This window comes from Ursus americanus, chromosome 17 (assembly GCF_024610735.1).
Source record: "Ursus americanus isolate L20-20 chromosome 17, mUrsAme1.1.p, whole genome shotgun sequence".
NCBI classification, from domain to species: Eukaryota; Metazoa; Chordata; class Mammalia; order Carnivora; family Ursidae; genus Ursus; species Ursus americanus.
This window is the reverse complement of record NC_142143.1, coordinates 51258370-51402548: the sequence shown is the minus strand read 5'-3', so window position 1 is coordinate 51402548 and position 144179 is coordinate 51258370. Positions and strand designations below refer to the sequence as shown.

Below are 144179 nucleotides of genomic sequence, written 5' to 3'. Positions count from 1 at the left end.
GCCAGCAAAACGAACTTTCTTTGATATTTTTTCTGCCAAGTTATTTTCCACCCTATTACATTCAGCGTTTATGTTTTTATGTTTTAGGGCCCTGTTATAGATAGATTAAAGCTGCTTTTTTTGTTCCTGTTTTGTTTTTAGGTATAAGAACCTCCATTTTTTTAACAAGTCAAATTAATCCACTCGCATGTATTGTGATTACATTCGGCCTTATTTCTACTATCGTAGATACATTATGTTTTCCATATGCTATGCTTTCTATTGCTTCCCTCCTCCGCCACCATGTTTGCTATTATTGTTGTCATTGTTCTCCTTGTCTGCCTTCTATTGCACTGGCTTAATTTATTGTATTATTTTTCTCTCTTCTACTCTTTTAGAAATTGTTTTTTATTTTTTTCTCTTTTTTATAGTGACCCTTAAAATCTTTAACATACTTGTCTTAAGCAGGTCTAAAGCTGGGTTGCCTGGGTGGCTCAGTCATTAAGCGTCTGCCTTCGGCTCAGGTCACGGCCCCAGGGTCCTGGGATGGAGCCCCGCATCGGGCTCCCTGCTCAGTGGGAAGCCTGCTTCTTCCTCTCCCACTCCCCCGCTTGTGTTCCCTCTTTTGCTGGCTGTCTCTCTCTCTCTGTCAAATAAATAAAATCTTTAAAAAACAAAAAAAAAGGTCTAAAGTTATATGGTGGCTAATCGAACATAATTAAAAGAAATTTTTTTAAAAAATGGTCTGAAGTTAACTACTTTTTCTATACTTCTGCCATTTATTGTATTTGTTAAAATTATTTCCCTTCAGGATACCTGGGTGGCTCAGTTGGTTAAGCATCTGCCTTCAGCTCAGGTCATAATGCCAGCGTCCTGCGATCTAGTCCCACATCGGGACTAGTGTCTGATCTGTGGGGAGTCTGCTTCTTCCTCTACCCCTTCCCTGCTCGTTCTCTCAATCTTTGTCAAATAAATAAATAAAATCTTTAAACAAATAAATAAAATAAAATTATTTCCTTCATCTTCTTTTAAAAAAAATTTTGTGGTAAAACATACACAAAAATTTTACTATCTTAACCCTTTTTATGTATACATTTCAGTAGTGTTAAGTACGTTCACATTGTTATGTACCCAAGCTCCAGAACTCTTTTCATCTTACAAAACTAAAACTCTATACCATTTAAACAGCAAATCTTCATTCCCTGCTTTCTCCAGCCCTTTGCAACCACCATGACATTTTCTGTCTCTGTGACCCTGACTACCTTAGGCACCTTGAGTATGTGGAATCCTATAGTATGTATGTCTTTTTGTAACCGGCTTATTTCACTTAGCATAATGTCCTCAAAGTTCATTCAAACAGCTTCTTTTTAAAACGCCTCTGCCTCAGAATCAGTCTAATGAATTGTTTTTATTTATTTCCTTTCTCACTAGTGCTCCTTGTAGTCTACTTACTTCTAGGTTCAAGTTTTATCTTATTAAAGTACGTTGTGTGAGAACCTGTGAGAAGTCCGTGTGTTATAAACTCAATCTTTTCCTAAAAATCTCTTTATTTCCCTTCATCTTAAATAATTTAACTGAGAACAGAATTTTAAGTTGGTGGTAATTTTCCCCTCGGCACTTTGAAGATATTCTAATGTCTTCTTGCATATACTGTAACTGATGAGAACTCTTCCATCTAAATAGCATTTCTATAATAGAGAATTGTTTTTCCCTTTTGTATCGAAGATTTTCTCTGAGATTCATATGCTTATGTTCATGAAAATGGGTCTAGGTATTTATAGGTATGCTGTGTCTGCATCGATTTTTTATTTTTATTGTTCCCGTCAAACTCATTGTAATTTCTGTACATACAAGTGTGTATGTGTATGTATAGAGAGGGTGTGTGTATAGAGAATTGCTTTTTATTTCATTTTCATGAAATTCATTTTAATTTCTGAATCTTAATCTGAAGATTTCTGAATTTTTGGGGGGGGAGAAAAAGTGTAGGTAGGTCTTTGAATATTGCTTATTTTTCATTCTGGAATTCCTATTAGGCATATGTCAGGTTTTGCCCATTCTTCATGTGTCTTGTTCTTTATTTTCTTTTTTTTTTTTTTAAGATTTTATTTATTTATTCATGAGAGACAGAGAAAGAGAGAGAGAGAGGCAGAAAGAGAGGGAGAAGCAGGCTCCCCAAGAGGCAGGAAGCCCTATGCAGGACTCGATCCCAGGACCCTGGGGCCATGACCTGAGCCTAAAGCAGACGCTCAACCCACTGAGCCACCCAGGCACCACTCTTTCTTATTTTCCATACTTTATCTCTTTCCTGCATTCTGGTAATATAGTAGATCAAAGGATTTTTTTTAAGTGAATGATCACTCCCCTCCCTTCTCCCCACAGGAGGAAAATGCTTCTCTGCAACAGATTTTAAGCCTGCATAGTTGGCTTATCTCTTGATCACCAGCTTTTAGCTTGAGAAGTTGACTCGAGTAGCCTCTCGCTTGAGGAGGATGAGATGTGGAGCAGACTTGGGTCCCACCTGCAGGTTGCAGACCAGCTGAGTCTTGCCAAGATCAGTTAAAACTTCAACCAACCTACAAATGCATGAGTAAGAAATATATGTATATTATTGTATGTCACTGGATTTGGGGTGTTTTGTAAGGCAGAAAAATTAGACTGATAGAGAATTTGGTATTTACAGTGGAGCACTGCCATAACAAAAACTTAATATATGCGGCATTGGCCATGGGAGCGGAAAGTAGACCATGATGCAAAAGAGTGGGAAAAAGGCAGCAGTGTTATGTAGTGGCAAACCACTTGGGAGAATTGTTACCTGTGATAACACAGAAGGCAGAACACGTAGTTAATAAACTTGTGAAGTTGGATGACGTGATTTCAAAGCAGAATGATAAAAAAAGCTAGCTGCTGCTAGCTGCATTGCATTTAAAAAGGCGTAAGTTGTAGGGGCGCCTGGGTGGCACAGCGGTTAAGCGTCTGCCTTCGGCTCAGGGCGTGATCCCGGCGTTCTGGGATCGAGCCCCACATCAGGCTCTTCTGCTACGAGCCTGCTTCTTCCTCTCCCCCTCCCCCTGCTTGCGTTCCCTCTCTCGCTGGCTGTCTCTATCTCTGTCGAATAAATAAATAAAATCTTTAAAAAAAAAAAAAGGTGTAAGTTGTGATGAGCACCAGGTGTTGCAGGTAAGTGTTGAATCATTAAATTCTACACCTGAAACTAATATTACATTGTATCTTAACTAACTGGAATTTAAATAAAAACTTAAAAGAAAAAAAAAGTCATAAGAAATGAACTCAAGAGGTGCCTGGGTGGCTCAGTCAGTTAATTGTCAGCCTTCAGCTCAGGTCATGATTCTGCGGTCCTGGGATCAAGCCCCACGTTGGGCTCCCTGCTTTGTGGGGAGTATGCTTCTCCCTCTCCCCCTGCTAGTGCTTTCTCTCTGGCTCACCCTCCCTTTCTCTCAAATAAATAAATAAAATCTTTTTTTAAAAAAGTGAAATCAAAAACAATTGCCTGGATTACAAACAGAGTTGAGAAGGAATATAAGAATCCAGAAATTCTGAAATTTGTAGTGTTAAAAATGAAACTATTTGTCTCAAAATCCCAACTTCAGAGAAAAAGCAAATCTAGGTTGCTGGCAGTAACACATGGCCTCTGGGTAAAGGCCAATCAAGGGTGTAACTGCAACATCCTTTGGTAAAACCTCAGAAAAGATAAAGATTGTATTCCAGGTCAGAGTGCCATGAAAGCAAATCTTAACATGGAGATTAGCCTGCAAAGAAATGTTCTCAGAATCAGCACCTGTGGGAGAAAAGGAAGTAAGCAAGACAGGGCAAAGAAAGAAGGTAAGCTTAATGCATTTATAAAAAGACTTCAACCAACCCACTGAAACTAGATGGCTCCTTAGAGTTGTTCCAAACTGAGGCAAAGGTGTTGGGCTGGTACAACCCCACATCAGCCAGTCATTGCATACTGGCTGCCCCCTGGAAGTGAGCATGTCCTGGGCATGGTAGTCCTTCATTTCATCTGTAATGAAAGATCCTATGTCATGAGATCAAAACCACTATAAGCCCTCTGATGGTGGAAATGCTTGAGGCACTGTTGGCAGGAAAGGAAAATCCATATTCTAACTCCAATCAAGATGAATCATTGCCTCTTCCAGAATAAGGTCCAATGTACTTAACTCACCACCATTTGTTTCTCTTCTGGAGTTGATTCCATGTCACAGGCTCATTATTGGACTCTGTTCCTGGCAGGTTAGACATCTAGCAGCAGTAACATTTAGATCAGCCTTGGTAAAAGGGAGCCCATTCCTTGGGGCCCTTGTATAGCCACTGTCCCTACCACTGTGGCTATGCATTCATGTGCTCATTGTTCTAGCATTGGGCATAGAGGCTATTTGATGTCAACTGTTGGAGTCATTCAGTCTATTTGTTCAATATCTCTAGTAGTGTATGCTTTATGACTGGTGTTCACATGTAACACTAAAATCTTGACACTTTTGCCCACTCCCCATAGCTTTTCCTTAGACTTCCTGGTGCTCAGCCTAACAATATTTTACCTTTCAGGCCCCTCCAGACTTGTCTTTCCATACAAAGTGGATGACCAGGTATACCATTCAAAGCTCTGCTCTCTGGGAGGATTTCACTACTTGCTTTCAAGTCCACCCGTGAATGGATCTATAGGGCAGACACCATCATTTTTTGGCTTATACCCACATACTGAGCTGAACCATTTATAAATAAACCTCAACTTGTCCCCTTTATTATAAACTAGTCATAAGGTACCCATCATACAGACATAAGTATGAGCTTAAGTATAGTGTCTACCACATGTATTATCTACGAGATATTTTAACCTGGAAGAAAGGGAACTAAGATTTAGAATATGGTCTAACAGAATGTTGATGAAGGTATCTGTAGCTAAGGCTATAAAGTGAGATGCTCTCAAAGAGAATTGTGGGTGCAGCTTTTGGTATGTAGCATTGACTGGAATCAAATATATAGAAAATCCATAACTATTGAAAGCATCATAGGCTTGGACTAAAAGACACTGAGACTCTTCAGGTATAAGAAGAATCTTGGGCCCCAACGTTCTATAGGTAGGGGCTAGTCCATGAGTGCCTTAGCCACCAAGAACAGCCTTTTTCAGAAATGGCTAAGGAAGATGATGAAAAAGGAAATATGCTCCCTCCCCACCAGGAAGCAGAGCACAGAGCCATGAAGAAACATATATGGGAAGTGTTTTTCAAGAAACAGAAGTAAGACTTCATCAAGGAACATTCCACACCCCCAAGGTGGAGGGACTTAGAAATATTTGCCTAGGGGCACCTGGGTGGCTCAGTCAGTTAAGCATCTGCTTTCGTCTCAGGTCATGATCTTAGAGTCCTGGGATCTAGCCCTGCATTGGGCTCCCTGCTCCTTGGGGAACTACTTCTCCCTCTCCCTCTGCCTGCTGCTCCCCCTGCTTGCGCTCCCTCTCTCTGTCTAATAAATAAATAAAATCTGAAAGAAAGAACGAAAGAACGAAAGAAAGAAAAGAAATCTTTGCCTAACAAGATTTCAGAATTGCTGTAGAACGGCGACTCCAATATTTATCTCATTCTTCTCCTTGTCAAATTTAAGTGTTTACTATAGTTATCCTACCTTTGTTCCACCATCATATGTTAAATGTGTGAGAGCACATATCTTACCGTTTAAGTGTTTAGGGCTTTGACTCTCAAGGAGGTACTCTAAACCTTATATAAATCATGTGATCCTAGACTTCAACTCTAATGTCATGTTTGAATGAGACTTTTGGGGTGTTTTGAAATGACTGAGTACATTTTACATATGGTTAATGAATGAATATTTGTAACTAAAAGGGCAGACTGTAGTCAAGTTGATTTAAAGCATTGTCCAACAAATAGTCATCCCTTCCCTTCTCCAGACAGGAATATATTTCCCCAGTATTTGATTTAAGGCTTAGCCATATAACATCATCTGGCCAATGGGCTATTAATGCACATGACAGGACCAATGGCTTACAATGTGCTTTCACAGCTGGACTTCCTCTCTTGCACTCCAGCTTTTCCCATCAGAAGAACATGCCTCAGGTAGCCACTGGTCCTTATGATGACAGAAATGTAGAGCATACTTGCAGCTTAGAGCCAAGGTCAGTTGAGTCTAAACTAGATCTGCCAAATCCTGGTGGCCATGCACGTGGAAATAAATGAAAGTGTATTTGTTAAAAAAAAAAAAAAAAAAAAAAGTGTATTTGTTGTATGCCACCCACTATAGGGGTGGGTGGTTACAAAACAGAAGACAATTAATACAGGGAAATGACCTCAGATTAAGAATTTAATTTATAAATTGTTTCTTCATTTGCATCATATATGTAATTCAACCTATTGCCATGAATATTTGTGTCCATCCTTCCCACTGCCCATTCATATGTCAAAGCCCCAGTCCCCACTGCCATGGTATTTGGAAGTGAGCCTTTGGGAGGTAATTCGGATTAGATTAGGTTATGAGGGTAGGGCCCTCATGATGGGATTTATGGCCTTATAAAAAGAGGAAGAGGGGAAAGGAGGGAAAAATAAAGTAAGATGAAATCAGAGAGGGAGACAAACCATAAGAGACACTTAATCATAGGAAACAAACTGAGGGTTGCTAGAGGGGAGGTGAGGGGATGGGGTAACTGGGTGATGGATATTAAGGAGGACACATGATGTATTGAGCACTGGGTGTTGTATACAATTGATGAATTACTGAACACTACATCTGAAACTAATGATACACTATATGTTAACTACATGTTAAATTCATTTAATTGAATTTAAATAAAATAAGTTAATTTAAAAAAAGGAGGAAGAAACATAAAATGGCTCTCTGACTGTGTGAACAGAAACATGGGTCTTCACCTGTCTTTGGACTGGGACTTACGTCATCTGAGCCTTCTGTGGGGTCTCAGGTCTTCAGATTTGGACTAAAATTTATACCTGTGGCTTTCCTGAATCTCGAGCTTCCAGAGAGCAGATCATGAGACTTACCAGCTTCTATAATTATATAAGCCTTGTATACATTGTGTGTGTGTGTGTGATATCTATCTATCTATCTATCTATCCACACATATCTATATCAGAACCTTTATAATTGGCTTTGTTTCTCTGGAGAATCCTTTTTTTTTTTTTTTTTTAAAGATTTTATTTATTTATGTGACAGAGAGACAGCCAGCGAGAGAGGGAACACAGCAGGGGAGTGGGAGAGGAAGAAGCAGGCTCCCAGCGGAGGAGCCCGATGTGGGACTCGATCCCGGATCGCCAGGATCACGCCCTGAGCCGAAGGCAGACGCTTTAACGACTGCGCTACCCAGGCGCCCCTCTCTGGAGAATCCTAATACGGAAATTGGTACTGAGAACTAGGGTGCCACTGTAACAAATACTTAAAAATGTAGAAGTAGCTTTGGAACTAGGTAATGGCTAGAGGCTGGAAGAATTTTGAAGTACATTCTAGAAAAAGCTGATACCGCTACGAAGGGACTGCTAAAGGTGATTCTATAGAGTGAGAGCGCAGAGAGAAAAAGGGGCTGAAAAGAGAGAGAGTGCCTCCATCTTCCTGGAGAACACATAAATAATTCTGAACAGAACAGTAGCAGAAATGTGGATGGTAACAGCCATTCTGGTGAGGTCTCAGGCAGAAATGAGGAACAGCTTATTGAAAACTGGAGGAAAGGTATTCCTTATTATAAAGTGGCAAAGAATTTGGCTGAATTGTGTTCGTGTTCTCGTGTTTTGTGGAAGGTAGAACTTGCAAGTGATGAAATGGGATATTCACCTGAGAAGTCTTCTAACCGAAGTGCTGAAGGAGTAGCTTGGTTCCTCCTGACTACATATAGTAAATTTCAAAAAAAGGGAGAAATGAATTAAGACAGAATTGTGAAGCAAAAAGAGACCAGAACTTAAACATTGTGGAGATTTTCAGTCTGTGAAATGAGAAAGTGTGTTTGGAAATGAATGCTAAGGGTGTGGCTGACTGACCATTTAATTAAAAGATTAATATGGGTGTGAACCATGGACCTAATCAGCCACCCCAGCAAGAGCACTGCCAGTTTGAACTGAAAGGAACAGATAGGACAAAATTAAGGAAGGCTGTTGGGTTTCTTAGACCCTATAGGACCCAGACCATAGAACTATTTGGCTGCAAAGGCGTGCTATTCTTCAAGACAAGGGAAGAATGACCCTGATGGTGATTTAGAGATCACTAGAGTCACCACCTCACATTCAACAGGCCAGACAGCCTCCAACCAAAGCCATGGGGGTGAAGCTGTTATGAGCTGTGGGGGCATGACTCCCACTAGCAGAGCTGTGATGTAGACGGGGCTTCTCACGGAGCCATAGGGAGGAATCTGGATCTGGAGGGCAGAGCACCAAACAAAAGAAGATTATTCTCCCACCTTAAGATCAAATGGGATTTGCCTTGCCAGATTTTGAACTTATTTGGGACCCACTCTTCTCCCTATTTTTCCCTTTTGGAATGGAAATGTCTATCCTATGACTATATTACCATTACATGTCAGAAGCAAGCACATAACTTGCTTGGTTTCACAGGTTTTTCACAGGTTCACAGCTAGAGAGGAATTTTGTCTCGGGATGAATCATACTTCAAGTCTCACCCATATCTGATTTAGATAATAATTAGATGAGACTGTGGACTTTGGAATTGAGAGTTAATGCTGGAATGAACTGAGACTTTAAGAGATGTTTAGATGTCATGAATATATTTTGCAATGTAAGAAGGATATAAATTTGCGGAAGGGCCATGGCAGAATGCTATGGACTGAATGTTTGTGCCACACACACCCCCAATTCAAATGTTGAAGCCCTAATCCCCAGTGTGATGGTATTTAAACGTGGGACCTTTAGGAAGTAATTAGGCTTAGATTAGGTCATGAAGGTGGCTCTCTCATGATGGGATTAATGCCCTTACGGAAAAAAGGAGGAGCCAGGAAATCTCTCTTTGCCAAGTGAGCACATAGCTAGAAGGCAGCCATCTGCAAACCTGAAAACGGCTCTCACCAGAACATAATCACGTCTACACCCTCATCTTAGACTTCTAGCCTCCAGAACTTTAAGAAGTAAATTTCTATTGTTTAAACCACCAGTCCATGGTATTTTTGTGATGCTAACTAAGATCCCTATCCAGAGGCATCTGGGTGGCTCAGTTGGTTAAGCATCCCATTCTCGGTTTCAGCTCAGGTCATGATCTCAAGGTCCTGAGTTTGAGCCCCCGCATAGGGCTCCCTGCTCAGCGGGAGTCTACTATCCCTCTCTTTCTCTCCCTCTGCCCCTGCCCCCACTCATGCTCTCTCTCTCAAATAAATAAATAAACCTTTAAAAAAAGAAGATCCTTATCCATTTAGATTTTAGTTTCAATAATCATATTACATATTCATAAAAGTCTAACTGATTCATTTTCCAATTTGCTTTTTCATTTTTGCACATTCTACTGTTTCTATTCTTTATGTTTATAATCATATTAAATTTACTTATTTTTATATACACAGATTTTTCTATTAGGGCTTTTAAGATACTAATTTTCTCTTTTTGTTGCATATATCGACTCTTAAATGGTGGTTTGTTTCCTAGTGTATCTTGTAAGTTTTTATGTTATATTCTCTATATGATACTTTTTCTATGGTGTCCAGGAGAGCTAGAATACAATAATGTTTCTATTGGGAATTGTTCATTTGATTCTTTCTGATCCCTAGTGGTTTCAGTATCATTGGATTGACAGCCTCCTTTCAGCAGATTCCACATTCTGATCTGTACCCTTTCCCCATACATGTATAATAGTTATGTATGGTGAGAACTTTTACTTACTATTTAAATTTTATTCTTGTTTTTAGTTATGATACCTGGAGATTTATTTTTTTAATTCTTGATTAATTTTTTTATATAATATCTACCATTTCTATAGGTTCAAGAGGGATTAGATAAACCATGTTGACAACTTTCTACATTCCCAAATTCTTGTAAAAGAATGTTTATTTTATCAGATCTCTTATGCTCTATGGTACTGTGCCAGCACTGTGATTTAAGAGATTGCATCAATTCTATGTAATAATTGAATGTTTTAAAGATAGTAGAGCTGCTCTAGAATGACTAAATGAAAAAAAAAAGAGCTGGCTTAGTTGCTTGCAAAAAGATAACTGACAATCTAAGCATAAATTACAAGTATAAAGATCTGTTGAAGTGGTCTAACTGATAAGTAAACACTGCAGAGATAGCAAATAATAAGAACATTGCAGAATAGATTAATATTACTTTGGGCTTTGGGGGGGCGACTTTATTTTTTTTCTCTTGGTTTTTTGTTTGTTTCAAGCTTTTATTTAATTCTAGTTAGTGAACGTATAGTGTAATAATAGTTTCAGGAGTAGAATTTAGGGATTCATCACTTACATATAACACCCAGTGCTCATCACAACAAATGCCCTCCGTAATACCCATCACCCATTTAACACATCTCCCACCCACCTGCCCTTCAGCAACCTTCAATTTGTTCTCTATAGTTAAGAATCTGATTTGTGGCTTGCCTCTCACTTTTTCCCCCCATGTTTATCTATTTTAATATTACTTTGGAATTCTGTATTTGAAGAATTTAATCTAAGTGTATATTAGCATATCCTATGTAGTTGAGTTGGCACTCAAAGTGAGTATTAGGTATTCAGAAACATTCATTGATTGAATTAACTAACGAATAAATGTTTCTTTCTTTTTTATATATAATAGAGTTGTTATAGGAAAGCAAATCAGTATGGTGGGGTGAAAAGTGCACTGGAGTGGTAGAAAACATAGGTTCCATTTCTCTGCACTTAATAGCTCTATGATTAGAGCAGATGACATGCCCTCTTTGAACCTCATTTTCCTTATACATAAAGTGTAAAAATATCTTTCTTTGCCACCTTACAAAGTTAAAGTTGGAATAAAATAAGATGAATATATATGAAAGCATTTTGAAAATCATAAACCACTATGCTGTTAAAAATATTATTTGTACTGAAATAAATATACGTGGAAATGAGACCCTCCAATAGCAAAGAGTTTTCCTTTAAGAAATATATTTGATAGGATAAAGGTTTGGCTACAGTAACAAAGCAACCCAAAAGTACGGTGTCTTAAGTAAGATAGAAATTTCTCTCTCACCTAGAAGTCCATGTAGACAGTCCAGGGCTGATATAATGGCTTAACAATGGAGTTCCAGAATCCTTGTATCTTTTTGTACTGCCATCCTCAACAGGTGGCTTCCAATATGTGGGGAAAGGTGGTAACTCTAGCTCCCACTATCATCTCTAATTTTCAGCCAGCAGAAAGGAGGTAAAGGAAGGGGAGAGTGATAAACATGACCCTTTCTTTTAAGAGCATAAATAAGAAGTTTCACACATTGCTTGTGCCCACATTCTATTGAACAGAACCTATAATATATGGGGCGCCTGGGTGGCACAGCAGTTAAGCGTCTGCCTTCGGCTCAGGGCGTGATCCCTGCGTTCTGGGATCAAGCCCCACATCAGGCTCTTCTGCTGGGAGCCTGCTTCTTCCTCTCCCACTCCCCCTGCTTGTGTTCCCTCTCTCGCTGGCTGTCTCTCTCTCTGTCGAATAAATAAATAAAATCTTAAAAAAAAAAAAGAACCTATAATATAACCACATGTACTTGGAAGGGAGATTAAAAACCATGATGTAATCCCATCTTCATAAATTGGAAGACAATATTGTTAAGATGATAATAATCCCCAGAATAATCTGCAGATTCCAAGCAATATTTATCAAAATCCCAACTGACTTCTTTTAAAAATTGAAAAGTGAATGTTAATATTCATATGGAATTTCAAGCAACCCAGAATAACCACAACAATGTTGAGAGAGAAGAACCAAGTTGATGGACTCACACATCTTAATTTCACAACTTTTTATGGAGCTACATTAAGGCAATGTGTTACTGCCATAAAGATAGACAAAGAGATGAATGGAATAGAATTGAGTCTTCACAGTTATGGTTGATTTTGACAAAGCGTTCCAAGACAGTTGAAAGGGGGAAATAATAGTAGTTAACAAATGATGCTAAGACAATTAGACATCCACATGTCAAAGAACTAAACTGGACCCTTTCCTCATACCACATACAAAAATTAACTTAAAATGTATCCAAAGACTAAATATAAGTTCCCAAGGTATAAAACTCTGACAAAAAAACAAAGGCATCTTTAGGACATTGGATTAAGGTATGGTTTCTTAGAACACCAAAAGAATAAGCAACAAATGAAAAAAATAAATAGAACTGAACATCACAAAAACTAAAATTTTTTTTTACTTCAAAATACACCAACAAAAGGTGAAAAGATAACTCATAGAATGGGAGAAAATGTGGGGTAATCATCTATGTGATAAGGGTCTAGCATGTAGAATATTTAAAGAACACTTACACCTCCATAACAAAAAGACAAATTACCTGATTAAAAAATGGGCAGGGGCGCCTGGGTGGCACAGCGGTTGAGCGTCTGCCTTTGGCTCAGGGCGTGATCCCAGCGTTCAGGGATCGAGCCCCACATCAGGCTCCTCTGCTAGGAGCCTGCTTCTTCCTCTCCCACTCCCCCTGCTTGTGTTCCCTCTCTCGCTGGCTGTCTCTCTCTGTCAAATAAATAAATAAAATCTTTAAAAAAAAATGGGCAAAGGATCAATCTGGATACATATTTCTCCAAAGAAATACAAATGACCAATAAGCAAGTGAAAAGATCCTCAACATCATCAGCCATTAAAGGAATGAAAATCAAAACCACAATGAGATAATACCTCATACACACCAGGTGTCTATAATTAAAAAGACAGATAATAACAAGTATTGCTGAGGACGTGAAGAAATTGGATTACTAGTGGCAATGTAAAATGGTGCAGCCAGTTTGGAAAACAATCTGACTGTTCTTTAAACCATTAACCATAGAGTGACCATTTGACCCAGCAATCCCACTTTTAGGTACATACCCAAGAGAAATGAAAATGTACATCCACTCAAATACTTATACATGAATGTTCATAGCAGCATTATTCATGTAATCCAAAAGGGGAAACCCAAATATCCACCAACTACAAATGGATAAATTAGTCCACACAATGGAATATTATTCAGCAATAAATAATGAACTACTGATACATGCTACAACGTAGATGAACCTTGAAAACAGTATGCTAAATCAAAAAGGCCACCACAAAGGACCACATATTGTGTGGTTCTATTTATGTGAAGTGTTCAAAATAAGCAAATGTATAAATGTAGAAAATAGATTCATGGTTGCTTAGGGCTGGAGAATGAGGAGTCGGGGTCACCACTAAAGGATACGGGGTTTGTGGGGGGAAAGGAATGACAATATTCTAAAATTGATTGTGGTGACAAATGTACAGCTCTGTGAATATACTAAAAGCCATTGGACTGTACACTTTAAAAGGGTCAAATGTATGGCATGTGAATTATATGTCAGTGTTTCAAAGAAAAAAAAAATCCAAAGTTTGGTTGTGTGGCCATGTGTTCAGCTGAAACTTCTACCGCTGTGGAAGAAAAGGAGAACATATATCTGGGGACAGAAAGCAATCTCTGACATAGGGAGTACTATAACTTTTGGCACTGTTAGTGAGTTTCCAATTTAGTATCAAATCACGTTACATTAAGAATGCCCAGCATCGCTCCCTGCTCAACAGGGAGTCAGCTTCTCCTTCTCCCTCTACACCCCGCCCCCCGCCGCTCATGCGAGCTCTCTGTCTTTCTCTCAAATAAATAAAAATTCAAAAAAAAAAGAGAATGCTCAGCATCAATACAGTAGTTTATTGAATTAGTGTGATATTACAAGAGCAATGAAGTAAGAGTCAGATTATTTGAAAGGTAGTCCTGGCTCTACCTTTTACTAGCTTTATAACCTTGATAAGTCACAGTCTCTCTCATTGACAAGGTAAAGATTAAACCAGATGACTGCTACAGGCCCATTAGGTTCTAAGATCATTTGGTTCCAACTCTACAAATTTATCTATCTTTTCACAGATTGTTTCCTCCCCATTTGCTATTTCGAGTCAAGCCCCTGTGTAGCGTGTTCCCCTGAGTGTCCTTCATGTATATCGCCTAATATTTAGAGTTCCAACAATATTTACTTCTCCTCCTCAAATAGTTGATCTTTAATTTTCTTTGTCCTTTCCAAGTCTGTATTTTACTATTTGAGGTACTAAATGTGAATGAGAGCTTTGCTCCTCAACATTTATTATAGATTCTTAGTGCTGAGTTCAACATCAGGGTAACAAATTCAAAGTCTTGACTTTAAACATGAAAACATTCAAATTTAACTTTAAATATTGTTAATAAAAGAGATTCCCTGAATTTTTAGGCAGTAATTTCCAAATAAGAAATCTTAGTTATAGCTAGCCCAAACCTTTCAATTCCATCTGTCTCCAGTTAAGGGAATGCATCTCTAAATACCGTTTTTCTGGATGTTTTGCTCTTAATTATAATTACACTTAATCATTCTTAGTTATTTTAAAAAGCCATGTTTATTTGCCATAGTCTCTGTGTTATCTAATAAATAGTTTATTTATTTGACTCTTTTGATTCCCATGTTATATTCCTTTTTACCTGTCAAAATAGGAGAATCTAAAGGACTTAATTTCATAAATCAATACATAGGAACCTTCAGTACTTTTTAGGGAAGTTGTGTTTCCAATCCCAGGGTCTCTAAACTGCTCATACGTATGCTGTACTCACAGAAGGGAAATGGGCCCAGGAAGAAAAGATCATGTAAGCCTATTTTGGGATAGAGGTAGAATTGGGGAAAGGTATCCATTGCCACAATACACAATGGAGAATGTTTAGAAATAAAAAGAATAATTACTAATCTTTCATTTTTGTTGCAGTCTTTTTTCTATAGAAATCAAGATTTCTCAAATGACTGCTTAACTGCATAATCATCTGGGGGCTTTGAACACAGCAGATTCCTAGTTCTGACCTCCTAATTTTCTGATTTGGTAAGTACTGAAGCATGCACCATTTTTCTTATATACACTAAAGTTTGAGGATGACAGCAGCCTACAAAAAAAAAAAAAGTCCTTTCCTCTTTTCAGTGCTTCCAGAATGAAATCAACTTTTAATAATAAGATTCTACTGTAATGATCCTTATGCAGTAACAAAGACTATGATCCTTAAAAATATAAACCTACCAAGGTTTTGGTACAGAATCTGCAACTGTTTATACATTTAAATTGTCATAGAGAAATACATATGGTTCACTACACAAATATTTCATTCTGTCTGCTTAAAGATTATCTGTAATTATAAATACCTATATGCTATAGTATAATTGTTATATTTATATTTAACCATTTATGGCTTAAATCTTAAATTAGGTCTTTTTATGTAGGCAGCACATCTCTTTTAACAGAAAAATTAATTACTTTTACATTGTTTAATAAAAATATTTATCATCAATTGAATACACAATTCTTAGCCGTTTAATGTGTTTTAATTGATATATGATTTATTTACTAAAAAGGGAAGCCCAGTGGACTATAAAATGGTTAATGTGCATACAGCAAATAGAAGAAATTATTGAATATGAAATCAATCTACCAATATAAGCCAACATCTTCACTGAAGAAATTATCATATTTTTTAAAAGAAAAAATCCTATTTGAAGTGATGACAGTTACAGTATGTGAATTATACTAGAGTTATGCATTTAATTTACTGAGATTAAATAATCCTAGAGGGCTGGGGAGAAAAATCATTCTACCAAAAATGGACATTTCATCCCTGCAGCTACAATACAATTTACTCTTATCACAATGTCATTGCCTGAATCTAGGCAAAATTAATTGCAGAAGCCAAACTATCTCCTTACACTAATGCTTCCCAAACTTTGGAGAGCACAAGAATCACCGGTAAGCTTGTTAAAATGCAGAATTCTAAAATTTATCTCCCAGAGATTCTGACTCAGTACGTCTGGAGTTGGGCCAAATAATCCACATATTAAAGTGTACCTCAACTGTTTATGATATACAGCTGATCTACACACCCCACTTTTAGAAGCACTACCTCAGGCTGAGATGATTTTCTTTTTTGACCCTGCAGCCATGAATCACTAAATTGTACATCTGAAACTATATTACACTGTATGTTAACTAACCGGAATTTAAATTAAAACTTTTTTAAAAAGGAAAAATAAATAAAAAGTTATACCGGAAAAAAAAAAAAAACAATAACCAGTCCGTTGGATAATTAATACCTGTAGGCGGCCAAAAAGAAGAGCAAATTCCAATTGAGTTCCATCATCCTCCTCTGACGTTCAGATGAAGAATTGCATTCTCTTGTTAGATACCTTGCTTCCTAATTTAAGACTTTTTTTTTTTTTAGGCAAGGAGCCCTAGAATTGAATTTGGGATGCATAAAAAAAATTTCTCAGTTGATTTCATTCATAAGTTTTCCCCTATATCATGATTAGATGATTTCCCCTATTATCATGATCAGAATTACATGTAATAGAATTCATGTTGATAAAGAGTTCCTTCTTATCATTTCCCATAGATGACTCTTTCTACATTTTTAAAAGCTTATTTAACATAGTTTTAAACTTATTTCAAGCTTGGAAAAAGTGTTCACATCTTTATAAGATTTTTTTTGTTTTGTTTTCTGAATTAATTTGCGCAATACGAAAATAGCAATCTAGAAAATGCAAACCTTGTCAACAACAGAAGAATTTTGGGAAAAAATATTTCTTTTACAAGGCTGATAGTTCTGAAGTTTTAATTTTCTAGTTTCTTTTAATTCTACTTCAAGAGAAAAAAGTTTGAAATTCATTTTTCTCTGAAAGGACTATAAGAAACTTCCAGTACAATGCCATTTACATGAGCCATTCAAAAGCGGTTAAGCATATAGAGTCTAAATGGCATTACTTAAAAGCACTCAGCCCTTGCTCTACTAAAAGCTGGGTTTTTTTTTTTCTTACCTTGATCTACTTCTATTTTCTATTAACCACTTTAAGTAGTCAGTAGAGTTGAGTGTTATTCTTAGTTTAACCTCCCTGCAAAGACATTTCATTCAGTAAGTACTTATCAAGGAACCACTGTCCACATAAAGTTTTACCAAATGCCTTGGGAGACAGGAAGAAAGAAAGTGAGGGAGCAACTAAAGGAGGGAGAGAAGGAAGGAAGGAAGGAAGGAAGGAAGGAAGGAAGGAAGGAAGGAAGGAAGGGAGGAAGGGAGGAAGGAAGGAGGGAGAGAAGGAAGTAAGGATACAAGGAAGAAAATTTGGCCACATGTATTGATTTGTAATCTATCTTGGCTAGCAGTTATATGTATTATCTAGCTTTATATGTACTTACAGATCTATTCTTCGTAAGTCACCTTGACTCAACTTCCTCTGACTATAATCACAAGGTTGTCTAACAGCTGCTTTAGCTTGCCTGCACTGATTCAGCGTCTCTATTAGTAAGTCTTGATAGCATTTCTTTTGCATGGCATGCCAATAATTATTCTACCACAACATGTCTAAAAGCTGTTTGGGGATCTACTGTTATCTATCTTTGGCTTACATCTGGCCAGTTGAAATGTAATCAGCACAATTCATAAGCTCCAGGCCCCACCTCTGATGGATATTTATTATAATTTGATGTTAAGAATTTGGTGACATTGCCTACAAAATTAAAATAATCTCATAATCACTTGGGGCGCCTGGGTGGTTCAGTCAGTTAAGTGTCTAACTTATGATTTCAGCTCAGGTCATGATCTCAGGGTTGTGAGATGGAGGCCCGTGTTTGGCTCTGCACTGGGTGTGGAACCTTCTTAATATTCTCTTTCTCTCTGCCAATCTCCCACCCCACCCCCCTCTCTCTCTCATAATCACTGAAGACCTTGGTATGGCTATTACTTTCTGTATTGTATCAGTTTTAGAGCTCATTGCTAAAAATATCTTCTATACTTTTGTCAACTAGTAGCTGAGATAATATATCTTATTGAGCCCAATTTCTTATAATTGTCATCCATGACCTATCTGTGTAGTGATACAGTAGATGGACACATTGGTCAATTTTAGATCTAAAAAGATTTTGCTTTGTCTTAATTTCCTTAGGGTAGGCTGCTCTACTATCTGTATTAGTTTTCTATTACTACTATAACAAATTACGATAAACTTAGTGGCTTGAGACAACATAAATGTATGATCTTATATATTTCTATAGTTTAGAGGTCCAATACAGGTCTCACAGGCTTGACGACAAGGCATTGGCAACACTGTCCCTTTCTGGAGGCTTTAGAATAGAATTCATTTCCACATCTTTTCCTGTTTCTAGAAGCCATTTATATTCCTCAGCTTATGGTCCCTTTATTTCATCTTCAAAGCCATACCTCCATTGTTATATTTACCTCTGACTGCAGCCAAGAAAGTTTCTCCACTTTCAAGGATTCGTGTGATTAGATTGAGCCCAATTGGATAATGAAAGATAATCTTCCATCTCAAGGTCCTTAACCTTAACCAAACCTGCAAGGTCCCTTTTGCCATGTGATAATATATTCACAGGTTCTGGGGTTAGGACATTGACATCTTTGAGGAGCCATAATTCTGCCTTCTGTGCTGTCAGTCTATAGGTAAAATGCTGTGACACATGCATTTGATCTGTTATGTATCTTCTTCTGTAATTAGAGAATCTTCATATGCATGTGAATACTTTTCTGTTATATTCTGTTATGGCTTCCAAGTACATTGTTTTATCCTTCAGAATACCTACACAGAAAGACTGCGAGCAAAGATGGCATTTTAATATTATCCTTCTCAGCCCCTTTAGTGATTGGTTTTCTTTGACATGGGATACCATTAATTGTAACACAACTGTCTATGTTACTGCATAGCGGGTTTGTGATCTTAATGAATCTGTTTAGACAGCTGTGTAGTAACTGCCCCAGTTGAAGAGGGAAAAAATATTTCGTAAGTAATTGATACTATATATTGAGCTCTATGAAGAGTTTCATATTCATTATTTCATTCTCTTCTTACTGAATCCTATGGAATAAGTCTATTACTCTCATTTTACAGATGAGGAAACTAAACTTTTCAGTGTTACAGAACTAGCAAGTAGCAGAATGGGACATTCATCTATAGGTCTTTCCAATCCCAAAATGTATACTCTTTCCACTCTATTCTATACACATTTCCACAAACATTTTCTGCACATTATTATCATTTTCTGCACATCTCATGAATCCTTCCTACTATAGAAATCATGTCAAATATATTACATAGCAGCCTTTCTAAAATTTTAGAAATTTTAGAAATCCATCATTAACATAGCTCAAAAGGATCCATCAGACAGTAGTTTGCTGGCTAGCAACAAAAAGCAATGGTAAAGATTTTATAAAACCACTAGACTTGTTTTATCTTCCTGGTTGAGGTCTTCTAACAGGCCCTTAATAGGGTCTGTAGTGCCCAATTGCTTAGAGATACCTGGAAGACAACATCATGAAAAATGCCTCATTTAATGTTCACATCACTCCTGGAACATACATGTATTCTTTAAGATCTGCTATTATATTGTTCTAAAACTCTTTGTAAGCAGTTTAAATCTTTTTGCTATTTAAGCCAAAATGAAGAGAAGGGCTGACCAAACAGAAAAACTGAATAATTCAGTCGTCTCTTGGGAGAAAACAAGTTCATCAATCTCCCTGGAACCTAGATAGTTGCAGAATCGGTGGATCATTACACAACTCTCTACTTGATGTTGGATGTGTAGATTTTTAAAATCCATGAACAGAAAAGAAAACATTTTTTTTAAAGATTTTATTTATTTATTCGACAGAGAGAGAGACAGCCAGCGAGAGAGGGAACACAAGCAGGGGGAGTGGGAGAGGAATAAGCAGGCTTCCAGCGGAGGAGCCTGATGTGGGGCTCGATCCCATAACACCGGGATCACGCCCTGAGCCGAAGGCAGGCGCCCAACCACTGTGCCACCCAGGCGCCCCAGAAAAGAAAACATTTTTAAACTCTTGCACGAGACTGTTAGAAATTTAAAATGATCAAGTATATAAAGTTAAGATCAATATTTTGTTTGATTTAACTTGTTTTTTTGATTAAAATATCAGCATATCTAAAATGATTTTGCTTTCTAAAGTTCATTGATTATTATGAAGTTTGGGAGGCTGCTTAACATTTCTATTTTTTTTCATGTAGTGGTTCTTTATCAACCTTGAAATGTGTCAGTAAATATAAGTAACTATAAAACAGGCAGATTTTCCCTACTAGCAACCTTGAATCAATCTTTATCACTCGATATATCACTATATCGATCTAGGATAACCCAATTCTTTCTTGGAAAAGTTTCCCACCATACAAGTATATTTCATTTAAAAATATCTAGGAACCACAGGATATGCTGTCTTTTAAGAGTTTTTTGTTGTTCATGATAGAATTCTAGACCTATAGGGGCGCCTGGGTGGCACAGCGGTTAAGCGTCTGCCTTCGGCTCAGGGCGTGATCCCGGCATTCTGGGATCGAGCCCCACATCAGGCTTCTCCGCTGGGAGCCTGCTTCTTCCTCTCCCACTCCCCCTGCCTGTGTTCCCTCTCTCGCTGGCTGTCTCTGTCTCTGTCAAATAAATAAATAAAATCTTAAAAAAAAAAAAAAAAGAATTCTAGACTTATAAAGACTAATTGATTTATTGATTCAATTCAGTTTAGTTCTATTATTATTCAGTGAATATCTACTATATCATTCAGTGAGTATCAGCCTATAGTGTAGGCTGACATCAATCTTCAGGGTAGTGTCAGTTTTCAGAGCATTTTGTGTGTGCTTACAAAAAGAAATCAAGTAGCAACTCAGATTAATTAATTCTGAGACTTCATTCCCATGTTAAAATGAAACTTTCCAGATCTCTTAGGGTAGAAGATATAATTTTGTTTGTTCTAATTTTTTTTTAATTTAAATAACTTGGGGCATCTGAGTGGCACAGTCAGTTAAGTGTCCGGATCTTGGTTTCAGCTTAGGTCATGATCTCAGGGTCGTGATCTCAGGGTCCTGAGATCGTGCCCCACATCAATTTCTGATCAGTGCAGAGTCTGCTTAAGATTCTTTCTCTCTCTCTGCCCCTGCCCTCTGCTTGCTTTCTCTCTCTCAAATAAATAATCTTTAAAAAAAAAATCTTAAATAACTTTCATTGCAGCACACAGTTCATTAGAGTCCTCAAAACTTCTTGCTATCTTACCACAAGATTTGCTTCACCCATTTACAGTAGTTACATAGTCTAACCCTTGCAAGAATTTGAGTTTTATCCCTCAAAGAGTCTAACCACCCTATTTTATAATGAGGAAACTAATGGTCAGGGAGATTAAATGACTTGACCAGGGTTACCCAGCTAGTTAGTAGCACTCAGTTAGTAGTCAAACTCAAAATCCAAGTATCCTGGCCCTTTGTACAAGACATGGTATTCATTTCACTACTTTTTCTGTTTGTCAGGACCAAACATTTGTCTGAAATAAGGAGCCTCTGTATTTTTTTTAAGTTTTAAAAACTGTATCATGGCACTTAACAAATTTTATTCATATCTTAAGTTTCAAAATATCATTAACAGATTAAACACTTTACTACATGCTGTTTTGGTGTTTTCACTACTCCCCCGCCTTTCCACTGACTTTAAGCTATTTAGAGAGCTAGTAATGGGAGAAGGGAATTATATAATTACAAAAAAGAAAAGAATGGTTTAGAGGGGTGAAATGGGGGGGGAGGTTATCAGAGGGAATAGCTGTAGAGAAATAAGGTAGAAGGACAAAGTGAAATAGTGCTTACTGAAGATCAATGATAGTAAGAGTTGCAAAATAAAGACAGCAAGGTATCAATCATTGTTCTTTAAGGGATGTGCTCATTCTGGAAAATTTTTCCTTAGGCTCATGTAGCCAGCATCAAACAATATTGTGAGCTAGACAAAACTTGTCTTGGACTTCTCTGTATTTTCTTCCATTCAGCTTTTCAAAAAAAAAACACAGTGTTTTTTCTTTTTCCTCTGGTCCATCCCAGGCTGAAAACTGGCTCTCATTTGACACCTCAGGTTTAAACCTTACTCTCTCCCAAAGTATTTACATTTGAAGTCCTATCTTTTAATTGGCGTGTTTAAGAACCTCTCTGAAAGGGATTATTTAAACATCAGTGAGTAGAGAGGGAAGTTATTTGAAGATTAAGGAACTCTTCCTAGAGAATCTCTAATTTCAAAACCGACTCTGCCTTTACGTAAGGTACACTTTGTTCATATCCAGCCTAATTTCTTAATTTCTCAGCATACTCTTTTCCCCTTCTCAAAGCCCTAGGTTAAAGTTTTAGTGGACAAGAAAAGTGTGAGAGAGTGTGAGAATATAATGATGATCGCCAAGCAAGCAGTACGTTCTTGCAAAGTTAACTAAGGGAAGCATCAAGACACTGATTCCATATAAGCAATGTTAAGTCCTGGCTTATATCCAATTATTTATGTGATGCAAGAGAAAGTTACATTTCTCATCAATTACTACCAATTCAGAAGGGAAGTGGACCTCGACCAATTCAATGTTTATGAACAATATCTCATTTCTCTTCATAATTGAAAGAAGCATGAGTAAAATAATCAGAATTTCCATAAATCAGTAAACTGGGGTCATTAGAAAGTTGACTGCTATAATTAAGATCAATTTCACAATATATGTAAATAAGCCATCATGCTGTACTCCCTAAACTTATACAGTAATGTATGTCAACTGTTTCTCAATAAAACTGGAGGAAAAAGATCATAAAGGTTGGTAGAAAAATTAAAACTTACCCAAATTTCTAGATTCTGGAGCTAGACTTCCTGGTTTCAAATTTGAGTTCTGTCAGTTGCCTCAATCCACCTATACAGAATAGGAATAATAATAATAATACCTACTTCATAGGGTTGCTATGAGGAGCAAGTTAATATTTTAAAGTGTTTAGAACTGGTCTTAGAACTCTATAAGTGCTTACTAAATACAATAATGTAACTGTGATTTCTTTTCTGTCTCTGAATTAGGTCTACAAAATGACTTCATGAATCTGATGTGTAATTCAAATTAACATTGAACTTACATATGTATGTCCAGTCATTGCCTTGAATGTGGTGCAAATGAAAGGTTATTTTACTTTGTTGCATGGATATAGGCTTCAACATTTCAAATGTGCATTTTCTTTGAAAGGAAACTGAAGAGCGAAGTGTGCATGAGGCATCACTTCTCAATTATGCTAAGTTTATAAAATGATAGCATGGTTTTGACTTCAAAGTCTGTGACAATTTTTTTAACAGCTTTATTGAGATATAATTTATATACTATACAATTCATCCTGTCACTGGTAAACATTAGCGTTCACTGATCGGCTTTTATGTCTCAGGCAATAAACACATATTGTTCCATTCAATCTTCATAAAAATCCTTTAAGGCAGGTATTAATATCCCTAATTTTATGATTAAACTAAAAGTTAAGTACTTTGCAGCTCGAGGTCGAGGTGAGGTTTTTAACTCCTGTTCGTATGGCTCCAATATTCTTCCCATATCATGCTACCTCTCCTTGGAAAATTACTTTGTTGTCTTTCAGCGGTTGGCTGGGAGGGGGGAAATGTGACCCTTTGATGGTACTCATGGTTAGAGAAACTAATTTTTTCAACCTGTCATAAGAAAAGCTAAATAATGTAAGAAATAGCAGTAACTGGAAGCTGCTTTCAGACTCTTACATCAAGGATGACATGATAGTGCAAAATAGTTTTATTATGAAGAAAATAAGCAACTATGATGCGGATACACACACATCATAATGCCAGTACACACTAATTTGGAAGGGCTCGGTACTTCTTACTAGCATAATTGCATCCATCTTTATTGCATTCCCACCAAATGAGTTAGGGTAGACATTAAAAATGGGGAAGAGAGAGATCATGCAGAATTCTTATCCATCTTTTAGACTTTTCACATAATTTATATTATCCTAAAGTCAAATTTCCAGACCTCCTCATGCTGGAAATATTCAGTTTTGCCACAATTCATTTGAAACAAATATTTAGGTTGTTCTTGTATGTTAGGTAGCACGATGCTAGCCACCAGCAGTACAGGGATTTTAAAAAAGAAAGAAAAAACAAAGATGAACCCAGTGCAGCCCAGTTAATATTTCAGGTCAGGTTTTCAAAAGGAGTGTGCTCTAGTGGACAGATAGCACGCGGGATTTGGAACTTGGGTTATAAACTTACCTCTCCACCTACTGTGTGACCTTAGCATTTGATTTTTGAGACTCGATTTCCCCATTTGTAACATAATCGGCTACAGTAAAAGATGGTATTACTAAATTTTAGGTATGCACACATGGGAAGATGTGGTTAATTAATGTTACTTTATAACATCGAGGATAAAGGTTTTCTCGCACGTTTCCTTCCCTTTTAGTACCTGGCATTATTTGATACATATTTCACACCGTGTTCACCCAGGAACTGGAACATGTTTTTCACTGCAGTTTAGCGTCTGGGTGTGCCTGGGGAGGCGTCACAAAGAGCCTATAAAAGGTTTCCACCTACAGCAGGAGTAGGAGGGCAGGAAGGAGCCCAAGAAGGGCATTGAGGCCAAGCGTTCGGTTTCCGATTGTTCTTTGTTTGGGCCAAAATTCACCGAGCTTAGCTTCTGCGACTAGCAACGAAAAGACTAGTGTCTCAGAGCTGTTAAAAATTTTCTGCCATATCTTAGCCGTCCCCACGCCCCCCGCCCCACCCCACCCTCAAGCGTGAGTGAATGCGCAAATAAGGGTTTTCAGGCGCCTGTGAGAAAGAGGGAGGGGAAGGCAGAAGTCGAGGATGGACGGGGCGGTGGCACCGCTCTTGAGAGAGAGGACCGAGGGCCCCCACTCATAAGAGTTAAAACCTGGCTGCCCCGAGCCAGAGGAGGCCAAGGCGCGATGCTGGACAGGCGGGGGCCGATTGGGGGCAGCAGACCACGGCAGCATACTCAGTCCGCCCGCGGGACCAACTCTTGTCCCGAGGCGCCCCCCCCCCCACGTCTCTTTTGGTTTCGACCTGCCGACTGGGAGGGGCCGCGGGACGCCATTCCCACAATGCTCTGGGGCGTGCCGCCGCCGTCGCTGCCGCCTCCGCTACCGCTAGTGGAAGAAGATGGCGGAAGGCGGAGCGGCGGATCTGGACATCCAGCGGTCTGACATCGCGACGCTGCTCAAAACCTCGCTCCGGAAAGGGGACACCTGGTGAGAGAAAGGGGTTGAGGTGGCCGCGGTTGCGGAAGGATGGTGGAGAACTGGGCGGGAACTGCGGGCTGGTGTCTTTCGCTAGTGACAGGTGCGGGCAGGTCCGGCGGCGGCCGCACTGGGCAGCAGGATTTTGGCTGCTCCCAAAATGTTGGGGCAAAGATTGGACCCGAGTTGAGGGCCAGGGTTCGTGGCTTGTCGGGGCGTGCTGAGAGGCTTCAGAGGAGCGGCGACGGCGACTCGCACAGTTCTTTCCGTCCTCCTTCCTTCTGTAGTGCCGCTCCCACCTCAGGCCTTCCCGAATGATAGGTTATAGTCGTTCGGCATGAGTCCCTCAATTTTTGACAGGTCCAGGTCCCGCGGCTTACCAAGATCTCACCCTCTTTCCTTCTCCAGTCATTTCCTTTCCCGGCACTGTCGGCATTTAAGTTCCTTGTTATTCTGCTTCTTGTATTCTTCCGGGAGGCAGGCTGCAGGATGTTTGCGGTTCGTACTACACAGGTGGCATGTGTCAGGGCGCCACTTAAGAGAAAGAAACCCTAGTTTCCAGTTCCTTGTCAAAAGGAGGGAGAGGAGTACGGAACCTTAGGCTAATGAGAAATACCACGTGGTCTTGTGCCTTAGTGGAGGCTTGATAGAAACCGGCAGCGTTTCTCTTAGAAGCGCAGCCCTTCTCCTGTTTGAGGGATAACGTAGGCCTGCAAAAACTAGATAAGTCCACTTGAGGCTTAAGTCACTTGCTAATATTCAGACTTATAAAATACCAAAGGATATACTTAAAACGCTGAAGGAAGTACGTGCAGATTTTAATACTTGTCGGCCATAGTAAGTGGTATTCAGAATAACTTAAATATGTGAATATGTAACATAAAGAGCAAGGGCTCTTTATTAGGAAGGGTACTGTGCTACTTTACTATAATAACAATTATTTTCATGTCCCATTGTCACCATAACAGTGGTATATAATTAACAGTGGTTTTTCCACGTACTTCTCTGTGACTTAGTGGAAGGAATATAGATTTAGAATTAGTTAGGTCACCGTTTCACCACTTACTCTGCAGTATGACTTTGAGGAGAGTTAATTTAAATCATTGTACCTCAATGTCTTCATCTATGAAATGGACAATAATAATTTCATTGTTGGGAATTTATCTTGATCCAGTGAGATATTCCAAAATATTACCTGTTTATGAGATAACATTAAATTTTAGTTACTTCTTGTCACTGCCATTTACTTCTGATAAAATGCTGTAGTATTAGGACATTTTCAAGTAAGTAGATGGCAGTCTTGGGTCTTGAATTTTAGTATTTTGATCTAAGTCTTGGTACTTTTTTCCAACTTTGTTAGACTACATAGGTTCTGTGTTTATAGGATAAAAATCCCTAAGGGTGTAAGCATAGACTTGTTGCAGTACAACAGAAAATATGATCTTTAGGTGATTTAATAATCATTATTGTTCGTGTAAGTGTGAGATGCTCATTCCTGTGTGGAAATTAGATATTTCCTAGGACACATGTTTACCTTGGTCTGTGGATTATTAAAGATAAATTAAACCTTACTTCCTATTATTTGTTAAAGAACACTTAAAGATTCTTAATTGACCTAGCCTATTACCACCTCATAAAAAGATAAATGTGGATTTCCATAAAGTAGGAATCTATAAGTTTAAATATGGCTATTATTCAGATGGATGTTCTTTTTAATGTTGTGTGTTTTTGTTATTCTGAGTAATTGGTGGTGTTGACACTATGGGATGATAGGAACAGTATGTGTATTGTGGGCATTAAAGTTTAAGTTTGACATTTTTCAAATAAAAGTATTTTTGCTTTTTCACCAAGCTGTTATTAAATTGTTTTAAAGATCTGTTTTAAAGAATACAGGAAGTCCATAAATTTGAATCTTCTCAGTGCTTTCATTTTAAAGAAAAGGAAACTGAAGCCCACATATTTAGATAACAGCAAAATGTGGGAAATTTTTTTTTAAGATATATTTATTTCAGAAGGGTCAGGGAGGAGCAGTGGGAGAGAGAGAGAGTCTTTTTTTAAGCAGGCTTCCTGCTGAGTGGGGAGCCTGACGGTGGGCTCAATCTCAGGACCCTGAAGGACCCTGAGATCACAACCTGAGCTGAAAGCTAGAGTCAGATGCTTAACGAACTGTGCCACTCAGGTGCTCCAGAATGTGAAAATATTTGTACTTGATTGATTACCCCTTTAGTTAAAGGGAAAAAAATGCAGGAGCAGGATGGTACTGCGGATTTGCAAAAACCAGTTTGGTTTATATGTAAGCCAGTTAATTTGCAATTAGGTGAAATTTGTCAAAAAACGGAAATAGTTTAGAGCAAAAGTTTGATTCAAAGTTTTAAGGAGAATAATAAGTACACATTTCATTATGCATGATTACAGAATTGGTAAAGATTTAATAATTTAGTTGTTACTTGGGCTCATGTTTTTGGAACTCATTAAAACTTGTTTTAACTTGTTAAAAAGTTATTTCTCTTTTTAAAAGATGTTTAGGTTAGTCATTTATGGTTATTTGCGCAAATCCAGTCTGCTGTTTTGTAGCTGAAATGGGCCATATGCAGATGAAACATTATTTTGGTATGTGTGTGTAACCATCGTGAAAAAAGGCTGACGACTATTGAGAAAAAATGGAAGGTTTACCATAAGTTTATTCTTGAAAGTTTAATACTGATTTTTGATGTTAGGGTCAAGTGCCTTAAAATGAATAATGAAAATGAAACTTAATTTCATTAAGTAGTTTGTAAGCACTTTTTGGGTAAGTATTGTTTCATAGTACTCTGGTAGATAACAAACACTTAGGCAAGGTTTGATTCTGCTTGAAAACTAGAGTTTCTGTTTATTTGTAAATTAGCGGATGGTTTTTATCTGCAGATTGCGTTTCTAGAGATGAAAATAAGTACACGAGTCTGAGATGAGGAGGAACAAACTTTATGATATGCTTAATACTAGACTTTATGGTGACAAGTCCAAACTGATGCAGGAGAGTTATACCTCTTAAAAAGGTGAGGTATGGAAGTGACACTGATCTGCATTAGAAGGAATAAAGTAGTCTCATAAAGCTGTTTCTTAATCTGTATTTTAGCTCAAAGGAGGTATTCAGAAATCCTTGAACAAGATTGTTTGAATTTAGTAACTATAGGAATAAAGATAAGGGAACTAGAACTTGTTTAACTTAGATTGAATGAAAGATAACTTAATCTTCAGATACTGGGTGGTTTCTCTTGATGAGACAAAAGCAAAATTTTTTTTTAAGTACGTTACATGTTAAGTATATTAGGGATAGAGGAACCTATTTAAGGGGGATGGGTAATTAAATAAATGAGTTACAAAGACAAGTTGTGGGTTATGGAATACTCTCTTTGGAGATATAAGTAAACAGATAACTATAAATCACCAAAATCCCTGCTTTATTATCCGATTTTTATTAAATGTTATTCTACCAGTCATTTTCACTAATTTTTATGTGTGATGTTTTAAATTTTTATGTATGTTCAATGGTAATGCATAGCTAACTTTACAAATTAAATTTTGTGTGTCATTTTGCATAAGCCCTAGTAACTTTAATAGGTTTAAGGTATTTCAGAGAGTAACTTTAATTTGTATTTAGAGTCATTTCAAATGTATATGGTATTTTTGTTTCAACAAATAGGCAAGGAATAGTCCATCAGATCATTGAGGTTTTCGGATTAGAAGACATTGGTTTAGTTTTAGGGCTTTCCTTCAGTTCCTCCTCTTAGAAATGTTTCAGGTTTTATTTTATATGGTCTCTTATGTTTGTGCAACTTTGATTAACACTAACAGAAAATAAGCTTATAATGACAAATCAGTTCATAATGTAAAGGGACACTATTAATGTAAACTCCAAATTATTTAGTATATACTTGTTAAAGAAGTTTTTATATTACTTTACTATAAATATTAATTTTTAGTTGTGCCAAAGTGTTAACCACTAAATTAGGGTATATGTTACATCATTTACAGGAAATGAGACCAGAAAGCAAAACGTTTTTTTTTAGTGTTGGTAAATTGGTGAAAATAAGAACAGAAATAGTGATGTTATAAAAGAGTATTTTTCACATTTTAGTTGCTTAAAATCTAGAAAGGCAATTTTTCCTAATTTAAGCCTTATTATAAGTTTAAATCACTTCTAAGTTGTTAGTGAATCTGAAATTAATGTATCTTATTTGCCAGGAAGATCCAGAGTTTTTAGTCTGTGATTTCATTTTAGTGACATTCAGGCTTTATGTTTTTTTCTAAATCATATCATTTACCCATTAGCACATATAAGGTATTAAATAAATGTTCTTTTTACAAAATAGTTTTGTGACAAATATTAATCTTGCTCAAACATACATATAATAAGGAAAACTTAGCTTGTCAGGCCATGATGTGTAGTATTATATTTGAAAACACTATGTCCTAGGTACTGTTTTAAGTACTTACATATGTTAACTTATTTACTCATCACTACAATTCTAGGGCACTAGAATGTGAATGTGCTGTAACTCACATTTGACAGAAAAGGAATCCTAGGCTCAAGTGTTCACACAGGAATAAATCTGGGATTTGAACCCAAGTAGTCTGGGGCTTTAATTCAGGCCCAAAAATCACTGTACTACACTGCCTCTTATATTGAAGATGAATTTTAAAATGTAGTTCCACTTCAAAAGGAAAAAAACGTACTTTTCTTTTTAAATGGAATCTATTTTATATTTAGTAGCAGAATTCTACCATTTTATTGCGTACTTGTGTTTTATGACTATTCAGTTTAGCTATGATAGAGTATATAGAAAATCTTAACATCTTGCTTCTGGAAATCTAAATTTAATTACATTTAAAGGTTAATAGGTAATTAGCTCAATATGTAGAGTAAATGTTATTTTGATCTAAAAGTTCATGTAAACAAAAGAAAATGGGATGACTTATTGTTGAAATTTTGAATTTCAATTGTTTATCACAAACTTTCTTTAGAGGTTATTTGTCTCCTTCTTATATAGTTTTACAGAACTAACACATCAGGCTGATAGTAAGAGCTCGTAGGATATTTTGTTTTAGTACTTTGCCTGCATTTTAAAAGTCTTGGTTTACAGAAAACCACAAATAAATGACGATCTCTTTTTGGACTATGAATCTATAGGAACAACCTAGCCCAAAAATGAAAATATGAATGTCTGGTATTCTGTGTTCCATGTTTAGTAACTGATTTTTTTTTTTTTCTCAGAAACAACTCTTTCAGTGGATTTTCAAAGTCAAAAGACTTTTGAATTAAGACAGTGAAAGGTACATAACAGTATTGGCACCTCTTTAACATCTTCCTGAAAACTAACAGTTGAAGTAGCAACTGCAAATAGATCAGTTTTGCCGTCTTTGTCTTGAGATGTATCCATTGTATTACATGAGTTTAGAGTGATTTTTCTATTCCTCACTTTGAGAATTACTTTATTAATAAGCCATAATAAGTAAGCCATAATTATTGATAAAAGTGAATTGAAACCATCAGGCATATTGACAAGGAGATAAGGGGAAGGTTAAGAACAACTAATGAAGGTGTTTACATGCATCATCTAAAATCATTAAGGATCCTTTAAAAATATTTATATTCCTTTCTTATAGGTAAGGAATCTGAACTCAGAGAAATCAGTTGATTTGCATGTGGTTTGCAGGTGATGATAATACCACCAATAGTGAACATTAATTGAATGCTTACTCTGTGTTCTAAATGCTTTATACTTATGCAGCTTTTAAAGTAAGTGCTCTTATTTACCTCATTTTACAGATGTTTGATGAGTTCAGAGCTAATTTAAATACCTGGTTTAAAATGATTTTAAATACTAGATATTATCAGTATCTCCTTAGTATTAGAAATGTTTTTCGGACACCTGGGTGCGGCAGTCGGTTAAGCATCCAGCTTTTGATTTCAGCTCAGGTCATGATCTTAGGGTGGTGAGATGGAGCTCTGAGTCAGGGTCCGCACTCAGCACAGTCTGCTTGTCCCTCTCCCTCCCACTTGTTCTCTCTCTCTCCATCAGATACATAAATAAAAATCTTTTTTAAAAATGTTCTTATGTTGTCACTACTCAAATATAATGCAAACAGGATTTCATTAGATTATTTTTCTTTCTTGGTTCTATATAGAATTATTTAGCAGTTACTGAAACAATTGTTTTTCTTCCTTGACTCAGTTCACTTTGTGTGTTTTATTTTCATTTCCTCAGTTTCCACTGTAATTCATACTCTCTATCTTAAATTTTTTCCCTTGAAGTCATTTCTCCATACTCTTTTTCCATCTGTTCTTTAAACAAGGAAATGTAGTTCCTTTCAGTTTTATCATCCAGTTTATACAGAAGTCACTACTAAAGAAACCTGGAATAAGACTGGTAGTAAGTGACCTCAGTTTTGGATACAGATTAAAATGACATCTCTGAAGGAATAATCAAGAAATGCTCCTCAAAAAGAAGTAAAGAAGGTCAGATGGTAATACGAGGCAGTAGACCTCTGTAGAGGGGCGCCTGGGTGTCTCAGTCAGTTAAGCGTCTTGTCTTCAGCTCAGGTCATGATCCCAGGGCCCTGGGATGGAGCCCTGCATCAGGCTCCCTGCTCAGCGGGAAGCCTGCTTCTCGCACTCCCCCTGCTTGTGTTCCCTCTCTCACTATCTCTCTCTCTGTCAAATAAATAAAATCTTAGAAAGAAAGAAAAAGAAAGAAAGAAAGAAAGAAAGAAAGAAAGAAAGAAAGAAAGAAAGAAAACCTCTGAAGAATTAACCTGTATTTGGTTATACCTGCAACACTTTTACTGCTTCCATCAGTAGGATTCTGCATTGTTTCCTTATAGACCTCCCTCACAAAAGGAGGGTAATGACTACTTTTTCTTCTTCATGAGGAGGAGAGCTAGCTGTCTCTTCTCTCCTTTCAGCTTTGAGAAGAGTCAGATATTAGCGTACTAATTCCTTACTGTTAAAAAAAATCGTGTAGCAGAAGTAGCCATAGAAAGGACTTCCTTTGTGAAAGAAGTCAAAGAGTGGCTTTGAGGCCGGGCTATTCTAAGTTTTAGAGAGCCAGTTAAATCAAAATCTGGAGCACTAGAGACAGAATTAATTACTTGAGTGAAAAGATCATCAAGTTCATTGAGTAAAATTTTACACAAAAAAATTAAGAATGATTAGGGTGAAATGATCATGGTAAAAGAGACCTTATAATTTGGGTTACTTTATGTTGTTTAACAGTATGTTTTAACAGCTTGACAGAGTTTAACAATTTAATCAAGAGATTTATCTTTGATATAGATAGAAAATTTATATTCACAAATTTGAATGGGTAGAAACTTAATTCTCTGGAGAGGTATAGTTAAGTAGTTACATGTACCATATAGTTATGGTGATGGTTACAAAAATTATTTCATGTTAAGAGCTTTACACATATATGAAATAAGTGATAATATTCTCATTTTGCCGATATGAAAACTGAGGTATAGTGTTACACGTACAATAGTCACACACTTGGGTCAGTGATAGAGCAGAGATTCTAACCTAGGCAGTCAACTCTAAAGCCTGTGTTTTAAACTGTATTACTTGCCTGTGAGTGACAGAGCCATACCCATATTATGGAAACAACTTTTTGAAAGATGAATACTTTGGCATCTTAAAAATAGCATTTTCATCTGTTATCCATGTGAGAAGGCTGTAGGATTTTTCTGGGGCTCTCTCCTTGGTTTAGCATTCTAATCATAGTAGTCTTATTTCTAATTAATATAGCTGTGCTTTGATACTGATGGTAGTTCCTATTTCTTGAAAATTATGTACTCATTTCTGCCTCATCAGGCATTACACATCATTATTATTTCAAATATATTTTACTAATTCCTGGCCTTGTCTTACTTCAAAACCTAGCTCAACACCAATCTCTGGGGGTGCCTGGGTGGCTCAGTTGGTTAAGTGTCGCCTTCGGCTCAGGTCATGATCCCAGGGTCCTGGGCTTGAACCCTGCATCAGGCTCCCTGCTCAGTAGGAAGTCTGCTTCTTCCTCTCCCACTGTCCCTGTTCTCTCTCTTTCTCTCTCTCATTCTCATGTGCACTCACTCTCTTTCTAATAAATAAATAAAAGTCTTAAAAACACACCAATCTCTGTAAAATCATCCCTAATAATCTCATCCAGATATATGTCCTTCCACTCTTAAAAAAAAACAAACAGCTTTATTGTGATATAATTCACATATTGTACAATTTTCCCACTTAAAATATATCGTTTGCTGGGTTTCGGTATACTCACGGAATTGTGCAACCATTACTTTAATCAGTATTGGAATATTTTTTATCACACCCCAATCCTCCATACCTATTAGCAGTACCCTGCTTCCCCCAATTTCTCCTCAGATACCCCTGCTCTAGGCAGCCACTAATCTACTTTTTGTTCTGTAGATTTGGCAACTTTGGATATTTCATGTAAATGGAATCATATATGTGATTTTTGTGTCTGACTTCTTTCATGAAGTATTATTACTTCTTACTGAATAATGTTCCATTGTATAATGTACCACATTGAATTCATCCCTTCATCAGTTGATGGACATTTGGGTTGTTCACATTTTAGCCCTTATGAATAATCTTGCTATGAACAATTCATGTGCAATTTTTTGTATAGACATAACTATCTTTAGTATATACCTAGGAGTGGAATTCGTGGGTGTCTGTGTTTAATTTTTTAGGGAACTGATAGGCTCTTTTCCAAGGGCGGTGCAGCATTTTACATTGCCATCAACAGTGTATGAGGGTTCCAATTTTTCCACATCCTTGACTGCGCTTGTTAATGTCTTTTTTGATTACAGCCCATCTTAGCAGATGTAAAGCGGTATCTCATGGTAGTTTTGATTTGCATTTTCCTAATGGCTAATGATGTTGCACAGCTTTTTCATATGTGCATATTGGCCATTTGTATACCTTCTTTGGCAAAATGTTTGCCTAGATCCTTTGCCCATTTTTAAATTAGATTATTTGTCTTTGTATTATTCAGTTTTAAAAGAGTTTTTGTATTCTAGATACAAATCCCTTTTTAGAGAGATGATTTGCAAAATTTTCTCCCGTTCTATGGGTTTTCTTTTCACTTTCACAATCTTACTTGGCCTCCTTCCTGGGTTCCTTTTTTGTCTTAGTTTAGATGTAAAAAGAGGTCATAAAAATTAGTTCTTGCTAACTGATGAATTTAATGTGCAAAGTAGAAAATAGGTTGGAAATGCTCGAAATTTAAAATGAAGATATAAAGAGATTAATCAAGCCATTGTTTTATTTGAAAGAACTACATAGCTTTCAGTTAAGTTTTACTGAAACAGTGAAATCCTGAGTTATAGTTTGGTACCTTTTTAAAAAGCCTGTGAATTATCTGGCTTATAATGATTTAAAATGCTAGAAATTATTGATATCTCCTCTAGTATTGAAAAAAAATGGTTTTATGCTCTTGTTATGTAAATGTAATTTAAATAGTATATCATTAAATTAGATAATTAATCTTAGAGTGAATTTACATCGCAAGTTGTTTATTCCACTAATTCTGCATAAGATAGTTATACATGTTTTTCTGAAATTGTGTGCTACATTGGATTAGGCTGAAGTATTTGTGTATTTTCTTAGTTGTAGAAAAATGTTTTATATCTATTTTGCAGAGAAAAAGGTAGGATTTTAAGAAATAAATGATGTTATGTTATATGTCAGTATTAGGAAATTAAGCAGGAATTGCATATCTAAATGTTGTAAGTATAAATGTACTAATCAAAAAAGAAAAGAACTATGTGTTCATTAGCTCTATGATTTCTTAAATGCAGCTGCTGAGATTTCCCCATTTCCCTATACTGCTTTCAAACTTCTTTATGTCTAGGGCTGCTTCTCATTTATTGGCCCCTATATATCTTTCCTTAAATTTGCTTCTAGCATGAATAAAAATAGTATAAACTTTTAGAACTCTCCTATCTTTACCCCACCACCACCAAAAAAAAAAAAAAAAAGGAAAAAAAATTTGGCCTTTTTAATTTTTAACGTAGCTTTTCAGCATTTGAGAGCTGTCTTAAAATTGACTCAGATTTCTGTGGGGTCCTAAAATTGACCCATCTTCTCTGGAGTCATTGAAAACTATTCTGTCCAGACCACAATACAAATTGTGTTTCTTGATGCCTTCAGGATATTTAGCACCATGTAATTTAGACCTTTTTGAAGTGCTCATAGTTTTTTGTGAGTTTTTGATTTACTAAACATTTGATTTGTATTTTGATCCTCCCAGTAATCCTGTGAGGTATTCCCAGTGGTCTTCATGAAATGTAAATCAGATCATCTCTCTTCCCTGCTAAAAATGTTACAGTGGCTTTCCATTACACTCAGGATAAAATCCTTACCATTACCTTAAAGGCATTGTATAGTCTCGGTCCTGTCTACCTCTCTAGCCTTATGTAGCATTTTTTTATCCCCTTGTCATAAACTCCAATATCATTTAGTCAGTTCCTCCAACATACCAACCTCCCAAAGTTCTGGTTCTAGCACATGCTATTCCTTCAGTCTAGATAGCTTTTTTCTTCTTTTTCCTGAAACAACTCCTGTTTATATGCTAAAATGTTATTCTTCCAAAGCTGCTTTCCTTTATTCCGAATAGGGACCCCTTTATTATCCTTTCATAATTTCCTGTACTTTCCCTTCACAGCACTTACCACAATATTTTACTACATATATTAATTACTTAACATCTCTCTCCTACACTGGACTCTGAATTCCATGAACACAGGGACCTTGGCTATTTTGCTAGCCATCTATTCATATGGAATAGTAGATCTTAAATATTTATTGAATGAATGAATGAATTACCATTTCTAAGATGAACAAGCTAAAGGTTTTAGCACTAACTTCTCTAAAAACCTCACAGCAAGTAAAGTTAGAGGATTTGGGGGGAAAGAAGAAAAGAAAGTGAATTTGGGCCTCGTACTTTTTTTTTTTTTTTTTTTTTAGTATAGTTGACAACGCTATACATTATGCTGTTATACATTATGTTTACCACAAGTGTAGGTACTGTCAGCATAAACACTATTGCGATATCATTGACCATATTCCCTATGCTGTGCCTTTTATTCTCATGACTTATTTATCCTGTAACTGGAAGCCTCTATCTCCCACTTCCCTTCACTCATTTTGCCCATCCCACCACTGCTTGATATTTTCAATAGTATGTCATTAAATGAGAGAATTAATCTTAGTACTTCTGTCTGGCAACCATCAGTTTATCCTCTGAATTCATAGATCTGATTTTGCTTTTTGTTTGTTTATTCATTTATTTTTTTGATTCCATGTATAAGTGAAATCATATGGTATTTGTCTTTCTTAGTTTGACTTATTTCACTTAATATAATACCCTCTGTAGCCTAGTACTTTTTCTGTAGTAAATTTAGAATTTATTTTTACTCCAGTCTGATTTCAGGAGGTAAGAAAATTTGTAAGCGAAATTAATCATGAAAACAAATTGAAATTAGGTGTGAAAAAAATTCATCCACAGTTTAGTTTACCACCATTCTAGAAAAGTTCCTAAAAGAAAGATGGTGTTCACTTTGTAGTCTTAATTGACGTGAAAATGGGACTCTCATACAGGTGTAGTGTGAACACTCAGGCTTTTTCTACTAAGTTCTCAATAGGCAAAAATCTAACATTTCCCAGAGATGCTCCACTTTAAATTACTTATTTTCCTCTTAAGTAAAATGAATAATAGTTGCTAAGAAATGCCTTTTGAGTAAGTATTTCAATTCTTAATTATAACTTGGTAATAACATTTTGATATTCTTCTGCTATTTCACTTTTTGCAGAGAACCCTTACTGTTTCATAAAGAGGGGAACAGTAGGGATGCCTGGGTGGCTCAGTCAGTTAAGCATCTGCCTTTCGCTCAGGTCATGATCTCAGGGTTCTGGGATCGAGCCTCGCATTTGGCTCCCTGCTCAGCTGGGAGTCTGCTTCTCCCTCTCCCTCTCCCTCTCCCTCTCCCTCTCCTTCTCCCTCTCCCTCTGCCACTCCCCCTGCCTGTGCTCTCATTCTCTCTCTGTCAAATAAATAAATAAAATCTTTTAAAAAAAGGGAGGGGGGAATAGTATATGATTTTAGTAAGAATCTGTTACATCTTTAAGTCTTTGTTAAGTAAATGGGATTTATAGTGAAGTTTAACATAGGGGGAAAAAAAGCATTGAATTTAGAGTATGAACGCCAGAGTGCATACTGAAAAGAGGCCCTGCATTTACTCATTTAATAGAGTTGTGTTTCGTTGATAAGTTACATATGCTGAGTTTTGGTTTCCCCAACAACTAAATAAAAAACAGAAGGAAAAAAGAGAGGTTACTGTAACTATAACATGAAAATACTTTATACATAATCTTTTTATAGATATAAAGCCTTTGTATTTTGTTATGTGATATTAAAATTTTGATTTAAACAGTGAGTAGTATGTTCATATTTATGTCTTTAAGATGTCTGTGGCCACAGAGTGAGGGCAATTGGAAGCAGTAAACTTAAAGAGGAGAGATAAGTTGGACAGCCATTGCAATAATCTATGCCACAAAAAATAATAGAGAAGGGGAGGTACAGAACTAAGGTACTTTTCTGAAGGTACTTGGTTACTAAATGTTATGGGGTGAGGGAAGGAGGAATACAGGATAATATTTTGCTTTCTGACTTGGGAAATTAAATTATTGATAATATTTATTAAAGGACCCTGGAGAAGGAGTAAATATGAAGGTGTGAAAATGATTAATGACTAGTGGTTGGAATGTATGAAAAATCCGGGTTGACATGGGCCGGTAGGAATTGGAAGTATGATTTAAGGTTGTAAAGACTGGCCCTGGGATGCAGATTTTGGAATCATTAGTATGAATTAAGATATAATTGGCAAGTATGAACAGTGAAAGAAGAAATTAACTCTGTGAAGAGAAGGTTGCAAGAAGAAGAAAGAAGAGTATCCCTACCCTCTCTTCCAAAAAAAAAAAAAAAGGTAGAAAAGTAGAATCACATGGTTTAAAAATAATTGATGAGGTACATAAAATTATGAACCTTTTGGATTTGTGAGAAATATTTTTAGGGTTCTTTGGGGTAGGAAGACCTCTTATGCTAGGTTGAAGAGTAAGTAAGGGTTGAAGAGTAGAAACTTAAGCTTGGCTGTAAGAACAAGTCAGAAAAATGGGAGTAGATAGAGAAGGAAATGAGTGTGAGTTGGGAGGTAACATGGGGGAAAAGGGTGAAAGAATTGGCCCTGTTTACATGCTGAGTGGGAAAAAAAAGACAAGGTACAAGGAGAAACAAGAGTAGGAGCTGTTAATAGGGTAAGCCCCCAAGGAGGCAGAAGGAAATTAAATCCAAAGCATAGGAACAAAAATAATTAGCCTTGGATGTAAGGAGGGTTACATCCTTCACTAATTTATGAAGGAATCAGGTAAGATTAAGGTGTAGAGAAGGAGAGTTGGACAGAAAGTAGGGGCTTCTAACTTCCTCAAAAAGTAGGGCAGCAAGGTTGTCTATTCAGCCTAATGGGTGAGAGACTGGCAAAAGTTTTGAAATTACTGGAAATGGAGAAGGCTATCTGGAGATATGCTGGAGGATTGTGGCTCTTCTCTGAAGGATTTGAGAGATTGAAGACCATAGACCTTTATCTCCATGAGATTTTCTTTACTAACTTTTGAACCCAGATAATATTAACATTATGATAAAAATTTTTTGTATTGGTGTACTAGTATGTGAGAATCATGGTTCATGCAAGTGTGAGGCACTCATGAATACTTGTTAACCCACTGAAACAGGGAAATGGTATTAATTAAGCTACAGCCAGAGGCCTCAATCATAAAGTAACCTTGATCATATTTTAGTATATGTACTTCATGGCTTTTTATATAAGAACACAGTCACATGTCTCAGTATTATTCAGAAATATTTCACCTTTGGTCTCATCTATAAGGCATATAGACTCCTTTGTGCGAGAAACTTAAATTGGTGCATTTGTCACAAAGCATTTAATTACTCTCCTGTACTTTGGGCTCTCTGGATATTTGCAGATAATATTTAGATGAATTTTAGATGGTTGCAAATCTATAATGTAATACTTCATACTAAAACTTACATCAGCTTAAAATCAGTATATGTGTCAATTGTAGGATTTTTTATTGTTTTGCTTCTATTATCTTCCCAGATATCAAGGGTTATAATCTGTACTGTTTTTTATGTGCTTTTTTTTTTTTTTCCTTTTGAGATGTCACTCAATCATTTCTTCTTTCCTGGTTTACTTACTGGTTGCTCTGGTTACCAAAAGGAAATAATTTCTTGAGAATGAATACATTATTATGTGTCAGAAACATAATTTGATAAATTTAGAAATAACCAAATAAATCATGCTTTTCCAGAGAAATTCTCCAAAACTTATGTAAATTTTTTATTAAAATTTAATGCTAATTTGTGTTTGGAAGAGATAATATAAGACACAAAAATAAAAGAGATAACATAAACCTACAAATTTCTTTCAAAAATACATAGTAAAATAAATTCTGCATTTTGTACATTTGGCTATACATATTTTCATCCCAATTAAAAAAAAAAAAAAACCCCGAGGAGGCACATGGGTGGCTCAGTCAGTTAAGCGCTGACTCTTGGTTTTGGTTCAGGTCATGATCTCAGGGTCCTGAGATTGAGCCCCACTTTGACCTCCACACTCAGTGCAGCGTCTGCTTGTCCTTGTCCTTCCCCCTCTGTTCTTCCCTCTCCAAAATAAATAAAATCTTCAAAAAAAAGCCTAAGTAGTATTTATAATTACTTATTTTTATGGTTGAAATGTCTTTTCTTTTGTTGACTGTCACTTAACTTTATCAGTTTTGACCTCAACATTCAGTCTATACATTTGACTCCACTTCCTTTTTGTCCTTGTATATGTGTATATATAAACTATTGTTCTATATTAAGTAGAAAATATTAATCAGATTTAATGTAATATCTCAGGAAGAGAGAAGATTATAAAGAAAAATGTAACAAAACACTTATGCACATAACCCTTAGTTTAAAAAAATAAAACATTACAAAAACAGTTGAGTGTCCTTGTGTATGTTTCCCTAATCACATCACCTTCCCTCCCTTGCCAGAGGGAGCCACCATCCTGAAACAAATTTTTATTATTATTTTAAATTATTTATATATTATTTTATTTAGTTTTATAATTAAATTATTGAATTATCTTATGTATATATTTTAATATATATGCATGGTTTGTAAATTGTATATACTATTCGTGGCATGTTTTTAAATTTTCTATAGTCATGCTACACATCTGTTATCTTTATATATTTGTGTTATATTACATGTGTACTTTTGCAGTTCTTTTTTTTTGGTTCAACATTGTAGTTTTGAGATTTATCTTTAATACATGTAGTTGTATTTTTCATTATAATTTTTGTGTAATATTTTTGAGTATGAATAATTGATATTAAGTTTTTTCCCCTTTTCATTGTTACAAATTATGCTGCACTATATATTCTTATAGTTGTAATTTTGTAAATACAAGAGTTTCTGTAGGGTAAAACTTAGCAATGGCAATACATGATTGTATGGTATGTACATCTTTATTCTTAATAGATTGTGTTGCCAAACTACCATCCGAAGTGAAGTTTGTAGTTTATTCCCCTTTGGCAGTATGTAAGTTCCTATTACTACGCATCTTTTCCACAACTTGATATGGTTGACATATGTGCACATGCTTGTGTTCACCAGCTTCATGAGATGATATGGTATGGTATTCGTATTTTTCCCATTGCTAATGGGATTAAGCATCTTGTCATATGGATAGAGGCCATTCTGATTTTCTCTTCTGTGAATTGCTTTTTTTTCCTCTTAAAATTTTAGTTTTTAATTTATTAACTTGAAGGAGTTCTTCATGTATTCTAATCCATTGTCAGTTATCTGGAGTATGTGTATCTTTCCTAGTCTGTATCTTCTCTCTTTACTTGATGGTGTCTTTGTTGAATGGTAGCCTTTCATTTTAACCTTGGCAAGTTTATCAATCTTTATCTTTAAGGTTTTTGCTTTTTGTCTTAACTCTTCATATTCTAAGGTAATGAGGGTTTTCTTGTATCTTATTTTAAAAAATTGTGCTTTTACTTTCACATTTACATTTTTAATCCAACTATAACTTATTTTTATACAGTTAGTTCTGCTGTAACATAGCATGTGTTCTAAATCACCATGTTATATGCAAAATCATGCAATAAAAAACACAGGGCATATGGGAAAAATGGGGTTGAGACACAGCACTCAAAAAAATTTTGTCAGCGACGCATTAAAAAACATAATAAAAATGGTAGCACAGTTTTATATATGTTAAATGGTCTTAACCATTTCTTAAAATACATAACTACCACAATAAATACAACATTTTTGTTTTTAAAAGGATGAAGGTGACTTCTAGAAGTAGGATTCAAAGGGTTGCAGCTTGAGTTATTGTGAAGTGGTGGAAGGAAAGTTTTCTTAAATCTGCTGAGAAGTTGAAATAGCAGATGTGGAAGTGTGGTTCCTAACACACTTGAAGATGTTTGAAGTATGGGGGGTGGCTGAATGGTTCATTCAGCTAAGTGTCCGACTCTTGATTTTGGCTCCAGTCGTGATCTCAGGTCGTGAGATTGAGCCCCACATTGGGCTCTATGCTGGGTGTAGAGCCTGCTTAAGATTCTCTTTCCCCCTCCCTCTGCATCCACCCTCTTAAAAAAAAATGATGTTTGAAGTGTGTGTTTTGTGCATCCTGTGTGGTTCAGTACAGCTGAGTAGTTTTCTACATTTACCTTGTGTTTGTTTCAGTTAGGACTACAGTAAAGCAACCTAGGCACTTAGGGGGCAGAATTTAAGGAGGCGCTTCCTGTTAGGGTTACTAGACATCTAGCTTGCCTCACCCTTAGTCCTGGCCCTGCTTGTGGATTAAGTAGTGCTTGAGCATATACTGAAGTTTGTGCTATTGTTCTCTATCAGTCATGTTTAACATAATTCAGGTTTTCAAAACAAGCATTAGAGTAGGACTGACTGCATATGTCAGTTAAAGCTTTAATTTTCCCCCATATACTTAGCTAGATCATTCCCCGCTAATTCATAATGATGCTTTTGGTATATATCATAGTTCCCCATATACATGAATCCAGTTCTTGTTTCTTTGTGCCACATGTTTTCATTGGTCTTTTTGCTTCTCTCTATGCCAGTATCACATTTTTTAATCACAGATCTGGCACTAACTTTGTAACCTTGGTCAAGTTATTCCTGTGTGCCTGTGAAATTATAATAGTACTTACATTATTGGGTAAAGGAGTAAATGAACCAGTATATCTAAGTGCTTAGATATATGCATCTGGCCCAAGAGTAAAGCTCAAATGTTAATTATTTTGTTATTAAAAGTAATTTTTTAGCTTAATAAACAGTCTTGATATCTAGTAGACTGATATTGCCATCTTATTTCTCCTTTTCCAAACTGTTTGAAAGGAAGTGGGAAAGGCTTCTAGGAGGATTCCCTGAGAAAGTGATATGTAGGCTATCTTAAAGATGAAAGGAATTAAATAGATGTTGGGAGGAATAGGAGTATAGTCTAGGCAGATGGAGCCGTAGTCAGAAAATGGAGTGTCTAGTAACTGAAAGAAGGTTGTTATAGTTAAATCTCAGCAAAGAAAAATGGTACCAGTCGAGACTAGACAGGCAGGAGTAGATAGATGTGCAAAACCAAGTAGGCATTGTTAAGGATTTTAGACTTCATCTTATGATCATAGTTAAAATCGTTTGTAAAGATTGTTATTTCATGACTTTTATTCTTTCTTAGAGGTCTAAGAATGAAAGTCATTAAATATCAGTCTTTACAAATAGTAATAGCTATTTCAAAACAAAACAAAGCAAAAAACCTTGGGATCTAAAATTGGTCCTATCTGGATCCTAATAGTATACCAAGGATTAAGAGTGCTGTTGAGAATGTGTAAGTCAGGTCTTTGTTCACTTACTTGTAATCTTGGAGAACTGTTGATTCTGTTGTAGGCTTTTATCAGTTGAAATTGATGATTCTTAAGTTTTGGCAGATTCACAGATTACGGGTAGAGTTTTTACAACAAATCTATGTAAATATTTTGAAATAAAAATTTTTTTATTTAGTTCACTTCATTTAATATTGTTTTCTTTCTTGAGTACACCTAAGAAGTCTACATATTATTTCTATAATAGATGTTTCTGTTTTTTCCTATATTCCCCCTCATGTTTCATTACCACAAAATTCTACAAATAAGATATAGGTGGCCTATAATAGAGATATGATGGCCTTTTCATTTGAAAGTAATGTTGAAAGTAGGTAAACATCCATCACCTGAGAGAGTCTCCTCTCATAATAGTATCATTATACAGAAATTAGTTACTTTAAGATCTAGGAAAGAGAGTTGAACTAGAAATATGGCAACAGATGAATACTACCTAGCACAAACCTCTATCATACAGTAAAGGATTTATTAAATACTTTGGGAGCTAAAACCCATCTTTTAGAAATATATATTAAATAAATATAAATAGAATTTTGATAGTATTTCCCAAATCGTTTTAATGTCAGTTTTATAAATCATATTGTTATTTATAGTATTACTGTTAATTGATAAATTCAGTGCAATTCCAGTCAAAATCTTAATTGTATTTTTTGTGGAACTTGATAAACTGACTCTAAAATTCACGTGGAAGAACAAATGGCCAAGAATAGTTAAGGCAATTTGCAACAACACCAAGTTGGGGGAACTTGCCCTAAAAAAAAAAAAAAATCAAGATTAAAGTAATAAAGATACTATGAAACTGGCACAATGATAAAAACAAAAATAGATGAAACAGAGGAAAGGCCACATAGTGTGACATTAATTTGCAAAGAAAGCAAATGAAATGTCTGAATATTTTGTTTAAATCACAAGAGGGAGTCTAAAAAACTTTTAGTTTGTGATAAATATAATTTTCTTTATTTAATATGTAAAGTTATTGCTGGTTTAATCTCTTTATTTTAGAAATAGGGTTTTCTTAAAAACTTAGTCTCTGAACTTTTTTTCTTCAGAAGTCTCAAATTCTACAATTTGGGGGCTTTCAGTTACATAATCTTGACAGTAGGTTCGGAATACTAGTGTCTAGATAATTCTGCAGTACCCGCATTAAGGGAATTAAACTGCTGATGAATATTCTCTGGGAATTGTGGGAGTTTGTTAGATTGGTGCCTTTGCTTCAGACATTTTCAGTTTATAAATAACTGTATAAACTGTATAACTGTAGGATTTCATTCCTGTACTTAGTGCTGTGTATAGTAAGCACAGGTACATTAGAATGATCTCCAAAAAAACCTGGTTTACCTACGTTAGTACACATGTGGGCTTTAAACATCTTGTTAACCTTTACTTTTGATTTTGTTATTGAACCTGGTTAAGTGTGGGGAAGTGTTTCTGGAAAAGAATTTAAAATAATTATGAGCCCGTGGCAAAGCAGTATTTCATAATGGGTATAATGTAGTCAAAATAAATTTGTAAAATTTTTTAGGTGTATGAGCTTTCTTTACTAGAGCACCATTATTTTACTTTTTCTGTCACTGGTCATCTGATGAGAACTCAGTTAGTAGGTACTTGAAAATAAGATGAATGTAGTTTCAGTAATGCTTACGGTGCTTGGTGTACCACACTTTTGAAACCAATCAAAAAAACCTGTTCTGGGTGGGGGAATGGGATAGGCTGGTGATGGGTAGTAAGGAGGGCACGTATTGCATGGTGCACTGGGTGTTATACGCAACTAACAAATCATCGAACTTTACATCAAAAACCAGGGATGTACTGTATGGTGACTAACATAATATAATAAAAAAACATTATTATAAAAAAAACAAACAACAACAACAACAAAAAACCTGTCCTGCTTGCCCCAGCAGATTTTATGAGAAATAGATGGAGGTAATATTGTTGTTATTAACTTTTGTTGGTAAAGAAGCTAAAGTTTTAAAAAATCTGTTGCTACGATTATTATAATCAGTCTTGTAAACCTTTAATAATCCACTTTCCTTATCCCCAAAAAGATAGAGTAAAATATATAAAATAAACATACTCTATTTGTAAGTTTTTTGCAAAAGAACCATTTTCATATTTCTTTATATTTTACCATGTTGTGCTTTAAAATTTTGTTTTGATTCATTCTTATGATTCCCATTTGAATTTTTGTCCAGTTGTCAGATATTTTATGGAATAGCTAGTGCATTTTTCTAAGAGGTGCTGTTAAGGATTTTTTTTAATGTGTATGTCAATACTTATTCTCAAATAGTAGATATTTATAGAAAAATAGCAATAACACTCTATATAAGTGAAATGTTTTTCCAGATTGTAAGTCAGATTACAGTTACTCTCAATAATCCTTTCAGGTAGTTATGTACTTCAATATAAAATGAAATATCAAATACAGGTAGCTTCTCTGCTATTCATATAGTTACAGGTATTTACTTTACTGATTTCTTTTCTTTTTTTAGGTACCTAGTCGATAGTCGCTGGTTCAAACAGTGGAAAAAATATGTTGGCTTTGACAGTTGGGACAAATACCAGATGGGAGATCAAAATGTATATCCTGGACCCATTGATAACTCTGGACTTCTCAAAGGTCATTATTTCCTTTCTTTAGTCAGGTTGTAAATGTGTTCATTTGAGTATGTTATAGTCAGTATATGTAATATGGAAAATGTTCATGTAAATAAATTAGAAAATTTTCTTTGTGTTATAGATTTGACTTAATGAACTCAGATTATTCTATCATAATTAGTTATTACTCTGTATCATGACACATTTTTCCATTTACTATATAAGAAAAGTTTATTATTGTTTAACCCTTTAAGTAAAGAATGTAAGTTAGAAAGCGCTATCTTATTATTTGGGGGAAATGCTGTATTGTTATTGTTTTTCCTAATGGACACGTGACTTTTTTAAGTTGGGGAGCATTGATACATGTTTAAGTTCTTGGAATTTTGCATCACTCTTCTACAACCCTCACTACTTAACAGTCTTCTATACCTCTCATTACATTTGAAGAGAATAAAACATAAGTACCAGAACTTCTATTTCTGGTGAAGATGGAGTATGAGGGACAAGATTTACTCTTCCACCTGAGCAAACTAAAACCTTGACAGAATATATAAAATAATGGTTCTTAAAACATTGGATACCAGGCAACAAAGAACAGTGATCCTTGAGAGATAGGAAACAAATGAGGTAAGCTGTATGATTGCCTCAGCTTACTGCATTGATAGAATGTTCAGGACAAGGCACAGAAGAGGAAACCCATGTAGAGCCTGGCAGTCTCCCTTAGGTGAGGAAAAAGTTTGGAGTCCAGGGAAACCCACACCACCAGAGTTTCCAGGGCAGAATACCAGATAGGAATGATGAGCAAAAAGAGGCAGAGGAGACAGCAAGACACCTAGAGATATACAGAGGGTCTCTCTCAAGGCTTCAGCTGAGTGTTGATCAAGCTCATTCATGTGAGGGGGCTGCCCAAGGCCGGGGAAAGACCCACCCAAAAGAATTAGAGGGAACAATCATTAGGGCTCATTTAGGACCAAGAATAACGTGTTCATAGCAGTTAGAGTGGAAAACCATAATTCCAACCATAATTCATGGAGTATACTACTGAGAACAGTTTTGCCACTGTAAATGGGCAAAATTAATCCTCCTGTCCTTCTCATCTGAAAGCGTCAAACTTTACGTCTTAGAACAAAATGCAAAAATACTTAGAGGAATACAAAAATATCCAGCATCCAACCAACAAGATAAAATTTGTAATGTCTTGGATCCAACCAAATATTACCTGGCATGCAAAGAAGCAGAAAAATATGATGCATAATGAGGAGAAATGTCAGTGTTTAAAAAAAATGTTTAAGTAGAAAAAACGAACAAATGAAACAAATACAAAACAGCAAGATGGTAGATTTAAATTATTCTTTATGAATAATCACATTCAGTGTAAATACCCCCAATTAGAGGTAGAGATTGGATAAAAAATAAGACATAATTATGGGGACGCCTGGTGGCTCCATTGGTTAAGCTTCTGCCTTCAGCCCAGATCATGATCCCAGGGTCCTGGGATCGAGTTCTGCATCCGGCTCCCTGCTCAGCAGGGAGCCTGCTTCTCCCTCTGCCTGCCGCTCTTTCTGCTTGTACACGCTTTCTTTATCTCTCTCTCTCTCTCTGACAAGTAAATAAATAAAATCTTAAAAAAAAAAAAGACATAATTATGCACTGTCTACACAAAAGCCCCCCCTTTTAATATAAAGATACAAATGGATTAAAAGAAATTTAAAAAGGTATGCCACGTTATGGTAAGCAGAATTCTAAGACCGATCCCAATGACTCTTATATAATCATCTCCCCCTTTGAATAGGGGTAGAGCCTGTGAATAGGATGAGATATCATTCCCATGATTATTTATGTTGTATGGCAAAGGGAGATTATCCCAGTGGTTTTAATCTAATCACAAATGCCCTCTAAAAGCAGACTTCTGGCTGGTGGCAGAAGTCAGAGATTTAAAGCATGGGAAGTACTTAGTACATCATTGCTGATCTGAAAATGGAAGAGACCATGTGACAAGGAAGGCAGGCATCCTCTAGGAACAGAGAAAGACATGGCCCACAGCCAGCAAGGAAACAGACCACCTCAGACCTGGCACCATGAAAAACTGAATTCTGCCAACAATCTGGATGGACTTGGAAGCAGATTCTTACATCTTGATTTCTGCCTTATGAGCCCTAAGTAGAGGATCCAGTTGAGCCCACCTGAACTTGTAACCCACAAAATTGTGATATTATAAATAAATATTGGTTTTGGGGTGCCTGAGTGGTGCAGTTGGCTAAATGTCCAACTCTAGGTTTCGGCTGAGGTTGTGATCTCAGGGTTGTGAGATCAAGTCCTGTGTTCGGCTCCTGTGCTCAGTGCAGAGTCTGCTTAAGACACTTTCTCCCTCTCCCTCTGCCCCCCACCTCTCTCTCTCTCTCAAAATATTTTTTTTTTAAATGTATTGTTTTCGGCCCCTACATTAGTTTGTTATGCAGCAAATAGGAAAGTAATACGTGTGCTAACACTAATCAAAAGAAAGCTGGAGTGGTTCTATTACTATATAATTTATAATACATGAGTATATAAGTAAAATGAGAGTCTCAAATCAATGATGTTCGTTTTTAAGAAACTAAGGAAGAACAAATTAAACCTAAAGTAAACAAGAAAGTAAAGAAGAAAAATAAGTTCAGAACAGAAATTAAAGAGAGACGAAAAAAATAGAGAAAATCAATGAACCCAAAAGCTGGTTCTTCTCAAAATGAATATAATATGTGTCAATTATAAAAAAAATAAATAAACTGGTTCTTTGTGAAAATAATAAAATTGATCCATATCTAGTTTGATCACAAGAAAAAGAGGAAAGACACAGTTACCAATATTAGGAATACAAGAGAGATAATATCAGTATGGAATCCACAAATATTAAAAGGACAATATTATGGAATATTATGAACTTTATGCCATTAAATTCAACAAATTAGGTGAAAAGTTGAAAATACCAAAGCTCATTCCAAAAGAATAGATTGCCTGAATAGCCCTATATTAAGTACAGAAGTTGTTTAAGATTTTTCACAAAGAAAACATCAGATCCAAATAGCGCCACTGGTGAATTCCACCAAATATTTAAGGGAAAAATAATACCTATTTTACAAAACTCCTCCAGAAAATTGGGAGATAGTATTTCCCAACTCATGCTATGAAACCATCTACCTTGATACCAAGATCTTACAGAGACATTTCAAGAAAACACTAGACAAATATCTTGTCTGAACAGAAGTTTAGTAAATCAAGTCCAACAATGAAAAGGGTATATGTGTCGTATAGAAATATATATTTAAAAGATAACATATCGTGTAAGATAAAAGAGTAAAATAGAAACGTCCTCATTCTCATAATGGGCATCTATGAAAAACATACAGGTGACATGAAAAAGGCAAGGGTGTCCACTCAGCTCTTCAGCTGGCATTATTGGAGGTGCTCTACCCAATGCGGTAAGGCAAGAGAAAGAGATAAAAAGCATACAGATTATATAGGAGGAAGTAATAAATCTGCTTTATTCATAGACAACCATGTCCATGTAGAAAATTAGATTGAATCTAAAAAACAAAAAACAAAAACAAAAAACTTCTAGGGGTACCGGGGTAGCTTAGTCAAGCATCTGCCTTCGGCTCAGGTCATGATCTCAGTGTTCTGGAATCAAGCCCTGCATCTTGCTCTCTGCTGAACGGGGAGTCTGATTCTCCCTCTCCTTCTGCCCCTACCCCCTGCTTGTGCACACTCTCTCACACACACTTTCTCAAATAAATAAAATCTTTAAAAAATAAAGTTTCTAAGGACTAATAAATGAGATTGGTTTATGGAATATAAGATCTTTATTTAAAAACCCAATTGTATTTTTATATGCTAACAATGAACTAATGTGAATAGAAATTTTAAAAATACATCAAAAAATATATGGATAAATCTGACAAAATATGTGCAAGACCTATACACTGAAACCTAGAAGGCATTGCTGATAGAAATTAAAACTTATATAGAGAGATCCAGTTGGTGGATCTGAAGACTCAATATTGTTAAATTTCCCCCCTCAAACTATAGATTCAGCACAGTTCCAAATTACATTTCTGGTAGGTATCTAAAAAATTGAGATAGAAAAAACAGTTGAGATTGAATTTACCTATCATAAAATTTATCCTTTTAAATTATACAATTCAGTGGTTTTTAGTATATTCACAGAGTTGTACAGCCATCTCCACCATCTAATGCCACAATATTTTCATCACACCAGAAAGAAACTTTGTACCCATTAGCAGTCACTCCGTATCCCCTCTTAAAACCCTCAACAACCACTAATTTACCTTCTGTCTCTGGATTTACCTATTTTAGACATTTCATCTAAGTGGAATCATACAGTATGGAGCCTTTAACATTTGAATTCTTTCACCTAACACAAAGTTTTCAAGGGTCATCCATGTAGCATGAGTCAGTACTTCATTCCTTTTTATGGATGAATAATTTTCCATTGTATGGATATACCACATTTAATTTATCCATTTATCAACTGATGGACATTTGAGCTGTTTTCACTTTCTGGCTAATGATGCTGTGAACATTTTCACATACAAATTTTTGTGTAGTTATATATTTTCATTTCTCATGGGTACGTACTTAGATGTGCAATTACTAGGTTAGTTACTCTATATTTAACTATTTAAGGAATTGTTAGCCTGTTTTCTGAAATAGTTACACTATTTTACATTTTCACCAGCAATATATGAAGGTTCCAATTTCTCCATATCCTTCTCAACACATTGTCCTTTCATTATGGCCATCCTACTGCCTATGAAATGGTATCTCATTGTTTTGATTTGTATCTCCCTAGTGATTAATGATGTTAAGTATCTTATCTGTGCTGCTTATATATCTTTTTTGGAGAAATGTCTATTCTGATCCTGTTCTTTTTAATTGAAATACTTATCTTTGTATTCTTATGTTTCAAGTGTTATTTATATATTCTGGATACTAGTCCCTTATCTGATACACGATTTCCAACAATTATCTGCCATTCTGTAGATTATCTTTTACTTTCTTGATGGTATCTTTGAAGCACAGTTTTTAATTCTAAGTCCAATTTATTTTTTTTCTTTGGATACTTGTGGTTGTGGTGTCAGAATGCATCACCTAATCCAGGGTCATACAAGATTTATACCTATGCTTTCTTCTAAGAGTTTTATAGTTTTAGCTGTTACATTTATGACTTTGAGCAAATTAAAGTTAATATTTGTATGTAGTGTGAGGTAAGAATCAATTGAACAGATAAGAGAATACAAAAGTCGATCCACATATATGTGGTCAATTGATTTTAGGCAAAGATGTAAGACGATTTCAGTGGAGAGAGGATAGTCTTTTAAGCAAATGCTGCTTGAGCATTAGGTATCTGTTGGAAGAAAAGATAAAAAGCTGAATTTTGATCCATATGTGGCATCATATATGAAATAAACTTAAGACAGATCACATAAACTATAAAACTTACAGGAAAAAAATAGGAAAAAATCTTTGTGACGTTGTGTTAGGGAGATTTCTTAAATGTGATACAAAAAGCACAATTGATAAAAGAATGAACTTTACGCCATTAATTGTGTTTGATCAGTAATAAATGATACTGTTAAAAGAATTAAAAGACAAACCGCAGTGTGGGGAAAATATTTGCAGATCGCCTAGTTGATAAGAGACTTGTATGCAGAATAAAGAATTCTCAAAACTATATTAAGATAACATAAAACCTAGTGGAAAATGACAAAAGATTTGAACAAATGCTTCACCAAAGAAAATGGATTTTCAAAAACTGCATTAACTGCAGAGATACTCAGCATCATTAGTCATTAGAGAAATGAGGCTTAAAACCACAATGAAGTACTACTGTATGTGTATCAAAATGATTAAAATTTAAGTGTATGACCGATACCAAGTGTTGACAAGGATATGAAACAAGTGGTGCTTTCATACACTGTTTTTGGAAATGAAATAATCAGGAAATTTCTCAAAAAGCTAAACATACGTTTACTATGGGAACCAGTCATTCCACTCCTACATATTTTCCCAAAAGAAATGAGAGTGTATATCTATATGTGAATACTTATACACAAATGTTCATAGTAGTGTTGCTTGTAATAGAAAAAATTGGAAGCAACCCCAAATGCCTATCAATAGCTGAATGGATAACCAAATTACAGTATATTCGTATAATGAAATCCTACACAGCAGTTGAAAGGAATGAAGTATTGATAGGTAAAAACAACGATGACTCAAGATGATTATGCAGTGTAATGGAAGCCAAACAAAAACAGTGCATCTAATTTTTATATAAGATGCAAGAAAATGCCTGTAGTAACAGAAAGCAGACATAATTTTCTTTTTTTTTCAGACAAATTAGATTTTATTTTTAAAAATTAAAAAAAAAAACATTTAAATTCAGTTAGTTAACATTTAATGTATTATTGGTTTCTGAGGTGCAGGCCTGTGATTCATCAGTCTTACATGATACCAGTGCTCATTACATCACATGCCCTCCTTAATGTCCATCATCCAGTTACCCCGTCCCCCCACCCACCTCCCCTCCAGCAACCCTCAGTTTGTTTCCTATGATTAGGAGTCTCTTCTGGTTTGTGTCCCTCTCTGGTTTCGTCTTGTTTTATTTTTTCTCTCTTTCCCTATGATCCTCTGTTTCTTAAATTCCACATATCAATGAGATCATATGATAATTGTCTTTCTCTGATTGACTTATTTCACTTAGCATAATACCCTGTAGTTCCATCGACGTCATTGCAAATGGCAAGATTTCAATTTTTGATGGCTGTATAATATCCATTGTGTGTGTGCACACATGTGTGTGTCTGTATCCCATCTTCTTCATTCATTCATCCAGACATAATTTTCATATGTAATTGTACAAAATGCACATTAGTCTATAGTTGCAAAATACAGATAAGTGATTTTCTGGGGATAGGACAGTAGACCTGGATGGACAGGAAGGAGAGATTGCAAAGGACTACTAGGAAACTTTTGAGGGGGATGGATATATCCATCATTGTGGTTGTGGTGATGGTTTCACATTTGTATTGCTCTGTCAGAACTTACCAAATAGTTCACTTTAAATATGTGCAGTTTATTGTATATCAATCATATATCAATAAATGCAGAAGTAACAAATACCAGTTTTTCTGTGTTTCGCTTAGGGGTATTTTCCTTCCTTAAAAAGAAATTGTTTTATTTTGTCCATGAGATATGAAATTACTATTGGATTCTGATACATAATAAAATCATTTACCCAGACTCTTAAATTATTGTGGAAAACAGCATAAAAGTCTTAATTTTTAAACTCTTCTTTCTTTTCCTAAGTTTTCTTTTCTTCTTTTTTTTTTTTTTTTGAGATTTTATTTATTTATTTGACAGAGGTAGAGACAGCCAGCGAGAGAGGGAACACAAGCAGGGGGAGTGGGAGAGGAAGAAGGAGGCTCATAACGGAGGAACCTGATGTGGGACTCGATCCCAGAACGCTGGGATCACGCCCTGAGCTGAAGGCAGACGCTTAACCGCTGTGCCACCCAGGCGCCCCATTCCTATGTTTTCTTCAAGGCAGTCCGTTAATAGTAGGAAGAAAATGGATGTTAGAGTAAACCAATTTGTATTTGAATCCAGTTTCTGTAATCTGTACGTGTAACCTTCGGCAAGTTAATCAATGCCTGAATCTGTTAACTAATTAATTTGGAGATATCTACCTCATAATATTGTTTAGAAAAGTCACCTGAGATAGCAGTGTTTCCTAGTAACACTTTTCACAGTACCTTCAATTTTCTGCATGTATGATCTTGGGCAAGTTACTCAGTTTCTCTAAAAATATTTTTTTTTTAAAGATTTTATTATTTATTCGACAGAGATAGAGACAGCCAGAGAGAGAGGGAATACAAGCAGGGGGAGTGGGAGAGGAAGAAGCAGGCTCATAGCGGAAGAGCCTGATGTGGGGCTCGATCCCATAACTCCGGGATCACGCCCTGAGCCGAAGGCAGACGCCCAACCGCTGTGCCACCCAGGCGCCCCTAAAAATATTTTCTGATCTAAAATGGAGATACCTATCTGATAAGATTGTTTTGAGAACTGACTGAGATAACACGGCTGTTTACTGTAATATGTCTCTTAGAATATGATGCATATAGGGGTTTAGAATGTGTAAGTTTCTTTCACCTTCAGCAGGCTCTGAAAATGTGTTAAAAATTAACGCTTAGTTTGTATCTGCTATTGAGGTTTGTATTATACAGTTCAGAGTTTTATCATTTCTGCTCTGTATGAAAGTTTTCTCAAAGTTTAGTGTAATTTGGGGTGCTGGGTGGCTCAGGTGGTTAAGCATCTGCCTTCGGCTCAGGTCATGATCTCCACGTCCTGGGATCGAGCTTGTGTGGGGCTCCCAGCTCAGTGAGGAGTCTGCTTCTCCCTCTCCCTCTGCCTCTCATGCTGCTTGTGTTCTCTCTCTCTCGAATAAATAAAATATTTTTTAAAAAAAGTTTAGTGTAATTCTGTGACCATTGATTGATCCTAGATGGGATAAATAACTTTCAATCCTTTCAGAATTTTTTCTGCTTCTTGATTTATATTGTTAGGTCTAATTAAGAATAGTGTGTTCTCATTATTGAGATGCTACTGAGAACAATTTCGCTTCCCATGTGTATTAATTTAAGTCTGACTCAAATTGAGAATATCTTCTTTATGTTTTATATAACTCAGTGAATTATATCTGTTTCTGTACTTTAGAAATTCAGGGAAAAGGACCAGATAATAATAAATGAGTCTCAGATTAGGACTGTCATGTAGGTATAACTTATGGTATTGCTTCTAGATCTCTGGCCTGCCCTGCACTAAATTTTTAATTTAACCAGAATTTTGAAAATGATTATAGAATTAGAACTACATCTGAACAACTACCTCCACTTTAGATTTTAGGAGGAATCTAGATCGTGGGCCTTCTGGAATGATGATTTGTTTCACAAGATGCCCTTTTGTGATTTCCATCATGGTTCCCAGCCCATGTGCTTTGGAGTCATTGTAAAAGGTTATTGATTTGCATCTGAATTTCCTTCATCAGCTAATACAAGAATGACCACTGTTACCATGTGAGGGATCTCCTACTTTAAATATTTGGGAAATAGTCTTCTTTCAGTTCCCTTGGTATTTTAAGAGCATAATAAAAAATTATGTCTTTAAACATTGTTCATTGACTACTGGTACACACTGAATCTTTTTAAAGCAACAGTTTATTTTGGAATATGTAGATTTATATGTGAACTTCTACAGAGCTTTCTTCAGAACTCATTTAAATACTTAAATTAGTCTCTGAGTTTAATTTATGATTTTTACACTAAAGTATTTAGATATACGTACTATTGTTTCTTTTTATTTAATGAGTTTACTTTTTTCTTTTGCAGATGGTGATGCCCAGTCACTTAAGGAACATCTTATTGATGAATTGGATTACATTCTATTGCCAACTGAGGGCTGGAATAAACTTGTCAGCTGGTACACATTGATGGAAGGTCAGGAACCGATAGCACGAAAGGTACATATTTAGAATAAGTGAATAAAAATACTTTTCTTGAAAGGTTCACATTTTATTGTTGATTTAGTGACTTATGAAGTCTCAGGAATTATCTAGGAGAAAAAGACCGTCAAAATGTTACTTTTACACTGTATAATAATAACAACAGCTAATATCTATAGAGGATTTACTATTTGCTAGCCACTGTTATAAGCAAATTATACGTTAGAGAATTGAATGTTTTGATCAATTGAAATATAGATTGTTTAGCTCTAAAGCTGTTTAGAAGAAGAACTTTATTCCGGGGATAGAGGAAAATCTGTGCCTGGAATATCTTCAGATATGCTCACCTGTATTACTTTAACCTTAATGATATACTTTTTTTTTTCTTAATAAAAGTAGCATATTATACAGTACAGGTATTTGGTGTGGTAAACAGACCAACCAACAGCTTCATTGGCATTACTTTTTGAAAGAGGCCGTGTTAGAATTTCTTCAAATCTGTGTCTAATAGCAAATTAAAATAAGTAAATAAATAAATAAAAACCATGAAAACTTCACACAAGTAGAGAGAAAAAAAGTTTCTCTGTTAGGAGGCCATCATTTATTTTTAATAAGATAGTTTGAATTTATTCAACCTGTAAGATAATATTTAAGCTTTAGTGTACATAAAATTATCCAGAGTTTTTATTAAATTGTGTCTTCCTCCAAAATTTAGTAAGTCTGGGAATTTCCACCTTTACTTTGCCCCCATGTGACTCTTATGACAATGAAATTTACTTAAGAGTGACTGTTTTTTAGGGTCTGAAGCCCAACTTTGAATTTTACAAATCTCTGATTGAGTTCAGGAACCTAGGATTGGTAGATGTGATGCAGAAACAATGTACTTAACCATCTCTCTGGATCATCTCTAAAATATTTTGCTTATAGTGTCAGGCACTCAGTTAAAACAACAACAAAACAGGCAAAAATGAATATTAAATGAACAAGAAATACAGTGGAGAAACAGTAGACAGTAGAAATCCACAAGAAACAATAGACAGTAGAAACAGACCCATAAGGAATCCAGATAGTGGAGTTATCAGACAGAAACTTTAAAATACTGTGCTTATTATGTTTAAAAAAAAGAAGATAGTTGAAGGACAGAACTGTTAAGAACCAAATATAATTCCAAAATTATTAAGATCCAAATGTAATTCTCTAATTCTAAAATAATATGAAAAAATTAAGTCAATACTCAGTGTTTTGAGTAAAACACTAAATAGAACCAAAGAGAAAATTTGTAAACTAAATAACATCAGTAGAAAATATTAGACTAAAACTTAGAGAGACTGAAGGATGGAATGTACAGAAATAAGCAAAGACCCTTGGAGACGGGGCATAATTTTAATATACATATAAGTGGGCTCTTAGAAGGAGAGGGAAGTCAAAATAGGGTAGAAGTAACACTGGAGTTAATAGCTGAGAATTTTCTAAAAACTAATGAAAGGTGACATGCTATATATCAAGAAATGCTGTGAAACTCATGCTAAAAAAAAAAAAAATACAAACAAAAAACCATACCCAATAAGGCAAAACGATACTCCTAATAGTAGCCCCCCCAAAAAAAGTCGATTACCTTTAAAGTAAGAATAAAAAAAATGATTTCTCAAGAGACATGAAAGCTGAAAAATAACCAACCATCTTCAACATGATGAAAGAAAATAACTGCCAACTTAGAATTCTGTATCCAAGGGAAGGATTCTTCAGAAAGGATCCTTTAGGTGGTGAAAAAAGCTATTTTCAGATAAACAAATTAATAGAATTTGTTTCTAGCCGACCTGCACTAAAGGAAATACAAAACAGTCTTCAGAATGGAAGGAAATTATTCCATGTGGAAGCTTGGAGACACAGAAGAAAATGTAGATTGACAACAGTAAATATTGTGAATAAATGTTAAGGCAGACTACTTAAAATGGTAGTAATTTCTTACTGGGATGAATATATGCATAAATTTAAAATACGTAATATTTGCACGTAAGTTAAGATAGTAGCCTCCTATGTAACCTCCAGTGAGCTCCTCCTTACATCCTCATCCTTGGGTAGTCTCCTGTGGCCAGCAACATATAGCAGAAGTTACAGTAGGTATATCACTTTCAAGATCAGATTTTAGGGTAAAGGGAGTCAAAAGGTACAAACTTCCAGTTATAAAATAGGTAAGTCATGGGGATGTAAATATATATCTAACAATACTGTATTGCATTTTTGAAAGTTGCTAAGAGTAAGAGTGGATCTTAAAAGTTCTCATCACAAGAAGAAAATTTTGTAATAGGATGATAGACGTTAACTAAACTTTGGTGATCATTTCACAGCATAGACAAATATTGAATCATTATGTTTTACACCTGAAATTAATGTTATATGTCAGTTGTACCTCATTAAAATAGATAAGATCAGATTATAAAAGACACCTTGGCTCACACTTGGGTGCACACGCCCTCTTGCTCTCTCTCATTTCTCAGTCTGGGGGATTCAACTGCATACTCAGGCAGCCTGTGGCAGGGCTCACATGGTAAGAAACTGAGATCCTTGACCAGTAGAGAGAAATGGAGGCCTGCTAACAACCATGTGAGTGAGCTTGGAAATGAATCCTCCAGTCTCATTCTGCTTTCAGATAGTTGAGGCCCCAGCCCACCCACAGCTTGACAGCAGTCTTTCAAGAGACCCCAAGCCAGAACAACCCAGCTATGCTGCTCCACATTCTTGACCCTCAGCAACTATGTGAAATAATGTTTACTCTGTTAAGTTGCTGAGTTTTGGGGTGATTTATTATGCAGCAATAGAAAACTGATAACTAATTTTGGTACCTGGAAGTAGTGTGCTGCCTTAACAAAATTTGAACTGTGGTGGTGGCTTTGGAACCAGGCAGGGGGTCGAAGTTGTAAGAACCTGTAAGATTATTAGTGAAAGCCTAAGGTGCCTTGAATAAATTGTTAGTAGAATTTTATTATTTTTTTTAAGATTATTCATTTATTTATTTGACAGGCTGCTAGAGAGGGAACACAAGCAGAGGGAGTGGGAGAGGGAGAAGCAGGCTTCCCCCTGAGCAGGGAGCCTGGTGCGGGGCCTGATCCCAGAATGCTGGGATCATGACCTGAGCCGAAGGCAGACGCTTAACAACCGAGCCACCCAGGCTCCCCCGTTTGTAGAATTTTAGACTTTGAGGAGGCTGCCAGTGAGGACTTACGCGAAAGTGAAGAAAATCTTACTGGAACCCAGAAGAAAGTGATCTTTGTTATAAGGTAGCAGAAAGTTAAGCAACATGTCAACTGCAGTAAATTGAAAGGTAAAAAATATATCTGATAAGCTGAATGATCTGCCAAAACTGCCTGTTTTTCTTGTGCTGCATATAATCAGATGTAAGAAGGGAGAGAGAAACTAAAGAAAGGGCTGTTAAAAAGGAGCCAACACTTACTAGTTTTGAGGATTTCTGGCCTCTCCAGGTGACAAACAATGCTGAATGAGATATTCCCAAGCAAAGATGAAACTCAAGGCACTCTCAAGAAAGCGTGATCAAAAGTTAAAGCCACGGGTACAATTCTTTATAAGACCTTAGAAAAGTCAAAGGTGGTGTGTCACAATACTGTTCAGACAAAAAGCCCTTTAAAGAATTTTGGGGTATACTTTACACTTCCTTTCAATATGAAAGAACAATACGGCTTTACACTTCCTTTCAATATGAAAGAACAATATCTAAGAACAATACGGCTTCTAAGAAGCTTAAGAGCATTGCCCTTCAGTCTTCTCAGTATAAACCCAAGATAGGACGTATCTAGAGGGCATTTGTGGATGTGACTTTTTGTCTAATGGAATGAGACTCCAGTGAGATCCACTGGACACCTATGGTATTTTCAAGAACCACTACCATCTTGAACTACAAAGACAGTGTAAAATCAAAGAAGTTTCCTAGTCTTCTACAAGCAGGAGGCAGACTAAGAATTTACTCAACTGCAAACGTGCTAATTTTCATGAAAATAGTATGATTTAGGAAGCAAAATCAAGTGTTGTGAAGATTCCTTTTCAGGTAAGGGCAGAATAAGCCCTAATCAAGGAACTTTAAGTATTTGCCCAAGTGGATTTCAGAATTTCTATGGACCTCTTCCCCCATGCCCGTTTTAACAGGAATATCTAAAAAATTATCTTCTGCATGCCCCGCCATTTTATTTTGAGTGTATGTGGGACAGAAAATTTATCCTGTAGTTCACAGAATTATAGATAAAGAGGAGCTATACTCAAGATGCTTAAGAAACTATATCCAAGGATCCTTATCTGTGCCTGGATCAGGTATAAATGACGAGTTTCTGAACTTGGAGCTAATGTTATAATGGGATGATACTATTGGGGGCTTTGCAGGGAGTGAATGAATATAATTTACATGTTGTGGGGAGGGACTTTGACTTGCTGGGAGCCAGAGAGTGGACTGTGGTAGCCATGCTCAAAATGTTCCCCAGCAATCACCATCTCCTGGTATTCATACTCTTGTGTAATCTCCCACATTGTACCAGAATTAGTCTGTGTGACCAGTAAAATATGACGGAAGTGATAATATGTTACTTCTGGGGTTAGTTTCTAAAAGATGTTGGTGGGGAGTGCTCTTTTGTATACTCTTGTGCACGCTGGCGCTGGCACGTGTTCTGTCTCTCTCTGTCTGTCTGTTTTTCTCTCTCTTTCTCTCGGATCAATCACTATGAAGAAGCCATATTGCCATGCAGGCAGCATATAGAGGCACTCACATAATGAGGAGCTAAATTCTCTGCCAACAGCTGGAGAGGATCTGAGGACTGCCAACAACCACATGATTTGAGCTTGGAAGCAGATTTGAACAACACGATTAAGCAGCATGACCTAATTGACATGCATTGCCGTTAGTAAATGCAGAATACAAATTCTTCTTAAGTGGAATTTTTACCAAAGTTGACCATTTGCTGGGCCATCAAGCAAATTCCACTGTATTTCTAATAATAGAAATTAAGTATATTTTCTGTCCCCAGTGAAATTTAGAAGTCAGTAACAAAAAGGTAACTAGATTGTCTCCTAGCTATCTAGAAATGGAATAATATTCCTCTAAAGTAATCCTTAGGTCAAACAAGAAATGCAAAGTAAAATTAAACATTTTAAACTGAGTGATAATAAAAATACAACATAAAAGAATGACTAAAGCCATTCTTACAAGGAATGTGATAGCTTAAATGCATATGTTGGAAAAGAAGAAAGTCAAAATCTATTGTCTCAAGAAGTTAAGAGAGGAAAAGGAAATTAAGCCTAATCAAGAAATAATAATAAAAAATAGATGTTAATAAAATAGAAAAAAACCTAAATTAAATGAACAAAGTTGACTCAAAAAATGGTGAAGTTAGACCAGTAATACGAACATGAGTCCTGGCAAGACTGATCAAAAATAAAATAATGCTGGGGTGGGGGGGGGTATCACAAAACTTTTTCTGTAAAGTAAATATTTATAAGCCAGGACAGTCTCTGTGGAAAATATTCATCTCTGCTGTTTTGGGTACAGCCATAAATGATATATAAATGAATGGGCATGACTGTGTTTTAGTAAAATGTTATTTACCAAAATAGATGGCAAATCAAATGTAGCCTGTGGGTCATAGTTGGCCCATCCCTGATCTTGGCCCTGGTCAATTAATGCCTACCAACGTCACAAAAAGATGGGCAACTAGATATTATTTGCATCTTATTTAGAATATATCACATCATCTATGAAGTAGTCTTACTAAAAATTGCAAGAATAAAAAGATAGATGGTGGACTTTAAAGTTAAATGACATTTTAGAGATTTATCATTCAGTTGCAGTGCATGGGCTTTATTTGGATCCTGATTCAATAAAAATGAGACGCGGACAATTTGAATATTGACTGGATAGTTGATATTAAGGGATTAGTTTTAATTTTGTTAGGTGTGATGTGGTATTGTGGTTCTGAGTCCTTGTTTTTGAAGAAATATATCCTGAAATAGTTTTGGATGTAATATTCCATGTAGAATTTGTTTGTTATGTATTAACACCTATGATTTCATAGTTGTGTTATACTTCTGTACTTGTCTGTTTTTTACCACTGGTAAGCATATTACTCAGTGCTGCAAAAATGAATATAGTTAACTCCTCAATAATAGTAACTGTGTCCCATTAGTCCATGCCATCAAATTGTTTTAGAGTACCAGATTTCTTTAGAAATAACTTTGTTTCTGAAGGGAGAGAAGTAAGCACTTGGTATTAAGTAAAAGTTTCTATGAAACTTTCATATGCAAATTTAAAGACTACATTAGGTTTATCAGTATATTTCATGACTTTCTACAAAATGCTCTCTAATATTCACAGCAAAATGAACAAACAGAAATTCTGTTTATTTTAATTCAATATAAATTTGTATTTCCCTCACTAATTTAGTAAGATTTTGCCTTCATTGTGGCCATCAATTAATGGAAATATTTTTATTTAGCCATATAGGGTTTTAAATTTTGGACAAGAAGCCAGATTTCATCTTATGCTTGCTCTTTGTTTATAATAATATAACACTATAATTCACTTAGAAAAAATGTTTTGGCAGTAACCTCTAATTCTGAAACGTAACTATTATGTCTGAATATTCATGTTCCAGTCTTATTTCAAATGTGTATTTTAATGGTCATAATAATTAGGTAAGTATAACTTTGTACCTTGTTTTTTATAAGCCATTCATAGCCATTATTTTAAATGGTTATTTTTAGTGCATTTTTAATAAGGTGGTAGACTTTATATAAACAAATACAAAGAAGATATTATATAAATAATCTATATACAACCGTAATAACACTAATACATAAATATACTAATTACTTTTTCTGCTGTGGAGCTACTGTATTCAAGCTTTAATTATTCATATAATATGGTTCTTTCAAATAAAAATAGTTGGGAGGACAAACATATTTTCTTTAAAAAAAACAGATTTTTTAATACACTGCTTTTGGAAGTAGTAAAATGTCTTATGAACATAATAGTAGTGTCTTGAGTACTAATGATGAGGGTTTTAATGATATAAGATATTGTTAGAGAAGGAAAAAAATGGTGAGAAAAATCCTGAAACCCAATAAAGTGGATTTTGAAATAATCTTGGTGTTTTGTTTTCATTGTTTATAATGACTTTCTAATAGTTAAATCACTAGATTCTTTCCAGGAAAATATCTATTGGTGTTATGAAAATTAATCTTCATTTTCTGAAAACTATGCTTATTTAGAAACATATATCAATATAACTAATAATGACGGATTTTCTTTTTTGTTATTTTATCCTGTTTTGTTATGTCATTACCTGCTCTCTTGTTGATCATTCCATTTTTCCCCCTAAAAATGAGACCTGTAGGCACATCAGTTTTACAACCTATCAATGATTAGTATTAATATTATTTTAGGATTCTTACTCAGATACTGAGTCCCAGAGCAAAAATTTCTGATTGACAGGAATATTTGATTTCTGGTTTTTATACTTAAATATAGCATCATGTGATCTTTTGCTACATTCTTAACCTCAAAATAAATAAGCATAAGAGATTTAAAACAAATTTCATTAGTTAAGAGACTATATATTAGTTTTTAAAATTAATAAAGAGCTAGAAAGGTGCAGGCTGTTGACTGTTTTAGAAATGTGAATATAACAAGTATAATTAAAAGAATATAAATGACAAAGAATTACAAAAATTAGTGTTGGATTGGATATTAAATGTTAGCTAAACTACATTTGAATTTTTTGAGCTAAAACAATTTCCCTGCAAGTGAAAGACAAATTTGTAAGGCCTTTACTGCACTGATGCTAAGCTTGTGAGTTACAGCAGTTATTTGGAGCCTCCCTTTAGCCATATTTGTCTAATGTATCACATATCAGGCTGATTACTATTTTCAGAAACAGTATTCATGACTGAAATCCTGCAGTTAACCTTTAGAAGATCAAAAGGAAATACACTTATTTAAAAGGTGACCCTAATATATACATATTTTCTCTTTTCCTGCTTTGTTGCTTGCATGTTTAGCAGCTTTTTTTTTTCCATTTGTTGCATAGAATTACTAAGAGTGTATCTAAAGGTCAAACAAAGTCATCTTAGGATGGAAAACTAACATATCAGTTACAGACCGTAGCTGAATATTTTGGCAGCAGTAATTTGGAGTTATTTTAAAAGATTTATTTTAACATATAGAGTGATTTAACATAGTTAGCTATTGCTAACTGAAATTTTATAAAATGTATCATTTTTAAAGGTTTTCTGCTTGAGATCAAGGACTAAAAGCTAGAAATAGGTCTGGATCATCAATCAGAGCTGTATTTACATTGGGGGTAAACTTTCTCATTATAAATACTGAATGTATGCATTATTTATAGTATACCAAAATATCTTCATAGATGAGTCGAATGCCTTTTCAAACTATCTGTTAATGTTTAATATGATTATTCATGTTCTGTTAAATATTCCAAATATTTCCTGGCTTTTTCAACTATCTAGTATGTCTAATTTCATATTGACAGTTTTTAATAGTTTTTTTTTTTTTTTGGAGATCTGCAGTTTTTTTCTAAAGCCTCCTTAGAGAAATATATTGCTGTTAGAGACAGTGAAATATATTGAACTATAGCTAACACTGATTTGTTTGGTTTTTAGGTGGTTGAACAGGGTATGTTTGTAAAGCACTGCAAAGTAGAAGTATATCTCACAGAATTGAAGCTCTGTGAAAATGGAAACATGAACAATGTTGTAACTCGAAGATTTAGCAAAGCTGACACAATAGGTAATGCAAAATCCTGTCTCTTTGTTGAACCATTGCTACTAGAAATTTACTTGTAATTCTATTTCTTATATGCTGCAAGGCTGATAACCTTTTTAAGGGTTTATACTTAAACATTATAGATTTTCAACCATGATATGATATATCTTAGCCTAGAGTTGAATTATTTATCATGTCTAGATCTACTTAACATTATTAGATGAGTTTATTATTTACTTTTTTAAAAAATCAAATAATTATTGTTTTATTTGAGCATTTGAAAAAATACGTGTGTTTGTAACCTGAGTATAAAGTAGAACTGTAAATAAAAATAAAAACTTGATTAAATGAAAACTTTTTCAGGTAATGTAATATAGATAATCCATAATAGTAATAGTAATGTTTCCCCTTCTTAACATGGAAAATGGCAAACTTTTTATTTCCTTTTTTCCTGTTTATTCTCTGGACTCAGTGCAAATTAAAGTAGCTCAGTAGCTACTTAGACAAGGTAATAGGCTTAGCATTTTTATGTCAAATTGATTTTTTTCTATTTTAATGAGTAGGTTAGGAAATTAGAGTCTCAAATACAAATGTACCCAACTCCCACTGTATATTTATATATCTACATATACTTATATATTTATGTATCTACACATTTAAGTGCTTATTAAAAATTTTTTGTTGTATTTAAAAGCCACATTTTAATTTAAGATCAAGAATATGTTGAATGAAACATAATATAATTAAAAAGAATATGTTGAATGAGATGTTTTTTAAATAAGTGATTATGGATTTAATAACAGAATTACAGTATTTTTTGATAAATCACAACTCAAAATAAAAATTTTAAAAGTTATTTTCAATTAAAGTTATTGGAAAATGAGATTAGTGGTAATAACATTGATCTTGTTGGAAAATGTAAACAGTGAAGACATAGCAGTTAATGCAGAACTTCTCAGCAAGAAAAAAGATTAGCAAATTTATGTATAGCTTTCTTTGTTGAAATCAATCATTAAGTATACTTTGGTTAAAAGTAAATAAGAATATTTACTTTTTACTTTCATAAATATATTTGACTTTCACCACTTACCCGTTTCACAGCAGAAGATACTTATAAGCCTGTATTTTTCATGAAATAACATCATCATTCTTCAATACCCAGTGCTTGGTTAATCGTCGTGTTTTTACCAAATAGAATATTATGTATGAATTTTCTGTTTTCCCCCTCTTTATTTACCTAGAACGTTTATAAGTTTGCAGTGCAGTTTAGTAAACTCATCTTTCTAAAATGAATGCTTAAAATATTAAGAATTCCATATATAAATGTCATTTTATTATATTAATATGTATAATTTACTTAACTTTTGAATTTCTAGATTTGTGGAACATGTTCAGGAAAATAAAACATTTCTACATAATAACAACTGAAAGTTTTCAATATGTATAAAACTGCACTAATCATAATATTAAACAATGCACAATAAGAATCATCTGTTCAACAAGGGTAGTCTGTTAAAATTAAATCGAAAACTAATGTCTGAAATGTTCAGCTAATTGGAGTATAAATGAGAAGCTACTTCTTAAAATACTTCAGACAGATAATGTTTTCTAGTTTTTGTAAATGTTACATATTTCCTTTTTCTCCTTAGCTAATTTCTATAGAAAAATTATCTATAAGCATGATATAATCAGAAATCTTATTTTAGAACATTAGTTCACCGAATAATATTTTTAACTCATTATATGAAGATCAGCTGATTTAATTTCTGAATTCAAAACAGCATTACAGAGTTCTCATATTAAGTACTAAGTAAGAATTTGTGAAGGAGATAGGTAATTTATAAAGATCTCTGCTTCAAAAAGTTTATAATTTACCTAGATTTTAATCAGCATAGTTTAAATTTACTAATACTTTAAAAAGCTGCATACATTGGATATATACCTTAAAATTGTAAATGAACTGAATTTGTATACGGCTAAAGTTTGTTACTGAGTTAGAGCAATGTTTCAAGACTATGGGTGTTCATTACATATTTTGGGAGTAAAAAGAACGGAACGTAAAATATCAGAATAGAAAATAGCAACACATACATGTATATTGGGTCACAATTTCTTACTGTATGTCTTAGTTTTTAAAAGTCTGACTGTAGTAGAGCAAGTTTGCTTTCTAAGCAAAAGGTTTTGCAAAAATTAAAATTAAAGTGGGAATTTTAGAGACTTCATGGTTACAGTTATCATAGTAGTTAGCCGTTGTGAAATACTTACTATGTTTTTGGCACTTCTTAGGAAGTTTCTTATTTAAACCTCAACAATAACTGTATTCTCATTGGTTAGGGGATGAAGTCGAGCCTTAGGAAGGTTAAATAACTTACTTAGGTTCACCCTGGTTCCAAGTGAAAGAGTCTGTATTTGAACTCTACACAGTCTCATCACTTAGTTGCTGCCTTATACAACCTGTGCAAAAGTTAATTGGGCTGATTTTATTTTTCTAAAGGAAGTGAGTATTGAAATAAAAAATTCGGGTAATAAGAGAGGAGATATGGGATGTATATTTTTCCCTTGTGGTCTTATCTTGATTTAAAATGCTCCAAATACTTACGTACATAAAACGTAGCTATATGCTATATAAATAGAATTAAGAAATAGAAGCACCTGTTTTCTGTTTTTGCCAAATTAATAAAATGCCTCATTTTCATCTTATACTACCTACACTCGCTTATAATATAGTTACCATAGGCAGGATCTAAATACTTTACCTCATTCAGAGCCAAAATATCGTGCCTTTGAGTATTTTTCTCCTTAAATTGACATATTTGGGTGTAGAACATGTTCCAATAAGAAATAAATATAAAATTTGGTTTTTTATGTTTTCTTTAAGGATATGCTGAAAAAATAATTTTTGTTATAAAACTTACTGAAAAATGCTTTATGTTTATATAAAATTTATTAATGGAACTTTAACTTTCTTATTAAGTACTCTTACTAGAAATTTTGTCACAACAATTTTATTTTTATTATATGAGTTAATATTTTTCTACGTCCGTGAGCTTTTCATTAACTGCCTAATAGAGTCAGCTTCATTTATGGAAAAATCTACACACTCTCAATACTTTGACATTCTCAACTCGAGTGATCTTAATCTGTATCCAACTTCAGGCATCACTTCCCTAGCTATACCCTAGCCTGTCATTATCTGTAACTGCTCCTGGCAGATCTCAGTTTGAGCATCCTGCTTTCTGGCTACTGTTACCCTGCTCGCATTCTCACTCAACCCTGCTACATCAGATATTCAAACCTACCACTCCCTTGGCACTACTTCTATGATGGTCTCTAATTACTTCCACATTGATAAATCTAGTGGTAATTACAGTCTTCCATTTTCTTAACCTGCCAGCAGAAATTAACATACTTATTCACTTTTCCATGTAGAAATAACTTCTTTTTACTGGCTTCCATGGCACAAGTTTTCTCTGTCTGCCTCTTCTCAGAGAATCTGAAAACATCCTCTTCATATTTCTGATCTCAAAACCTCAGGGTGTTGCCATGCTTAGTCCTTTAATTTCCTCTTTTCTTTGGTGATTTCCTTCTTTGCCCTAAACTTTCTGCGTATTGATATCTTTTGAATTTATATCTCCTGCCCAGAACTCTCCCTTAATTCCAGTTTCAATCATTCCATAGCTTCATTTCTGTCTGATAGGAATCTCAAGATATAATATGTATGAAACTAAAGTCCGTCCTTTCCCCCCAGAAACCTGCTACCTGTCGTTCTTCCCCATCTGAGTAATCACCACTTGTATTCTTTCAATTGCTCAGGCTAAAAACCTTGGTATCATTCAGATTTTTTGTTTCCTACCCTGCATGTAATCTAGCAGCATATCTTCTAAGCAGTTCTTCAAAATCTGTTCTCAGTCTGACCACTTAACATTGCTTCTCCCTTAGTTTTGATCGCTGCAGTAGCCTAGTCTCCTACCCTTGATATCCTGCAGTTTTTCACTAGCAGCAAAAGTGAACTTTTAAAATGTCGGCTAGGTCCTGCCACTTCTCTGCTCAAAACTCAATTGCTTTTCTTCTTACTCATAAAATAGAATACTTTCATAGCTCACAAGATTCTATAAAGGTCTCATTTCCACCTTGCTCATTTCACTTCAGCCACATTCATGCACCATGCTGTTCCAAAACATGCCAGATACATTCCCACCTCAGGGCCGTTTGCACTCCTTTCTTCTGCCTGTAATGTTCTTCCCCAATATGTGAGTAGCTTACAAAACTCAATGAAGAGGAAATTCCCATATGTGTCTGTATGTATTGTATTAGGTATGTAAATATCTGTGTATATTAATAGATTTGTGTCTGAAAGAAGAAATACCAAAATGTTAACAGTGGCTCTCTCTATAGACATTTTATTTGTATTTGTATTTCCTGAATTTTTGCAATGAGCAGGAATTATTTATGCAATCAGGAAGAAAGTACTCATTTTTAATAGAAAGACTAAAATGACCTTCTTTCCTCAGCTTCTTCCTCTAGCCTCCTTCCTGCATAATGTTCTGTTTCTTGTTCTGTGTGCTGGTTATATGGGTGTGTCCATTTTGGAAATTTATCATTACATACTGATGACCTATGCATTTTTCTGCATACATTTACACTTCAATAAAAAGAACAAAAAAAATCACCAAAATAAAAAGCAGTACTGTTGTTAGTATAGTTTATGTAATTATTTAAATATTCTGGCTAATTTGTTCTTAAGTTTTCAGATACACTGTAAGATTTCCTATTTATTTAATGCCTTGATCAAAATCTCATTGACTGTGACTATTAAAGAACTTCAGCTGCTAAGTAGAGCATAAACAGTATCATTAGACTAAATTTAATGATTAAGATTTCTTCAGAGAACATGTATTATTAGGTTTAGTATTTTAATATTTCTTTCCAAAATTAGCCAGGTATTCTAAAATGTAGAAGTATTTTATGTTTCTTTGTATGTCATTAGGTATTTTACTGTTTTCTTGAGTCTAAGGGTAGGCAAGTTATTGACCAGAATTCAGTAGATGTAATAGTATTTTCTAATATCTCTTTCTCATGTTTAAAAATTTTAAAGATTCCTTTAACTATGTGACACTGAAACTTAAATACATCTCTACTCTCAAATATGTGGGTACTCCTGTGTCTTATTTTATGGCAAGTTAAGCTGCTCCAGTTTTAAAAAAGACTTTTTTCCACTCAGATAAATGATTTAGAAATAAGGAAAATATATGGTTTTATGTGAAAACAAATTTTTACCGATACAGACATTCCTCCAGAGAAGGCACTTTCCTTTGTGTCCATATATTCTATTTAACTTTAGTTAACTATTCAAACTGTAAATAATATTCAATTTAATATAAATTATCCTAAAATTGGTTATATTACAGTTAAAAATATTTTCTATCTATAGTATCTTTGACTCATACTTTTTCTAAATCCAACATATCATCAGAAAATATATTGAATTTATAGTGTGTAAAAAGTTAAAGGTCATCCTGTATAGTATAAATTATACTGTAGTGTTATGTGATTGAACTCCTCTCTTGCGAGATCTTAGTTTCCCCAAGTAATTATCTGTCAGAGTTATAATTACCATTTTGTCCCTAAAAGGCACACCGGGTTGTCTTTATTGTTCTTCATATATGTCCTACATATTTGTTCATCTATTCTTGCTATTATATCAGTATTTTAAATTTAAATTGGGATTTTTATGCTGGTGAGCACTTAGCTCTATGTGGTATATTTAAAAATATTTATTATATTTTTATATCTTTCCTCCTTAAATCTAGATACAATTGAAAAGGAAATAAGAAAAATCTTCAATATTCCAGATGAAAAGGAGACCAGATTGTGGAACAAATACATGAGTAATACATTTGAACCACTGAATAAACCAGACAGCACCATTCAGGATGCTGGTTTATACCAAGGACAGGTATTGTTTAGCAATACTGTTTATTTTAATCATACTATACTTGAAGCTTTTTGGAGTCACAAACTTTATGAATATCTTGACAATCTGTAATGGGTTCTGCTGTCTCTGGCTTCCTCTTTCTAACTCATTTCTTCCCTGTTCCTGCTGATCATTAGCAATAACTTCAGCTTCCCTCCTTGAGCTTGAGAATAACCTACTTTTTAAAAAGAAATTGTTTTCCATCAATAAATCAGCTAATATAATAAGATGGGTCAGCGTACTTTCTGTAAAGAATCAAATAGTAAATATTTTTGGCTCTGTAGCCCATATGGTCTCTGTTACAACTATAACTCTTCCATTGTAATAACACAAAAGTAGTCATGGAGGATATGTAAACAACAAGCTTCATTTATAAAAGCTGTCAGTGAGCTAAGTGAGCTCTGGTTTGCCAGCCCCTGGTAAGGTATCAACCCCCAATTTGGTCTTTTTTTATAATACAATCCAAAGAAATGAATGTGTTAAGAAATGAAGACATTCAGACATAATCAGCAAGTCCTACTGATTCTACCCTCTAAATATTTCTTGAATTAATCTCTCTATTCCATTCTCAGCCCTATCTTTTAATAATGTCTTAACAGGTCCCTCTGCGTCTAGTCTTTTGTATGTCCATTCTCAGTCTTCCATATTTCTGTTAGAACACTCTTTCTAAAATGTAAACCTCGATGTTTCCTTATTGTAAACCTTTTCTGGTTCCCTAACAGTTGTAGAATAAAGTCCAGGAACCTTAACACAGCATGCAAGTCAAGGTTTGACCTTTTGGCTAGACTTCCAGCATCTTTAGATTATCCTTGCCTCATGATTTAAACTCTAACAATGCCAAGCTGAACTGCTTGTAGTTCCCTGAGTGTACTGTATGCTATTCCCAACTCCTGTGCTTTCATCTGTGTTATTCCATCTGCCTGTTGTACCCTTCTTCCCAATGCCTGCATCCATCCAGCAAAAAGTCCTTTAAACATCAAAATATTCAAATTAATCATTCCATTCTATCATGTAGTCTAATCAGATCAGATTGTTCATTCTTCAGATTCCAGCTCAAATGTCACATCATCTCTTCAACCTTTCCTGATCTATTTTTCCCAATATCTATTTGAGGTATAGGAGTTTTCTACTTTGGAGAAAAAATTACTCCCTTAACTTCATAGTAATTTATGTATATGTCTTTTGTGTCATTCATTGTGTACTTTATTTATATGTTGAGCTTCTCCACTACACTTCGAGTTCCTTGTTTTAGTTGGACTTCATGTCTATTTATTTTTGCTTTTCTTTTTAGTACCTAACACAGAGCCTGGTCCTCCAATATATGGAGATTTTTATTTTGTTCTGTTTTATTAAAAATAATTATTGACAGGAGCGCCTGGGTGACTCAGTTAAGTGTCTGACTTTGGCTCAGGTCATGATCTCAGGGTCCTTATATCCAGCCCTGCATCTGGCTCCCTGCTCAGTGGGGAGTCTGCTTGTCCTTCTCCCTCTGCCCCTTCTCCTGTCTCTTTCTCTTTCGCTCTCTCTTTTTCTCTCTCAAATAAGTAAATAAAATATTTTTAAAAATTATTATTGACATCAGTATTATGATACAAGTTGTTAAAAAATCCAGAACAACTGAGGAAGTTAATTTGTAGTAAATGCCAGCCATATGTCATGTATTCTATTAGGCTATAAAAACAGTGATTTTGAAACTTATTTTAGCTATTATAGTCTTAAATGGAATCTTAGAAAAAGTAATATGTATTATAATCAAAATTTGAGTTAACCTGATTAAAGCTGGAGTAAGGAATTTAGAACTCTTATGGTTAGTCAACACCCCACCTTGTTAGCCAGCCAATTCCCTCTTTCACTCTTCAGTTACCATCTGTAGGTCTTGAAATGGTTCCAGGAGTACAATTTGGAATACATAGAATCATTTCTTTAAAACTTTTCAGTGATCGACCTGGTTTTTATTCTATGTAATGGTTTTTTTCTATCTATCATGTACATTAGAAAACTGAGGCTTAGAGAATTTAAGTAATTTGATGTTCTTGATAGGAATGCATTTATCAGATTGCAGGTGACAGTAAATTATTTTAATAAGGAGAAGGTTAAATATCCTTACGAATGTTTGATTTTTTGAAGTAAGAATATTTCAAAGAACATGCTTCAAATTTACCAGATTTTGCAACATTTATATTCTGAGTGATGATAAATGAACTAAACATTATTCTGGACTTCTTTTTTTTTTTTTTTAAGATTTATTTATTTATTTTAGAGAGAGCAAGAGCAAGCAGGGGGAGGGGTAGAAGAAGAGAGAGAGAGAATCTCCAGTAGACTCCCCACTAAGCTCAAAGCCCTACTCAGGGCGCACTCTCACAACCCTGATATCATGACCTGAGCTGCATTCAAGAGTCAGATGCTTAACCAACTGAGCCACCCAGGTACCCCTGTCCTGGACTTTAAAATTTTTACTGAAATCGAAAGTAAAATGAAACATCAGAAAGTAGAACAAAGATACATTATTGAAGAGTTTCTCTCCCAAAATGGTGGTGGATATCTTTTCCTTCCTGTAAAAGAGAGAGAGAGAGAGTGTGTGTGTGTACTCATTTAATTTAATTAAACTTTTTTCTAAAGATTCTCATCTTGAAAGTTTTAACCATGAGCACAACTTTATTCAGAAAATAAGATATTTGAATAAAGGAGTGAATATTAACATTTCTGATGGCCTTCAACATTAATGTCTGTGATTGTAAAAAACATGAAATTTTAACTACACATACTATTAGGAATTTAAATGTAATGGTTCAACTTTCTATATTTATTTGATTCTTCAGTTTTAGGGCCTTCCATTAAAAAGCAAACCATAAACAATGATACTAAATACATAACTTTGAAATTTTTTGTAACTGAAGTCTTTCATATTATAACTGATTTGTCTTCCAAATGACTATGAAGTTATATATATGCACATATATATACATAGTATGAAGTTTATATGTATATTCAAATTTGTAATGCTTTAAATGTACTTCAAGGCATGTTTTCTCTGTATATATGTAGTTCATATGTAGATGTCTTAATAAGTTGCAGTAATGGAAAACTCTTCAGGAGTTAAAAATCACTTACTAAATTGAATTTTATAAAGCTATAAAAATATATGTATGATCGTATCAGAATGATATCAGAACATTGAGGAGAATGATGAATTATATGTGATAGGGAGAGGAATATGACAGGGAAGGATCAAGATAGTAAGTACACAGTGTTCTTATTCTTTATATGCTATGTATACTTCATACATGTTCTTTGAATGTAGGAAATACTAATTTGTTTTTCCTTTTTTTTTTTTAATTCAATTAATTAACATATAATGTGTTATTTGTTTCAGGGGTATGGGTCTGTGATTCATCAGTCCTATATAATAATACCCAGTGCTCAGTACAACACATAACCCTCCCCAATGTCCATCACCCAGTTACCCCATCCTCTACTCCCCACCCCTCCCCTCCAGCAACCCTCAGTTTGTTTCCTATGATTAAGAGTCTCTTATGGTTTGTCTCCCTATCTGATAACTTTCATATTTTAATTAGCATACTCTTTCAACAACCTCATTCCATGAATTTTTCTGTTTATCAGTTTTATCATTTGTTATATGTGTTCTGAAACAGGCTTATATTTTACATGGTTAGGATCCAAATGCCAGCTTATACATGGCCTGAAACATTCAGCACAAAAGTATTTTACCAAGAGTATGTAGAATAGGTTCTGCAAAATTGAAACTTTAAGAAAAAGAGTTGAAAGTGAATATCCAGGATATTTTCAAATTTATAATCCCTTGAATTTACTTCAAGGTGTGTTTTTGTGTTATAGTTCTCCCATGGAAATTTGATTATTAATTTCTGATTGACATTATCATGTATTTCTTTTGCTAATTTAGTTATTTTTGCTTAGTTTCTTTTCTTTGCACAGACTCACCCATAGCAAAAACTGGAAGAAAGACTTTTTTAAACAAGAAGATAAGAGGAAGGATTCTGGTATTTTAGAATAAAGCATAGCTCTGCCTTGCCTTGTACTTTACATTTATTAGAGTTGCTGTCTGCCTTAACCATGCTGCAATAAGGGACCTGAATCTGATTCTCACAAATGTGGCTCTATCATTTATATATTAAAAGATTCTATACTTTACATAGTGATAATGTAAATAAAGGCAATTTTTAAAGCCCTGAATAAATTATGTGTAAACTGTAATTTGGAATTATCTGTGTCACTGTTTTTCAGATTTGCATAATAATAGCTCAGATTATACATCAGTATTTTTAACAACTGTGACCATTTATTGAGCATTTGGGGTTTTTTGCATGGTGCTATGGTATAGCCTGCAAATAGAAAAGAAGTAGAAAACATACTCCCTAAACTCAAGGAATTTATATTCTTATTTATATTGCCCAGCTTTGAAATCAAAATGCAAATACTTCTTCACCTTGTCTACTCTGTCCTTTAAATAATTCCAGATTTACTTGAGTTTCTTAGTATATCCAGCTAATCTTCTTTTTTTTTTTTTTTTTTTTTTTTTCAGGTTCACATTCTTTATTTTTTTTTATTTTTTTTTTTTTATGATTTTTTATTATATTATGTTAGTCACCATACAGTACATCCCCGGTTTCCGATGTAAGGCTCGATGATTCATTAGTTTGCGTATAACACCCAGTGCACCGTGCAATACGTGCCCTCCTTACTACCCATCACCAGTCTATCCCATTCCCCCACCCCCCTCCCCTCTGAAGTCCTCAGTTTGTTTCTCATAGTCCATAGTCTCTCATGTTTCATTCCCCCTTCTGATTACCCCCCCTTTCTTTATCCCTTTCTTCCCCTACTGATCATCCTAGTTCTTATGTTCCATAGATGAGAGAAATCATATGATAGTTGTCTTTCTCTGCTTGACTTATTTCACTTAGCATTATCTCCTCCAGTGCTGTCCATGTTGTAGCAAATGTTGAGAACTCGTTCTTTCTGATATCCAGCTAATCTTCTAAAGCTATTTCAACTTCAGAGTTAAGGAAAAACACTCTTCTATTGTGTCATATTTACAGGTGTTAGTGATAGAACAGAAAAATGAAGATGGAACATGGCCAAGGGGTCCTTCTGCTCCTAAGTAAGTGCTCCCACTTTTTATGGCTGATTGCATGTTTTGAAGCCTTTGGTTTCAGATAACAAAATCCAGAATGATAGAAGATACCTAACTGTATGTTGCAAGTATATGTACCTACTTTTATTTTAAAATTTTATTCTCAGTATAGAAGTTATCTAAATTTGCATTTAAATTAATATGCTATAATTTAAAAGCCTTCCAATTCAAATCTCTTTTAGAATAAGGTATAGTGTACATATATTGTAAATATTATGTTGCATTGTCTAATACATCAAATCACTATTAAACATTTTGTTTAATATTTTTCAAGCTTTTTGTGTTTTTTTAAAGTATCTGTTTAAGAATAGCAAAATGAATCTGATGTGAAAGCAATATTTTTATTTATTTAAATGTTTTAGTATATAAAAGCACAAGTAGAGATAGAGGAGTATAAGAATTGCTTTTGATGGTAAATGAGGGGTGAAAGAATTAGAAATCCTTTAACTTTTTTTTAATATGGGAAGAACACTTAACTTGAGATCTACCCCTTAACAAATTTTTAAGTGTACCATACAGTATTGTTAACTGTAGGCACATTGTTATACAGTAGATATATAGAATCTATCCATTTATATAACTGAAACCTTATTTCTATTGTGCAGTAGTTTCCCATTTCTCCCTTCCCCTAACCCCTGGCAGCCATCATTATAGTCTCTGTTTCTATGAGTATTTGACTAGTTTAGATATTTCATATAAGTGGAATCATGCAGTTTTTGTCTTTCTGTGATTGGCTTATTTTATCTAATATAATATCCTCCAGGTTCATCCATGTTATCACATATGGCAAGATCTCCTTCCTTAAAAAAAGTCTTACTTTCTTTAAAAAAAAAAAAAAAAGTCCGGATAATATTTCGTTGCATGTATATACATTTTCTTTATCCATTCACCCATCAGTGGACATTTAGGTTGTTTTTGTTTCCCTATCTTGGCTATTGTAAATTGTACTGCAGTGAACATGGGCATGTAGATAATCTCTTTGAGATGATTTCATTTCCTTTGGATATATACCCAGAAGTGAGATTTCTGGATTGTATGGTACTCCTATTTTTAATTTATTTAGGAACCTTCATACTGTTTCCCATAGCGGCTACATCATTATACATTTATACCAACAGTGTACAAGTGTTCCAGTTTCTGCACATCCTTGTGAGCACTTGTTATCTTTTGTTCTTTTGATAATAGCCAGCCTAACAGGTATGAGGTGATATCTCATTGTGGATTGATTTGCATTTCCTCAGTGATTACTGATGTTGAGCATCTGTGGACCATTAACTGTGGACCATTTGTGTGCCTTCTTTTTGAGAAATGTTTATTCGGGTCTTAGGCCCACTTTTTAATCTGGTTATTTGGGTTTTTTTGCCATTGAATTGTGGGAGTTCCTTATATATTTTAGATATTAACCTCTTATCAAATACATAGTTCAAAGATTTAAAAGTAAGACCTGAATCTGTAAAACTCCTAGAAGACATCTTAGTGGGAAAGCATCATCATACCTGTCCAGGCAGTGATTTCTTGAATATGACACCAAAGCACAAGCAACGAGAGCAATAATGGACACATGGGACTATATCAAACTAAAAAGTTTATGCACAGTAAGGGAAACAATAAGCAGAGTGAAAACACAACATACAGAATGGGAGAAAACATTTTTAATGGTTTTAGAATGATCAGATCTACACTCCATTATCAAAAACACTTAGTGCTAGTTGTATTTCAATTTCAGACTTTTCAAACCTTTGAAAAGTAATATGGGGCATATGCCACCTATTATTTTAAGATATATATAGAGTCCAGGGGGACTCTTTTAATAAAACGCATTAATATTCAGCAAATATTCACACTAAGTAGGATAAAGGACTATTAATAGTTTCATATCAGTTTAGGCTAGGTTGCCCTCGAGTGAATTATAAAATAATTTTTTTAAATTTTCAGAGCTTTTGGAATTTCAGATTTTCTGATAAGGGATTGTAAACCTATATTTTGAAAGCCTCTTAAAATAATGATTCTTGAATAAGTTATTTCTTATTAATTGCTAACCTAACAAATAAAAGAAAAATGATCTTTGAAATGGATGGCCACACTGAGCCGGCTTTGAGCGCTCTGCACACCAGGTCTTCTCCTCTTCCTGTTCTGGTTAGCTGTGGCAGCCATGAAGATCCTGAATGCCAAGGCCAAGGTAGCCCAAGCCCAGGAGGCACTGGCGGTTAATATCAGTGTGGCCCAGGGGCTGCAGGACATGCTGAGGACCAACTTGGGGTCTAAGATGTTTGTTCTGGTACTAGAGACATCAAACTTACTGAAGATGGCAATGTGCTGCCTCACGAAATGCAAATTCAACACCCAACAGCCTCCTTAATAGCCAAAGTGGCAACAGCCCAGGATGACATAACTGGTGATGGTACCACTTCCAATGTCTTAATCACTGGAGAGCTACTGAAACAGGCGGATCTCTACATTTCTGAAGGTCTTCATTCCAGAATAACAACAGAAGGACTTGAGGCTACAAAGGAAAAGGCACTCCAGTTTTTGGAACAAGTCAAAGTAAGCAAAGAAATGGACAGGGAAACACTTATAAATGTGGCCAGAACATCTCTACCTCCTAAAGTACATGCTGAATTTGCTGATGTCTTAACAGAGGCTGTAGTGGACTCCATTTTGTTCATTAAAAAACAAGCTGAACCTATTGAACTCTTCATGTTTGAGATCATGGAAATGAAACATAAATCCGAAACTGATAAAAGCTTAATCAGAAGTCTCGCTTTGGACCATGGGGTGCACATCCTGATATGAAAAAAAAAAAGAAGATGCATACATCCTCACGTGCAGTGTGTCATTAGAATATGAAAAAACAAGTGAATTCTGGCTTTTCTTTACAAGAGTTCAGAAGGAGGAGAGAAACTTATAAAAGCTGAAAGAAAATTCATTGAAGATAGAGTTAAAAAATAAAAGAACTGGAAAAGAAAGTCTGTGTGATTCAGATAAAGGATTCATTTGAAAGGGAATTGACCCCTTAGATGCTCTTGCAGAGAGCTAAAGGGAGATATATGGAAAGGCTGACTCTTGATTGTGGTGGAGTAGCTCTAAATTCTTTTGATGGCCTAAATCCTGATTGTTTTGGACATGCAGGGCTTATCTGCGAGTATACATAGGGAGAAGAGATACTCACCTTTATTGAAAAATAGAACAATCCTCATTCCATCGTATTATTGGTCAAAGGAGCAAATAAGCACACACTCAAATCAAAGACGCAATAAGGGATGGTTTGAGGGCTGCTAAAAATGCTATTGATGATAGTTGTGTAGTTCTAGGTGCTGGGGCAGTGGAGGTGGCAATAACAGAAGGCTTGATTAAATATAAGCGCAGTGTAAAAGGCAGGGCCCAACTTGGAGTTCAAGCGTTTGCTGATGCATTGCTCATTATTCCCAAGGTTCTTGCTCAGAACTGTGGTTTTGACCTTCAGGAAAACTAAAGTTCAAGCAGAGCATTCAGAATCAGGTCAACTTGTGGGTGTGGACTTGAACACAGGTGAGCGAATGGTAGCAGTTGATGTAGGCATATGGGATAACTCTTGTGTAAAGAATAACTTTACACAGTCCTGCACTGTGATTGCCATCAACATTCTCCTGGTTGATGAGATCATGAGAGCTGGAATGTCTTCTCGAAAAGGTTGTATTGAAGCTTCCCTTGTGTCATCTGAATCATGAAGACTCTACAGAGTGATCCTAAGAATAGCTCTGGAATTTTTGTCCAAGCTTCAAATGATTTTCAAAAGCATTTTCTTTTCCCATATGAAAAAAAGAGAGAACACTGACACTCAAATTCTGAAGTTCTGAAATTATATTACAGTATTTTAAATTGTACTGCAACATACACATATTAAGTAAGCTGTTTTTACCCAGTGAACAGGATGTTTTGCTTTAGCTTCAATGTTATAAAAGTACCAAGTTAGATAAGTATATGTTATCTACCTTGTTATTAAATGTTTCTTGAAAAACAAAACAACAACAAAAAAACTAAAGTGCACCTTTAATGAGTGGTTCTCTATCCATTTTATCTTAGGTGAAGTTTTTCATTTAAATTTTTTTATGAGACTGTGCCTAAGTGTATTAATTACATTTTATTATTACTCCATGTAGTAAGATATAAGGGTAGAACTTAGTGGAAGAAGATAATGAAAGCACATGGTAGAATCACGTAAATTTCTTGATTGATGAAGTTTTAGAAGTTAGAAATATTTTCTTTGTGAATATTTACTTTTAGTCTAGATCAGAATGACTTGTTTTTTTCTAGTTTATCTTTAGATTGTTATGTACTTGTTAAAGCTTTAAATAATTTTTGAAATTTCAAAGTTGCTTGTGCCTTGAGAAGTACCTTGAGTTCCGAGGATTTAGAGATCTTTTCTATTTAAAATTATTGATTTTCACTTGAAAGATAAAACGTTATATATTTTCTTTTATCTTCTTCACTCTCTGCTAGCACAATATCATTTTTATTTACCTGAACAACTATAGTACTTGCTTCTGTAAGAGAAAACACAGTTTCTTACATAATACCTAACATCATACACATGCAATAAATGTTGGTGAATGAAACTACTTCTAGAAATGTGCTGAAGTATTTAAGAATTCCATTCTTCACTGAGTCTCCCAGAGTAATAGGAAACCCAAATTTCAAAGCAGAAAAGTTAAGTTCTCCTTATTATAAAATGTTCCTAATACCATGTAATAGAATGTCATAAATTGCCCAATGATAGTTTATTAGAATACAAAAATAATTTTTTTTCGAAATTAGCATCAGTGTATGAAAAGACTCTCTGAAAACTAAGAATAAAAGGAAATTCTCAGCTAACTCAATAAAGTCTATATACCCAAAGTCTATAGCAAACATTATATTGGGAAATTTTGAACACAAACCAAATAGGATTGGGAGTTAAAAAAAAAAAGAAAAAATTTACTACTCGCGTATGATACAGTCATCTGCATAAAACCCAAAACCCATCTGCAGACTACTAAAACAGAAAATTCAGCAAGATTCTCTTAAGACTAAATTTATAAAAAATTAAGGGCATCTGAGTGGCTCAGTGGGTTAAGCATCTGCCTTTGGCTCAGGTCATGATCCCAGGGTCCTGGGATCGAGCCCCATATCTAGTCCCCTGCTCAGTAGGGAGTGCTCTGCCCCTCACCCTACTCATGCATGTGCGCTCTCTCTCTCTCTCTCTCAAATAAATAAAATCTTAAAATTATAAAAAATATGTTTTTATACCCAGAGGTCAGCAGCCTTTCTTTAAAAAAAAAAAAGCTAATATATTCAGCTTGAGGGCCATATGGTACCTGACTCAACTATAACTCCACCACTATAGCTGCTTTCAAACAATGACATTATGTCACCAAATGGGTATGGCTGTGTTCCAGTAAAACTATTTACAAAAAAATGTGGCAAACTAGAATTAACTTGTGAGCCATAGATTCCTGACCCCTGCTATATACCATTAGTAACCCACTTAGGAAATAGCATAACAAAAATTAACTTGATTAGGAATACATAAAACGTTCATGGGAAATAACTAACTTTATTAAAAGACAAAAGGTTATCATGTACTAAATGCCTTAACCTAGTGATGCCTATTTCTCTAAATCTATCATGTTACTGTCTCCTATTAAAAATTCTATCCTTTTTTTTTTTTTTTTGAGAAACTTCACAAACTCATTCTAAAATTAACATTTACCAATAAAGGTCCAGGATTAGCTACGTCACTTTTAACAAAGAAGAGGAAGGAAGCACTGGACCTATTAGATAGTGAGGATTCCTACAAAGCTGTAATAATGAAAACAGTATGGTGCTAGCAAAAGAAAGACAAATACACTGGGATAATTTAATGAGCTCAAAACAAAACACCACATGTATATATGAGAACTTGATTAAGTGGCACCACTAGGCAGTGAGAAACAGGTTGTTTAAAGCAGATAGGTGCTTAGATTTTATTAGGAGAACTAGCTATTTGTAGAAAAAAAACAGGATCACTACCTTATACACGACACACTCAAATAAAAAATGTAAAATTTTGGGTGCCTGGGTGGCTCATTCTGTTGGGGGTCCACCTCTTAGTTTCAGCTCAGGTCATGATCTTGGAGGATGAGCCCTGAATTGGGCTGCTCACTCAGCAGGGCATCTGCGGAGTCTGCTTGAGGATTCTCTCCCTCTGCCTCTCCCCTCACTCATGTGCACCCACATGCACGCTTTCTCTCTAAAATAAGTAGATAAAAAAAAAAAAGACGAAAGAAAAAAATAAAAGAAACATAAAAACTTTAAAGCTCATAAGAAATTTCAGAGAATATATGTATTTTAGGGATCAGAGAACATAATGTGAAAATTAGTGGGTTTGATTACATCAAAATTAAGTATGTCTGTTATAGGAACCATACATGAAATAAACGGTCAAATGTCAGCTTTTTAATATCTAAAACCTACCTAAGAATAATACCTATAATGTAGAAAGAAGTGCTATACGTTAATAGAAACAAAGCAGAAATCTTATAAAAAATAAAGGAAAGAGGGACATGTGAGTGACTCAGTCCGTTAAAAGTCCAACTTTGGTTTTGGCTCAGGTCCTGATCTCAGGGCAGTGAGATTGAGCCCAACGTGGGGCTCTCAGATTCTCTCCTCCTCTCTCTCTGCTCCCCCCTCCCCCAAGAAAAAGGGAAAGAGAGAAAAATGAATGGTGGTATGCTGTAGGATACCAGTGCAGCAGGTAGAAGTAACAATGGTGAGATGTTTAAAACTGGATAAGGTTAAAATATACAGTTGAGAGAAAAGAAAAAACAAAATGAGATTTTAATTCAGTACTATTTATGTAAATTTAAAAACACATTACACGAAATATATTTAAGAACATAAAGAAAGCACTTATAGTAGAGGAAAATAGTACAGATTAGAAAAAAAGGTTTAAAGAATTATCACTTCTTTTATTTATATGTTTATAAGTAAAGTAAGGATGCACATTATTTTTTCTGGTTGAATGCCAGCTTAAAAAAGTGGTGTTCTGTGTATTTATTGAAGTCACCTTATAAGCACTTGTAACTTAGACAAATTCAACTCCAGCAGAGGGCTTGTAACCTTAGGCCCTCAAGAAAGAAATTTCAAAATATTAATATATAGAACATTCTGTTTTATAAACTCAAAATTGCTATTTTATCTGTCAGGATACAATCTCTGGTCCTCAACATGGTATGAAGATGCTAGTTCTAATAAACATCACTAACCTGGGATTTGTCCAGTGCTCATGTTGCTTACTACATAACCAGTTCCTACACAGAGTATCAAAAGTTGAGGGGAAAATATTACAAGTTGTAATACGGTGATAGAAGGAAGAATCACCTGTTGAGTTTGTTAAAAATGGTTTCCTAGGCCCTATCACCAGAATTTCTGATCTGGTAGCGCTGGGTGGAGTAGAACTCCTGAATAAACTGTTCTAGGAAGTTCACAGGTGATTCTAATGCTTTTGGTCTTAGGATCACATTTTGAGAAATTTTGTAGGTAATGTTTCTTAATATTTACTGTGTTTGCCGCCATAGAATGAACAGAAAATAAAGATAAATCTTTGTGTTGGGCCCAGGAATCTGCATTTTAGGTGCTGCTTATGAACAAGAAAATATCAGTATAGTAGGAATATGTTTCCTGAAACAGAGGAATGTCCTGGGCCCAGTTTTATCAGAATTGACACCATATATCCTCAGCTAAAACTAAATTTTTTGTGCTGCTTGATTGAGAAGAAATGCTAAATATTAAAAAATATTAAGGGTAAAATAAAATTTTGCTTAAAACATGTAGTCCTATAGTTATAAAAATGCATATATCCTGAAACAACCCAAAATCTATCTTATAGATCTAAAACTACCTAAAAATACTCAAGAGTTTCCTGTCTGTATTTTTCTGCTAGATACCAACATATGATTTGAAATTTACATGTTTATATTCATGTTATATTTTTAAAATACTCAAGTGCTTAGTTTTTTCAGAACTTGCATTTCTAATCTAGTTTTTCTGATTTCTTACAGCCTCTCAAAAACATAGTGTTTTGCAGTAATACCTTAGAAAAGTTTTAACCCAAGGTTTTCTGTTCTGTTAAATTTGACCATTTATTTTCCAAAGATGTTGGCATCAGGTACATAGTATAATTATTCAGTGGGAGATATATGGCTAGTTAAATCTTGTATTTCTAAAAAGTTATTTTAAAGTAGTAAAATTGTAAAAGCATAGAGGTTCCTAAAGAGAGGAGAAACCTAATCAATAGATTATACCCCTTACTTTCCAGAGTTTGTTTAATGTTAACATTTTATTCCTTAACTGTAGCTTCTGAGACACAACTCTATTGAATTTTGACTAAGTTGTACAATTAATTTTTTTCTGTATGGTTTTATTTAGGTATAGTTATTTCAAAGAATGGCTTTGAGATTATTAATATTACAGAAAAAAATCGAAATTTCTCTTGTGAGAGTAGCACAAGAAGTGGATTTAATTCAGACATTTCCATTAATTGTTCAAAAATATTGACAGAAGACATGTGATTAAGTATCTGGTGAATAAAAGTTAAGGGTCATTGATGATTGTGAAAAGGCAGTTTTCATGGGCTAGAAAACATCCAGAGAAGAATCCAAAATCAACCGCATAAGGCATGAGAGGCCAAAAATAATCAAATGGAAAACTAAGCTAGTAGTTCTTACTCATATATTGTCTCTCTGCCATCTGTGTTGTTCCGATTAACAAAATTCCAAATTGGTGACTGAAACACTAAGTATAAACTTAATCTGGTGCCGTATTAGTTTTTTTACAGCACTCTGTCCCTGAGTGCTCTGCTTGGCGAGGGGGAACACTTTATAATTAAATTTCTGCATACTACTTTTTGCTCAAGATAAATAATAGAAACATCTAGGTGACTCTGCAGTATTCTGTTTTTGTTTTTTACAACATCTGCTTCAATACTTTATTTGCTTAAATACATTCAGAAAAATTTAATGTATACTTCTTTAGAATTTTTTAGAGCATGATTAAGCCCAATTTGCATATATAATTAGAAGATTAACTGTATAAATGGATCCCGAAATGGTGCATAGACTTATTTGATTGAAAATTACTAAGATACATACTAGGAAACTCTTCCTAAGTAAAGTATTGGTTTCATTTTAACGAATTGTACTGAGACTTTTTAAGTATTTACAAGCATGATAGTCTCTGCTTATTTGAAACAGTAGATTTGGTTATTGCAGTTTTTTGGTACTAAACAAGCTATATTTATCATAGTTCACAGAAAATGCACTCTCAAAGTTTCTATGAAAGTGTACAGATTTGTTACCAGTTTTAATCTTGTTCAAACATAAAGTCCAGGATTGAGTGATTTGAGTTTATGGGAGTTGAGAGAATGGCTCATAAACCAGCTTTTAATTCCTTGTCATTCATTTATATTCACATATTTTAAACTAATAACATGTGTTCAATTTAAAATGCAATTTTATGAACCATAAATCTAGGGTAATATTCCAAAATCTATAATTTGTTGTATTTTTAAAGACATCTTGAATCTTTATAAATTTTCTTTCATAGTTTATATCACTTTATCTTGTTCTTATTATTTTTCTTCTTAAGAAAAAGATGTAGAATGACTTTCTCTGAGACTCTAAATTAAGTTAATGGAACAGCCAAACAAAACTGCCTAGGATGCAATTAAAGATAGGGAACCAAAGTTTGGAGAGTAGTAACTGCAGATGTGGAGTTATCTTCCTAGAAGTGAGAAATGTAAGCATATGTGAATTATCTAATCAAAAATGTAAAGAATTATATACTGAATTTTAAAGAGTGTCCCTGAGTAATGACATAAAACAAAAAGATCAAGGAGAAAGAATAATCCTGAACATTCAGGAAAACTTGGAACCCATTATGTCGTAGAGGCCAAGGGAAAAGCTTTTAGAAGAAAGATAATGGTCAGCATTGCTAAATGATGCAGAGACTGGTGGGAGAACAGAAGAGATTCCATATATTTGACAAGTGGAAAATTCGTATTGGGAATGAGAAATAGATTATAGGAAAAGAGGAATTGAATAATCAGAAATGGAACAACTGGTATAGATCACTCATCATGAAAGGTACTGAAAGAAGAAAGAGAGGGTACTTGGTTGGAAAGGCAGGATTCCTAGAGAGGAAAAGAAACTGCTTTACATATAAATTTTTTTGTTATTTGATTATATATGTTCTTTCCTAGGTATTTGTCACCCAAAGATAGGTATCATAATAATGTTAAAAGGAAGTTCCTTTGTGCTATTTACCAAATAAACTGCTTTTTTTCTGGTTAGGTTACCTATCCAAACTCCAAATCCTTTTTGGAAATGCTTGTGCCTGCACATAAACACACTCCGCATGACTCTACTTTGGGGTTTCTCATTTTAATACTCATTAAGATCCTGAGTTTATATATACTCTCCTTTGAAATGCTGAAAATGCACATGGATTAAATAAATCTTTCCTTCGTCTAAACACTGTACCAACTTTCTGTTGTGGGAAGATAATATATAATCTAGTACCTGTACCATGTCTCTAAGTTTTGCCAAACAGAGCATGGTCACAGTAGAGTTCAATAACTAGTGTTAGAATTGATATTTAAAAGCCATATCCAGATTTAATTGAAGTTAGGAAATTTAGACAGTTTATGTCATGCATAAATGAATATAACTTAAGTTTACTGTTCTTATATAGATGCTTGATATGGCCACGTACTCACAAATAATTATTGGATATTTTCCTTTTTTTCTTCTTTTTGTTCCCTGGTTTGATCCAAAAAGGATTTGAGCAATTTGCAGTAATACACATGAGTCAAGGTTAACTATATGAGTGGATACAGAAATCACTCAAATGTAAAATAAACTTAGTCACAGTAAGGTGAAACCAGAGAAGTTAGCTGGCAGGAGCAAGTAAGGGCTTTTGAAGTTATCAAAATTGATCTGCAAATGTATGGGCTTGTTTTGGGTCCTGATTCAAATCAACCGACTGGGAAGAAAAGATACTTTTGAGACAATTGGGGAAAAAAGTGAACATGGACAGAGTATTCATTTGGGACTGACAGTGGTATCAAAAAAGATCTCTTACCTGTTAGGGATATATACTGTAATTTTTTGTTTATTTCAGGTTTTTATTTAAATTCCAGTTAGTTATCATAAAGTATAATACTAGTTTCAGGAGTAGAATTCAGAGATAAATTGCTTACATATAACACCCAGTGCTCATCACAAGTGCCCTGCTTAATACCCATCACCCATTTAGCCCATCCAGCCACCCATCTTCCCTCCAGCAACAGTTTGTTCTCTGTACTTGTCTGTTTTATGGTTTGCCTTTTCCCCCCCTGTGTACATGTTATGTTTCTTAAATTCCACATATGAGTGAAATCATATGGTATTTGTCTTTCTCTGACTGACTTTATTTCACTTAGCATAATACCCTCTAGCTCCATCCACATCTTTGCAAATGACAAGATTTCATTCTTTTTCTATGGCTGGGTAATATTCCATTATACACACACACACACACACACACACACACACACACACACACACACACGTGAAATTATAAATGTCTGGGATTTGCTTTAAAATAGTCCAGCAAAAACATGGGAGGAGGGAGGTCGAGGGGACAAAGATAAAACAAAAGTAGCAGGATGTTAATAATTTTTGAAGCCCAGTGTCTGGTACTGGGTACATGAGGACTTATGTACGTTTGGAAATTTCTGTAATAAGTTGAAAATGAAAATGGGTTGCAGTTTTGGTACTGGGATTCATAATGGCTGAAGCAAAGTAACTAATTTTATTTTTTTTAAGTGGAATGTTTTATGTTATAAATACCATTGATAACAGTAAAAATAAGGAACAAAAATAGAATTACGATAAGCAATTTATATATAAATTCTCTTAAACTCTCTTTACTTTATCTTTAAAATTTAACCTAACATACTGCCCGGCATAGAAGAGGCACACAGCAAATGCTTGTTGAACTGAACTAATCTGTAATCTAACAACAGTAAAAGTGTTTAATTTTTAAAGAGATTTAAATTTTCTTTTTCTCTAAGAATTTATGTGTTAGAAATGGGTAGGTTTAAGGTTGGCCTCATTTTTCTTAAGATAATTCTTGTTTTATAATGTTAGATCTTACAACATAGGGTGGTTTTATGTCATTTAAAATACTTATACAGCTCTTTAATTGTTTTGCTGTGTCAGCATTCAGACTTAACATCTCTGTATTTTGGTTGCTCAATACAGTATTAGGTTTTCATGTAAGTTAATTATTCAGTTAATTTATCAAGAATATTCGGGGCGCCTGGGTGGCTCAGTCATAAAGCGTCTCTTCGGCTCAGGGCATGATCCTGGAGTCCTGGGATCAAGCCCCACTTCGGGCTTTTCTGCTGGGAAACCTGCTTCTTCCTCTCCCACTCCCCCTGCTGTGTTCCCTCTCTCGCTGGCTGTCTCTCTCTCTCTGTCAAATAAATAAATAAAATCTTTTAAAAAAAATTATGAAGAATATTCAGTTAGATTTTTCTGTCGAAGTACCAAGTTCAACTTACAGCCTTGAATTGTGTGCTTTTAACTGAAACATTGGAAATAGCGCAATTCAAATATTGCATTTTTCTGGCATGGTTTGATTTTCTGTTTTCATGAAATAATATCAGCTACATTGATATTCTGTCTTATTTAAGAGCTGGATCCCTACCTTATACCTAGCCCAAACTAGCCAAAATCAGTTTAACATCTGATACCTGGCTTAGTATCTAGTCTATCTGGAATATCCTAAGTAATTTTTTTCTCCCCTCTCCTTAAAAAGCCACTAGAGCAGAGTTGCTGAGGAACAGTGTAATTTCCAAATTACATCAAAGAAATAAAGCTAAAGGGCTCCGGTTATAATCCACAGACTGACAAGTCAACCCCTAAATTAACTCCACAAAAGTTAGCTAGATTGGGCTGTGTGTAATCTAGGTCAGAAGTTGGAATCAGAATAGATAAGTGGTCTGTTAACATTCATTCATAATGTCTGTAACAGCATTTAAAAGGTGTTAATATACTTCTGCTTTACCTGTGGACCATATCCATCCTTCTCTTTCGGATCATTATGGTATAAAGGACAGTCTCTCTACCAGTGTTACTTATCTCAGTGCTCCCTAAAACTTGCTTTTTCTTTCATTATCTCCTCCCTCCTATATATATATATATATATATATATATATATATATATATATATATATATATATATATATATATATAACTCCTACCATACTGCCACACATATAGTAGACACTCACTTAACAGTAGTTCATTCTTTTTCTTTCTTTTCCAATGTCATCTTCCCCTTAGCCTATAAATATAAATCTGTCCTGTCTTTAAAAACAAAAACAAAAAACCATAAACTTCCTCCAAATACCATTCTTTAGGGTTTTTTTTTTCCTTTGACAGCCAACTTTAAAAGGGCCATACTTACTATTCCTTACCACGCAGTCAGGATTTAACAGAGTCCTTATTTGACCTTTTTTTAATCCTAGTTCTTTTGATCTTTCTTTAATACTTCTTGTTAACATCTCCTAAAGAGCTTCTCTTAATTCGAATCCATGATTCAAGAACTGTTTGCACTTCTCTGACCGATTCTCTGGCTGGCTGGTGCTCCTCCTCTCTAGCAGTGCCATGTTTGCTTGTGCGGGTTGTGTGCTGCACAGCTCTTGGGCATCTTCCACGTTGTAATCTATGTGAAAGGCCCTCCTTATACTATGCAGCGTACAGCTTCACGGACTGTATGCAACAGCTTTGCTCACAACTTAAATGCATTGGTATTTCACAAATTTCCATCTTATGACCTCTCCTTTCATACCATAAGAGGTTCACAGTGGATGGACTGTATGCTAATTCTGTTCCTCAGTCAAACTGACAGAAATAAGCCATTCTGTTTTTCTAGCCAAAAACTCTCTTCTGAATTCCAGATTTTTTCTAAATGTCATGTAGGATTTTCCATGTAAGATTCAGCTAAAATCTTTTTTACCTTACCTTCTCCCATTCCTTCAACCTAATATATATATCCATATCCTGTATACCCTATTTTAGGTACCAACTCAGAGCCATCTTGAGTTCCTCCTTCAGCCTCATTCTTTTTTCATCTAGTTGATTAGCAGTCTTGCAGATGCTACTTCCTAAACCTGAAGTTTTCAGATGTCTTGATCTTCGTACCCCTTTACGTTCTTAAAAATCATTTTTTTAAAGATTTATTTATTTGTGACAGAACCCAAAGAACTTCTTTTATGTGGACTAGAAATCAAAAATAAAATTTTAAATATTTGTTTATAAATGATACTAAAACCATTATATTTTTACATAAATAATATTTTTATGAAAAATAACCTTCAAAACAAAAAAATGTACTGAGAAGAGTAGAATTGTTTTACATTTTTGGAATTTCTTTAATACCTGATTAAACAGAAGACAGCTAAATTCTCATGTGCTTCTGCATTCAGTTTATTGCGATATATTGTTTGGATTGAAGTGCATAAAGAAAACTCAGTTTCTCACAGATACATAGTTAAAACAGAGAAAGATATTTTCAGATAATTGATAACCACATCAGAACTTGACCAGGGGTGGATTAATGATGAAAATTGAATTGCATTGTGGAATCTGAAACCACGTCAATGAACTTTTAATATATTATGTTAAAAATCTATCATGTGTAACTTGATACAGTTGGAAAATACTGATTCACTGAGTTATGCAGATATTCCAAATATTGGCATATTTCATCATACAATATTTTTTAATCACATTTGTTAAAACATCACCAATCTTACAAGGAAAGTCTTTAAGTAGTGGGAAGCTATCAAGCCTCACAGTGGCAAAGTCAAGTTTTCCAGAACTGTTTTTTTGTTTGATCACTTGAATGTTATCATTGGCAACGAATACTTTCAGTTTTTTTCCTTGAAGTTACAGGCTCCCTTTATTCATTTTTGAGAAGATGTCTGCCACATAGCCTTTTATGTGGAAGAGTGGTACAGTGAAAAGAGGGGCTAGTTCTGCTTGAAATTTGAATAATTACACAAGTCTTCTTCCTCATGACAGTCATCCATATAGAATGGATGTGCTTTATGCAAACTTCCCAGTTTGTCACATAATATTAAAAAGAAGTGTATTTAAGGGTCAAGATTTAATAAAATCAGTATTTTTTATCTTTTCAACATGGATATTCTTAAGTGAAACTGTTTTCCACTGCAAGGAGGCAGTAAAGAATACAAGGACTCTAGTATATAATTTGGTGCTACTGCTTTAACTCATGCTAGAGTATCAGCAGTTTTGCCCACCATCGTTTTTGCACTATCATTGCAAATATCCACCCAGTGAGAAGGTCAAATAACACTTAAATAACACCTTGATGTTATTATGAAAATGCTTTTGACCTCATAGATGGGCACACTGAAAGAATCGTGGGACTTCTAAGGGTCCACTGACTTTTCTTTGAGAACCACTTCCTAAACATCCAAGACATATGCCCTTGCCCTCCCTGTGGTCTTTGCCCCAGCCTTTATTAATTTCGTTAATCTGGTCTCCTAAATGATCTCTCAGTCTCCTTTCTCTTTCTCAAGAATTACCTTTCTACAATACAAATTTGTGTAGATACCCTTTTAAACTCTTTCAACATGCCCAGCACAATGGAATAAGATATAATAAATTCCCTTATAGAACATAAAAGTCCTTTATTATTGTGCCTAGCTTATTAACTTCTGTTCCTGTCATTACATACTTCCTACTCTTTAAGCTGAACTGAATTGATAATTCCCTAAACACATCATTGTTTTTACAGTCCCATACCTTTGCATGTGTCTTTCCAGTTTCCACCTATCCCTCCAACTCTGCGCATCATTTTAAATCACCTCATGTTACCACCGACAAAATTTTATATTTTGTTATAGTTTTAAAATTTCTACAGGACTTACACTGTTTTGTAGTTATTTTGCTTATGTATTTTTTCTTCCATTAGATTGTGAGCTGTTTGAGGTCAGGAACTATGTCTGTCTTTGTATTCCTAGTACTTACCAAGGGCAAGGCATATAGCAGTCATTTAATAAATGTTCGAGTATTTCAGTGAATTTCATGGAAACTTCTAATACTATCCTTGGATAGAATTGCTAATGGATAGTAAAAAGGCCACAAATGGGGAGGAAAAGGAAATATATATATATATGTGCCTCAGCCACTTTATTGGATAAAGTAATGAATCTTTATTTCCATAAATTTGAGTATAATTAAAATTCAGGAGAACATTTCAGTTTATTTCTGTTTCTGAAAAGTGAAGTGAATTAAATTGTAGCTAAATGGATCACATTTTGAAAAATTAATCTCCTTAATTCATTATAACTTCATCTCTAATAAATTTGGGGGTTTTTTCCTTTGATAATTTAGCATTCTTGACATGAAGGCAAAAATGCCAGGACACTTCTGTATTTCTATTAATATTTAAAAACTAGTACCTTAAAATATTAAGATAACCTTTTAAATGTCCTCTACATTGTTTTATATTAAAACTTGGTTGATTTTGTCTTACGTTTGAACTTAGCACAGTAAAATAAGATCTTCTGTCAGAAAGGCATCTAAATAGAGGTCTTTCTTAGTGTAATCTGCCTATATACAACCTGTATCAACAACAAGAAACTCCTTTAATAAAAATAAAAATTTTTTACCAAGATTTCATAATGTATAAAACTTTCAAAAGTTAAATAAAAATTTTTATGTGTAAGAAATGTTATTGCCCACCATGTATTCTGCGTAATGTATCAGTATGTAGATTAGGTGAAATCCAAATCACCAGAAATTTGTATACTTCAAGCAGATTTTGTAGATAATACTTTCATGCCCATTGACCATTTCAGTGTTTATTAGTACCTGATTAAAGGAAATAAAATAAATTTTTAAAACTAATCACTTTGGGCCTAAGTTAGAGTTTATGATGAACCAGATACTAGACTGACAGCTTTTTATAGCCTGTGGGCTAGATGTTGCCTAGTAAATTAAAATTGTTTACAAAATTACAAGGGAAATTAAATCTTTAAGAGACCTGTTAAGTATTTTAAAATAATCATTCTTTTGTAATGAGTTTGTTGATTATAAATCATACCCTTAAAGCATATTGGTTGATTAAAAGCCATTAGTAATTGAAATCTCTCCAGAAAAGATTCTGAATTAGTGAGGTGTGTAATATATATAGTCAGATGTACGTCTTTTCAGTTTTTGCAGCGATAACTTTGACCAAAAATTACTTCTCGGGACTATGTTCTGAATTCTTTTATGCCATGTGTCCATGTTGCCTAAAGAATTGGTAAATCCTCGGATCTCTGTGTCAGTGTTGGGTGTTAAGTAGAATGCAATGGTACTTACTGAGATACAAATTGGATTTCCTTTACGTGCTTCCTTAAAAAAATTGATATTTTAATTCCACCGATTTAAGGAAATTATTGTTTGTAAAATATTGAAAATGGTTACCTGAACTCAGAAATGGGTATATTGAGTCAGTAGATTTATAGGAATAATAAATATCAAGTTGTATATTAAATTTGATAAATTTCTTTTGAAAATAGTTCCCTTTTGTACCATTATTTTTATATGAAAAAAATATAGGAAATAGAAAAACAAAGGATATATAGTGATTTTGCTCATGAATCTGTTTTCCAGCATTCTTTACTACATACATTGTCATCTGTTCTTTTCTTTATTTCATAATTAATTTCAAAATTCAGCATTTTTTTATCTAATTTAACATTTTCATATTTTTAAAGGTCCCCAGGTGCATCCAATTTTTCAGCTTTACCAAAGATCTCTCCTTCATCTCTGTCAAATAATTATAACAACATCAACAACAGAAAGTAAGCACTGAATCTTAAAAACTCTTTGTTTAATTGATCGCCCTATTGTGGTTGCAAAAAATCTCTTGTATCTAAAACTTAGGATAAAAGTCTTAATGCATTAAAATTGAATTTTTTTAAAATTACGGATCAGTTCTTCTAGGAGTAATTTTAAGAAAGCACAGTTATAAACTTCTTGATTTAATACATATCCTACAATAATCCACTAAAAGAGAAATAAAGTCAGAATTTTACTTTTTAAACACTATTGAAAATATATAGAGAAGTCTGTTAGAACTCAATTTTTTAGGAAGGGTATGAATTTCAGATGTCATTTGAGAACGAGATATATAATCACTTACAATATGTAGTTTTTTTCTTAAAGTATATATCAGTGATTCTCACCTGGAAAGCACACAAAATTTTATGTTTATCAAAAAGGCAATCACTTTTTCTTTAAAAAGTTTGGAGAAACAATTCCCTTCCCCCATCATGAATAATATTCAGAATCTTGGAATTTATAAAAGTTATATGAAAGTGTATGCTATATTGCCATAAGAAAAAAGTTGTTAAAAATCACTTGGGCTTCACTGTAATGTCTGACGTGGGTATATTACCTTGAAAATTGTCATGGTTTTTATTTTTTAGAAAAGAATAAAAAGAAAGCTTTTATTATTTGTGTATAGTCCAGTCAGATTAGGGGAAGAACTTTAATCTAGAGACGATTACCCATTTATTATTTCTTGAATATATATATTACATTGTGGTTTATTTTTTAGGTTAACTGTATGTAGTTAAATATTTGTACTACTTGTCCAGTTCATAAATGGCATCTGATTTCCTAGAATAAATTTGAAAAGAATAAGGCTGTTTGTGAAAAAAATTTTTAAATAGCATCATTAATTGAATTTGTTGGTTTAATTCATTTTCCCTTAAAATTCATATCTGGGGTAGGGAGAGGGCTTGACAAAATGATTTTAATGTACATCTAGTTTATAAATATGTAAGAATAGCTGAAATAATTTGGAAAGGAAAATCAGAAAGGATTAATCCTACTAAATACCACAACCTGTTGTAAAGATAATAAGAATTCAAACAGCGTAGTAGTGACCCAGGAATACATCTACAGGTCAGTGAAATAGAATAGACAGTCAGAAAGAGTCCTTTAAACATAAAAGAATTTAATGTGATCAGAAAGCATTGTAGACTAATGGAGAATGAGCAGATTATCCAGGAAATTTTGTTGGGAAAATTGGATCACTATTGAGAATTTCTCTTTAAAACTTTATATTAAATTGACTTTTTAATTATTAGGCCTATAAAAATTGAAAAGCAAATAAATGGAAGAAAATACTTGCTACAAATGACAAAGGATAAATATTCCTAATATATCAAAGTCAAAAAGATCAGTGAGAAATTTTCTAAATCAAGTAGAAAAATGGGCAAATGATGTGGCTGGCAATAAAAGCAAAATAATTAAAATACATAAACATTTTAAATACCCAAATTCACAACTGATTAGAGATGTGTAAATTAAAACCATAAAAAACTCCATCCACTTCTCTCCACCTCAGTCTCACTGGGAAGAATTAAGAAATGATACTTATTCTTGCAAGGATTTTGTTTGAGTGGTTGGAGTATTAGTCCAACTTTTCTAGAAAAGAATTTACCATGTATGTCAAGAAGATTTAAAACATTAAGTCCCTTATTTTAGTAATTTATCATTATAGTGTAATAGTGAAATATCGAAGATGCTATGGATATCCAAAATTGAAATGTAGTATGTTCTTTACCTCTTAAAAATGTATGTCCACAGGCAAAAATGTGAAAGGAAATATCCCTATAATCTGGTTTGTATTTTATATGGTATCTTTTAGTTAAATTCATCAAAAATAATTTTTTCATGGGAGATAAAATACTTCTTGTGTTTCTACCAATTGCAGATGCTCCCACATTTACTATAAAAGAATTCAGTTCCAGGTATAACATGTATTTATAGTTATTCTTGGAGAAATTTTTAACATTGTGTGTAGACTGCATTGAACATAGACTGTATTTTGACCTTTTGACTGGAGTTGTCATATTAGTATATGTGGTCTGGTGTGTTTCTGTTTTTGTCTTCTTTCCCTCCCGTGGTAAAAATATGATAGTATAATTGGATCTTAAAACCTCTGACTGCAGAAGTTACTGAGAGAGGAATTGGAGTATTTTCTTAAGTTTGAAATATGTTTAACGATTCTACTTCTATGGCTAGATTATATTTTTAGCTATTTATATTTGTTTATTTTAGGCACTAAAATAGTCCTTTCATAATAGGAAATTTTTATAGCAAATAGCTACTGAAGTACCACCATGCTAAAAAGTAAAGCTTTAAACGTAAAGCTTACCTTTCTTAGTAAGGAACAAAATTCAAACATTTGTAAAATGGAAAGTTTTTTTAAATTTGAATTTGAATTAACATTTTAATTATTTTGAATTTGAATTAATCTGAATTTGAATTAATATTTGGATTAATATTATAATAATAATTATCTAAATTATTTCACATAAAATTTATTTCTTTCCATTCAACTTGTAGAAATAAGTTGAAACTTAAGACTTCGTATGGAAGTAGCATAGTTACTTTTAAGTATGTAAAATGGGTAATTACCTTTTTTAAAAGTACATTTTTGAAACGTCATGTGTGTGGAGGTATTCTACAAGTACCAAAGTATATACGAAAATCAGTAGTTATGACTTACAAGTTTATGAAATTATCTACAAATTCAAGACTTGAATTAAACTGATACATTACTAAGGTAAAAAGTTTTCATTTCCAGAAATAAAGGTATTAGTCATAAAGATAATAACAAAGTATACTTGGAATTATTTCATATAAATTTAATAAAGCTTTTACTGAAGACAAATATGAAGAATCAGTTGTTTACCCTGATATTATCCTAATTTTACTTGCTAGTCTGTACAGTATTTGTTTTTGCCTCAATTATAATTTAAGTTCATTTTTAATATGCACCAATTTCTTTTTTTGTTCCCTGCATTTTTCTGTCTTGCTACATTTGCTTTGATATAACACTGCCTTTAAAAACTCTTTTTAATGTATGTATTGTCACAACTTTTGGCATTACACATCAGAGCAGATTTTTATTTTTATGTTAATTCATTTAAGGCTCTTTTATTTGAAATGGAAATGACTCCCTGTAAAAGATTAAAATATGAAAAAGAACTTGATTTTGGAAACTGCCAGAGCTAGCCAGCCATATGGCTCTTTGCAAGTTACTTGCTGAAAGCATCATTCATTAACTGCAAAATGAGCATAATTAGAGTTACAAGGATTAATTATAGATTTACAATACTTTTACAATGTCAAATATAAGTGCTAATTGAAAAGTCAATCTCAAATTTGTATAGAAGAAAAGGGCTCAATTTTACCAAAAAATACGTTACTTTTTTCAGTGTATCTTCATTTAGGGTGATAGATTTATAATACAGAATTAATGTAGTATAAGACTAAAATTCCCATTAAGATTACAGGCATACTTATTTATTTTTGCAAATAGGCACAGCCATAGAGGATAAGGACTAGCTTACCACCTTTAGGAAGAAAACAGAGGCCTAGGTTTCTATGTACTTTGTTGAAGCATTTTAAGAACTCCTGCTTTTAGTATTTTGCTTTAATACTTGATTTAGGAAGCACATAACGTGTGTTATAAGTGGCCAATCAATATAGTATTAAAATATTTTAAATTTATCAGTTTTTGTTATCATTGAGCATCTAGACTGTCTCAATCTTTGGGCAAGGCTTATATTTACTCTGTCACTTAAACTGAAATGTAGATATCCTTTAAGATTCAAATTTTAAAAGACAAAACAAAAAAAAACTGTTTTGAAAGTAAGTTTTTATTCATTTCTCAGTAAATAAAAATCCCTGTCCCAGCAAATTCCATCCTTGTTGCCGTTAAGAAGAGGAGAGCTTCCAGCATCCATTTGTGTTACTTGTGGCAGAGACAGATATCTGAATATATACTTAAGGAATGAGCATGTAAATGTGCTTTTTTCACTTGCGTGCGCGCGCGCGCGCGTGTGTGTGTGTGTGTGTGTGTGTGTGTGTGTGTGTGTGTGTGTGTCTGGCTGTCTAGGCATGAGCATGCATTTGAGCATACTTCCCTGTGTACTTGGCTCAAATTTTATTATAATTTTATATCTGGAATATGTTTGTTAATGTGGAGAATGTGTAGAAAATGCAGGCCTTATTTTTGTATGTAGAAACCTTGATTTTTAGTCCTCCTTATAGAAATAAAAGAAAAACAGAATTTAGCTTTTTGTTACATGTTCTCAAAGTTAGATTCAAGAATCCAGTAATCAATCACTGAGTGAACATATCTTGAATTGCTAATAGGTGTCTTGCATTTTAGTAGTTACTGGGAATATCAAATATGAATCATAAAGTTAGTGATCTGCCAGAACAAAAGATGCTTGAGTCTAGCTTGAGTATTTTTTGTGTGATATATATATTTATCTTTTTTTTTTTTCCCCTTTTAAGTATCAGGATGTTTTGCTTTTTTGAGTCTGGGAACTGATCTTTTTGTTTGTGTTGGGGGTATGTTCTTAAAAATGTAAAAATATTATTAGGTTAGCATTGCTTGTGTAGTTTTGGGTTGAGGTAGTTTTGTTTTACCTGTGTAGCTTGTTGAGGTGTGTGAGTGTGTATTTACTAAAGGCTTTGTTATAATTGGCAGTAGTACAGTACTCTTAAACTGTTATAATAATAAAGTGAAAGTATAGAAGCTACAATAGAAAGTATTTGAAATTATAAGTAAAAAATATTTTTTAAAAAGAATACCAGGAATAAGTTGTAGCCAATCGAGATTATCAGGGTTACTGATTTGTCATGTTTATTTGTAACACTCTTTTATTTGAATCATGATTTGCTTTTAGCATGACCTTGATTCTCATTCAGGTTTGTTCTCACGAATAAAAAAAAATGATGATTGAAAGTATGGTTTTGCATTATATCTAAAGTGTCCATTGTGAATATTTTATAAGATAACCTATTAAAAATTAAGGGAGAATCCATCCTTTTCCACAAAATTATTGTCTTTATTACATATAGAAAGAAAGAAGGACGATTTAACTTATTGACTTTTCTCCTTTCTAAAATTATTCTGATTCTCTGTTTGAAAATTATATAGCTTTTTTTAATACTAATATTTATTATGCTGTAGTCCAAATTATCCTAAGGTTATATTCATCTAGGTAAATAAACTACATTATTCTAACAAACTGGAAAAAGAAAAGGCAAATACTGGAATGTACTTGCTTCGAATCATTTCATTTTTGCAGCCCTGATCACCCCAGGCTTTTTTTCCGCATTTGAATACTAGATTTTGCTGGCCTAGCATAGAAACTATAAATAGAATCTTCAATGCATCAGACCAGTGATGTCACAGAGGTCTTGGAAATCTCTGCTCTCACCTGTAACTAAAGTACAACTCCTCCCGTTTCTACTGTTCTCATTCTATTACAGTAGCAGGATGTAAAAGGGACATAAATGAGATGATTTATTGCTGCGGGTGGTGTTTAAAATCTGAATGTTTTAAATTTGATGGAGCAATGAAGAATGGAGCAAGCTGTGGAGCTGCTCCAGCTAATCAAGGGTAGAAAGATATAATAGTGGTTTATATTGGTTGGTGTGGCATATGTATGCAGTGATTTTGTTGATTGGATGAGTATCTTAATTAAAGGGGGTTATTTAGATTTAGGTTCATGTCTTTAAAAGTACAAGTTAATTTTTTTAATAAAAAAATTTAATGACTGACTACCTATCTCAAATAGGTTTGAAGTACTCTGTTCAAATAACTATATTGTAATAATCGGCTGCATTATAAAAAATATTCTTTGTTTTCTTCCAGTGTGAAAAACTCAAATTATTGTCTCCCATCATATACTGCTTATAAGAACTATGATTATTCAGAACCTGGAAGAAACAATGAACAGCCAGGCCTCTGTGGCCTAAGTAACTTGGGAAATACGTGTTTCATGAACTCAGCTATTCAGGTAGGTCTTTCCAAAGTGAAACTCACATGTTTCATGGAAATCAACAATAGAAGAAGAGTAGAGTTTTACATATCAGAACATGAGTATTTTATGTTTTGAGAGTTTCTGTTTTCATGGAAGATTTAAACATGCATGTTTGAGTTATTCATTCTAGTGCTAGTAGAATATCATTATCATGTTCCTCAATTAGGTGGCATATGATTGATTACTACATGGTAGAAGATTAACTATCACTTTATGCAAAAATATAATTTCAAACAGAAAACCTAGGCTTTCTGAAAAGAAAAACCAAGATGACTCCTTTATATTTTCAGTAGAAGCGTCATGCTTTTTTTGGACATTGGTGGAAATGTTAGAGAATGAATCTTTTATGATCACCAGTTCTCGAACTCTAAGTTTATTTTTTATTTTTTTATTTTTATTTAAATTTATTTTTAAATCTCTTTTTTTAACCTTAATGTGAAATTAAGATTTTTTTAATGAGAAAATTTTATGAACCTCCTTTTGCATACATATTTTAACAAATCACTTTCCCTTAAAGATCTTTTTAATTTGGCGATACAATTGATCACTGCCACTTTTTTCCCTCTGTCTCTCCATGGAGCTTCCCTTTTCTTCCTGCGTTGTTTATATCCTCTTACAGCTTATTGAATATTTATGTCTTTGATCGACTTTGAAGTAATGAGATCTATATATTTTTTTAATATCACTGTCACTAACTATAAAATTAGAGATGGTTTTTCACTTCCCTATTACAAATAAAATTCTGCATTTCAAAAAGCCCAAAATAATGGTATACTATTTTTGATATTTCAGTTTTAACCTTTTGGGGGGGTCCTTTTTTGTTTTGGGGTGTTTCTCTTTTTTTTTTTTTTTTTTTTTTTTTTTTTGCAAATTCTAAAATTTTATTTTTAATTCTGTAATTTTCTGTTCTCAATTCATATTTTAATACTGACACTTATATGCCCAGGAGGCATCCTCCAAAGATAATAGATTAAATACAGAGTATGGATTAATTAAGGACATTATTACAACTCTTTTTCACTATCTGAGAATAGTATAGGACTCTTAACCATCCAAAATTTTAAATAATTCCTTTGTACATTGGCATTAATACATTTGTCTCCTAAATTAACCATTGTCTTTACAGTATTCTTGGAAAATTAGAATTTAATTGTCATAATTGTCTAGATCAGGAATTGGCGATCTTTTAGAAATGCATAGGGGATATAATTAAGTTACTTAATTTCTGATTTCTTGGTTTAGAGTTGATCCACTCAGAAAATAGCCTTTCTGCTCAAGTAGATACTGTGTAGGGTTAATAAAATCTTCCTTTAAACCTCTGATGATTAATATTGTTTATGCTTTAATGTGAATTACTTTATTCAAAATTATTTTTCTAGGATCCTAGTGTTAAATAAACAATTTTTTAAAAATTTTATCTTTATTTTTCTGGGAGAGGAGAAAAGGAACTCATCTGAGAAGAGCAAGCCAAAACATATTATTCTGACAGCTATTTAGATAACAAAGTAAAGTGTGTGGGTACTGAGCTTTCAGAGATAGGAACGGGCCAGACAAATTGTAATTTTATTTGGATATCTGTAGGATAGTTTATATTCTACCTGACCACTGAAATTCATCTTTAGTACCAACTGTGGAAAATGTTTTATATAAATGGTGGTTACATCAGTATCAAAAACTCTTCTTGTATCACCAAGTCATATTAATTTTTAGATAACTCCTATCCTTGCACCGCCAAAATTATTTTGGTTCTAGACACTTGATGAAGCTTGAGAGGTGGTTTTGTTGTTGTTGTTGTTGTTGTTGCTTTTAATCTAAAACCAATCTTGGTGCTTTCTTATAAGGATTAAGAAAATACTTTTAACAGCATAGGCATTAAAAATTTGAGACAGTCAGAAGAGAACAAGAGTTAATGTTCATGCTAATCATTCGGAAGTGGCTCTGGCTTTCATTCAAACTGAATTCCTTCTAAGGGATTATTATGTTCTAGTTTCCTACTCCTTTGATACAGTCTTATTTAGTGTTTTGTTTCCAGATGGTTAACTATAATTTCTTAAAAATGAGTATTAAAATTAAATCTAATCACTTATGTTGAGCTAGATTTGGCATTTGTTGAACTTTCTTGTTTGTGTTTAAGGTATCAGAAACTTCATTCTATTAGTTATTGCCTCACTTCAGAACAGTTTTATTACAATAAATTTGTAAATCTAATGCTGACCTTCTCTTAATACATATTGCCTTCACATGTTCCATTTCATTTGAAATTAGAGCCATGAGGGTGAGGTTTGTTAGCCATAAAGTAAGAAAAATTTTAGATGAAAACATCAGGGGTTTTTAAATTTTAAGCAGTGGATATTATCTCATGTCTATGTCTTGGCTGTAAACTATACTTTTGCTAAAATAAAAATCTCCAATCACTTTGGGCAAGAGAAAAAAAAATGAGTTTTTATTTTTGCTACTTTTGACTTTTAATTCAAATCCACGATTAGAAAAGCTAATACTTCAGTTTTATTTTCTTAAAGCTTCTATGATTTTTGATTGATTTAGATGTTCACTCTGAAGCTGAAAACTCACCATTAAAGGGAATACAAAATGATGTCTGTAGCCTTTTTCCCTGTTTCATGAACATGCATGTAAGTTGTTAGGTCCACAGATGAAAGGTGTTAAAGATAACTAATAGAGTAGATTTTTTAAAATAACTTTTTTAGATAGTTTCCTCAATTATCCTTTTTTTTCAAGTTTCCTTGTAACTTCTGTAAGATTGAAGACAATTCATGAACTTCAGAAAATATTTCTACTGATAATTTGAATTTCAGTGTAATTTCTTGTATTCAATAATCCTAACAAAAAATACAGAGACATTTTGGTACCTTAGGCAGTATGATTATTTATATATCTAAAAAAAAATATGTGTAGAAAGCATACCTACTTCTTGTACGTGAGAATCGATTATGCTTATTAACCCATCAGTAGCCTTGAGGTAATGAAATCTTTTGATTGCTTATGGTTAAAAACTAAGTGGCACCAATTGGAGTGTGATTTTAATATTAGTGTTATTTAATTTAACTGTATTTGTATTAAGATTTTCTCTGATGTAATGGTATGAATATTAAATTTTTTTATGAGAACCGTATAGTTTTAATTTGTTAAGTTAATATTTATTGAATTTGAAACATATGAGCTACTTTTGGACATAGATCCTGACCTCATGAAGATTATAGTCTAGATACTGTGATTTTCACACTTTTTGCCTTTTAGTATGAGAATCTTTTTTTTTTAATTATTACTATGAAAAGTTTAATTTTATCCTCAATATTTAAACAGATGTAGTGAAGTTGCTTTGGTTGGGTAAAGGGTGTAGAGTCCCATCTGATTTCTCTTATTTTCCTTAATGGCCCCAGAAGCATTCTCATGGGATCCCAGGACTCTAAGGAACAGTCTAAAAACTATAATATCAGAAGAAAAATGAACGCATTAAAAATTAATAATACAGATTAGGAGCACAGGTTATGGGGTTGTACTGCCTGAATTGAAAACATGTCTCTCTTATTTATCTGTGTTACCCTATATAAGTTATTTCCACAATTCATTTTTCTCATCAGGTGAGGAAAATAATAGGAGCGGTATCTTAGGAATTTCATGGGGATTAAATGAGTTGAAGAATATAAATCTCTTAGAGTAGTGACTAGCACATCATAAATGAATAGAGGTTAGGTTGATGTTTTGTCTTGTTTTGTTTTGATTCAATTCAAGGAACTAAGCAGAATAACCGGAAAAAGTCTACTTTTGGGTACCCCCCCGTATTTGTTCTCCTTTCCTACAAGTCTCATTTCACTTGGCTTGAACCTAGTGAATGAAGAAAGAATTAATTGTATTTTTAATTATTATTCACTTAGTATTATTGCAATAATGGTATTTATCATCACCATTTTTGAACTGTGGTAGTTTAAGACTCCCTAGGCAAACTAGTAGGCAAGGAATATAATAATGTAGAACTGTTGGTACATATTCAGTGTTCAAAGAATCAAAATTCATGATTTCAGGTTATCCTTGGCCTCAGCCTCATGAGTAGTTATGATTGCAGGCATACACCACCATGTCCCAGTGGTACAAATAAGTTAACAAAAGAGTTTTCTAATGCCCTAAATCTTTGAGAGAATGTCTAATTTTAAAATTTTGCATTATTGGAGGTATTTTTAATTAGCAGCAGTTGAGTAGATTCAGGAGCACTCCAACCCTTGTCTTTTTCATTGTCAAGGCCTAGGAGGCTCATGATTGGCTTCCTGGAAGAAGCAACTCTGCAGATGGATTTGAAGCAGGGGAGTGATATGGTCTTTTCCACTGGAAAGCAGCATGGCGTAAGATGGTTGTTTTCAAACTCTTTACTTGGAAGTAATAGGGCTTCTTACTCTAGGAAGTCATTGAAAAAAAATTACAGTAGTCAAGAATCTGTTCATTATTCCTGTCATACAGTGTAAAATCAGTTGGGATTCCAAGCATTTTAAAGTCAACTTTTTTTAATGGTCTGTTGGATTAAGGAAAAGTCTATTCAGTAAATTCAGAAGACTGTTAAATAGAAAGCTTAAAGCTTTTTTTAAAAACTTGAGAATGAGTAATACTACACAGAAATAACATTTTTTAAGAAACTGGATTCTTATTTTATTGTAAAACAGTGGAAAAGTCATTACTGAAGCTATTATTTCTGTGTTGTAGTACTTTATAGCTTTGCATATGATTAGATATAATGCTGTTCTGCTGTCACCCTGAGACATTCTTTCTGCATTTATTGGAACACCAATTCTTAGAAGTCCAGATTAACATGAAGCTTTCTAATTTTATTCAAATTAACCAAATTTATAGTTAATAAATGAAAATCGTTTTCATCAAAAAAATAATCGTTTAACCTGAGACATAAGAATTTTGAAAAATAGTTTAGGATCTTGAAGAAAATGACTACGTCTGATAAACTGAGAATATAGCTAAAAATTCAAGTACTCCTTCCTATGGCAGACTTTTTAAAAATTATAAATGACATACAGTAGTATATTAGTTTTGTGTATACCACATAGTGATTTGATATTTTTATACATTACAAAATGATAACCATGATAGATGTAGTCACCATCTGTCACTGTGTGGTTATTACAAAATTATTAACCATATTCCCTATACTGTATTCGACACTAATCCAGGAAATTAAGCTCACTTATTTGAGTTCCTATATTATGTGCCAAAAATTACATGGCACTGTCATCAAAAATGTGTTTAATCGTCTATCAAATGACAACTCAGTTGGGTCTTCTTTCCATTTTGATAAAAGTAAAGAAGTGGAAACGACCTTACTTGTATTAGAACCGTTCACTTTCTCAACACAGATACCAATATTTTTACTTTTCCCTTTGTTTGAACTAGGGTAAGAAAGAAGTATTCCTTCTTTTAGAAAGAGAAAGGGTGCTGGGAAAGGAGAACCTGAATTCCCGGGCATATTATTTTGGGGAAGAGTATATATAGCATAGTTCTCTAAGAATATAGTTTTCATAACTGGGGGAGAAATGGTATCTCTAAAAGCATGACTTGCACCTGTGTAACTTAGCTAATTGTGATTTCTTGTCATGAAAACATGCCTTTCTTAACATCAGATAGTGAAGGGAATAATCTTATTCGTTCTTCACATTTTCTGAATTAATATCCAAATATCTCTAGGATTAATGCCTCTATTTCTGAATTAGTATAGACTTAAATGTTTTATCTGCCCCTAAGTTTGTAATAGGGAATGACATGAGTATAGATTAGAGGAAAAATACAGGGATTATTTCAAGGAGTTGTAAATAATTACACCTGATTCTAATACAGAATTGTTTTTACATTACTCTTGCAGATCAACACAATTTTACATATACTCACTAGATAGGATTACTTATGGTGATTACACCTTAAGACAGCAGTTAACATAATCAGACTGAAGTATCTTGTATCAATTTTTTTCAAGATTTTTTAAATTTTATTTTTAAGTAATCTCTACACCCAACATGGATCTCGAACTCACAGCCCCGAAATCAAGAGTCACATGCTTCACCAGCTGAGCCCCTTTTGTATTGATTTTAATAATTGTTGAAAGGATATTTATTTGTAATTAAAGGAAATGTAATGTCAGTCTGTAATTTATAATAACTACAAAATTTGCTCTCCTCCAAAAAAAATAAAACGTGGTTCCAAATTTACTTCTGTCACCCAGAAATCAAAGTTTATTTTCTTGATGTCAAAATGCTTTCTAAGATCTAAGATTTATTAAATACACACTAATATCATTCAATACTTTATAATTAGAAGATTCTAAAATGTTTCAGGCTAATCTAAATTATAAATTGCCATTACTGAATAGTGTCACTAGAAATTTAGGATATTGGACTGATAAAGCATTAAAAAAAGGAAAAGGCATGCTGAATCCTTCTGAAGGGTTTGTTTTGTTGTCAATTTGGCTATTTTTTTAAATGTATACATTTAAATTCTGGTCAACTGAGACTGTGCCGTATTTATTACTAAAAAGTCCCTAACCTATTGGACCTTTTTTCTTTTAATGTCATTTATCTTGAAATCACTTTTCTATTTTAGTTCGTGAGTAGAAATAGTTTGTGATTATGCTTATTGCTCATGAACAACTTCATTAATGTTGTCACTTTGCAAATAATTGCTTAGTTCAGTATTCTTTTAATACTATATTTATGGAAACCAGTTGCTAAGTATTATCAACCAATCCTTACAGTGATTTGTAAACTATGCTATACTGGGTAGGGAGAGGGTCAGTGAGTTGATACTGAAAACCATTGCTAAATTAATAATAATATTTAAAATAAATTACTAATTCTCATAAACTCATATTAAAAAATTAACAGCCCAGTAACAAACCTGCAGCCTCTGAGAACAATAGTACCCTTCTTGCATAGTGCAGGTTTTTCATATCATTGTCACTTTCTTAATTTCCTCTTCACAGAGGTCTGTCACTTAAGGCATAAGGTATCCTTATTTCACTGATGGGAAAATTGAGGCAAGGAAAATTTATGTGACTTGTCATTCACTAGGACAAGTTAATAAATGAATTAAAACTGAGTTATTATTCAGAACATTCTAAGATGATTCATCTTTCAAAATTATACTAATCAACTTGCAAGAAATGCATAAAAATGTTTTATTGTGGGTCAAATACACTTAATAAAATTTACTATTTTAATCATTTTTAAGTGTACAGTTCAGTGGCATTAAGTATATGCAGGTTGTACAATCATTAACAGTGTTTTTATGTTTATGTCGAGTATATGGCCCCCTTAATACAAGATGCTCCCATGAAGTAGTATAACTGTTGTACAGATCAAAACAGTTTCCTAGGAGGTTATATACACATTTATTTGATAGTAAAAGTGTTCAAAACATTTTAAGAACGCCTTTTGGAATTACGTTCCTTTTTTCTTAATGTCACCGGTAGGTATTTCTCTTGCTTTGATGATGAAGTTGATTTTCAAAAATCTGAAGTTATTCAGAGCGTTGTCCTCAGAATATTATAGGCGGTCAAGCTGGGTAATTTTTTTTTAATCAAATATGCTTATGAAGTCATCCATTTATTTACTCATTCCATAGTTATTGAGGGCCTACTGAGTTCCTTTCACTCTCACAGGCACTAATTATACATACCATTGTGAACAAAACACTTAACTGTTTCCGTGGAGTGTAGTAGAGAAGATAAACATTAAATAAATCATGATTTATGATAAGCATCATGAAGAAAAATGGGGTGCTCTGAGTAAATAACAAGAACTTGGAGAGTATCTACTTTATATTGGGTGTCATACTGTCCAGAAGTAACATTTGAGCTATGACCAAAGAATGGGTATGAGTTAGGCAGGTGAGAGTTGAAGTTAGATGGAGCAACAACATGTGCAGTGCCTCTAGGACAGGCAAGTTTGAGGAACCAAAATGTGAGTAACCCATGGAATATTTGAAGGGGAGTGGTATAAAATCAGTCAGAACCTTGCCTACTCTATATAACAGTAGTAACTGCCCTCCCCACATTCCATACATGAATCATGACCACCTCACATGCTTCTCTATATATTTGGGTTTTTTTGTCTGCCTTCGCCTACTCCAAACACACACACAGACGCATGCTCACACACTCACTCTATGAGCTCAAGGCCTCTGTTTTAGTCACTGCTATAGCCCCAATTATCTGTCTGCCCCCCCACCTCTCTCTCTCATACATGCTCTGTGAGCGTAGGGCTTTGTTTCAGTCACTGCTCTAGCCTTATTACCTAGAACAGTGTTTGATGTGTAAAAGGCACTCAAAGTAATGAAAAATGAGGGAATTCACGTTTGTAGTTCTGGCTAGTGCATCATAGTTATAACAATTTAATGAAATTGGAGTGATGGTAGGAGGGGCACAGTAGCAGGAGTAGATTTGGGATAGGGAGAAGAATATGAGTGGATTTTAGGCATGTTCAGTTTGTGACGCCCATGAAACATCCAAGTTAGATACGTCATAGGCATATGGATATTCTGATATGGAATACAAACCAGAGGCTTAGGTTAGTAACAGAAATATGGCTGCTTGTAGATGATATTTAAAATCAGGGATGATTGCATCTAAATGAGGGCATGTCCCATGACTAAGCCTTACAGTACAACATTTAAGTGGAGGAAAGACACTACTGTTGGAATGGGAGAAAAGAAGATTGTTTGCAAGTAGTTTTCTAGATTTTGTGATGACTTCCATTATCCTAAAAATATGAGACCAGGTTATTTGCTAAGAAAGAGTAAGATTGCTTGGCAGTACTGAGATCTCATTTGAGGCTGAAGATCATCAATTCAGAATGGTGGAAGTGTATTTACTTGAAATTTTCTCTAGCAGTGTTCAGCTACATGGTGTATAGAATAGATGACTGGGTTCATATAGTAAGTAATTGGGTTCATCTAGGGTTGGAGAGAGAAAAGAGCAAAGGAATTAAGAGCTACTAAATTAATTTTCTTGTTTTTATTGGGCTAATTTATTTAGCTAATCCAACAAACCACCATTGAGTCTCTACTGTGTGCCAAGCATTGTTCCAGCCATTAGTAATAGAGTTGAAAAAGTGCCCATACTCTAGAAGTTCATGGTGTAGTGAATGAAAAAAGACATATAAATAAATATGATACAGTATGTGATAGGATAGAAAACATGATCAGCCAAATGTTGCGGAAGCTAAGAAAAGAGCCCTTGGGAAATAAGTGAGGCTTCACCAAGGAGGTGACTTCTGAGTCCGGCCTTGATTTTGTTTGGTAGAGTACATTATTCATAATGACTTATGTTTTGTTCATTTGGTCATAAAAATAGCAATGAATTACCAAAGGTACAAACATAGCATCGTAGCTCATACTTGTTCCATATTTTTCCACCACAGAAATCCCTACATTAGAAATCTGTTTTACTGTAGCAAAAAACACATTGTTTATACATAAATTAAACACACATTGGCACCCCTTGTATGCTGGATATTGATGCTTTTTCATATGTGTGCCAGCTCTAAAGAGAAGTACCTAAAATATTTTGAGCAATGACAATATCAAGAGAATAAACATATAGCCTCCTAAAGTAATTACATCAAAGATGAGGTTGATTTGAATTTGAAGGGTTTACTGGAAATCACAGCTTTGTAACCATGTCATGTATAATTAAAAATTAAAACTGTGTCGCCTTCATTTAGAGAGATTTTGCTTTGAATATAAACTGAATCATTGACGCACATATGTTAATATACATACACATGTATATATTCATTATGTATATATGAATGAATATATATATTCTACAGATTTGTTATAAAATGAATGATTCTTCAATAATTGTCCAAGGCCATTCTAAGTATTAAATACTTTGACGGAAGAAGTTTTCAGTAACTGTGTTTAAAAGAAATTACAAATTTTTACCAAAATGTTACTAATTGTTTATAAGGAATTTCTGAATAGTAAGATATAACATATTTTAAGATTCCTCTTATACTCACTGAATACCATACCTAAAGTGTCTCTCTCATCATGATTATACCACCATCTTCCTGGGGAACTCTACTGTCTTCCCTGAGACTTGTTCCATTAATCATCGTGTCATTGTTATAGACTTTTAACTCTACCTCTTCACTGTGTTTTTTTAAGCATATATACATGGTCAAGTCTTTTTTTCTTTAATGGGGGGGGGGTGGAGATGGAGTGAGGAGTACTCTTAACCTTGAAAATTGAAAATAATGGTTGGTGCTTTCTCCCTACTTTTTCATCTTCCATTCAGTAGTCCTCTGCATCATAGCAATAGTAGTTACAAGCATGGATTTTGGAACCTGACTGCTTGGATTCAAATCTGAGTTCTGCTACTTGGTTGTATGATCTTGGATAAGAAACTTCTTAGTTTCTTCATCTGTTAGGTGAAGATAAATTGCTTAAGAAGTGCTTGGTACCTAGAACGTAATATGTAAATATCAACTTTTTATACCACCCCATAGAAGTTGCCTTTGATAGGCTCATTCTTGACCTTCTGTTTGCAGGGTTCTTTGTAGCCTCTTTACCTTTGAGAAGTTGACATGCACTTTAACTGACAAATCCCAAACCTATCTCAACCATAATTTTCCCTCCTGAGTTTCCCTCCAGTATGTAACTATTAGGTGGACATTTCTGCCTAGATAATAACACACTTAAACTAAATGTGTCTACTAAGACCAAACATATTCCCCCAAGAAACCTGATCCTTTTGTCTCTTATACTCCCTTATAGTTGTAACTATCCACCCACTAACCCAAGTCAAAAACTTGAGACTTACTACCTCTCAAATCCTGTTCATTCCACTACCGCTTAATGTCACTTATATCCATCTTCTCTTCTGTCAGTACACTATTTCAGTACTTGAGCATCTTTTATGTGAAGATATATTGAAATATATCTCTAACTCATATCTTTGTTCCTTTATTTCTCCTCTTCCACTCCATTTAGTACACTGATTTCAAAGTCATTGTTTTAAAATGAAAATATAATTGTGTTATCTCTTTGCTTAAAACTTGCTTCCTGTCACCTTAAGGATAAAACCCGAATGGGACCCTACCTACCTCTTTGGCCAAAACTAGAGCTTCTTGGAATTTGTTAAGTTTCAAACTTTTTTGTGTATACTGTTTTCTCTTCCCTGGTTGCTTTTCCCACACCTCCACCTCTCCCACCTTTCCTCTCTTTCTTCTGGATAAATACCTATGACATAGTGAGAATCATGAAAGTAGAGACTGTGTTTGGTTTTCTTTTATATCCCCAATGTTTAGTATAACGCCAGATAATAATACATTAGAACAGTGTTGCTCACGGCGTGTCTATGGATGAGACAGCCTGGTCAGCAATAAAATAAGCATAGAAATTAAGCATAAGTGATCTAAAATTTTTCTAGGTATTTGTCAGGGTAATTTTGTATCTACTGAATATCATAATAAAAACATGGGGCTTTTTTGTATGTCATTTTTTATTTCATTTTTCTAGTGGTTCATTTTTATTGTATTTTATGAAAGTATCAGTCTGTGATGATTTGGAAATTAAAAAAAAAAAATTAGTTCTTTCACACAAATGGTCAGAGAAAAACTGCATTAGAAAATATACCCGAAATGTTTAGAACTTGACCTGTAACATATTAATGATATTTCTGAAACTGTCTAAACTCCAAAAGAGCACATTAATTTTAAAAAGAATTACAGCACATATTATCTATCTTTACTTCTTGCAGCTGAAGAGTCAGAAATCTACCAATATATATAAAGTCTGAGAAATACTACAGCTTTATGTTCCAGCAGGGTAACCAATCTGATAGCTCTTGGACTGAGCTGCCATGTTAATCACAGCTTGGCAGAGAAACCCCCACTACCATGCAAATAGTTTCTTGAATGATTTCATGGTGAATGATAGGAAAAAAGCCTTTTAGAACATTTTTATACTTCTAGAGACTCTTGAAATAATGATCTTTTCTTAATAAATATTTGTCGAGTGATTAGATAAATTTAAAGTTCTTTTTGGTTATGAAAATAATCAGAAACCTTCATAGTTCATGCTATTACGTGGTATTTAAACTTCTGTTTCAACTTACCTGAAGTATTTATTGTCAGTTATGGGCCTAATGTAGTGAAATGATGCAGAGAAGTATATGACATGGTGTGGGGTCCCTCAAAGAATGTAAAAAATCAGTTAAACTTCTTAGAAATTTTCTGCTATCCTTTCCTCTATGCCTTCACAGGAAAACTAAAAGATCAATGAATCACACAATTTGTAATATTCATTTATTAAAAAATGTTTCTTTACTGAATATTATGTGCAAGGTACTGAACCACACATAAAATTTTAAAGAACCATTGTTTTTTCTTAAATCCTTTGTCTTGCGTGAGTAAAATAGTGGCATTCATTTCATTGTGAGCCATTTTTGTATTATAAAGGGGATAGAATAGATACAATACTAAATATTAAAATTGAATTCATACACTTTAGTTCTTTAAAATATAACTTACATTAAAGTTTATTAATGTTATTAGAACCATTTGTTTTTAGCTTGCTTCCTATAAACTGAATATTAAGCTTAAAATCACTCATTAAGTAGCCTGTTAGTTAAAAAAAAAAAAAATTAGACAATTGCTGTTATAGTCCAGTTGTTTGAAAACCTTACATACACCTGTGTGAAAGTTATAGTATTATTGTTGGTGTAATCATTATCACAGAAGCTTTCAAATTTATTTATATTGCAAGTGGATCTTCTAATTTCTACTTGTAGCATTTAATATGAAAATTAATGGTCTTTACATAATCATGGCTTTTTTTAACGTTGTAAGATTTATTCACTGCCAGTAACAGGGTAGTCTTTTTGAGAAACTTAGAATTCTCCTCCCTCAATCCTATAGATGAGAGAGAGAAATACAAGCATATTTCTTTGCTAGCTAACACAGTGTTTCCCATTAGTTCTCATACTTCCCAGAGCTTTCATAATTCTTCATCGAATTTAAATAGTATGTGAAGAAATTTCATAGAATTTGAAGGAAAGGGTAACAGCAGGAACTTAAGTGAAATTTAATTTTATTTAGGTCTTTAACATAGTGGCCAGATTAATGACATATATTAAAATGTTGAAACAATATCCTTGTCCAGTTCAAAACTGCTGCCTTTGAAACTATTTTATGTAAAATTCCAATATTTTAAGTTAAGTGTATGCCAGTGCTTTCTTCTCTGACTAATTGGAAGGGGGGAAAATAGTTCAAAGTTTTTTTAAAAATAAATGAATTAAAGTTATATCCACTTACATTTTACTTACCTGATTTTTTAAAGAAAGCTTGAAAAGAGATTGGAAATGAAAAGCAAAATAAAGCAATTATATTTGCTCTCCCAAAATACATGGAGAAGCTTTAGAGTTGATCTCTCAAGTGTAATGAGATTTGCCTTTCTTAGGGAAAAAAGTAACAGAAAATAAAATACCAAGTGTCTTAAAAATATCTCATTTTTAAAATTTACTTGATGAAGGGTCAGGCTTATACTTATACTTTTTCATTGTAAAAGTCCACATCACACCTTCCTTTCTCATACACTATCTTTTACAGAACTAGAGCCAGTATCCCAGTATTAACAGAACTCTTCAGAATTATACACTATCTTTTGAGAATGTTTATACTGTTGTCATGACAAAGTGAAAAACAATAGCATGGCAAATCTGAAAATTCCTATTCCATCTAATCTTAAAATCCAGGGAAAAAAATATTGGGTTATTCTAAGGTTACTTTAACCATGGATTACTTCAGGTTTTATTTTTAAATCATAAGAAAATAAAATGGTTTCCTCATTTTAGATTGGGTTTTTATTTTTAGTATTGGTTAGTTTGAAGGTTTAGCTACTTTTTTTAAAGAGTTGTGAGTGGCATTACATTTTGATCAGTTACAGAATGAGTTACACAACTCAAAGCTTTAGGTAATCAAAAATTAAGTTTGTTTTCTTTCCTGTTCTAGTTACCGGTTTACTAAAATAGTGAGCATACATGATCACTTGAAAATTGGGCTTCTGGAGCACCTGAACAGAAAGGGAGTGGTTCATATTCAGCATTACAAAAGACAACTTTCTCTTTTTGAAGGGGATTACTTTGGCTATTTTCCAGGTACTGGGGAAATTCCAGATTCATTGCAAGTTATTGGGATGGCTATTAATTATTCATTTCCTAAAATATGTTGATTACAGACTTGAGATTTGGTTATACAGTAGAACTTTGTTGCACTTCATTAGTTTAAAAAATGATGTAGAAATTTATAGTGAAATACCAAATTCAGACTCTTACATGAGTAACATATTTTTTCAGAGAACTCTAGAAACATCACTCTTACTGATCACAACATATTTAATGGTAGAACTTTTTAAAAATAATGTAAGAGCAATAGGATTTGTACATGTATGTATAAGGAAAATGTGCAGAGCATTATAGCTTTTCCAACTAGTTAAATAATGAAAGAAAATCATAACCTCACATAACAGTACAATTTTAGATGTATGGAAATTTATAACTAGAGAATTTTTCACAGAGAATCATGGCTTTATAAAATAGTTGAATGGTATCTGCATTCTTTTTTAAAAATAGTTCTTGATGGTAGCAGTGGTTGAAGTTCTATATACTTTGAACCATATAGCAGAATGTCCACTCGATTAGACATTTGATTATTTAGAAGAATTCTCTTTAGAATTTTTATGTCTCGTTCTAGGTTGAAGATTTGGGGAAGAGTCTTTATAAAAATCTTATTTCCAAATATTTTTCCTTTACGTATCTTTTACTTATATGGATTTATCTTGATGGTCTGGGGCATTCACAATAGCTGTTTTCCTTTATCAGGAAAGCCTTCCTAGGCATTATTTGACTTTTATTTTTGAACTTACAGAACTTTCAGATAGTTTATAGTTCTATAACAGGGTGCAATTCAGATCTCTTTAGGGTTTTCCTACTGCTCTCAATTTCTCTAAGGACTCCTTCCTGTCTTTCTGCCATATAAGCATTCGTTCAACACACCTTTATTAAGGTATGTGTCAGGCATTGTGCTATAGACCCTGAGGTACAAAAGTGAACTAGACATGAACACTGGTCTCAAGATAAGTGCAGTATAAGTGAGTTCAAGGTATAGAGTTAGCTCAGAGGAAGGAATATTATTCTTCCTTGAGGTGCCGAGGAGCTTGTGATGTTTGTAAAAGATGCTGAGATGAGTGTTAAAGAATGAGTAGGAATTTCTGACAGGGGAAGAATATTCTAAGAAAGGGTGGAGGAGTACATGCTAAGGTTCAATCTTAATACATTAAACTAAAGGCTAACTTTGTCTTAAGACTCCTAATTCAAATTCACATTCAAGAATATTCTTTATTATTTGGAGTTTCCATTTTAAATGCATATGTAAGCACAGCACAAGTAGAGAACCATAGAGCCACTTTCAAGAACAGATATTTAGCAGTCACGTCTGCTCACAAAATGATTGGCTTGCACATACCCAGGCATTCTCATTCCTCATGGACCAACAGTTTTTCATACTTGCTTATAATCCTGAACCTTCCAGTTAACCAACTGGTCATTTTATGATGAAGGCTATCAAACTAATGAATGCCAAAACTAACATACTAAATATGAAATTTAGTTTTTTAATCCTTAGCTCTTCAATTGCTCTCATCAATTTTGCACATAAATTATTAACTTGCCTAGGAATCATAAAAAATATTTAACATAGCAATATTTAGCCTAGTTAGCAAGTGCATTTTTGCTTGTTCATTATTGTAAGTTTTTACTTTCTTTTACATTAAGAACTGAAACTACTGGTACAGAATCCTTTTCTTCATTCTGATTATTGCTTTACTTTTAACATGGTATTTGACAAAATTCTACCCGATTTAGGAACAACTGTAGGCACCATTATGATATAAACAAAATGTGCCTTAAGATACGTGTCTTATGATCAGTCACATTACCTCATATTTGGACTTCATTTTTTTGGTGATGAGTTGTAAGAGGTAGTTCTTGAAATACTGAAGTGTTGGTATTTGTCAATGGCAGGGAGTTGAAATATGAACTAACAAAGGTGAAGCTCAAAATGGCACGTGACTGGTAGAATGTCACAAAACTCATAAATAGCCACAAAAATAACATACAAATACTGTTTATGTAATCCCTTTTGTTTTTATGATAGATTTATATCTATGTTCTGAGATTTTACTAGGAAAAACCATGTATGTTAATAAAGGTTGAGTTTTGTTCTGTTTTACAGTTTTAAGAATCATTGAGAATGAGAAATACATCCACATAGGCACATTACACATGTTGTGTGATTTTAGGTCCATATTATGTCACTCAGTGGTAAAGTATCCTACAGGCTGAAAAGGAAATTCCTTATGTCTACATATGTAGGGCTTGTAATATATATATGTCATAAGAAAGGAATTGTTTTGGGACAGTCCCAGTCAGATAGAAAAGTGATACTTGTTATAGTAGAGGAATCTTTGAGAGAGATGCTTCAGAACTATGGTTATGGTTGTTTTTATTATAGAACCAGCCAAAATATTTATTCTTTAAAACATTGTATTTAGTGGCAACCAGTCCAAGTGTCCAGTTTTCTTGTAGTTGTCAAAGATGTTCATGTTTCTAAGATAGCCTCATGTTAAAAGGTAGAATGAGTTGCATATATTATAACTCAGACTGCATTATGACTAATTTTAAGAAATGACCTTCTGCCACAGTGATGGCATTGAATACTGATAACACTTGAGGCATGGAAATATTTTAGTTGCTTGACCAGTACTCTAATTATATCTTGAAATTTGTACTAAAAATTATAAGAGAACTTTTATTATTTTAAGTGGTCTTTATACTATTTCAAGAATAATATATTATTTTCAAGGTGAGGGAGAAACGGTATTTTCAATATGAGAAAGAAAAGTCTGACATCATTGTCAGTTTTTAAACTATTGTGATACGTGCATTAATAGAACACTTAAGCTGTCTATTGAATTTCTGTGTTTATATGTGTTTGTATAAATTTTTTAAAAACACAGCTTGTGAGTTTCTTAAAACATTATGTTCTGGTGTACACCTGAAACTAATGTAACATTGTGTGTTTACTTACATTTTTAAAAAATTGTGTTTAACAAATAGAATGCTTTTTTTGGGCCATTTAAGACTTAATGGTTTAAATTTAAATATAAGGGTTGTCTCAAAATATATTGGTTATGCTATCTTGACAAGTAACACAAGCACTTATCATTAAAACTATTTGTGTTTTTTTGTTATTTAGTTTGTAATGTTGAATTATGGTCAACTTCAGAATGGCATGTGTCACTTTGAAAATAATCACTGGTCTCTGTGTCAGACTTAAAAAAATCCAGGCAGAGACCTACTATAAAGCAGGTAGTGGATTGAGTGAAAGTTAAACAAAAGCATGGGAAGGTTGGTTTTCTTTTTTTAAGTTGTTTATTTAAGTAATCTCTACACCCAATGTGGGGATCAAATTTATGACTCTGAGATTAAGAGTTGCACAAAAGCATGGAAAAGTTTTTAATAGGTACTGTCCTTCTTTGGCTTAGTATTCAGGTAAAAGTGCTTGAAGAAACTTTTGAGATTATTCATTACCAGCTAATATATTTTGCCCCCTTTAGTAATAATTCATTCGAGAAAAATTTAAGTACTCTGTGCCAAACATTGAAGGAAAAGAGTAAAAAAACCAAGAGGATAAAAACATTTGCTAATATAGGCAAGAACATGTTTTTTTAATGGTGCATTTACTGTACACATGCTGAGTGCTAGAGATATACATATAATTGATGTTATGGTTCCTGCTCTCATGAAAGTTTCAGTCCATTTAGCAAGACAGACAAACTAAAAATTAAAGTTACACTATATTATAAAAGAAGTATTGTAATAAAAGTGAGCATTATGCAATATGGAAACATACAGGAGGAAATACTATAAGGAAATCTAGGAATACTTCCTAAACAAGATACCTGAATCTTGGTGGTTTAGTAAAAGTTAGTTGGACAAAGAAGGTATATTTCACATAGATGGAGTGATATTGCAAATTTACAGAGTGAGAGATTGCATGGAGGTCAAGGAACCACAAGTAATTAAATGAGGCTAGGATGGAGTCAGATAAAGGTATTAGCAAAACATAGGCTACATAGGTAACAAAAGACAGACTTTCCAAAAATTTGAGATTTTAATCTGAAATGGGTATTAAAGGATTTATAGCAAGGAAGTGACATGATTAGATATAAATTTTAGAAAGATCACTATGGATGCTACTGGAAAGCTACAGAATTTTCAGTTATATTTGGAAGCTCTTTGCAAGATAAGGATATATGTAAACACTTAAGTGAAAAAGTTCAAAAATTATTTGTGTTTGTACAACTTGGTTCTTAGTTTGGTAAAACCATAAATTAGGTTCTTTGTATAATGTTGTTACAGACAGTAGTGGAATATCATATTCTTAGTATAACCCTGAACAAATACAAGAAATTGAAAAAAACAAAACAAGGATTTGAAAACTAATTGTTGGAAATGCTGTCTGACTGCCTCCCCTTTGCCTCTTTGACTAAATAGTGTTGATCCTATTTGTACTAAATCAAATGATACTACTAAGTGATGGCATTTAGTGTAGCCATGATATATTCTGGGTTACCTGACCCTACCTCTAATGTTGGGTTTATAACTAAAAGAACATATAATGCAAAAGGAAAAGAGAGTGATTTCAAAAGGTGTGTACAATTATGAAAGTTTGAGGTTTAAAAGGAGTTCAGATGTAGGAAAGTATCCTTTCCCAAATTGCCTCCTACACTGTAACCTACCTCTGTCTTCCTCTTACTGACATAAAATTTGTTACTGCTGAAGATGGCTTGTAAGTTATGCTAAGGTCTATATAGTCTACCCCAAACATTTTTAACTCTTTTTATATTGCTTTCGTTGCCTAAGAATTATAAATTCCATGATTTTATAAATAGTTCTCCCTTTTTGCCTAATGATAGGGGCCAGATTACCAATTTGAGCTGTATTATTTTTATTCCATTGAAAATATCAAAATAGATATTATAGTTACTTGAGTAAAGATAAATTAATTCATATTTGAAACCACAAAATAGAATTTCATAATTTATTTCAAAAAATCAAAAATGCCTAATTTTGAATTTTTAGCCAAACAGTGCATGGTATATAGACATAGTTTATGGTTCCCAAGTAATTTGCATGAACCGAGCAGGCTGAACTTTTCATAGCTACCAAGACTTTAATCCCAGGCTGTTAATCCAAATGAGTGGTAAGCAAGCTTTGAAAAACCTTGATTTCCATTAATGTAAATCCGAGCTCTCATAAGAATGGGTTTCAATTCCTTTATATGGAAGCAACTACCTTCACTTAAGTACTTTGCCACTTGACTCCCAAGACAAATGTCTTCCTGCAGCAAAAGAAAGTGACCTATATGACCATATGTCTCAGTCATTAATATTCTATTTGGTGATTCTAGACATCTAATTGATAAATTAATAATGGGTTTATAATTAAATTGTATGGTCTTATCAACTTAAAAGTATTCATCTTGAGATAAAATATTATGGAAAAACTATACTTCTGCCGTCTATTTTATTTTAAATCCCAAATTAGTTAATTCTAAATGAAAAAAGTGATGGAGAATTAACTTATTCATAGTTTTAATCTTGCCATAAAGGAAAATTGGATTGTTATGGTAATGAAGAACTTGATGGTGTAAGAATGCACTTAGCCAGAGTTCACATAACAGAAGTTGGCTCAGCTAATCTGTTCTGTCTCTTCTAAAAATGGTTGACCAAATGGAAAACGTAAAGGCTGCTCTTTCATGATAAGGAATTGACAATGGAAGAAGTAAATACCTCTTTAAAGTTAATTTCTTGCTTGCACTCTATCTCAGTTTTTTACCTACTCAGGCTAATTTGCAGGTGCCTGGGATGAGTAGACAATCCATAATTTCTACCAATCAAGTAAAAGAAGGAAAGAAAACTCTGAGCTTCTCTCCCAGTTAACAGGTAGTTTGCTGTGGTTAAAATTAATGCAGATTTTACAGCAACAAATATTAGCATTTTCATTTATTCTAAGTAATTGATTTGAAATTTGGGAAATGAATAGTTGAGTGCATCATTTGAGTGTTTATTTGACTAGTTACTTATAGTTCAAGAGGCCATCATTTAAATTTTTCTCTGTACATTATGGCAAGTCAGTTTGTTTCTCTCTTCATTTTAACATGTTTAATGTGTGGTTACTTTTACTTGAAAATGTGTTTTATTCTTTGCAGTGTTTGAGCAACACACCTCCACTTACTGAGTATTTCCTCAATGATAAGTATCAAGAAGAACTGAATTTTGACAATCCCTTAGGAATGAGAGGCGAAATAGCTAAATCTTACGCTGAATTGATCAAACAAATGTGGTCTGGAAAATTTAGCTATGTCACGCCAAGAGCCTTTAAGGTTAGTATAGTGAGTACATTTTCAGTAAGGGCTATATCATCCCCAAAAGGACAAAAATAGGTTCTTTGGGGAAGGAGTGAAAAAATCATAGCTGTTAAATTGATTTGTGGCCCTCCATAGGGACCCAACACAAATAGACACACAGTATGTCTGTACTGTTAAATTTCCTGGGTGGGGGATGGGACAGATGATTACTTAAAAATGTTCAAAAAGGTTCTGGGGGATGGGGAGAGAAATAAATTGGAAAACACTGTTATGGTACAAAATGACAGACAGCAGAGCATATGCAGGTTGCTTTAAAATACAGTACATATCTGAGAAACCTACATAAATTTTTATTACAAATGTAAAGACTAAATTTGGGCATGTCATTGAAGTCGAAGAACTCAGTTTATTTTGAGAGTCATTGTAAGTTTGAAAAATTATTGAAATTAAACCTAGTCTGCAAAATCAGCACTACATATTAATTAAATATCTTCAGTATAATCCTTTAACTTAAGTTTATTCTTATTTGTGAAATGGTTACCTCTTAGAACCAATAAAACCTCAAGTATAGTTTGTCATTCAAATAAGAATTGAGCTGAAATTTAGTTTTTTTTTGTTTTTTTTTTTTTTTTTTTTAAAGATTTTATTTATTTATTCAACAGAGATAGAGACAGCCAGCGAGAGAGGGAACACAAGCAGGGGGAGTGGGAGAGGAAGAAGCAGGCTCACAGCAGAGGAGCCTGATGCGGGGCTCGATCCCATAACGCCGGGATCACGCCCTGAGCCGAAGGCAGACGCTTAACCGCTGTGCCACCCAGGCGCCCCTGAAATTTAGTTTTATATAGTTAAAAAGTTTTCCTATTTTTTAAAAGATTTTTATTTGAGAGAAAGAACAGGGGGATAAAGTTTTCGTATTTATTACAGGTGAGTTCTGTTTTGAAGAGAATAAGCAATTTTCAGCTATTTTTTGACACAAACAACTTAAATGATACTCATATAGGACATCTAGGCAACATTTTATTAACTATATACTAGTTCTTAAAAAAAAAAAACACTACTACATTTATCTTCTTTAACTTTCTAAGCTTTGGACAAGCTAGTTTAGACAAACTATTTCTCAACCCTTACCCATGATTCCAATTAGTTTTGTTTTTACCTAGTTACTGTCTTAAAATTATGTGTAAACAGGCTCTTCGTATCTGACTTTTTCTTTCACATTTTTCAGTTTGATCAAAAAAAATACTTAGGACTACAAATAGGAGAATTATATATGAACGCAAACATTCCTGTTGTATCTGAGATTTATCCTCTTTTTTACACACAGAAACTAAATGAGAGCCTTGTAATTTTTTCTAGTGACCCAGACATATTATTGAATTTTAGTAGTCTTTAGAATATCCAATTTTGTACAAAACTTTACCATATTTTCTCATTCTTTCCTCAGGTCTTTTCTGTATTACAGATTAGTTTTTTTATTTTAGATATGTAATTATATGTACTTATGTATATGTAATTATCATATCTGTAAATGACTGCAAAAGTACCACAAGTTAATTTGGGGGCTACAAATAAATGTTAGCAGTCAGTAAATTCACAAAATATGAAATCTGTGAATAAGGAGAATCAATTTTTTTTTAATCAGTCTTGTCCCTATAACTGATTTTGTAGTTTTGCTTTTCTTACAGACACAAGTAGGACGTTTTGCACCTCAGTTCTCTGGATATCAGCAGCAGGACTGTCAAGAGCTATTAGCTTTCCTATTAGATGGATTACATGAGGATTTGAATAGAATTAGGAAAAAACCATATATACAATTAAAAGATGCGGATGGAAGGCCAGATAAGGTAAATTTAATGATATTATTGTCACCACTGGTACAATAATGTGGTATCTCCGTGTAATATGTGTCTGTTTTTCTTACAGATAGTTGCTGAAGAAGCCTGGGAAAACCATTTAAAAAGAAATGATTCTATCATAGTAGATATATTTCACGGGCTTTTCAAATCAACTTTAGTTTGTCCTGAATGTGCTAAGATTTCTGTAACATTTGATCCTTTTTGTTACTTAACACTTCCATTGCCCATGAAAAAGGAACGCACCTTGGAAGTATACTTAGTTAGAATGGATCCACTTACCAAACCTATGCAGGTAAGTCATGATTATTTTCTTTGCATTTGTTACTTATATAAAAACTTAGTGTTGAGACCTTGTGTCTCAAGCACAATTCAATAATAAGTTTATTTGTGTAAGAGATTTTATAAGCTAAATACTTTGGAAATTAGTACAACTTTTTAGAGTATTGAAAAGTTGAGGGATGTGTAAAGTATCATTATTTGTAAAAAAAAATTCTCAAAGTCTTTTACTTATGAAAGAAAAATGAGAGGTTCAATTTTACAATGTTAGGATAAATATGAGCTTAACAGATTAATAACATTTTTCCTATTTTCCAACTTGAACTTTAATGTTAATTATAATTTTTTTCTAGTGGCTGTTGGAAGTAAAACTAATACCATACATTTTGATTCATGATTTGATAATGGTATACTTAAATACCTATAATTTTTAGGCATTTAAGAACTTGGAAGAGAAATAGAAATTTAGTTCAGCTATAAATACTTGCTTCAGTAATGTTTTAAGCAAAGCACTCTATTTTCAACCTTCATTTATCGATTAATCCTTTTCTGACGTTTGAACCACTCTAACAAAAGTAGTTCTTCCTCTTCTACCTTCAGTTCAGTTCTATTATCGCACTTATAAATTTTATTATGACCTTTGATTTACTTATCTTCTCTCCACTAGACCATGAGTTCTTTGAGGATAGGGACTTTGTAAATCTTTGTATTTCCAACCCCCATGACTTGCAGTACTACTAATGCAGAAATATTCAAAAATTATATTCACTGAAATATGTGTTAGGCGCCTCATGAGAGTGTGAAGCTCTGTTTGGCAAACAGAGCAGATGTGGTTCCTGCTGTAGAGGACTGTTTACTGAAGATCTTTAGTTTAGAGTTCCAGACAGATAGTGCAGTTTCTTAGAGCATAGTAGTTACAATAGTCTGCTCAGGATGCTGCAACAAAATGCCATAAACTTAGTGGCTTTAAACAACGGAAATTTATTTTCTCACAATTCTGGAGGCTGGAAGTCTTCAGATCAACAGTACCAGCATGGTTGGTATCTAGTGCAGACTCTCTTCCTGATTTATAGACAACCTTGTCCTCACTGTGTTTAGAGAGAGAGCAGAGAGAGAGCACCTGTATGCACATAAGCTCTCTGGCATCTCCTTATAAGGGCACTAATCCCATCATGAGGACCTCACCTTTTGATCTCATCTAAACCACCCAAAATCCCCCTCTCCAAATACTGTCACATAGGTGGTTAGGGCTTCAACACATAAATTTTAAAGGGACACAATTCAGCCAATAGCAGTATCATGAGATCTGTATGAAAGGTCTGCTTTTGAACAAAGTTATAATCTTACCATTAATTTAGTGTAAGTGTTTGGGTTTACTGTCAACAAGCATATAAATGGAGTGTTCATAATAAAAGTATAATCCTTTCATTCAAAGTAAAATCTAGTAAAGACTAGTCATGCACTTAGTAGTGCAAATTTTCCCTGTTTCTTCTGCTACTTCTTTATATGTTTCCCTCATGAACTCATTGAACCCGATGCCCTCATGTCAGTATTTCATTCAGTAGTACTAAGAATATTGAACAGGGCAAGGAAAGGTGTGCTTTTATTTTTGGCCGCAGGAATATATGTTCACATTTCTATGATCACACCCTTTAATAAGCATAGAATTGTTAATTCTTTTCAGTAGAGGGAAACCATAGCAATGCTAAACTACATATACATAGTCTTACCTCTCTAGTATGTAAGCTTGTAAATATATGCCAGTGAGTGTAATGGAATGAGAGAGAAGCATAAAACAATAAGTAAAAATTTATTGCAACAAAAAAATAAATACACTTTTTCTACAGTACATTTGTTAAAGACAGTACTCTCCCATGCTAGTAATATAGAGTAATCTTTATTACATAGGGACAGATTGCATTCAAATTTCACATTAGCCTATAAGGCATGTATTGAATGTTCTCCCATAATTTGGGTTTTAAATTGTTTTTCCAGCAATATGAATTTCATTAGTATACCTCTTTTCTCAGTTGGTGACCAAAACTACAAATTTGTGGAGATTGGAGCCATGGTCAGTACAGAGGAATTGGGCATTTTTTTTCTACTTGGAGGAAGTAACAATTCAAATACAAAATGATAGGCTTATTAACAGTGTGCTTTAACCAGCTAGAGAGGAAAGGGAAATTAGCTGAGTTAACCCACTTGATGAGGAATTTGACAACTTTGGTAACAGATTGAAGATGAGGACAAAAGCTAGGGGTGGATTAGTAAGTGAATGTGAAGTGAGGAAGTTAAGATAATCAGTGTAGACGTTACTTTTAACAAGGTTATTTATAAAGCAGAGGAGAAAAGGAGATAGAGGGAAGGCAGTGAGGGACTGGTTTCTCTTTTCTTTCTTTCTTTCCTTTTTTTTTTTTTTTTGAGAGACTTGTAAATTATTCCATTGCTTATATAAGAATCGGGGCAAAATGGGGTAAAGGATGATTGCTGGTTCCCGAGGAAATAGAACAGGATAGGATTCAGAGCATAGATGCTAGGGTTAGCCTTAGATGGGAAGGGTGACACCTGATTCTCTTTCCATGTGTAGAAAGACACGGAGAAAGGATCTTTTAGAAGGTTTGTTGGAGGACACAAAGTTGGAGATTTTCCTATCCAGTAGCCTTTTTGTTTGTTTGTTTGTTTGTTTCTATTCTATGGATAGTGAAGGGAGAGGTGGTAAAATAGGAAGCCTAAGGAATGGTGGAGATTTTATATAGTTACTGAGAGAAATGAAGGAAGAAGCAAATAAGGGATGCACAGAATTTCTGGCTAGTGTTGAATGATCAGTTAAGACTTGAGCACTGTGAATTTGTAGCAAACCAGTCTCTAAAGTTGGTCCGTTTTCTGCAGCAGATCTGAACAGCTCTAAAAAAGTATAGCAAGAATAAAATTGAATAACAAAATAGTTAAGGTTTTGCAGTGCGGTAGTTGAAGTGATGAATCATTTGGGATCTAGATGGAAGGGCATGAAGACAGTAGGAAGCTTAAACCAGGAGAAAATTGAGAATTAAAAGGACTAGAGCTCTAAATGCAAGCCAAAAATGGGAAAGAATGAGTTTCCAGGAAAAGTAATTAATGGTTAGTCTGATAAGAGTTTAAGATATCAGAGATGGAGCAAGTATATGACAGAGTGCAAGAAGTGAACTACAGATGAATGTAAGTGTGGGTCTTTGAATCAAAGAGCCAAGGAACAGTAAGGCTAAGATAAATTATCCATATAGACATTGTCAGCTAGGATTATGGTAGGATTGGAAAAAGACACTGTAAACCAAATACCAAGTGAATGTGAGGAAGCATCCGTGAGTTCAGTTTCATCTACCGAGTATTTTTTCCAAAGTAATAAATTCACTACAGTTTTTTTGTTTTTTAGTACAAAGTGGTTGTCCCCAAAATTGGAAACATACTTGATCTTTGTACAGCATTGTCTGCTTTGTCAGGAGTACCTGCAGATAAGGTAAGGTGTTTCTGGGTTTGAAGTATATAAGTTGGAGTTTAGTTTTTCAGTGATGTAAAACCAGCTTAATAGAAATTTATTTCCTTTTAGATGATAGTTACTGATATATACAATCATAGATTTCACAGAATATTCGCTATGGATGAAAACCTTAGTAGTATTATGGAACGGGATGATATTTATGTGTAAGTATAAAATTCATTGTGCAAAAATTACTTGGGAAAAAAATTCAGAAGAAATAACATAAAAGTTTCAGAGTTTATGGTCAGTTTTGTCCTTATAGGTTTGAAATTAACATCAATAGGACAGAAGATACAGAGCATGTGATTATTCCTGTTTGCCTAAGAGAAAAATTTAGACACTCAAGTTATACCCACCATACTGGCTCTTCACTTTTTGGTCAACCTTTTCTTATGGCTGTGCCACGAAATAATACTGAAGATAAACTCTATAATCTCCTGCTTTTGAGAATGTGGTAAGTGGCAGACAATTCTACATTAAAAATGAATGATAGACTAGTTAAAAATAAATGTGCAGGGGCGCCTGGAGGCTCAGTCATTAAGCATCTGCCTTCGGCTCAGGGCGTGATCCCAGAGTCCTGGGATCGAGCCCCACATCAGGCTTCTCAGCTGGGAGCCTGATTCTTCCACTCCTACTCCCCCTGCTTGTGTTCCCTCTCTCGCTGGCTGTCTCTCTGTCAAATAAATAAAATCTTTAAAACAAACAAATAAATGTGCAGTGTACTATCAGAATATAATTTGATAAGCTTGTATTATCTCAACTTTGTTTAAACAGGTAGCAATTTACAAAATCAAATTATAGTTTAATTCAGTTTCCTGATCATGTTAAACACATTACTGAGGTAATTGCAAACCCAGAAAGCATGAATTCTTCTAGCTGTTTCAAACCAGTTTACAGTTGGAAGAAAATAGGAATTTGTCATACATGCACTCTGAAATTATAACAAATTTCAGATGCTTCGTTTCTTTATACACTTTGCCAGTTCAAGAACTCCTACTAATGGTTTTATTTAAAAGGATAAACTTTCATGGTTGATAGTATTTTAAGCCAACCCCTTTTTGTCTTCCTAAAACCTTGATTTGATATAATCAAAACTGCCATTTGATCCCTTTTATTTTATCCTTTGTAACTGACATAGTGTTCTTCTTGCATACCAATTTTAATCATTATAGTCCCATAATCCATACATAAAGATCACATTATACAGTTGTAAGTGATCTTAGTAATAATACATATATCATCTAAATGAGGATATTTATATAATAAGTTTAAGTCAAGAAATTATTTGCCACAAACTTTTAACATAGATGTTAAAACCCTAGAAGTAACAAATCACCTTCTTTCTTTTTATGAAGACAACCAAAACAGAAATGATTAGTCACTTGCACTTACGGTACTATATCCTGAGTTTAATTTATCCTTGAATCTACTAAATGACCACTATTACTCCATTAAAAAGTTTTGTTTTACTGAAAGAATGGAAAACTTTTTTTTTTAAGTTTTTACCTTCATTTGTTTGATTTCTGATTTTATTTAAGCCGATATGTCAAAATATCTACTGAAACTGAGGAAACCGAAGGATCCCTACACTGCTGTAAGGACCAAAATATTAATGGGAATGGCCCAAATGGCATACATGAAGAAGGCTCACCAAGTAAGACTTTACTGTTAAATTATAAAACCTTTCACGTGGATTATTGCCTCAGAAAAAAAGAAGATGGGGATTAAGGAACTAAAAAATCTCTTCAAGCCTGGGAAAAATAATGTTAATATTAATAACTTTTAAATGTAGCATTGGGTTTATTTAAAGACTTCTAATATCTAAAATTAGGTGAAATGGAAACAGATGAGCCAGATGATGAATCCAGCCAGGATCAAGAACTTCCCTCCGAGAATGAAAACAGTCAGTCTGAAGATTCAGTTGGAGGAGATAATGATTCTGAAAATGGATTATGTACTGAGGAAACTTGCAAAGGTCAACTCACGGGACACAAAAAAAGATTGTTTACATTCCAGTTCAACAATTTAGGCAATACTGATATCAACTACATCAAAGATGATACCAGGCATATAAGATTTGATGAAAGGCAGCTTAGGCTAGATGGTAAGTGTGAAAACTGGCTTGAACACTGAACTTGAGCAAAGCATGTTATTATTTTAGGTGAAAACGGTGAAATTGAGCAGTCATGAAAAGTAACATTTACTTTATAAATCTGTATTTATATCTTAAATGAAAAGTCTTAATCTCTAAGTATACTAAAACACGTCACTGTTATTAAATGGAGGTTAGACTTATGCTTAAATTTTGTATCTTTTTTTTAACTCCTTAAATTTTTAATGGCTTGGAAACAGCAATTTATCCTGATCACCTAGTGCAAATAGAAAAGACTGTTTATTGTAGTAAATATCTTAACATTAAAATATACTAATTTTAATGAAGGCATATTAAGTTTTAAAGAAAAAAAATATGTTTTCCATCTTAGAAAGATCTTTTCTTGCTTTGGATTGGGATCCTGATTTGAAAAAAAGATATTTTGATGAAAATGCTGCTGAGGTAAGTCATCACTCGTCCCATATCTTTCCCATGTTGATCACAATTTTGTTACACTCTTTTGCTTCTACCAGATGTATTTTGCTAGTAGAAAAATGGTTATGTACTAGAAAAGCCTTGTTGGTTTACAAACATGCTTTCTTTTAACAGTTTTAATCATCCATGTAGGTGTCTATATAGAAGTTTTTTAGAAGTGTGGTGTAAATCTCAGCTGAAATAGGCTTTATAATTCTTTTGAGAAAATTTAGGGGTTTTTCATTACTATTCATAGTAAGATGGTATCACTAAAATGAGTTTTGTTTCATTTGTTCTCTTAACTCAAGAAATACTTCTCTTTAGGATTTTGAAAAGCATGAAAGTGTGGAATATAAGCCTCCTAAAAAACCGTTTGTGAAGTTAAAAGATTGCATTGAGCTTTTTACAACAAAAGAAAAGCTAGGTGCTGAAGATCCCTGGTAAGAGACAAAGTTAAAAAATTACTTCTAATTATTTTTTAAGGATTTATACTGAGGTATGTGATATGTCAAGTTGAAAAAGTGGTAACTAAATTCCCTTTGATATTTTAAATAATAAGCATTTCTTTAAATGATAATAGTTAAAAGTGATTCAAGGGGCACCTGGGTGGCTCAGTGGGTTAAGCGTCTGCCTTTGGCCCAGGTCACAATCCCAGAGTCCTGGGATCAAGCCCTGCATCAGGCTCCTGGCTCAGCCGGGAGCCTGTTTCTTCATCTCCTCCCCACTTGTGCTCTATCTCTCTGTCTCTGTCACTATCTCTCTCTCAAATAAATAAATAAAATCTTTAAAAAGAAAAATGATTCAGATGTTTAAAAGTATTATAATGTTAAGCTTTAATCTCATTACTATATTTTTATAGTAGCCATTTTACAATGGGTAATTTTAGTTACTTTTCCCAAGAATTTTTTGCTGTGCAGCTGTTTTGATAGAAACGTTTTTAGGAAAACATGTTTTGTGGTGTTACTAAGTCCGTTAGAGCCCAGAAGTTTTGAGATTTTCTAATACTTAGATCTCAATATAGGTTTGTGTTCTTTTAGCTTACTAAAATGTAAGTAATCTAGCCTTCATCATTTCTTTGAATACCTATTTACATATTAATTTATAATATTCTAAACCAATTTGATTTACTGAAGATAGATAGATATACCTATCTATCTATCTATCTATCTATGTATCTATCTAAGTCTGGTATATATTAGGCATATAGTGATTGCCCACTGAATAAATGTAAAACTTGCCGAGTGTTTTTTTATCTATTATTTTCATTACCTCTAGCAAGCTTTAAATATTTCTCTTTATTTTTAGGTATTGTCCAAATTGTAAAGAACATCAGCAAGCCACAAAGAAACTGGATTTATGGTCCCTGCCTCCAGTACTTGTGGTACATCTCAAGCGATTTTCTTACAGTCGATACATGAGAGACAAATTGGATACTTTAGTTGATTTTCCCATCAAGTAAGTTTTGATTATGCTTTATAAACATTGGGCAACTATAGGTTCTTAACAAACATCAGGTAGCATTGGATCCAACTTCAGTTTTTGAGTGTATTTGTGAGTAGTTCTAAAAATTTGTAAGAATCAGTAAGAATTTTTATTCCTTTTTAGATATTTTTCAGAGAGCAAAGAGAAAATATATCTTTCTAAACAACAGAATAAAAGTAATTCTGGGGGCGCCTGGGTGGCACAGCGGTTGGGCGTCTGCCTTCGGCTCAGGGCGTGATCCTGGCGATCCGGGATCGAGCCCCACATCAGGCTCCTCCGCTGTGAGCCTGCTTCTTCCTCTCCCACTTCCCCTGCTTGTGTTCCCTCTCTCGCTGGCTGTCTCTCTCTCTGTCGAATAAATAAATAAAATCTTTAAAAAAAAAAAAAAAGTAATTCTGTATTACATTATTATATGGGTCCATTGGCACTGTTTATAAATCTAAGATATTCTATGGAATCAGAGTGATTTTATTTTTCCTAGGAATTATTTCATCATTAATCATCAGTTATTCCTAAGTATGCTTTTTAAAAAACTGAAGTAATATGAAAGAGAATAATGTAATTGCTGAAAAGGATGACACAGTAATAAGTCATCCCTGTTGTGTCATACTTCAGTTTATTGCATTGTTTAGAGTATTACATCATTTTTGTAAAAAGTCTGGAGACAGCATCTTTATAGTCCTTTTTTTTTTTAAGCTTTCACTAAATTTAATTGAGAATTCATAAGACAAAAATGAAATTGTATATTCTCGTTCACATGGTCCAGGAAGGACTTCATCACACAGTATTTTGCATCACACAATAACTTGGCACTCTCCCATTTTGCTAAAAGAACATTGATAGTATTCTTTTATATTTCATATTTGTGCACCAGGTGTTTGATACAGTTAATAACTAGACAACTGCCTTAGGCAGGTGTGTGTGATTAGAAGGAAATGGATGTAATATTGAAAACATTCTTTGGATTGCTTATTTCTGATTGTTGTTTATAAAGTTAAAATTAAAAACATTTTGCAGTTTTTTACCAGAAAAAAATGGTAATTTTCTCCTTAACAAAATTATGAGCCATCAGTTTTCTCAAGAATATAACATTAAAGAGAAAAAAGGAAAATAGCATTTTGACAGTTTTAAGTACAAAAAGAACCAAAAGTAATGATAAGCTGGAATCTATGAGAGGTATCTTTGAAATTTAGAATCATTATTGCTTTTTAATGATGCAAGTCCAAAAAAACGAATAATGATAAGCTATAAAATGGTCATGTTCCAGTTTCATGCATGACAGTTTACAAACAGTTGCATTTCGAAGAATGTTGCCCACTTGGGGTATATAGATTGTCAGAACCAGGAAAATGTAGACCAAATATTGGGGTTTAGATATATCTATATTATTATAATTTTTCTGTGAAAGTTATTTTTCACTATGGTTTATTTGTTCTTAAATACTTAATTACTAAAAACGACTTCAAAAATATGAAAAATTAAAAGGGTCCCAATGGCAAATGGTGATGACTCTTTTACTGTATGTGGAGAGTTAAATGTATTAGCATAAAAACATTAATCTGAATAAACAGCAGTCAGTAGACAGTTTTAAAATTCCCAACCCCTAAGAAAAATCTTGCCAAAATATTCAGACTCAGGTGTGTGTGTGTGTGTGTGTGTATACATATATATGATATATTTTAGTTTTTTGACTCTTAGTGATTTCTTTAGTGAGAGAGATATTTTTTATATAAATGAGAGTCAAGTAACATTGACAGAAGATAATAGAATTCATGACATTTAGGGAAAACAAAACTAACTCTATCTCTTTGTTAATAAACAGTGACCTGGATATGTCGGAATTCCTAATTAATCCAAATGCAGGTCCTTGTCGCTATAATTTGATTGCTGTTTCCAACCACTATGGAGGGATGGGAGGAGGACACTGTAAGTGAGTTTACTACCATTTTGCTAAAATCATGATGTTTGCTGCCTGCAGACTTTTTCCTTAAGATATTTATTACTTAAAGGGAAAATGTAGGGTTGCCTGGCTGGCTGGCTGGCTGGCTTGGTCGGTAGCATGTGACTCTTGATCTTGGGGTTGTGATTTGAGCCCTACATTGGGTGTGGAGCCTACTAAAAAAGAAAAAGGGAAAATGTAAAATGTGTTTTACATATAGTAATTGTCAATAAATGTTGATTAATGAATGAATTAGCTTTTGAAAGTTTTTTTTTTAACATCAGGAGTAGAGAATTGAGTTAATCATACTTCTCAGTTTAATGCGTGGGACATCTCTTCTCAGGACTCCTGTCCTTTTCCATTCTCCTTCCTCTTTCCCTTCCTAAAATGCTTGGTGTATGTGTTGTTACAAATCATGCATCATTATTAATTTTTATATAATTGGTATACTGTGTTATAGATCTTACATTTTTCTCATAACTCGTAAGACTTATCCATGTTACTTTGTGTCCATTTAGTTCATTGCTTCTAACCACTCAGGACTTACATCTACCATATTTTATCTTTCTGCTCACTTCATGGTGGTCATCCATATGCCTTTAACTTTCTACCACCACAAGACTGATAAACATCTTTGTTTATAGTCCCCCATGTGAGAATTTCTTTGCGCAACATACCCAGAAGTAAGATTGCTGGGTTATAGAATATTCACGTACTGCCAGATGGCTCTCCAGGACAGTTATACCAGTCCACACTCTCCAGTTGATAGATTTTTCTGTTGAACTATCTGCATTCCTGGGATAAACCCTCCTTACCTTTTTAAGTTTTTTTTTTAATATATAAATGTTGTATATTTAAAAAAAATTCTTTTTTAATTCCCAGTTGAATTTGGTTAACTAATTTTTGTTAGTGTTAAAATTTCATTCATAAGTGAAATGGTCTTCTGATTTTTTATATTGCTCTTTCTTTGGAGTCAAGATTACAGTCTACTCTAATAATAAAGAGGCTGAGATATTTTAGTCTTTTTCTGTATCCTAAAGCAGGTAGTGTAGTATAGGAATTAATTATTCATGAAAGTCTAGTAGAATTCACCTGTAAAATTATCTGGGCTTCACACCCATAAATTTTTCTATTTATGTCATGCTTATTGAAATCTATTCAGTTTTCTTTTTCCCAAGATGTATGCTTTATGGGATTTTCTATTTTTCTAGAAGTTTTCTAGTTTGAGAATAGTTACATATAATACCGTTATGCTATGCCTTTGTCCCTTTTTTGTTCTTCTATTTTCTTTTTAGTCCATTTTCCCAGAGGTCTATCTTACTAATCTGTTCAAAGAATTAGCTTTCCACTTTATTAAGTTTTTCTTTTTATTATTACATATGTATTCTCTCTCATTGATTTCTTCTCTTCCCTTTGTTGTGTTTTTCTTTTTGTTACTTTGTGTTTGCTCTGTTGCTCTATTTTTAACTTTTGATTTGAATGCTTTATTAGCTTTTGCTTTACATTTTTTCTCCTCTCTTTAAGGCTATAATTAAAGCTATAAATTTCCCTCTAACTACTGCTTTATCTCTATTCCATAAACTTTGAAATGTAGTCGTTTCATCTACTTTAAATTCTGTATGTATTTTTAATTTCCTTTATGATTTTCTAATTAGTCCAGGGCACTTAATCATATGCTTTTCCAAACGTATGGGTTTTTTTAAAGCTCTCCTTTTGTCTTAATTTTAATTTTATTACATAATGGAAATACTGCCTGTATTGTATTAATCCTTAGTTTATTAAAGTGTCCATGTACCTTAATACATGGTCTGTTTGTAAAATGTTTGTGTGCTTGAAAAACATATATTCCCCATCCAGACGTAGTATTCTATATTTCTCTTATATTTGAAGCCTATCTAGTTATTTTTTATATTTTGTTATATTTCTGAGAATTTGTCAGAATTCTTATTAAAATGTTGATTTATCTATTTCTACTAACAATTTTATTAGTTGTTTTGCATTATTAGTTTCATTCATGTTTAAAGTGGTAGCTCTTCTTTCTCTGTTGTTCCTTTTACCAGTCTTTGACATATTTTTTCTTTTGGTATCACTTGGTTTGCAAACTCTGGGCGCCTTTTTGTTGGATTTGTCTCTTATAAACCATTTTATTGCTAGATCTTGTCCTTTTATTTAATGTTTGTTTTAATTGTGGGTACAGTCGTCTTCAGTTCAACTGACAAACTTAAAACCCACAATAGGCTACACCCAGAAGAGCAATAATTTTGTTTTGTGAGGGGTAGAACAATTTAGAAGATGTAACCTATAAGGTGTCACTTTTTAGAAGTTATGACAGCAAATAATTATTTTGCAGACGTTTGTGACTTTGTTTCCTCAGTTATTGGATAGTTCAGACAAAGCATGGGATGTATAAAGGGGACATTTTTAACTTTTAAAGATAAAGCAAATCTTTAAAAATTGTACAGATAAATTAATTTTTTTTTCCTCTTGCTCAGTGCTTTTGTTAAAGACTGAAAAAGATTTTGGTGTAAAAACTACTACAAATTAATGGGATAGTATTACTGAAAAAAATTTGTCATACAAAATTTAAATTATGATTAAAATGTCAAACTCTGGAGTCAGAGACAGACCTGGGTTTAAGTGCTAACTCAGCCACTTAACAGCTTTACTGTTACATATTAAACTTCTCTTGATGCCTCACTTCCCCCATTTCTAAAGTTAGAGGAATAATAATACCTTTTGTATGAGATAATTAATATATGTGAAGTACATAACACTATACCTGGTCCACAGTAAGCACTTCATAAGTGTTAATTCCCATTTGTTGTCATTAGTATTATTCTGTGAACTGAAAAATAATAAATCTATTCTGTTTGTCCTTGGGATGAAAAAGTCACAGATTTCAACGTATTTGAAAAATATCTTAGGCATTTAGACTGTAGGAATCAGTTGCATGTGTAATAGATAGGCTTTGTGTAGATGATTGTCATGTAATTTTAATATGTATTCCTTATATAGATGATTGTAAAGTTTTGCGAGTTCCCCCCAGGAAACCATAGATCATTTCAGTCACAGAAGTGATTATATTTTTTCATTAGATACTGCTTTCGCAAAAAATAAAGATGATGGAAAATGGTACTACTTTGATGACAGTAGTGTCTCAACTGCGTCTGAAGACCAGATTGTGGTAAGTGTGTCTTTATTTCCTGAAAATCACAGAATCCACTTTTTTAAAAGCTCCCATGGAACACTGCAGTCTATATTTTAGCAGTTTCTAATAGTTAAGAGAGACTTTCTCTGATTTAAAGAAATGTAAAGTTGTGTCCTCTAAGTGGAAATTTGTCTCCAAATTTGCCCACTAACAAAAGCATCAATTGCATCATGAAAATTTTTCTGATAGTTTTCAACATGAAAAGTGGCATTTTCTAATGAAAATAATTAAATTTTCCTTTGGAAAATAGGTTCAGACATTTTGGGACACTGACTACTTAAAATTAGAGTACTAAAATAGAAAAAAAAAAATTCTTTAAGGGCCTTCCTTGCCATACCTATGATTTTTAAAAGTAAAGTCTTATCCTTTGTAACACTTAAACATTTAGACTCAAAATTACGTGATTAGATGAAGCAAATTACAGGATTTTTTTTAAAAAGTTAACCTTGAGGATCTGTTACTCTGATATTTTCTGAATAGTAGAAAAATGAGGAAGTAACGTCTATTCATATTTGCATCAGTTTATCAGCCAAAATATTGGTATTAGTTTTGCTTCCCAGCAGAGCATATTTTTATTATCAAATATTGATTGGTGAGGGGATGACAGGTTTATTCTAAGAAGAAAGCTAAGACTTGGCTTAATAAGGGTTTATTTTACTATTAAAGTTTGCCTTTCTAAAATTTGACTGCTTAATCACAATAGTACAAATAGTGAAAAGTGTAGTATTTGCTCCTGTGAGCATGGAGCTCATATTTCCCATTTAAATTTTATATTCTTTGAGGACAGAAACTAGCTTTTTCTTTAGTTTGTAATGCCTTAAAAGTCTTCAACTTCTATTGTTCAGTTTAGTAAATTAATAAACTTCTGAGCCCAATTATTGGCATAGTTTTAACCCATCATTGGGTGAACAGATATGAAATAATTTTGAGTTGTTTCTCTACAGATATTTTATATACTTATCTACATGTGTATATGTATTATGTACTGTTGCTTATCTCCCTATAGCTATAACACAAAACAAAGAGACTTGAATGCCATTATTTTTTAAATATGTATATGCCTAAGTTAATTACATTTCCAGTTTATATTTAGACTTCTGATTTCAAGTCTCAGCCATCACTTTTTTTTTCAATTGTGTTCTTCTGTCTAAATCTCCCAACCAAAACATCCTGAAATTGCCTAAAGTGATGATAACTTGATTTAGTAACAATTATTTGAGTAACTTCTTTATATAGGACTCAATTCTAAACAAGATTAAAAGACAGCTATCTCTAACTTCAAGAGGCTTAAAGTCCAGAGATGACAGGAAGTAAATTAACAGCTGTATCATAAGTACTATTAAACATCTTGACTACATGGAAACAGGACAGCCATCTCTCCACTGATTTAGGGTTTAAGAAGATAGGACCAGTGTACGGAAGTTTGCATGAGAAAGCAGTGTTTGACCTGAGTCTTCAACTTTGCAAATGGAAGTAAATTAAACAAAAGAAGTAAAGGTGTTCTAAGCAGAGAAAACAGTAGCTACAAAAGCAAGGAGGCATGACAGAACATGGTATTTAGGAAAACAGCAAATAATTTGGTATTACTGAAAGGACATACTTGTTAAGAGTATGGGGCAGAAATCAGGCTAAAGCTAAAGTTGGCAATCATCAAAAAAGATGATATTCTACACGGTTTAGAGCTTTTCTTAAAGACTGTGAGAAGCATGGGTGATTATTAAGCCAATAGAACATTATTAAATTTGGAAGGCACTGAGAAAAGAAGCAGAAAGACCATTACAGCCTCCAGCAAAAAGAAAGCTGTCATGTCATTTTTGCCATACAAGCTTCTAAATTTAAAGTTGTGGTAGTAATGTATAGACAAGGGGGAAATGGATTTATAAGATAGTTCCTGGATAGAATTAATAGAATTTGATCAAGATTGGATATAAATAAAGACATAGAAATGCAAAGAGGGAGAAGTTGAGTATGACTTAACTTCAGCATTTACCACAATAGGAAATATAGGAAGAAAATTCGCTGTTGAAATTTGAGCTACCTGTATGATAGCTCTGGGGAAATTTCCACTAGGTTGTGGGACTAACGGCACTAGAATCCAGGAGTGAGAACTAGCTTAAATTATAAATTTGCATCATTAATCTTTGGTAGCAGTTGAAGCCATAGGTTTTAATGAATGACCTAGTGAGAAGATACAGATTGAGAAAGAGTGGTGGGCAGAGGACCGAACATGATTTTTTTTTTAAGGTTAGGACTTAATGAGCCCACAAAAAAGTCAGAAGCAACTATGGAGATAGAAGATCTAAGGAAAGGGGCGCCTGGGTGGCGCAGTCGTTAAGCGTCTGCCTTTGGCTCAGGGCATGATCCCAGCGTTCTGGGATCAAGCCCCACATCAGGCTCCTCTCCTAGGAGCCTGCTTCTTCCTCTCCCACTCCCCCTGCTTGTGTTCCCTCTCGCTGTCTGTCTCTCTCTGTCAAATAAATTTTTAAAAAGAAGAAGAAGAAGATCTAAGGAAAAGGAGTGTCACAAAAGCCAAAAATTATTTGATTCGGGAAAGAGGAGTAGTAAAGCATTAAATGCTACAGAGAGATTGACTAAAAGAACTTTAAAAAGCACCCATTTAATTTGTCTATAGCAGGTTATTGCCCCTAGTGAAGGGCATTTCATTAGAATGATTGGGGCAACAGATCATACTGAATTGTGAAAAATGAACATTCCATGACTCTGTCTGCCATCCTGGCAGCTGGAGGAAGGTGGTAGGGATTTAGGATGGGAAAGACGAGTATTTATTATGCCAAGTAGTCCACTAGGTAAGAACTTACTAAAGATTAACATGGTGATGATGAATGGAGCAGTATCCTTAAGACAGTAGGAAAAGCTGGACTCTAAAGCAAACTTAAAGTGAAGCGATTAGTATTAGAAAGAAGCTTACCTTTTCCTTAGAGATAGAAGGGAAGAGGCATAGAATTGTTTCATGTTAGAGTAACTAGGTTAATCTGTGATATAGTTAAATTTACTTATCTGTTCAACCAATGTAATAGAGAATAAAAATGTTAATTCTAGTGACTATTCTTCCTTTATTATATATAGAAGTCATCTTATATTTAAACCAATTTCAGTAACTTCCATTTGACCATGTGTGGTTTTTCTATTTGATCTATGCCCTGTCACCAAATTCGGTTACCAGCTGAAAAATTCATAGTATACTTAATGAGATCTTTGAGAATCATGACCATATTAACATGCTTTGTTTGTTTCAACAGTCCAAAGCGGCATATGTACTCTTCTACCAGAGACAAGACACTTTCAGTGGAACTGGCTTTTTTCCTCTTGACCGAGAAACTAAAGGTGCTTCAGCTGCCACAGGCATCCCGTTAGAAAGTGATGACGATAGCAATGATAATGACAATGATATAGAAAACGAAAACTGTATGCACACTAACTAATGAAAGTCCTAGAAGCCATAAAAGAGAGACTTTCCTGCTGGTGGTGTCTATTGAAATGATCAAGTTACCCACCACATTAAACAAAAGTCTGAGATGGGGAGTTTCAGATAACCGAATGTAAATCCTTTATCAGATTTTAACTTGTGCAGTACTTGAAGTGAAACACAATGAAAACTTTAACAGAAATTGTCTCTTAATACATTTACAGTCTTGTAATTACAAGCTAAATATATATAGGAAATCACAAATAAATCCCTTTTAAGTTTGCTGCTGTTTTGATGAATTATGTTTTCTTTAATTTTTTGGATGTGAGTTAATTGATGACAAATGTTAAATTTGTGGATGTTGGTCATTTATTTTGCTCTACTAATACTGCAAGAAAACTGGCTGAACTTAGTTTTTGGATAATCTAGTTCATGTGCATTAGGCTGCCACATATATTACTATGATATTTAGCTGCAGTATCAACGCGGCATAAATACTGCAGTAATATTCTTAGAAAACCAAATTTTCAAATCTATCCCTGGTAATTAACATGGGCCTATTAAAAAACCAAATCATGATATAAGAAACAATCTTGGAAAAGTTATTTTCTTTTTTAGTATCATTAAAATCCAGAATATTATATTCATCTTACTGCTGCTGTGGAAACAGGTTCTAGATTTCACACTCCATCTAAAATCAATTTTCAGTTAAATGTAAGTATTTTTTACTGCTATTGGGATCTATTCCTTAGATATTAAAAGATTTTTTGACTTGCTTTAAAATGCATATCTTTAATCTGGTGTTAGTCAAAAATTAAAATTTTTGCTGTTTTTCTCTACCCCATTTTTTGGTAATTTGGCAACTGATAGCTCTTCCAATTATTGTATTATAAGGACAGACTTAAAGTATTCTGCATCCATAGTAATAATTACATCAAGCTTAGATGAGAAATTTTTTTCGTATACTGGCCTTTAAATCATTAATGGACAATTGGCTTTAAAGGTAGGTCTGTTAACTTTCTTTGTGTGTTCCTGATGGAATTCACCATAGCCTTACAGCTTTTCTCAGAAGGTAACTTGTTATAAGAAAATTGGCATTTGCATGTTCTAGAGTCAGAACCTGTATAGTATATAAAGCATACAAACCTTGAATTTGATTTTAGTTCACAACATTCAAGGATCCAGGATGCCAAAAATATATGTGAACATTTGAAACATTTTTCATTTGCTGCTTTTTCCCTTTAATCTAGTTGAAAGAATGTATTGTCGATTGGCATACAATACTGCCTTTAATAGAAAATCTAAATGCTGGGGCACATTTCACATATCGACTACCTGAGAAATTGCTTTGTGTCCCACTGTTATTAAAGCAAAAAGTATAATGTTCTTCACTTGAACTAATCAAATACAATAGATATAAATTGTGTATTGTAAATAAAAGTTCACTCTGTGAGTGCACATTTTGGTAAATTATTTATTTATGTTAGCATTTAAAAGTAAAAAGAAAAAAAATGCATTTGACCAGGATAAATGAGGTATGTTGATCATGGCTTTGCTTTATACCTTGATATTAAAGCTGGTTTTTCATCCTGGTATTTTAAAAGCTGCTTTGGGTTTTTTTTTTTTTTTCTTTTCTTTTTTCTTTCTTTTCTTCTTCTTTTTTTTTTTTAATGTAAACTAACCTCCTGCATGACAGAGGTTAAAATTTTGTCTGCACTTGAGTTCACTTGAGTTTACATTTGAAATGTGCATGTTTATTTATACAGATTTCAATAAAGCTATTTAAGGCCTTATTTAGTCTTTTATTTCTTACTCTGAATCTTTTCATAAAAACCCCCTATTTTATGGGCAGGTGACTATGTGATAGACTTTTTAGTTATTGTGTAATTGAAGATAAAAAGGAAAGCATGTCAAAGTAAAGCAAATCCTCTTAAGGATTTGTTTCAAAGTTGATTTTTTAACTTAAATATTCATTATATTTGTGCACCTACTAATCACTGTTCTATAGTCTTAAGATAGAGCCTTAAACAAGCATCCCTCCACTCACAGAGCTTGCAGTCTTTTTGTTGTCTACCAACTAAGAAACTCCATTTTTCGGAGGTTTAAAGAAAAACCAAAATTAATTTTTTCCAGCTCTAGATTGTACTCTCCACCCCAGCTGTCGATAGAGACCCATTTCTTTTTAATGCCTGCAATTAACTTTTATTCCCATTTAAAGAAGTGTTTTAAAGTAGAAAATGGTGTTAATAATGCCATTGAATTTGTCAAACTCAAATGACATTGTCAGCTGCAAAGAAACACCTAATAATAGTGCAAAAGGCTAATCCATACTCTAATTAAAAGTAGATATTCATAGGTAATAAGGGTGTAGAAATGTAGCCAGTCTAGAATTCTACTGTTAGCTTTTCTACTTAGTAGTCATATGACTTTGAATTTAATCTCCCCCAGTATGTTTCTTCACCTGTAAAATTACAACAATAATAGCATTACTGAGCACTTAAAATGGACCAAGTCGTGTATTAAAGTGCTGTATGTAGTATCTCATTTAATCCCATAGTAGCTATGAGGTAGAGAGACATTCATCATCACTGTTTTTCATTTGGAGAAACCAAGGTACAAAGCAGTTACTATTCCCAAGTTCATATAAGTACTCTGTGGTGGAGCCAGTATTCTATCCTCAGTTCTGTATACTACCTCCCACTTTGTTATAGTGTCTGCCTCACAGGATTGTTGAGATCTCCGTTGAGATAATGTATGTTATGGAAAGGTGCTTTGTAAACTATGTGGTATACTCATTACTGATTTTAAATTTAATACAACATTTTTTTTCCTTATTTATCTAACTCAAGTATGCCCTTCTTTACACTTCCCCAAATGCAACCCTAATTTTCAGGACTTTTTTCTTCACCTATAATTTAGTTTAATTAATCTCTGTACAAAAGCTACAGCTTAATACTTTGTTTAAAGATCTTGCTTTCTCTTATAGTCCATTCTTTTTAGCAGCCCTATATTTATCCTTGCTTTCCTGGCAACTCACTATAAAACCACACAAATCATTGATACGGGCATGAAGAAGATCAGTAACTATTGATTGATGTGTAAGGACAGCACTTTCTCATCAATTAATCTCATTGAGGTAAGGACATTTTAAAAGAAATAAGCCAGGAGACTATAAGAAAAGATGAGGTGAGCCTCTTTCATTGGCTTACCAAAGGGGCAGGGAGTGGGGTGTATGCAGGTTAGAACCTTCTACCCCAGAGAGGAATTGACACTATCACTGGTACATGGTAAAAATAAAAAGCAGGCCAACTTTTAGTCGGTTTTTTATGTTTATGTTCTTTTTTTTTTTTCAGAAAAAATAAGGGGAAGGGCAGAGGGAGAGAGAATCCCAAAGCAGACTCCCCGCTGAGTGCGGAGCCCAACAGGGGCTCCGTCTCAGGACCCTGAGATCATGACCTGAGCCAAAATCAAGAGTCAGCTGCTCAACTGACTGAGCAACCTAGGAACCCCTATGTTTATGTTCTTTATAGACAATGCATTTCATTACTCCTGCTTCCCACCCTCCCTTCTTGGTATGCTTCTGATCTTTGCTTGTGCAGTATAGATTAGCACATTCTTTTTAGGTTAATTTAAGATACAAATTAGAAAATTCTTGATTACTAGGGTAAAGAACAGAAACCTCTAAAATCTCAGAAAGTAATTTCATTTCTGGAGTCAAAGAAGAATAGTGGAAATCTTTCTTTGTATATTTTAACTGTATGATAAAATAAAATTTTTGTTTTCATTTGAAATCACTTTTCTTGAAAATATAATTATATTCGTAATTCCCAAATACTTCTTTAAATGGCACTTAAAAGTGCCAAAAGATAGGGGGGAAAGGAGAATATATGGATGTCCTTGCTGACTTCCGTATGAAGTTACAGAGGTGCACTATATTGTTTTGTTATCAGATTTTTGCAATGAGAAATATATGTAATTTTCTTACAAGCATTTTAGATTGTGGAACATTTCAGTTAGATATATATGTTTTTCATATGTTTAATTCATATTTACTATATATTAGGCAAAAAAAATTCCAAACAGCTCAGACAACAAAACTTTCATTTAACAAATATACTCAAATTTTTATAAGCTATATAAAGTAGGTTTTTATCAGAATTGGAAAGTTAAAATGTACATGGTAAAATTCATACATTGATCAACACTTATTACAGTAATGATGGGGTAAAGAATTTTCGAATGGGTAACATAAAACAGGCAGTACAAAAATCATTTTTGGCAAATATATGTATTTGGAAAAATACCCCACATCATACCAAAGTCTAATTATATTCCAACTCTGCCTTTTGAGAGCCTGGAAATTGCCCAGGTAATGAAAGGAAAAGACTCTAAGGGAATCTAGAAAGTAGATAAACCATTTAAGAGAATCAAGAGTTGACATAATATTTTAGATTAGAGCCTCAGAGGACAGGGAGAAAATCAAATAGATTTTGATGTCTTTTTTTTTTCCCTAGAAATGTCTGTTGAGTGTGATCATACAAAGCAGCTAAAAATACAGCTATCTCTTCGGTAATTGTTCTTTTAAATGGAAATCCTGTAAAAATAAATACTTTCAGTATCTTCCAATATGCACAAAATCAAATATTTTAAATGTTTAAACTGTTTTGGTAATTAACTGTGTTCTACTGTATAAAATCATGGTTGATGGTGGTGCTCATTTTGCTCAAAATTTCCTTATATCAGGAACTTGTAGCTTGTTCTATATAGTTTGGTGAAACAAAAAATAGTTTTATTTGCTGTGACCTTCAAATCCATTGCTAGCTGGAGTTAAATCTACATACATAAAAGTAAAACAATAAATATGGAACCATCCCAACAGTCTTTTCCCATAATGTGTATTCTTACCTTTTTCTCAAAAATGACAAATTCTTATAATTTCCCAAACTCGTTTAAAAGCTTAAATATCACTTTGTTTTTTAATTCTTAGTTAAAATCTTTCAGGATTCTTAAACTTTGTAACATCTTAAGTCTGTCACTAAAACTTTTATTACAGTATTTGCTTTTCTTTTAAACTTTATAAAGGAACATTGGAGGTTCATTGATTCTTAGATAAATAATTTAGACTCATGTACTGAAGTACCTCACATATGTCTGGCCTTCCATGTGTGCCTTCACTGTTTCTTCTAGCCTGTTTTCTTCTGACCTTGTGTTCTCCTTATAAGCAAGTGAAAGTATTTCATTTTCTTTATAGTGAAAACCATCTTCCATTATATGAAGTGGTGAATTATCAGTGTGCTGAAACAAATAAGAATTATTTTAGAATTGCCCTCAATTGTGAAAAATGAAAAACTAAATTGTAAGTATAGAAAAACTATAGTACGTTTTTTTTTAATTTGAGAAAGGATTCCTGTACAACTTTTAAATATTGAGTGACTTTAGTAGGATAAACTCTTCAATTTAAAAAACTCAGAATTACATTCAATTTTGAGCCATGATTCTATGTATGAGTTGAGGTAATACTGCAGATTTAAGCAGTAAACATCAGTAGTTACAGATACTCGGGTAATATGTTTGTTGGGAGACAGTGGGATATGGTAAGGAACATTCTATATCTAGAAATGTTTCCCCACAGCTAGCTCTAAAGTCATTAGCTTCTGATTTTCAGTTTTCTCAACCATAAAATAATGCCAGTTTCTTGCAAGGGAGGTAATGGACATGTAGGTATGAACTTTCAGGTTTTGCAAAATAAGACAGTATTTTGTACTGTGGACAACTAGAATGTTGTATCATCACTCATAAAAGATTTCTTAAATAGAGGGCTCACATTCAGCTTTTGAAATTATTGTTGAAGTATGTATTTTTGCAAAGAATAATCAGAAGGATGGGCCAAAACAGAAGTTGTGTTTTTTTTTTCATTTGTTTTAAATCTTTCTTCTAGCTCCTGTAAAAAATGGAGCAGAAGTATTAGTGTGATGGTAAGCTTGAAAATTAAAATTTCATCATGGACACTAGAATCCAGTTACACACTAACACGTTTTTTAAAACTCTTTGTGAATATAACTTCATAGCT

General features: G+C 33.8%; 1 protein-coding gene and 1 pseudogene across 7 annotated transcripts; both read left to right on the top strand.

Moving 5' to 3' along the window:
* Positions 1–25077: 25077 nt before the first annotated feature.
* USP15 (ubiquitin specific peptidase 15) lies at positions 25078–138392 on the top strand. Of its 7 annotated transcripts, XM_087869004.1 has the most exons (24): positions 25078–25234; positions 45779–45906; positions 55325–55455; positions 64114–64240; positions 70027–70172; positions 75266–75327; positions 78791–78888; positions 93197–93283; positions 95206–95242; positions 99172–99316; positions 119683–119856; positions 121527–121685; positions 121765–121989; positions 125383–125466; positions 125557–125651; positions 125750–125941; positions 127026–127141; positions 127319–127591; positions 127971–128041; positions 128378–128493; positions 129359–129508; positions 131358–131461; positions 134570–134658; positions 137943–138392. In XM_087869004.1, the coding sequence occupies exons 1-24, from the start codon at positions 25146–25148 to the stop codon at positions 138123–138125; spliced, it is 3081 nt and encodes a 1026-aa protein (XP_087725130.1). In that variant the 5' UTR covers positions 25078–25145; the 3' UTR covers positions 138126–138392. The 7 variants fall into 7 exon arrangements, with proteins under 7 accessions (XP_087725130.1, XP_045645644.1, XP_045645645.1 ...); XM_045789688.2 differs by lacking the exons at positions 78791–78888; positions 95206–95242; XM_087869005.1 differs by lacking the exons at positions 25078–25234; positions 45779–45906; positions 55325–55455 and adding an exon at positions 63201–63436.
* Positions 77461–78784, top strand: LOC148108687 (T-complex protein 1 subunit zeta pseudogene; annotated as a pseudogene).
* Positions 138393–144179: the final 5787 nt, after the last annotated feature.

What these genes read in the sequence shown, in the direction of transcription:
- USP15 (XM_087869004.1), top strand. Translation starts at nt 25,146, where the DNA reads ATGGCGGAAGGCGGAGCGGCGGATCTGGACATCCAGCGGTCTGACATC. An exon ending in TCATGAACTCAGCTATTCAG is followed by an intron (nt 99,317 to 119,682) that starts GTAGGTCTTTCC and finishes TATTCTTTGCAG; the next exon opens with TGTTTGAGCAACACACCTCC. An exon ending in TTAGTTGATTTTCCCATCAA is followed by an intron (nt 129,509 to 131,357) that starts GTAAGTTTTGAT and finishes GTTAATAAACAG; the next exon opens with TGACCTGGATATGTCGGAAT.